Source organism: Ammospiza nelsoni, chromosome 3, assembly GCF_027579445.1.
Source record: "Ammospiza nelsoni isolate bAmmNel1 chromosome 3, bAmmNel1.pri, whole genome shotgun sequence".
Classification (NCBI taxonomy): domain Eukaryota; kingdom Metazoa; phylum Chordata; class Aves; order Passeriformes; family Passerellidae; genus Ammospiza; species Ammospiza nelsoni.
Window position 1 is genome coordinate 42,670,221 of NC_080635.1, and position 121,896 is coordinate 42,792,116.

Genomic DNA, 121,896 nt, shown 5'->3' on the forward strand with positions numbered 1-121,896 from the left:
CTGTATAATTTCACCTGGGCTCCCCTTCTAATGAAAGCTTGGACCAGATAATCTCTGGAGGTTTCTTCCCAACTGGGCTATTCTATGCTTCTGTGGCACATAGTACAAGATCTGTAGTGAATGTATGTAAAATGTAGAACTGCAGTATGAAAGTATGCCAGCTTAGAGGCATGAGAGGTTTCAGCTCTCTCATGCTTGAGTTGCCATGCCCAGACAAGGCATAGCGTAAAGGAGCTGCTTAACTTCAGACATCCTGCCTCAGGGCCCCACACAGCAGAAAAAAAGGCTGTGGTTTTCCACCTTCAGCTCCTCCTGACATGCTCACAATGACAGCTAGGAAAGCTCTCAAAATGGAACTTAATTATTTTGAGTTAACCTGAAAATTTCTTCTCCATTGTTGAGTTAGCTGGCTAATTGGAGTTCAGTGATACCCCAGGCATTACAGAAGTAGCAAGACTGGAGCAGAGATAACTGCATATACCTGATCCAGCAGACTGTTAACCACAATTCAGGGATTATCAATTTATTTCCATCAGGAGAGGAAACAAATGGCAGAGTTGTTTATTACTTTGATAATGTGCTTACTACAAAAAATTACAAAAGGCTACCTTTTTAAGACAGAGCTTTCAAACAACAGCACAACGTTGCATTGGTTTATAGCCAGATCCCCTTTAGTTAGTGCTTTGCCCAAAAATATCTGTTAAACTTTTGATCAAGGTTACATTATTCACAAGCAGGACCATGAAAATAATCATAGGCCTTGGACACCTCCCTTTTGAAGAAAGGCTGAAAGAATTGAGGATTTTCAGTCTGAAGAAGAGGGCTTTTAAGAAGGATAGAGAAAGACTTTTTACCAAGGTCTGTAGTGTCAGGACATGGAGCAATGACTTTAAACTAAAAGAAGGTTGATTTACATTGGATATAAGGAAGAAAAGTTTTTACAACGAGGGTGGTGAGGTACAGGAATAGGTTGTCCAAATAAGCTGTGGATGCCCCAGCGCTGAAAGTGTTCAAGATCAGGCTGGATGGGGCTTTGAGCAACATGTGCTAGTGAAAGATGTCTCAGCCTATGGCAGGGAAGTTGAACTAGATGATCTTTAAAGGCCCTTTCCAAGCCAACTCATTCTTTAGTTCTGTAGTTCTGCAATGCTGTGACTGTCCAGATTGCTGTTCCTTTTCTTTCATTCCATATTGTTTCTTCAGCATCTCTCATTCTGTCACACACACCCCTCCCTTAGTGAACCCCTTACCTGTATTTGGTTTATATTTCTCAGCATTTTCACATTTGTTTGTTTGTTTTGCATTGTGATACGTATCTGTGTTTTTATTGAAAGTGGCATGGTTTCAGCCATTTGATTTCTTTAGGGAGCTCTATGGTTCCTTAGGGGAGCTCTATAGTTTATTATACTTATCACAAAGGAAAGATAGCAGTTGGATGTTGCAAGTTCAGTGAGATTTAATCAAATCCACAATGTGTTTTGGAAGAGCTGGGGAACAGAATTTTTCACCTTTCTCTTTTTTTTTAATAGGTAGCTCTTAGAGAAAGAGATGGAAATTTAGGTGTCCCTTGACAATAGGAATTATGAATTTTTAGCATTTTAGCCACTGGATGTCACTAATGATTCACAGAAACATAGAAATCTGTGCACTTTTTCTGAAGGGTAAAAAATTATTTAAAGGTCACAAGATTTGAAGGAGAAACATTTCCATCTGAAATGAGAGCAAATTTTCTTAGCCTGCAGTAAGCAGAGATCTGGTTGAGCTTGCCAAGTTTTGTTTAACTTGATGATTTTTAGGGTGGCAAAAAGCTACTCTGTTATAAGATTCTGAGAAACAAAGCCAGCAAAGTTTTTTGCACATTTCATTTAAGAGGTGTGAGGTAACCAAGTTGGAAGAGAAACTCTGCATGGGAAAATGTATGTGTGAGTTGTGGTACATAAATCATGGATATTGCATGTAATCTTGTACTTACACATGTGGAGCCCACCTAGCAACACCACAACAGAAAAAATAATGAAAAAGGCTCAGATGGGCCATTATTGTATAAACCAATTAAGAGGAAAAATACACACCTGAGGATTTTAATAAATGTGCTTTGGGATGGCAAAGCATCTTCTGGCCAACATCCTCATAAGTGCCACCACTGCTGTGCCTTTTGCACTGCAAATCTCAAGAATACCAAATGACCTAATGCTGTCATGAATTTTGCATTAAATTAGCAAACCCTACAAAACCTGTTACAGATGTGTGTAGGACTTCTAGACTCCTCTTCAAGAAATCCTAGAGAGCGCTTTCTATTTATGCAGCGCACATGCCAGATACCAGACATACCCCAGCTGCTTCAGACTTGCTGTGAATGTACAGATCAGCTTTGCAGCCACTGTGCAAGGGATGCTGTCTGCTGCAGCCCAGGCAGAGGTTTGGTCAGCTCCACTGGCCTCAGACACATTCCCTTTGACTGGAATGCCACGAATTTCCTGACGTACCCTGCCGATCTTCTCAAGCACCATCAGCCGTCTGCCAGGGGATGCCTGGTTTCTAGAGATTGCAGAAAAATAATCAGACTCTGCTTTTTCTTCTAAGGGCATAAAATGCAGGAAGGAAAGGAGGGCATACCAATCGAGAAATGAATCTATGAGTAAGAATACAGAGAGATTTTACTGTAGATTTAGGCAACAATACTATAAATACAGGATAACCATTCTGGTCTGGGGAGTGGCACACATGTTAAGGCAAGCTGCTTTTATTAATAAACACATATTTGACCAAATTGTCATTTAAATCTTCGTGGTTTTTTGCTATCTTGTTTTGAGTACTATTATTTTTTTGTTTGTTCATTATAATTTCCATTTTAAAGTTTCATCCTGGTTTCTAAGCTGTAGTCATGTGTATGTTTTTGTTCTTATTAAAGCCCAGGCAGAAGTGGAAGTGATAGTGGCAGTGTATTCAAGGTAACAGTTTTACAGTATGTGTTACAAAACAAACTCAGACAGACTTTAACGAGGCTCAGTGTACTAACCACCTTGGTACAACTCTTATGACTTCAGATGGATTATATGAATTGAATAAAAGTTTAGTTCCTTAGTGTGTACAAAGGGACGTGCTGTGCCATGAGGCGCAATCAGTCAATGGGTGCTGAACATAAGAGAGACATCTGTGCTTTTAAGGGACTGATCATTCACAGACACCGTACCCATTGCTCTCTTTTATCACTGCTAGAGGCAAGGACAGACACTACAAGATGTGCTATCAGTTCCTTTGTGGGGCTGTATTCTGGTTTAAGGCCTTGGGAAGCTGAAACTTAAAATCTCAGCCCTGACATTAAGTTAGTTTTGATTAGAGACAATGTGCTTACTCTTTACTTGTACATTTTTTGATGTACATTCCTGATGTACATTTTTAAAAATTACTCTGCACAGTTAGAAACTTTAAATTACATTATTTAAAAAATTAATATCCTCAACTAAAAAAAAAAAAAAAGTAAAAAAACCACCAAAAAATAATAATCCTAAACTTTATTTCAGTTAAGCTTACCCAAAGGCTCATAAAAGTCATATTTGATTTGAATTAAGTTTGCCTGTTCTTACCAGGATGCTGTCAGGCTGCATCAATTTTTTTCTGAGAAGAATTCTTAATCCTCATGCAGATGGGAAGTAACAATAAACACCATCTGCTGCAAATTAGGTTACTCTCTTAGCAACGAGTGAGATCAGGCTCTGTCTCAGCCTCTCATTTTCTGTGCTGAAGTACACATTGGCACTTCAGCCTGTAACAGAGCAAGTGATCAGAAACAAAGTAGAAAAAAGAAATGAAAAATCTTTCTTACTCCCCTCCTGGCAAGATCCTTCCTGTCCCCGACAACCCCACAGTTTTATTGCTGTATGCCAAAGGGGCCAAGATCGGCTCATCACCCCATCTTCTTCTGGCTCCTGCTTCTCCTGTGGGAGTGGGAGCAGCATCATGAAGTGCTGGCAATCTCTCATGACTGCTAGGTGCTGGGAGCCAGCCCAAGAAGTAAATAGGATCAGCAGGGGAGGGTGGTGTGTCAGTTGAGAGTGGATTTAAAGCTGTCTGCTGCTGGCAGAGCTCTCAGGGAAGAGGGCCAGTGAGACACTGTGCCTGACTTCCCCTGGCAGAACCTGTTCACTGACTCGGCTGCCCCGTGGGTGCTGTTCCCCTCCCCAGCTCCTCTCCAGGACTGCTCCACGATTAGAGTGTGTCAACTTGTTAAGGACAGCAGGTGTCGGAGCAGACGCTTCTCATTAACTTGGCATGACATCTCTCCACAGAAGATTTCCTGCACCATGACAAGGTGATTTTGAAAGAAAATGGTCTGGGTTTTTCCATTATTTTGTACCCTGTCTGATGAACTTTCTCTGTTGGCAATGTTCAAAGTGTCTTGACCAGATTCGGGCAGCTCTTAATTCAAGTGCTGTGCAGATCACAGATTCATACACACTCTTAGAAGATAAAAATTCATGGATTTTAGAAGTCATTTAAAGCATCCTTCTGATGCAGCTATATCAGGAAGTGTTATATTTGCCCTCAAATCACCAAAATACACTTGTAGTTAAAGGACTCGAGTTTGACTCATTACCAGGGGAAAGTTCTCTCTGCTCCTTTTTCAAATATTTGTGGAAAAACCTGCACATCTTGACAGTTTCAAGAACTCATAGAAATCATGTTTGTGTCATTCCTTTTTTGTATTTGTCATACTATGGTTTCCAGTTAATGCACAGGTAGGTGAGTGTCAGCACGATTAGTCACAGGGAACCAACCTTTTTTAATACTTTCAGAAAATTTTACTGGCTCTGTATTGGATTTGGTAAATTAACACTGGTGGTGCTCCTAAAGTTTTAAGACTCAGCTAAGTACTAAAAGCCATATAGAATATTCAGTTCCTCTATGATACACCTCCTGAGCGTGTACAGATGATAACCTCCTGGGAAGGGTACCTGTCATGAGCACACGTGCTACACTGTCCACATGGCCGTGTGCTGCTCCTGCAGGCCAAGCACTACACATCTAATCTACTGATGCTTTGAGGAAATATCCCCATTTCCAGGCATACAATAGGCTGGTTGGAGCTAGTGAGAAATAATGCCAGCTGCCCAAATGTGAGAGAACCCTTCATTGTACCCAAGAAAAGATTTTGAGTGGAAAGAGACCATACCTGAGACAGATGGTATCCTGAACTACACATAGGGCTGCCTTTGTCTAATGCTGTACAGATGGGGGGGGGCGGGGGGGGGGGAAATACCCAAACTACAAGACTATGATTTTCAATCTTCATTCTGTCCTTAGGCTAGTTTTGTCAGACTCTCACTTGGGCTACCAAATAATTTACACACGGCAATAAATGATTGGACACAAGCTCATATTTTCTGTTGATTCCACCATTTTCTGCTTGTCCTCTGCCATCTATTCTTAACAAATGGCTCTTGTCAGGACACTTGTGCAGCCAAGTGCCTTTGATAAAAAAAGTTTTTCTCTGGCCTCAGCTGCAATATAGAAAGATATTACAATTGCAGATGAAATTTTTCAATCATAGTTTTATGGAGCTTTTGGTTTAGATAACTTACAACATTTTAAGGGACTGCATATTTAAAATCCATACTTGAGGCTTCTTATGAATCAGATCCCTACAAATGGACCACATTCAGCATCTGAAAAGCAAGGCAGGCACAATCATGAGTCATTTATTAAAAAGTAGGACGTATCTGTGTTTTACCAGTGGTGTAATTATATGCACTGGGTTAAGAAAGTTCTTTTTATTAAAAAGGAATTTGTAGCATGCACCCTCCCGAGATATAAGCAAAGAAATTAGCAATAGAAATTACCTGATTGGTCATTAAGTCCATCCCTTCACAGCAGGATAATTGCTGTGCAATAAAGAACACAAATCGCTCCAATAAGCTTACATTTGTCATGGGGAAGACTAAAGGCAAGATATGATTTCTTTATACAGATTAAAAAGATTTGTCTTGATGAAGTGGTCACCATTTGTTATACAAAAAATAAATCTTTGTGCCAGAAAGGCAATGCCCAGCCTGACCCAGTTCTTCAAATGCAAGAACTGTGTTTTCATCTTTTCCAATGTCTTTGAGAATACTGTTCCTGTGAGATATGGAAAAGATGTGCAATGGAGATTGATTAGAAACAGGAGTGCTAAATATCTTTTGCTATGAGGAACTACTACTCCTCCCTTACTGATCAAGGTTACTGGCATTGTCAGCTTTCTGAGAAAATACATGTGTTCCTATTCTGCAAATCTTGCATGAGGAGCACTGGATATGTGGAGCTTTCTGTGGGGACTCCCCAGACCCACACTAAATGTCAGGATGGAGGGCAGGGTTCTGGCATGCCCACAACATTACCTGTGGCCTTGCTCTAAACTGACAGAGCCAGTTACCCCTGGGTCACCCCACTGTGGGGGAGCTGCCAGTGTGAGGGAGGCATTTATATCAGCTGCTCTCAGTGCTCCCACACCTGCTGCTTGCTGGCAATTTTCATTAAAATCTCACAATGCAGCACTTGTTTCCTTGAGTTTCTCTTTCATTTCTCTTCATCATAGCCAAGTGGCAGAGTGAACAACAACTGTTTTTCAGTACTTGGATGATCCTTGGGGACATGTACAGGGGATGAGGCATATATATATTCGATTGACAGTTAGAGAAATTAGAACTTCTCAGATTGAGATCAGAGTTGCACACCTCCCTGATGCAGGGTGCAACCCAGAGCTTAGCTGACAGGTGGTTTTGAGAGTGTTCTCTGGGTTGCTGTCTTTAAAAAGTTGTGGCATTGAGGAAAGCCCCATAACATATTGAGTGTTACTTTGCATTTTAGAATACTTGTATCTCAGGAAAGTAGAGCAAAAAACAGAGGTAGAAAAATAACGAAGGAGCCAGAGTGGTCTGATCTTACTAAATAATCCCATATACAGATGCTGCTAAGGTGCCCGAGAGTGCTGTGGGAAGAATTTGAGCTAATGGAATCACAGGAGATGAACCTGGAAGAGTTACGGTACATCTGGAAATGCCAAAGAAGGAGGATTGAACTCAGGGGAAGGAATAGTTCCTGCTTCAACTATGGGAGAAACTCATGAGGAAAACAATGATGCTGTAATATTTTAAGCCTTTCTGAAGCTCACCTCTAAATTGTTGCCTTCAAAATTTTTGGCAGCACTGAGTCATCTGATGCTCTGTGATGACAATTTCCCTCACTGTTCACAGCTTGATTCCGCTTGACCAGGTACCTTAGATCACCTCCATTGCCTGACTGGTTTTGTGCACCCCTGAAGTCTCATAAGCTGCATTTCACATAGCTGTAGTGAGTGATTCCCAGCTGGGTATGTTGTCATCCACAGCAATGACATTGTTTGATAAAGAGAGAAAAGAGCCTGGGAGAATTTTCAAGGTAAAAGTACCTTTTGAGTAGATATAAATAGACTAAAGCTATCATCATACCTGCCTCTCTTCTCTAAAGTGCTGCAGATCACAGGCTCTAAGTGACACACTCAGCAAGGACAGGAGAATACAGAAGAAAGGAACAAGTGCTGTGGGCAGTTTAAAAAATACAGGGTTTAAATTTATTTTTGACTCACAGACCCTAAATCATGACTATTTTGTGCAAGTTGTGAGTTCAGCCGTGAAAGCACCTTGGGTCACCTTGCTACAAATAAAACTCATTGCTATTTTCTCCCATTGTCTCATAAAGTATGACAGGTGAAATTTCAGTTCTGCTTTGCTGTTCCAGCTCTCTCACATCCTGCAACCTCCATGTCCTAAAATGTTTTCTCTAGTCCCCTCTTTAAATTAAAAATGTTTCTAATTCAGGTTTTGGGTTTTTTTCTCAGATGATAGCAGTTGCTACAGGAAGTCTGATTGACAGCAGCTAGCCCTACATTCTGTCTTTGATGGTGTCTAAAACAATAAGAATATTTATTAAATCACTGAAAGATACTCTACTGAAATCTTGCCCTAGATAATACTCAAAGGGACTCAGATGCCTCAAAGCAAGTTAGCAACCTGAGATGTCAAAAAAATCTCTTCTTATGCCAAAAAATTGATTGCAATAACTTCATTAAGGAAACAAAAGAGCAAGTCTGGGGCTTACAGTTAGACCCAGCCTCAGCCAGATCCAGTGACTATCTCAGCCTTGTGCTTATAAGGACCCTGCCACATGCCAGACCCTTCATTCTATCAAGCCAGCCCTCTGCAGCAGCCACTGCTTGGAGAATTTAACTGAAGATAATTGAAGATCCCTTTCCCTTGGAAGGAAGGACAGCTTGATGGGCACTGTAGCACAATTAGTAGTGATGCTGGAGCAACAGATGTGTTCTTGTGGGACGTGGTGGGTTTGCAGCTCCCAGATCTCTTCTGCAGTGCCCCATGCAAACACTGAGCCCATGTTAGGATCAGCACTGCCCTGTAAAAGTCCTGGTGAGTCTTGGGAAGCAGGTACAATGTGGAGTGGAACACTGGAGGTGAATAAAGAGAACATGGGAGAGGCAGAAAGGATGAAAACAGTCATGGGATGGACTCTCACCACGTGGGTAAAGGTAAATGTGTTTATTTTAGGACAACTTAGAGTTCTGAATCCAAGTTTGGCAGATGGCCCAGTTTTATTTCAGGCCAGTCTTTACAGTAGGCATTCACTCCTCACCAGAGAAGGAGGAGAATTTTTTTCAAAACATCTGAGCTGACAGGGCCAGCTGGAAGCAGATAGCATGGAAAAGGGAAAGCAGACTTTGAACTGGTCTGCAACCAGCTTGGATGGTGGCAATAATATAATTTGCTCCTTCAACTCAGAGGCTTTGCAGAGGGCAGTGTCTCATCAGCAACCCAATTTATCTTCGTGACCCTAGGACAAAAATATCTACTTGCATTTCTTGCATTGACCTCTCAGATTTTTTGTTTGGTTTGTTTTGTTGTTGTTTTTAAATAGGGCACAAACTGTCTAACAGCATTTACCGTTTATTATCCTCCACCTCATTCAGATTATGGCTTGCAGCTTTTGCTCACTGGGGAAGTTTGCATAATAGTTTCAGTTCACTTGTTAACAGTAATTATTTTTTCCAGTCTCTCTTTTGATGTAAGCTGAATAGCTTGGCCTCTAAGAGATGTAATTAGTGATTCCTGCAGTTTGCTATGGAACAGGGCAATAGCATCATTAAATTCAAGATAAGTCTTAACTCGGTGTTTCAGATGCTCACATAATGTGTTATGCAACAAGGCAATAAAAGCTGCACAATTCTGCCCTTTGGAACTTTGCCCCAGTTATTTCTCCACACAGCTTCAATGCAGAGAGGAAACACAGGTTTCTCATTGCAGATGAAAGGACATCAGCTTCTCAGATAGCTCGGCTGGCATGTGCTTGGCTTGTGTGACATGGGATGAGACAGCACAGTTCCCCCTCTCCCCTCACCCTTTTGTCCATGCAGTTCATGGAATCTGGGTATAACATGTGCAGCAGCAAGGATGAGATGTGATCCTAACACAAGCGAAAGCCAATAAATACTCCCAATTTATTTGGATGAATTGTATCTAGAGAAGTCAGGCCATTAATTCAAGAGGCTTATAATTTACTCTTTTCTCTCAGCTTGTTGGTTGTCTTCTTTGGATCCCATTTACTGTAACAACAACACTTGAAATTTTTTTAGCATTTACTCTCAGTGGATCTTAAAATTCTTAGTGTTATTTAAGTCTCATCTCACTCCTCTAAAGAAATCACTATGATATTAATAGAAATACCTGTTACTTACCTCATAGGGAAACCAAAGCACAGAAATTGTAATGTAGTTTGTGTATGGCTGTGCATGAAGTAAATGATAGACCAAAAAACTGATCTCTAGTATCATGCAGCTTTACCAATTCCCTACCTGCCTGTCTTACTTCAGTAAAAAAGGAAATCAGTAAAAAATCCAATCACATGGAAAAAATAGAATTTTTTTTAGTAATATTAAAATCTACTGTTTAAAATATTATTTACTATTTTCATTTTATTCATACCCTTTCTTTGCAGATAACTAGAGATGATTTTAAAGTAACAGTTCCTGAAGTTTATGTAAAATCTTCTTTAAAAATCCTTTTTTTGGGACTGTCCTTTTCTCAAAGTCATATGGCAAACCTCTGACAGAAATCCAGACTGCCATGAAGATTGATAGGACACTGCCACATAGGAGACAGGAGCACATTTTTAACAAATTTCAGTCCTATCCAGGGCTGTTATGCAGAAGTGTATAACGCTCAAAAAAATGGCAACTACACCAAAACTCATCACTTTTTTTTCTGTCTTCCCTGACCTGAAAGCAATCACATAGCTGGCTGGGCACCTCCAATGTTTCTTATCAAACCATCAGTTCTTCAAACCATGCAAAGCCCACACAGTCGTTCTTTGACTGTTCCCTCAAGTGGGGGCATACATACAACATGTGTCCATTGTACAACCAGAATTTTTAATAAGATTAATGCCTTGTCCTGTTGATATTCTCAGAAAGCAGAGAGAGAGGAGAATAGAAATGTTCTCTTATTTCCTTGTGTAGCCTTTATTCACTTATTTTTGTGTGGTGTATCTCTTGCCTACATACATATTGTGAAATGCAGTAATGGTCTCTTCCCGCCTTCCCTTTCACGTGTTTTCCAACAGTTTTTTCTTCCTGTTCTCCCCACCCTTCCATTCCAATTCTTCATTTTAACGTTCCTAGGAGAATATCCTAGATATCCCAATGGATTCTGCGACAGATTTAAGATCCATTTTAACCAAGGGAAATCTCTCAATTTCTGCTGTAGATAGAAATAGCATATCAGGAACTGGCGGCTGGCATATCTGGTGTCTTATTCCACAGCACAGATCACACACTGGAATTTGGCAGCTCTGTCCCATATGCTGATTTTTATCTTTGCAGAGATACAGTTCATTTGTAGGCCTTGTACATGTTTCCTAATTTCTGAATTAGCCAGAGCTCTTTTAATTTTAACATCCAGACTGTCTAGTAAACATGTCTTATTACAGCAGTACCAGTATTCCCTTGAAGATAATATCCATTTCAATTTTTGCTTTTTTGGACAAGCTGCATCTTGCCTAAAACCTACAACCCAGAATCAATTTTTTAAAGAGTCCTTTTACATTCAATTGATTTTTCTGTTGTATCTAATGTATGAGGCTTTTAGTTCATTATTCTTGCTGTGGCCAATAGGCAAGAGGAATTCCTCTAAAGCTTGTTACCAGAGGGATCAAGCCCAACTTCTTAGGATGATTTATGGAATGTGCATGGCTGTACTCAAGTGGCTGATCCTCTGTTTCTCTTCCCCACAACTGCCTGTCCCACTGATGGATACACATTATTGGGATCTGTGATGTGAGAAGGACTGTGTAGTGTGTCTCTTCCCAGCTTTGTTTTTGCCAAAAAGAAAAAAACAACAGGTGAAAATCTCTGATTAGGTTGGGAGCAGAGACTGTTCTAGTGACATATGTGAAGAGCAGCTCCACTTGCATTCCCAGGAAGATCAGCTACCAATAGACGATAATTAGTTCATTAGCATCCCCATTAGAGTCTGACAGCATGTGATTAAGCTGCAGAGAGCACAGTGTAGGAGCCAGTCGACAAGCTAGGAGGAAGCCACCCAAGCCACTCTGAAGAAGTCTGCCAACACCAGAGCATTGGGAGATACCACTGAGGTGTCAACACAAGTCACAAGGAGATGGATTGGACATCCCACCGGATCTTAGGGAATGTGAAAGGTTGATTGGCTTGTTCTCCACTTTCTCAATCTCTTCTTTCACCACTCCCCTCAAAACCACAAACTTTTAATTGATTCCCAACATGAAGCAGATCCATGTAGAGCACTGCTCATCTCTGGATGATAAACACCAGGGTCTTTCATTCTCCCTTCTCCTTAAACCATGGTTTAGTGACTAGCAGCTCCGAGCAGCACAGCAAGGCACAGATGCAGACAGATGTTCAGGAAGGCAGGGCCCATAAGCTGACCCCAGAAGAGTATCACAGACAAGGGAAGTGTGGCTGCCCTGGTGTTTTGGTGGTAGCTTTGGTCCTGTGGCTGTTGCAAGCTGTCATACTACTCTGGGATCAGTACCTCACCCAGAAGAGGTTTCTGTGTCCTTATAAAGACCTATGTAAAATAACTGGATAGGGAGTTTTTGAAAGATCAGCTGTGGGGATTATTCATCCATTCATTGCTAAGATAACATTTTCTTACACCTCTATCTTCTATTGTCTTAGAATTTTTGTTACTACAAGAAAGCACTACCCAGTACTATTTCTTTTATTTTTTGCTCTCTTTCATGTTATAAACTGTGTTGCTGATGGAAAAACCGTGTCTTCTTACCTATGACATAGATTCTCTGCATTAGCTGTAAGTCTTTTGACAACCAGAATAGAAACTTCATTCTGTTTCACAGAGGGAAAGGTTGTTTACCTTGTAGTTCCTCTGTTTCCTAGAACCTGCAAGGCTCCTCTCACTGTGTGGGAGGTGGATAAGTGCATCACTTCTGCATGTTTCTGCCTTGAACGGCTGCTCCATACCCAGGACTCAGCAGTGGAGGCGTGCAGAGGTTCAGATGACACCAGCAGCTGCCTGGCCCAAGCTCACTTGCACAGGCACTTCCACCAGCCATGCTCTGCACTGTCCAGTCAAGTAGTCCCTCACAAAGCCACCTGGAAAAAGAGCTGAAGACAGACCAGAGCCCCTCTTCTTGTTGTTACAATTTCCCACTCTTCTCAAAGGCAGAGGGCATAACTTTGCGAGTCAACATACACACAGGGGCACAAATCCAAAGGGTAGCATGCCAAAATCCAGAGCTGGAATGTCCCTTTAGGACAATGTAGCTGCTAAAAACACCTCCTCCACAATCACTAAAGATTGCATTGTATAAGTTATTTTACACTCACCTAGGGAAATATCTTCTCTATGCCTTGCCTATTGCAATGACTTTGCAGTTTGTGAGAGGCCTAGGCTGTATTGATTTGAAGGATTTCTTACAGTATACTCACCTCTTTATTTTTAATGAAGTGGCCTAAGAAAGTTCTGGCAGCTATGTTTTAGCCATTTTTTCCCCCAGTGTGGCTTAGGCATTATTTTTCCTGTAGTTAGCTCTCTTTTATGAGAAGCATAAATCATCAGTTGTATAGCACTGTACTGGGGATACAACCTTCAAAACTGTGAGAAAGAAGCCAATTACTGTAGAAATTATTTTGGATAGCCAAAGAAAGCTGCCTTCATATGCCAGACTTAGCTGTCTTGTCAAGACATTAATATTTTGTTGGCAAACCGGTTTTTTTTTTTTCTTTTAATCTATATTTTTAGTTCAGAGGCTATACTGATTTTACAGAATACTAATAATGAACTAATCCAAACCATGTAAAATCAGGGCACAAAGATATACAGAAAAAGCAATGAAAAGGAGAAAAAACATGAAAAAGCATATTGTGACAGGGACTGAGTTCCTATCACTGTCTGTAAGTCTGCCTGACACTTCCCAGATAAGACTGCTTTCTGTTGACTGTAATTATATAACTCTTTAGCTGTTTAGGATGAAACATGCCTTGCTGGGGGACTGCCACAAATAGATTTATTTCTTTCTTTTTCTTTTCTTTTTTTTTTTTTTTTTTAAGCCAGTCAAATACTCAATAACAGAAAAGAAACCACGGGGAAGCTTTCTCTGATGTTCACCATCTGGAACAGTAAATTCCAGAATGGCATCCTATAAACCAGGACCATCCAGAAAAGCCTTTTTAATGGATTATTATATATTTTGCTATTGACATAAGCAAATAAAAAAGCCTGCCTGCTTCTTTAACCTATGTAGCAGTTCTCTGTCCTTGGAAACCTCAGTCTTATTCAGTGACCTATCCATTTTAAGAACCCACTGTTTCTGTGATGGGATGGATGTGACAACTTCCCAGTTTTGCAAGGCAGTGCAGTACATCAGATCTATTTTTCAGAAACTGAGGACAGCAAAGGTGACTGGCTTTGCTGGTGATGAAGATGAGAGACTAAACCTTTCTATGTATTTTGATCCTTGCAGAGGCAGCTGTAGTCAGTGTTGTGAGCTACAAATGCAGTGGCAGATCTTTTGGTGAGGAGGCAGACAGCTTTGCATGTTAACTTCACAAGGGGACTATTCCTTTGTGCTTTGAGAGCAGTACTCCAGAAGTGCCTCATGAATCCACCTGTAAATGGCTCAGATCCCTTTAACAGAAAGATGAGTTGTTTAAGAGCTGTCCCTCTACCCTGTGCCTCTCCATCTCTTTCCTCAGCCTTTAGTCCAATGTGTGTTTGAGGCTCATTCTCGTCCATCAGTTCAGTCATGTCCACTCTTGGTTTGCTGTGAGGGATGGATGATTCCTGATCCCTTAGCTCCAGCTCCCTCTACAGAAAGCAAATAACAAAAAGTTTCCCTGGGGTCTGTGATCAGTGACCTACTTTGGCTGGGTAGCTCCAGGTCTGCAATTTATGATTGACTCAGACCTCATTTCCAGTGAACAGAAAGCACCAATGGACCAGTCTGAGGCACACAGCCCAGAGAAAAGCCACAACAGTTTTAGGGACTGGTCCTCTCTTCTCTGAAGTTCTTATGGGTGTCATGGTTTAACTCCAGCCAGCCACCAAGCCTCAGTCACTCACTCACTCACTCACTCACTCACTCACTCACTCACTCACTCACTCACTCACTCACTCACTCACCTCCTTCCCCACCAGTAGAACTGGGGACAGAACAGGAAGGGTAAAAGCAAAACAACTCAGGAGTTGGGATGAAGACAGTGTAATAGGAAAAGCAAAAGCCATGGATGCAAGTAAAGCAAAACAAGGAATTAATGCACTGCTTCCCATGGGCAGGCAGGTGTTCAGCCATCTCCTGGATCCCCCTTCTCATTCTTCCCCCACTTTATATACTGAGCATGATGCTATATGATCTGGAATTTCCCTTTGGTCAGCTGGGGTCACCTGTCCTGGCTGTGACTCCTCTCAACCTCTCTTGCACTCCCAGCCTCCTTGACAACAAGGCAATATAAAAAGCAGAAAAGGCCTTGGCTCTGTAAGCACTGCTCAGCAATAACAAAACCATCTCTGTGTTATCAGTCCTGTGCTCTGCACAAATCCAAACACAGCTCTGTACTAGCTGCTGGGAAGAAAATTAACTCTACTGCAGTCAAAACTAGCACAATGAATTATATAAGTGGATAAAGGGCACAGTGCCTTTGCAAGAGACACTCACTTCTTAGTTTTATTAACAATGGAGGAAAACACTCATGACATAAACAAACTCACTGAAGCCATACTTTTTCAAAGCATGACTTCTGAAGCTGAAGAGATGCTGAGCTTTTCTCTCTTTCTTTTTGCATTCTCAGGGTATCCTTCTTCAACTATTGGAAGTCAAAAGACATCAGATTTGTCCTTGTATGAGGTAGAAAACTTTTTCTTCTTGAGTTCTGATATCCTGGTTAAAGTCACATTTTTAATATAACTTTCAGCAGTCAGTGCTTGTATACATACCATTGGCAGTTCTACCAAATCAACTAAACAAAGCTGAAAAATCAGCTGGATTGCAGCTGGATTCAAAATGCTGGTCTGTAAATACACCCCAAGCTGAAATTTTGTTAGCAATAAGATTGATAAGAGTTGCCAGATTTTGAACAATTTTTACAGCTCTTGCCTTCAAATCTTGATGTGCTACTAAACTTTGGGAAATAAAATATTTGAAACAGATGTCTTAAAACCATGAATCTGTTACTTTGATTGCCTGAATTTACTTGTCACATGATCTTACATTTTGTCAGATTTAAAAAAAAAATTATTATTATTATTATTATTATTATTATTATTATTATTATTATTATTATTACTACTACTACTACTAAGCACTTGCAAACCTCATCAATTTCCAAGCTTCTGGTAGCATTAGTATCAGAAAAAGTTATGGCTTCCTACCACTTTGGGTGAACAAAATTGAGCTGGATTTTGTTTCATAAGAGGGTAGTTGATGAAATTTCCAGACTGCAGAACTTCAGAGAGATGTTGTTCATTGTGATTCAGTAGCAAAGGGAAAGATGAACATTTCCATCTGACATGACATACCCCACCATTCAAAGTCTCATTTCATGAACTTTCACGGCACCCTTTCAAAACAAAGTGTACCAGACAATTTTAGAAATGAAAGCCAATGCCTGTACACAGACAGTTCCTCTTGCTGGATTAAAGACATGCATGCCTAATGCTGTGACTAACACTTCCCACCTTATGTCCTGAAATGCAGCATCCTGTTCGGATCATCTTTTGCTTCCTTTTTCTTCTCTATGGAGTTATATAAACAGCTTTTGTCTCTTATGGCAGTTTTGGCTCATTGCATTCAGAGCATGCCTGTGGCAACTACTACATGTAGCTCAGATTTCCTTCTGCTGCCATCTGCTTTCTACACCTGATACAAAGCCTGGCCTGTTAGAAGAATCATCACTGTGAGTACTCTGATTTTCTTCCACAAGAATCTGTTATTGTTCCCCAGAATCGCCCATCTCAATCACATCCATCCTTATTGGGGGTGCTGGTGGACGAGAGGCTGCGCATGGCCCAGCAATGTGTGTCTGTAGCCCAGAAAAGCCAGATGTACCCTGGGCTGCCTCCAAAGCAGTGTGGGCAGCAGGGCCAGGGAGGGGATTCTGCCCCTCTGCTCTGCTCTTATGGGAACTCACCCAAGGGCTGCATCCAGGTCTGGGATCCTCAGCGCAGCAGGGACCTGGGCCGGCTGGAGCAGGTGCCAGAAGAGAGCAACAAAAACAGTCCTAGGGCTGGAGCATCTCTGCTATGGAGAAGGGCTGAGACAGCTGGGGTTGTTCAGCCTGGAGAAGAGAATGCTCTGGGGTACCACACAGCAGCCTGACAGTCCCTAAAGATGTCCTACTAGAACGCTGGGGAGGGACTTTTCAGCAGGGTCTCTTGTGATAAACCAAGGAGCAAGAGTTTTAAACTTAAAGGGGGTCAATTTAAATTAGATATAAGGAAAACTTTTTATAATGTAGTAAAACACACACAGATTCCCCAGACATGCCCCATATCTGGAAGCATTCAAGGTCAGATTGTATGTGGCTCTGACCAACCAGATGTAGTTGATGTCCCTGCTCATTGCAGGGGGGTTGGACTGCATGACCTTTAAAGGTCCCTTCCAACCCAAACTGTTCTATGATTCTATGTGACTTGTTTATTTATTGTCCTTCAGTTTATTTATAGCTCATTTGAAATCATCAGCAGCTCCTCCCTCATGCTGCAGATTATTTGACCATAGAAGCTGGTTCACAAAATTGCCCCGAGCAGGATGGCTCACAGAGATGCTTATGTTAACTCCACATCCAAATATCTGGGTAACAGAAGGTCTAAACAAGATTCCTTCTTGCCTGGATTTATTTTTTGGACGGGATGGTTCTGCACTAGACATGTGATTTCTGCACTTAAAAATATCATTGCTTCTTTGGAGGCTGCTTTAATTGCATACTGAAAGTACCTGAGCTGGAGATTGTGTTTACTTGTCTCCATTCTCAGCATAAAGATGCTTTTGATCAACAGTTTCTGTATAACCTTTTTACTTTAATTACTGGAGGGTTCTTGTACTGGGTCAGAATAAAGACAGCTCTAACTCGATATCATGTCTCTGATACTGGCCAATAGTGGCTACTTAGAAGAAGAAATTGAGAAAATGGCAAATATGAAACAATCTTTATTCTATTTATCGATGCATCAGCATGAAGAGCTGCAGATTTTTGGACTGGGAGGTTTTTTTACCTCCAAGATTTAACTGAGCTTATATTAAACATCCCATGGCCAACTTCCACACTAATGAATATATCTAGCAGGGCTTTTTTAACCTACTCTTGCTTTTGTCTCCCTAACACCTCCCGCACAAAGAGTTACATGGTTTCATTACCTGCTGTGCAAAAAAAGCACTTACATTTTTATTATTTATGCTTGCTACCGGCTATTTTGGTTTTGTGCACCTTTATTCTTTCATTACAAGAAGCAATGAAGATCTGTTGTTCTTTTCCAAGCCATTATCATTTCATAAATGTTGATCATATTTTCCCTCAGTCATCTCTTTTCCAAGTTAAAATGCTCTGAGCCATTTCCATAGCTTTGACCCGACTTTCCTTTGTCCACATCTTTTATGGCAAAAAAAAAATTCTCAGAAAAAGCATGGGCATACTGTACTAATCCAATTAATGATGGTTTCTATTTGTGATTCCTGTTATTTTTTTTTCCCCAATGTCAGTAGCTAAATTAGAGCTCATTCACTTTTATGTATACATAGAAGTGTTTTTCCTGTATGTGATACAATGGTCTTAACCTTAAGTTTCACCTGCTATTTTGTATCACAGCTATTCAGCATTGTGAAATCCCTCAGACACTTTTTGCAGTCAGCTTTAGAACCGATTTCACTAAACCATTTTTAATCATCAGAAAAGGTTTTTCACCTACACATGCAGCTTCCTTGCCTGTAACTGCTTCCCAAGTCTGAGCACATTATCTTTGGGGTTCTTAGTGGCAATTTCCCTTCTTTGTGAAAAGTGACCAAGTGTTCATATCTTCTTTCCCCTATGTCATTAGCAGATTTTAAATGCAAGAATGACTTCTCTTCCATGCCATGACAACTATATTTGGCTAAGAGCTTTCTGTGAGAGCTCACTGAAAACACAAAAAGGAGCAGTGCAGCAGCAGCAGCAGCCTCTGAAAACTGGGGATTCAGATTGCAGAAGCAAAGCATCTGGGTCAGCTGGAGGGAGACAGAGCTGCTGAAGGTCACGGCAAAACAGCTGCAGAAGTATTAAGGAAACATAAAATGAGGTCTGTCTGAGAGAAAATCTGCTGGAGAGGCTAAATGATCAGCCCATATTAGGTCTTGCTCAGAAAGCTAATTCAGATTAAGCCATGCAATGTGAATGTGAAGAATTATATTAGAATCATGTCACAGAAAAAGAATTAGATTACTTGAGGGACATGCTGTATGTCTCATTCCTATTTGGTTGTCATTTTAAATCCAGATTAGGGCTGTGCTCCTTAAGACTTATTAGCATCTCATGGCCTATCTGAGTACATTATGAACCTCTATTTACAAGCAGTCATTCAAATAGCAGAACACAGAATTTCCTCTGGGTGGCTGTTCCATGCCTGGACCAGTTCTCATGACCCAGCCTGCGACTGTGTATGGATGGTATTTTGTCCCAGATTTTCATATTAGAAACTGCTCTTCTTTGGGTGGCAATTAATTCAGAGGAGGAATAGTACTTGGTTTTGTCCCACAATAAATTTTGAGGAGACAGATCATTGAACTGGTTTTGCTTCAGTCTGTTAGTGATGAAAGGTGCGAAAGACTGATGGGATCAGAGAAGCCAAAGACTGACTGGATAGGAGGGAAAACATCATTCACAGTCTACCAGCAAACTCATTTCCAATGGGCTTGCACTAATGACTGAAGACACACTATTTTGCCTGGTGAGATCTTTCACTCAGCCTACTCTGTTTTGTCTTTATGCCACTGCTTACCTCTGATCCAGCAGATTTATAAATTTCATCATTTTGAGAGAGAGGTTGAAAATTTGTTTTGAAAAATATTAGGAGTTGCTTCTTCATTTCCCAGTCTTGGCTTTTTGTATGTGCTGCATGCCTAATCCATCTTTGTAAGGGTCCATGGAGCTTGTTGCAAGTTGTCCTTCTCAGTAAAGGAATTGTGGCATTTTATCAAATGTATTTTTATTCTCCAAACTTACATTTCCAACTGCTCCTTCTGCAATGTTAACACATATATTTAAAAAGGCAAGGAAACAAAATTGCTACATGATCTATTTGAAGCAAAGCAATGGCTGACTGAAAATATGAATTTATTAAAAAATATACATGTTTTAGTTGACTGAGACAGAGCTTTAACCACTATCAGAAAATTCCTTCTGTATGTGTAGTTATGTGACTAACAGAATTACAAGGAAGAAGAGTTGGCATTTCTTTGTGGAGCTTTCTCCTGTGTCATCACAGAAATGTACCTGGTTGACCACTGAGGGAATGGTTTTGCTGTGTGAAAAGACAGGGTTTGTTATGATGTGCAGCTGTGCTGTGCTAGTGGAGGCTTTTGTGATGCTGTGCACAGAGCCAAAAACTCTTTCAGTTTGGATAACTTTAATTAAAATTACAGGTAACAAAGACAGAAAAAAAATCCACGTCAGAGAAAATACAGTGTGTGTCTGTGTGTCTTCTGTTCAGACTATTGGAAACTCCCAGAGAGTTATTAGCTTGAAGAGTTAGACACTGGAAAGGTGAGTTGTATTTCCAATGCAAAACCTTTGTCTTGAGCATCTTTGTCCCCAGCTTTCCAATTTAGTAAATAGATGGCCAAAAACCCTCTTGCCACCTTCTCTGCCTTTATTCCAACATATTTGCTGACCAATTTTCATTCGGAATTTGATGACTGGAGTTGAAGATACCCATTCTGGGAATACCTTTTCATTCCCACCCATCCATTCATGATTTCTAGGCAAAAACTTTGTGTTTGGGTGAGTGTGGGGGGGTGTGAATTAGTGGAGAAGGCAGAAGGTGAGAGAGTCAAACTAGCAGAGGGAAAAAGGATGTTTGAAACAGTGACAATTTAAAGGGGGGGAGGGGGGAAATGTTGAGTTTAAGTGTTTGAAAAAAGGGGCAGAGAAGAGCAAAAATGCTTGAACTAAGAGAGAAAAGGGTGAACAGAAAGCCAATGATCAGAAAGAAGGAAAGAATAAAACTGCAGGGGTAAAGTAATAGAAGGGATGAAAGCCTAGGAGAATGGTATTAAAAAAGCCTCAGTATTTTCATGAGAAATCAATTTGGTTTTATGCCCATGCCTTAGTGAATGAAGTTGGCTGTGGTGCCAATTAGTTTCTGGGAGTTTACAACTTGTCCTCATTTTTCACTGCATTTTTCCTCTTGTCTCAACTGCAGTTCCATCTCAGGAGCACAGCTGTAAGTCTCTTTTCTCTTGCTGGAGTTCTGGGAACCATGACCTTCCATGCCACCACCATCTCACTGGACATGCATGAAAAGCTGCAGGGACATCCAAGGCAGGACAGGCAGCAGCTGTCTTTGGACAGAGCTTCTTCAGCTGCCACACACATTCCTCAGAGTAATAACCCAACTTGTCAGGGTCTAGCTTCACCTTGGCAACTGCTCACACATTCTCAATACAGCATTGTTGCAGTCTGGGGCGTCAGAAAACATTCATTTGTCTAAAGCCCTTTAAAAGGTGGAAAGGAAATGTACAGTTTTTCAGAGGAGTTGGTACGCTTTCTGTAGCATTTTAAAATTGTGGGGAAGGCATAATTTTTCATGAAAATTATGGGCATTTTAATATTAATTTCAGTTGAACTCCATTTAGACACTTGAGTGTTGTTCCCGAGACCAGTCAGAGAAAAGATCTTCCCAAGACCATAGGATGTTGTGCAGAAGGACAACAGGAGCAGCAGTTTTGAAAAAAATTTTTGGCACAAGGAATAAAAATAAAATTTTAACCAAAGAAAGGAGAAACCTGAGAAACCTTTCACATTTCCAGCTGTAGAATCCACAAGAACCCATTTCCAGAGCTCCCTGAAAGAAGTGGTGAGCTTCACTTTTACTCTGCATGTTCCACAGTGGTGTCTCAGCTCTCCCTTTAATATGAAAGCAAGGTACCCTATGACTAATTTGTTTAGCATCTAAAAGGTCCTTAATTCCTCATACCCTGTAAAAAATCTGCAGTGAGATAACAGCAAAAAGAGCATAATTTATATAAAAAAATTATAACAGTGTAGTAGTTTCCTTATGTATGAATACTTCAATAGGAAGCCCTCTGGAGAGCATTTTTATTAACAAGAAGAAAATTAATAATAATAATGATGGCAAAAAGGAAGAAATGCATTTTGCCTTTAAACAAAGGAAAAATGTATCTAGAAATTTGCTTCCAACAGAGACATTCTTCTAGGGACATGCACTTACTGTGTTACATATGGATCTAGTGAAATCTAGGCAACCATGCTTCAGTTTCAGATATCTGATATTTTTAATAAACTGCAAGAATGAAATCCATCTGTCAATAGCATGAAGATCTTTCAGGGGCAGGTTTTATTAATGTTTATTCCTGCCAATGAGCTCGTAGTCACATGAGGAATCCTAGTTAAATGAACAAGAGAATAATGTGAAACTTCTGCACCTCTATAGATAATTACACATAACTTAGGGAAGAAATCTTAGCAATATTTTCTTTGTTCCTTCTCTTACTGAAGGTGGTGGTTGAGCAAAACATTTATAAGTCACATATACAGATTTGTAACCAGTGCCTGAAATTAAGGTTTTAAAGCTACTTTCTATTGGTTTTGATCCAATTTTGGGATGTGCATGGTAAATATGAATGTTAATTTACTCCTTGTGTTGACTCCAGCTACTAACATAGAATGCACTCTGCTTATCAATAATGAAATGCTTTCCCTCACATTAGTGGGAAACTGCCATGTAGTATCAGATTTGCATGGCATAATCCTGAATCTACATTTTTCCTCTGGCTTTGAGTCCCTTAGAGTTCCCTTAATGATTCAAATGGTCAATATATGTTTTAGACTCTGCATCCCTTACTATAATTTCTCTTAATATTACTGTTGTTATTACCAGATATCCTTCCTTCTTCAATGAGTTCCCCCACTGACAGAAAGAATGAATGTGTCAGGTTCAAGAGAAAATTTCTGAAGTCCATGTTTATAGAATTATTCACATCTCTCTTCACTCCCTCTCACCCTTTCTTTTCTCAGATACAGGGAAGGTAAATGATTAATCAAGAAGTTGATTGCTAAAAATAACAATAGCATCAAAATCCTTTGATTGTTCTTATTGTGCAGTGAGTTCTTACATTTTAATGTTTTTTCAGTGCAAGTCACATTCTATTCAAAACTAACTGCCAATTTCTTTCTAGAGTGTATTGGTGGGGTATTACACTGGGGATTTCTTTCGATTCTGGGGTTTAGGTTTAGGTTCACCTGCCTTTTCCTTCATTGATTTGCCCCTGGCATTTCAGGTACTTATCTCAGCAGAATCATTGACTTAAGCTAAGGCAACCACAACAAGCAAATGCAAAGCTGCACACCCACACAGCAATTTCTGCCTGGCGTAGTACACGAATGACAAATGCTCTTTTGCCTGTTTATGTCAATCACCTCTGTTCTACTCATCAGTTTGAATGCTATCATCATTTTCCCTTTCATTAGGTAACTTTAACAACCTCTCCACTGCTGCAACAACAATTTAAACATGAATGCTCACCCGTCAGTGCTTAGACTCATTCTGAGTGAGCTAGTGCTCAGCGGAAGTGTGAGTGGGTATATAAGTCTCAAAGATGATTTTTCTGGTAGCAGTTTTCCTCTGTGAGTCAGATTCTACATGAACTATGAGAACACAGATTGAAAACCCCTCCTCTAACTTGATTCTGTGTATTTTCTCCACTTTTCCAGCCTACAGTTGTAGGCAGGCATCATTAGTGTCTACAGAGGAGGTCATAGCTCCAAATGATGTGAAATACAGTAGCTGGGAAGAGCATCTGAAGTTGTTTACTGTCTCTAAAGAGAATATTCAAATGCTGTGACATCCACTCATCAGCACCTACAAAGGAACTGTAAATGAATATTAGATATTTATGCTGAAAACTAGGTCAAAATTTGTCCCAAATACCAGCTCCTTAAGTATGCTTGCTTGCTTGCTTTTGAAACATCCCTGGCAAGTAATAGGAAACATGATGAGAACATGATTTTGCCTTCTTGTGTGCCTAGCCTGTTACCTATTTTCAAGCCTGGGGACTGTTCATCACCAGAATTTTGTTGCTCAAAGCCATCTTGATTTTGCATTTGAAAAACATTTGCAGATGGAGCGAAGAAGCCCGTTTCCTGTAGTGAGCACTCCTCTCTCTGCCACTTTCTTGTTTTCTTTATGGTGATTTTTCCTTTTTTTAGGAGGAAAAGACAGCATTTAGCTGAGTATTACCATAATGTTTTCTAAAAGCACTTTCCATGATTGAAGAGACCACTGCTGGATTCCTCATAAGCCTGCTCAGTGGCCTTGCAACAAAAAAAAAAAGTAAGATAATGAGACAAATCTTCAAACTGAAATAATTCCCCACGTTAATAAATATTTCAAGTCATCCCAGTAATGCTACAATTTTCTAAGAATACCCAGAACCTTTCATTTATGACCTCTGCTAATGCCTTTTACCGGCTGGAGTCGTTCCTCTCCGTGGCACTAATAGCAGCGTGACAGACCCGTAATGGCGTCCCGGGGGCTGAGCTCAGCCGGGGCCCTGCCGGGGACAGCGAACTGGGGGAGCTGGGCCATTCCCTTTGGGAGGGCCTGGGGTGCCTCTGAGCAGGGGATGTCTCTGCCAGGGCTGGGCAGTGAAGGAATGGTGCCCACGGGACGACAGGGATGATCCAAAGAAGGGGAGAGCTGGGGCAGCCCATCGGCTGCTCTGAATTTTGTGTGGGACTGAGCACATCCATGGCCACTTCAGCGGCAGGGAAACAGTGGGTGAAGGTTGTGAAAGCCCCTTCCTCCCCACCTCTGCTGCTGCACTCAGGAATATTGTCCAACATCCACAGCTAGCATTTACCTTTGGGATTAATGTTTCTAAAGCAACGTCTCCTAAGAATACCAGGGACTAGGACTAGAATTTAGCTATGTAAGAAGGTAAAAAAAAAAATCCAGATTTTGGCAATCATGACCCAGTCATCATTTTGGTCCCTATATGCAGACAATATTCTGAACACTTCTCATGGAATATTTCTCATGCATTTTTCTGATATCTGTTGAAAAGGTTTGCTCCTGCCCCCACAGAGGCCACTGAGGGGTGGAGACTGTCATCATCTAAGTGGGGAGGAAAAGGCTGCTGCCCTGTTTGATGCTCTGGGACACATTCATTTGAAGCAGATGGCGGGAGGAGAAGGCTGAGAGCTACAACAGCACCCTGAAAAGGCCCCTGCCTGTCCCCAAGGCTGGCTGAGAGCCTGTCATCAGGGCCTCTTACACTGTAGGATCTTACTCTGTCACTGGAACAGAACTTGCTGCAGGACGCAGCCTTCCCTGTGCTCCTGGGAACACAGCTAACTGGTGTCATTTATGGAAATGCCTTGCCCAATTTTCAATAACAAACTTCTTGGGCAGACTTTGGGACCACCACTGTCATTGGGACTGACAGCCCAACCCAAAACCACCCATGCTGCTAGCCATTCCCAAGCTACTGTTTCCCCAAGGGAACAGGGTCTGGATTGGGTTATGCACGGGATTGCCCATCCATGGCCATCACTGGAGGGAGCTGGTTCTTGGGATCAGCACTTGAGCTGAAATCTGAGCAAAAATTGAATTAATTTAATCCCTGGCAGACTGATGGGGAGCAACAGTGATCTCTGAATTCTTGTTTGAAGCAAAATTGTCTAAGCTCCCTCTGTGTGCCAGAGACAAACATGATGCCGTGATAGATAAGTAATGTGATGGTTGACTCTCACAATTAAGAGGCAAACATCAGGTATATATGTTTACAGACATTTTATTGACTTAAGAGTTATGTATTACCCTCCTTGCATTGTCCTCATGGGATGGCCTGGGTTTGGGACATTTGGGAGTGTTGGCTTGTTACTATGGCAGCACCTGACCTCCAAGATTTAAGGAAGTAAACTCCACCACTGGACAGTGAAGAAGGAGTCAGTGGACAGAACTTTGGGATGGGCTAAAGAATTGTAAAATGTGGGGTGACCCCAACGTCTGGGAAGAATGATGTGCATCGCATCATGACTTCATTATATCAGGAGGCTAATTAATTACTTTATTATACTATATTATTCTACTTTATTATAATGATTAATTACTTTATTATACTATATTATTCTGTAGTATATTACACTACATCTAAACTGAAACTGAGCAGTTTCAGTTTAGATGTAGTTTCAGTTTAGATGTAGTGTAATATAATATAGAATGATATAGTATAATAAAGTATAAGAACTCACTCAACAAAATCTCGTGACTGTCTGCCCACCGACAGTCTGGACACGCGCTTGGCCCTGACAGGTCAAGGAAACAAAATCCCATCACTTTGGGTAAACAATCTCCATATTGCATTCTACTTTGGCACAACACAGGAGCAGCAGATGAGATAAGAATTGGTTTGATCATTCTTTTCTCTGCTTGTCTCACTGCTTCTCTCAGGTTCAGAGAATGTGAATCCCACACTAAAGGGTTAAAAGGGGAAACCTCCATTGTGTGGATGAGGGCATGGTGGGGAAAATCCTCTGCTTCCAGTGCTGTAATATTTTCTCTATTCAGTCTTCTGTTGTATTTTTTATATGGTTTTAATAAACCTTTGAATTTTTTACAAACGAGTACCATTCTCACACCATTCCTAGCATTTTCCAGCACTATCTCTGTCATGCAGGAAATTATTGACAAACAACTCCAAGTTATGCAATACAAATCCACCTGGTGTGCACCTCATGCTGTAATGCCTTTCATCCATTCACAGTATCAGTGTCTTTTCAGACAGATGCCAAATGGTGGTTGCAGGGGTGGTTTTTTCATAGGCTTCTGGTGTGAACATCTTTTCTTGGAACTTCTGATGAAAAAATGTAGATCTGTAGCTCAGCATGGTCAGTTTTCTTACAGTCTTGCTTAGAAGCAAAGAATTTGTAAGACCTAGTGAACTGAGTTTGTCCTCCATATTCTCCTTAAACATGCACAATTAAGGGAGGAGCTGAAGAAGCAAAACAATGAAACAGGACAGGTACTCTTAAGAGACACATCAAATATGCCTGACTTCAAACTGAGGTGAAATCAGCTTTGCCTCTGTATGGAATCTTGAAGGGGGGAAGAGATTTCTAACCTTAAAATGACTGAAGGACATCTTTGCTTACCCTACACTGAATGACTTGGGTGCTTTAACAAGTCCAGACAGGGCACTGTACACTGTGGCCAGCTACAGTGATTGGTAGGGAGCAGTAAAGGTGTGCAGTCAGAGGTGCAGAGCTCTCTCTCCTGGCTAGCATGTGATTCAAAGCAAGAGGCCACATCTGCAGGTGATAAAACTAATTTCACTGTAACCCAAGGACAACACTGGTCTGTTTGCTTACAGGACATGGCCAACTGTCTTCCCCCACATATTCTTGAGTAATGCACTGGAGATGATCACAGACTACAACTTCCACTTTGCAACTTTGACTTTATAGTATGCCACATCTGTACCTTTCACAGACAGGAACAAACAAATCAATACAGGCTAAGTTCTGGTTAGTGAGTTTCAAATGTTCCACTTTTGGATATATTATCTAGAAAAAATACTACCTGTATTATAGAATTATTAGCACCGAAGTGCTAAATTAAAGGATTTTTCTTTTTGATTTTGACTGTTGATACTAATGAATTGTTTTGCTTAAAATACAGGCCTTGCTGAAGATTTGTTGTTACCTTGCAACAACCCTTGTCTGTAGTTTTTATAAAACATTGAGCTATAGCAGTTCCTCCACTGGGGAAATTTAAATGTTTAATAAATGCACATAAACTAACCTCACATCTTACCCAAAGAACAGAAGAATAATTCTGTGTTTCTGGTTTTACAAACAAGGACAGGATCCTGAATGTGCCAGAGTCAGTGGAAGGAGCAGCTCTGGTTGTGATTCCTGACTGCATCCCTTCCCTCTGGAAGATGGGTTCTTTACTATTTGTCTTCCTGCATGCTGCTGTGATCCCAGGGATGTTTGTTGTCAAAAGAGGGATCACCTTCATGTCTAACATTTCACAGAGCTGAGTGCCTGATGAGTCCAAATTTGGATCAACCTAAAACCATTAAAAAAATAGGTTTTTTCAATTGGAATGTTTCCACTGAAAACTGCTGGCATTTTCTAAAAACTGATCTAAATTCACTTCTAAGTGGAATTAATGCTTTAGCACTTAAGAGAGATATTTGGACTCAACCAGCTATAAAAAGGCAAGTTCTTCTCTGACCACTGCTGAGTAATTCATGCATCTAATTTCTAAATTGATTTCTATTAAGTTACATACAGCTGAAGAAGTCAGAGAGCCAAAGAAATTCCGTTTTAGTTTCAAATCAGAAAGTCAAATTGGGATGAGACTGAGAAATCAGATTTCAGCACCTCTCCTCTATCAAATCAGTTGATCCAAACTGTGCTTGCTTGAATTGAGTAAGAAAAATAAATTTGTAACACATAATGGAGTTCCTTAGAGAGTTTTTAATCTATGAAAATATATGTATTTAGGTAAGGGACTACATGGAAGTAAACTCTCCTGAAGAGTTCTCATGTCAAATTTACTCATTATTGAAAATGATAAAACTCTTTTGTATCAAAGGATCATGGTGGATGACACCTGTGATGCATAATCATCAGCTTTGAATGAAGCTTTGGACAATCAAGGTAATTTTCAGCAAGCTGGTTTCTTAAGGAATAATGCAGATTCATTCAAGACAAAACTTCTTGCAGGAAAGTGTCAGTTCTGACATTTATTTTTACCTTTAAAAATTTCAAATTGATAAAAAAAGTTTTAACAAAAGTATTTTTCTAATTACACCATATTTCAATTATGTTTAATGAGTTTCCCCCTGTTGAAACACTTGTTTATTACTCCATGGTTTGAGTAACATGAAATTAAAATTGTGTGGAAATATTTCAAAGGTTTTGAAACAAAAAATTGGCAAAAATGAAATGTTTTTCTTCAATTTCTTTCTTAAAAAGCCCAAAGAGGTAAATAAGCAACCTCCAAAGCCCATCAAATCCCAGGATTTCACTTCTTGATCTATAGATAAAGTAAGTTCTTTTATTTGTTTTTTTTTTTTTTTTCCTTAAAAAATCTGGGTCAATATATCTGCATTTAGCACATAAGTTTGTTTCAAAACACTGACTAATATTTGTACTGTTTTTTTCTCTTTTCCAAAAGCCCCTGATTAAGTTGTGAAAGAAACCAATGTCTTAAAGTTCAGCGCTACAAGGAAATTACAGATGGTGCATCAAGCCCATGAGAGCCTCTCTAACAGAAGGGAATGGGCCTGTAGTTACGAAAACACAATAAAGGTCTAAAAAATCCTGTGTGAATTCCATAGGCTGTTCTCAGCCCTCCAGCAAAAATTAGCACCAGGGAAATTTCTGCAGCTGAAAGCCTCAAGCCCAGTCTCAAATTCTACTCTTAAATGTTAACATCTGTGGTTATACTGTATAGTACTTCCAGAAGATCTCTCACTGAATAAATATGATCCACCAATAACATGTTACATTTTATGTGACCTGCAGCCTCATCTGGGTAATTAGGAGATGAGTTTGTGTCATTCAACCATCTTCTGTTCCAAGGTATCATTGGGTCACTTCCACCCCCTCGTGCACACTGGCACATTAAATCCCACAAACTAATTATCATTATTTGCATCTCTCTCCTAGAAACAAAAGGTGGCCTGAGGCATGTTCTTCCATTGTTGTTTATTGGTTTGGCATTCTTGGTCCCAAGAATACTAACTTTTAAAATATAAACACTTCAATGGCAACTATAGATGACAGTGACATATGTGTTCCTGCTATGACCTTCATTTCTCTTAGCTTTAATACAAATTTTAGTCACAACTGAGCAGCTCCACCAGCATTGCAGGGGTAAGAAAGGCATAACCAAGGCTGAAACAATCTTCATTTGTAACTGCCCTTCTCACCCTGGCACCTAATGTATGTTTTGTTTTCTATTTTTATTTGTATTCTCAGCATCTTTAACAAACAACATCTGCATGCAACTGTTTGTGTTGTTAGGAACAGCAAGACAGCAAGCACACAGCACAGGCTGTCCCTGGGGGTGGAAAGGACTTGCCTCTTCCCAAAGGACCTTGATGCAGCTGCAGCATCCAGGTATTGATTTTTGAGCTGCTGAATGGGTTTCAATAGGATCAGATAGGATCCTTCCACACTGTCCTTGTGCCAGGGCTTGATTTGGTTTCCTGAGAGCACAGGTATTCCCCACCTCCCTGGACTGTCCTCAGAAGATGTATGATCCATGCCTGCACAACGACAATGCAGTGACAAAATGGCCTCTCAACTCCCTCCCTTTCCTCTGGATAATTTGTTACTGTCCTTGTCTGTTTAGAGATGCATTTTATAGTGGCAGCTGATTCTTTCAAGCTTAATAATGCTGCCAAGCTGCTTTCTGACATTATCCCAACATAATCACTATAATTCCTTCTGTTTCCAATATAGGTCAAATTCTCCCTGATTCAATAAAACACTGTTTTTTAGTAAGCATCATTCATCTTAGGGTGTATTAGTCTGTTTCATTTTGGTAATTGGTCTCTATAATTTTTTGTTTGCTCTTTCAACATTTTCCTTGCTCCTTAATTATCTAACCACCCTATGGATTATTAAGAAGCTGAATCCCTGTTAAATAAGGTGACCATAGGCAGAAATTTCTTTGCAGTTTAATTTCCATTCTTTCAGGATTCAGAATTCTTGGAGCTGAGCAAAGAAGTGAGTTCTGATTTTCAATTATAGGCATAGGAAAGAACAGGAAATAAAGGCTCTCGTTGTATTCAAATCTGAAATGGAAGTAAAAATAATTTTAAAAATAAATGGACTAACAGAGATGGTGCAGGGGGCATGGGGACTGGATATTTTATTCTATGGCATATGATAACTTTTCAAATGTGGAAAGCATCAGCAATGTTGGAGAGGGAAACAGACAACTGTAGATGTAAGGGATTGTACTTTTCTTTATTATTAGATGTATCTGAGTCCAGTCTCCAAAATGACAGAGGTGCAAGTCAAAGTGATTTGCAATGAACACATTAAAAATAAATACTAACCAGTTTTTGTGACTATAAGTGGCTTTAGCCTGGAAGGGGCCTCTCAGCCACAGGCAGAGGCTCCCCAGCAGATGAGGGTCCTACACATAAAGACTTGGTTCCCAAGAAGCAGTTTTTCAGAAAGTTCCAAATATTTGTGGAAAGAATACATGATAAAAATTGTTCTGGTCTTCAGTATCTTTTGATGGGTAGTAAAAAGCTGCAAATGAAGTTCTACTTTCTATTTTAAAAAATTGCTTAAATAATAAAAACTTAAATTCTGAATTTAAATTTGTTTATATGTTAAATACTTTATTCTGATTCTACTGAAATGCTTAATAAAGTCTAAACATAAAATATAAATATATTTAGTACATGTACTGATAAATGTAACATATTATTAATATTTTAACATGTCAAAACTATGTGAATGAAAACAATGCAACCTAAATTCATTTATCAAAACAAGACAAACACAAGACATTTTTTGTCTATTCTCTATTATACATGTGGAAAAACCAGGCATATTTCTGTGAAATATGGGGAGAGGAGATCACATTTTTAGGGAAAATGGATATATGGATATATGGATAATTTTGCAGCCCCATTTCCACCAGACATTTTTAAAAACACTCTGTTTACTGTCTGATGACAGTTGAAAGTTTAGCTTATACTGTACAAACAGATGAATACTGAAAGTAATCACAAGTAATTATTATATATTATTTATTCTTACTTGTATGCCCAGTGTTCTTATGGCTCTGTAGGCCCAGCAGAAAGAGTGGTGCCTTCCCAAGAGGGTAGCTGGAAGACTTTGATCTGTGACAAGCTTTCTACTCCTTTCAATAAAATAAATATAGAGCAGAGGTCTACCTTCTTATGTTCTGCAGAGAACTGCCAAATAAAATTAATACAGTCCTTGTCTGATTTGACATTTTTTGCTGGGTTGGCCTAGAAAAAACTTTTGCCACACCGAAGAGCAATTCAGGATGATGTGATTTCTTACACTGATTAAGTCTTTGACATGACTTCTTGAGGGATCACATCTTTTGAAGATAACAATTTTATGTAAGTGCGCTGTGATTTCCAAGTGTATCCAAGTGGAAAAAAAGGCAAGCTCCTCAGTGTCAGGGACAGCAATTAGGGTTGTGAGCTCCTGGAGCAGCAGCCACTAGCTTTTAGTTGACTTAGAAGATGACTGAAATCAGAATACGAGATGAAGTTGCTGTGCAAGAGGTGATTTAAAAAGTAGTCAAGGCATGATTCAAATAACAAGTGAAGTGGAAACACAACTGTCTTAAGGAAAAGAAAGCATTGAACTTTAGATTTTCCCTAGCATTATATTTTATGCCCTCCAATTCGTGGAGGCCCAAGAGACTCCATAATTTCTCCACGGTCTCTGCCTGTGTAGGGGAGCTTCTGCAAGCGTAACAGCCTCTTGATCTGGACACAGACAAAGTCTGACCCCGGCCACTGGAGGAGATGTAGGCACACTTTTTCTGCAGTTTCACTGCCATTTGTAACTCTGTGCATGTGGCTAGTGCTCCAAGGTATCAAAAAGTTTGTCTTCAACACCTGTTAAATACGGAAGCTGGCTGGGTTACCAGGTCAGACTCATCCCACACAGAAGTACACACACAGAGAGCAGAAATACTCAGGTTTGCTGGATGCTTTAGCCTGTACCAAGCATCTCCTTTGGGTGCACAGTGTGGCCTCAGGGCTGAGCACACAGCAGCCCAGTCCAGCTGTCCTGCATGGAGCTCTCCTGGGGCTCAAGCACGTACTGCTGCACCAGAGCAGCCTGGTGCTTCTCAGTGCTTAGGGACAAGAACCACTGAGTTGTCTTTGTTGTTCTCTCCACAGGGAAAGGGGGCAGAGTGCCAGCAAGACACAATAAGTTTTCCTCTTGTAAGATTTTCTGTCTCTGGTGCCCAGGGGACATCATCAGGGGACTGCAAGGGCCATTCCGTGTCTCTGTGAGAGACCTCCAGTGAAGTAGTGGGACAAATCAGATGCTTTCCAAACCCTGGGGGAACCTGCTGTAATTCTGCATTTTTCTGGAAAACAGTGTGGTTTTTGCTTTTGTTTGGAAGAAACTGCTTCTTTCCACTGTGACCTGTTTATATAAGAGGGCAGAATAAACCAGTTTCCAAAGATGCTATTATTTTCTTCGGTGCTGGCTCCCTTCCCCCATTTAAGTCTGCTTTTAATATGCTTTTTAAAGTCTGCTAATGAATACATTTATCACATTTTCCAAATATTCTTTTGTAATTCACTGACTTAACCATTTTTGAAATTGCTACATTATCCTAAACATTTATTTTAAGGCAAAGATATATGGAAAAAAAAAGAGTACATTTATTTTCATTAAATTGTTCCTTTTTCTTCAGACTTCCAAGATCTCTTTCTTTCCTTAGATTGCAAAGTAACCAAGAGTAACTAACTAAAACCAAATAAATTATTTAATTAAAAATAATGAATTAGGAAAAATAAAATTTATAACTAGAGGGAGAAACCTTCCAGCCTTCATTCTGTCTAGTAACAATTTTTACTAAACTAATCAGGCTAAAACAGGTGAATTTAGACATTCTTGGGGTGAACAGGGAAATAAAAATACCTATTTAACCAGTGGTCATCTCCTTGTAAGGGACTAAAAGGATCAAACTGTTCAGATTGCATAAAGCAAAATGTGCATCATAATTCCATAAAGGCAAGAAAGATGTCAATAATGTTTGGAGCACGTGAATTTTCACATGAAATATTCTAAGACAGAGCTACTGGAAGCCTCTTAAGGCAACAATAGCTGTAAATTCGTATATTACTTGTAAATAACCTTGCTGTCAACACAGGGAAAATTTTAATCAAAACAATTATTTTCATCTTTTCACAATTTCAAAAATAACAGAAAGGGAGCTGAGGTCTTGTCTTCTAGTTTTGCATTTGTTGTTAGTGGAACTGGTGCTTAATACGGGCAGCAGTGCAATAATCAGAATGAAGCTGTTTATCCTCCCAGCTGCTGACATTCGCTCCTTGCCTCCCCCATCCTCCTAGGCTGCACCTGGGCCCCTCTGATAACTGGTCCCTGGTGTAGTTGTGTGCTGAGTAGCTACATCATTTCTTCTCTCACCTTTTCATCTCCTCCCGTCTCCAATGAAATGTCACCATTTTCACAGTGGCAGCATTCTATTATTTTCTGTCCTCATCAAGAATTACAATAAATGCTGTTATTTCTCATTGATAATGTCTACTTCATCCAAATGTGAAAAGAGAAGTTATATGGTCCACATCTTGGTCACCTCTTACCTCTCGCTGCAACTTGGTTCTCTGTAGCTTCCTCTCATACCTGTTCTTTCTGAGGAAGAGCTGAGGAAGAAAAAGTTTGCATTACATATTTTCCTATGATTGTATGCACCCTTGTTTCCTTTTCCATACTTTTGTCTCTGTTTTTGCATGAGATTAAAGCACTTCAGTTCTGAAGTTCTCCACCTCATTATGCTCTAATCAGCAACTATTATCCATGAAAGAGAAACTGATTATTTTTCTGACTAATTCCAGAAAGGCATAGTTCACTATTTGGCATCCATGAAATAGGAAAGCAGAAGGCAAAAAAATAGTAAGAAAGGAGTAGAAAATAGAAACATCAACAAGTCTTTGCCAAAGTTTGCAATGCACTTACACCTAGAAAACTTCATTGAGCTTTGATTAATCAATGTTTAAAAGGATATAGTGAAACTATAAAATTATAGTTAAATACAAAATTATATAAAACAATATTTTTAAAATATGTAAATGTATAAATTTATGTTTACCACAGAGAAGATGAATGATAAATAATTACTGCCTTTTTCTCATAGTACAAGAACTGAGGGACATCAAATGAAATGATCAGGTGACAGGTTAAACAAAAAGAAATGCTTCACAAGCTGTTCTTAAATAGTGGAATTCATTGCCACAGCATACTGTAAAGGGTGTTGAGAAAGCTGATAGTAAAAGTTTGCTCAAAAAGGAATCAGAAAAGTGAAAGACCATTAGACAGAAAGGTATAGTTACATCTGTTCTTGAAAATTCCTAAACATTATCATTCTTATTTTGCTTCCTTCCCTCTTGGTGGGACTCCTTTTCCTCTTAACCTCCTGAAGGACATCATTCCTACTGTAATCCTCCCATGTCCTTCACCTCTTTCATAGGAATTCCTGGGTATTGATTTGTCCTAAAACCACACCATGATGAGACTTATACTTCTAGGGCATAAGTCTTCTGAAATATCAACTGGTTTTCCTAAGGTTTCATCCTTTTTTAGCATTTGCACACTGCTGAGAATACCTCCAGGGATGAAGAAATGTGACTATATCTTCCAGCTTCATAATACCATGCCTACATCTCACAGACTTTCTTGTGGTAGCAGAGATCAATATGAAAACAAAAATAGGAGAAAGAAATAAGAGATGGATGGGTGCATTCTACATTCAGCATTGATCAAGGGAATGAGTTTTGCTTCTGAGTTAATGCAGAAAAGGTATGACAGTGAGGGACATGTCTGAAATCCTGACCAGAAGAGCTTTTATGGGAGCAAGGCTCCCATGCCAGAGAGGCATGCTTCTGACGGAAGGCACAAAAATATGGCCCAACATCTGTCTGGTGACAAGACATCCATGTGACAAAGGAGTGTGGCATCTGGCACTCTCTGTCAAGCAGCCTGACACACCCATCACCCAGTGGCAGCACTGATCTCTGAATTACACAGGATGGCTGTGCACCAGACACCCTGAGCCAGCTGTCACTGTTGGAACTACTCATCCAGCCTGCAGCTGACTCTCAGCTGTGCCTAAAGTGTCCTTCTGAGAGAATGTGGCAGAGCCTTTGTGAAGGAAAAAGGGGCACAGATAAGGTGGATCTTGTCAGTGTCTCATGGAATCCAGGTTGCAAGCCTGCATTTTTGTGCTGCTTCCCACTCTGCACACAAGGCAGAGGAGAGCACTGACAAATGGAGGCTTCCCCAACACGCTCAGTATAAATCTTACAGCCAGATAAGGCTAATAGGGCTGAATATTATTGAATCACTGTTACTACCACAGATTATCTGGCCTACCCTATTGATTGATCTCAGTACCTGCTGCAAACACATATCCTCATGAACAAGCAATCATTCACTGACATGGCAAATTATAAACACATTTATGTGATTAAGAAATAGGCAGATTTCCCTTACTACATATCTACATCTGTGCCAGATTCTTTTTGGTGGTGCTCTGGGACAGATTAAGAGCAGTGGCCATAATCGAAATCACAAGAAGTTTCAACTTAAAATGAAGAAGTTCTTTACATTGAGAGTGGCAGAGCACTGGAACAGATTGCCCAGGGAGATCGTGGAGTCTCCCTCTCTGCAGATATTCAAAACCCACCTGGATATGTTCCTGTGTGACCTGCTTGAGGTGACCCTGCCTTGGCAGGGGGGTTAACTGGATGATCTCCAGAGCTCCTTTCCATCCCTAACTATTCTGTGATTCCATTATTTTCCACAATACAGAAATTCATTAGTATGCCCTTATTCCTAAAGAAGTGCCCTATATACAGTCAGCTATTTTGCAATAGTCTTTACTTATTATTTTCTCTCAGTAGAATCAATGTCTCTTTACTTAAACCACCAGACAAAAGGCGCCCAGTACTGAACACATCTGTTTAACAAGCTTTGTAAGATAAATCTTGCAGAATATATATTTGGAAGTACATTTTCAAGACAGCTAAATGCTCAAGTTTTTCTTTTAGATTTCAGTGTGCTTTTGCGTATTTCAAGATCAAGGAGATTTATGGGATTTGAGCTTGCTGAACTAGAAGAAAGGGGAGAGTGTTACAGCCAACAGCTGACAATTTGACCTCTGCTCATCTTTGTAGAGTCTCTGCTTGGAAAAAAAAAGAGTTGAAATTAAACAAAGATGGTTTAAAAGTATAAATCCAGCTACTTTCATCAGACAGTATATTTGGGGCTATGAAATTACTGAACATTCAAAAATAAGCCTAGTAAGTGTCCTTGGAAAATAATTATATCAAACTATTAATCTATATTAAATAAATTGGTTTGACTTGTACTGCAGCTGCCTGCAGCAAATACCTACTTTACTAAGAAGTTCAAGGCTCCAGAGTATCATAATTTACATACCAGTCTTTAAGTACTGCTAAGACTAATTGTCTTTGAGACAGGGGTGTAATACTCAGTGTGCTCCCGAGGCATCACCTTGTTAGTAGGTGCTGAAGTAGTTGAAGATATCCAGGATGCAAAAGTGGATGGTAAGATTTCCTGGAGAAGACAGTTGTCAGACACCTAGTAGCAGTAACTGAGGATGGGAAGAAGTTATGAACAAGATTTTGCCTTCTTTCTAGAAGGCAAAGACATGGGTTACATAGGAAAATGGAGCCCTGGGAATGACAGATATAGAGTTACCCAGGGACATTGCTTGGTGTTTCAATGGCTGTTCAGACCATGCCTGGAATTGCAGTGAGGAAGGCTGAGTCGAAAGAGCAGCAAGATTTCCCCTCTTTAATGGGTAAGGAATCACAGTCAAAAGAGAATGTTCCCTCTGCAATTGTAGCAATTCACTAATAAGGATGACCAGAGGGGAAATCAAGCCGTGCAACAGTTTTTTAAAGAGTAATTACTATAAATCCAAAAACCTGCAAGATATTTTTTGTTCATATAAGTCAGTCAGTTCCTGATTCCTCATTGCTTCACAAACACACATCAGGGAGTGTTATTATTTTGTGATTTTTTTTTCTATATTTTGAGCATGGCAGGGTGAAGAGGATTTTAAAAAAACTCAACAAAACCAAAGAGAAAGAGCAAGCCACCATGGGAAAAGACTCCTAAAATCAAAAGTCCTACCAGGGAAACCTTACAAGGAAGATGAAGTTCATGAGCCTATTTTTAGCTAAAAAACCCCCACTGGTCCTGATGAGACAGGTGGACCAAATGGGAGACAAACCAATTCAGGGCTGTGTGTAAAGGAAATGAAGGGGAGCAGTGTGTGTCCTCAGCCTTCAGTCAGCAAAGAAACCTCTCATCTGTGACAGCACATTTCCCAGACAATAGTTGTGCAAAATGGAGAAGATGAAGGAAAATGCAACTGTTGTATAAATCAGGAAAATAACACCATATTTCCTTAAGCTGTTTGTGCAATCTCCTCCAGGGATTTATCTCACACATAAAACATTTTGAAAAGGCAGGTGGCCCAAGTGAGGAAAAGTTAAACAGACATTGCAGTGCACAAATGAACAGTTTGACAGCAAGCAGCTGCAGTATTTTGTGTAATATCTATCTTAAGCTTCAATAACTCATCTGGCATTCAGAAGTCTTTCTCTTTCTCTTTTATACTAGACTCCATGTTACAGACTAACTTTGAAAAAATAATAATTAAGTACCTGTCAAATATCACTGTCCCTCTAAAATTTAGTAAACCCTTTACCCCCTGTGGTCTTTCATTTGCTTCATGAAATTAGGAAGACTAGGACGTGACACATGAAGCACGGATAGGTTTATAGTGTTAGCTGAATTTCCATGAACATTCTGCTGCTTTCAGCAGACATAGCCTTGCAAAAAACAAAAAACAACTCAGTAAAACTGTGCTCACCTAGCAGAATTTTTTCTGCATATATATATAAAAGAAAGAACATGAAAAAAGTTGTGTGTTCGTTGTCCCTTTTTGGAGAAAGCAGACAATGGGGAAGGCTGATACCCTGAGGTCGTAGATGCCTATTCCAATCCAGGCCAATGTGTTCTGCCTAATTTTTGTAGATTTCTGATAGCTGGACAATGCTCTGATGGAAAAATCATGGTACATCTCTAGACAAAGTACAACTTGAGTGTTTGACCAGTGACAGAATAAGCACAAAGACAGAATTGATCTCTTCAAGTAGTCTCTGATGATTTAAGAAGAGCAATCCCCAAGCTAAGCACTAGGAGACCTTCCAAGGTCTGAGAAATGGACTGCTCTGCCATGAAGCCTCAGTGAGCAGGAAGTAGCTTCCCAGTGTGAGCTGCAATAAACTGAGATACAACCAGAAACAGTGGCTTTACAGCTCTTATTTGGATTTAACCTCTAGGTTGGTGCTGTCAGGAAGAAGACAATGCAGCAGCAGGGGCATTGCCAGCAGCTCTCTGCAATGGTGATCCATTCATTGATCCACCAGGTAACAATGGCATGGCACACATGGCAGAGCAGCCTTCATGGCACACATGGAAGGGCAGCCTTCATGGCACACATGGAAGGGCAGCCTTTATGGCACACCTGGAAGAGCAGCCTTCTGGCTCAAGGTTGCTGCACCTGGTCACCAACACTGCTTTAATGCCTCTTGGACCACATCATTTCCCTGCAAAAAAAAAGGGCCCGGAACAGGACTCCGTCATGTAACAGTGCTCTCACATTTCCTTAAGTCAGTTGGAACAGGCTTTTAAAGTAAAATGTTATGCTTCTTTTGAAATGTAATCAACCCAACACACAACAAGGTCGCCAAATGATGAAAAAATATGGGAGTATGTCAGGGCATGCCCATGTAACAGTCATTAACCAAACTGCCTAAGCTACAATAACAACAAAGGGAGAATGTACGTCTGACGTAAAAGCCAATTTGTATTATTTCTTTTGGTTTTTTAAAATTATTTTCAGCATTACTTAGTGGGAGCTTCTGAAAATGCATTTCAGTTAATAATTTTCTCCATCTTGCAGTACCAAAACCTCTGATTTTTATCTTGACAACACTCTTTGGAAATATTCTTCTTTTGAATCCTGACTGCATATTTGGAGAAAAACTGGCATGCGAATAAAGCCATTTCTGACAGAAGTTCACAAATATTTTTTTCCAGATGTCTTTTAAATATCCTATTTCTAACAACATTGCAAGCTATTTAGAGACCTCAGCTCCTGGAATTGGTAGCTTTCAGTAGTGCATCTCAGAATAGAAATTCCGAGTGTGCTGAGCCAGCAGCCAGTTCCATGCCCTGAAAGAACCACCTGATGGGCCAAATCCTGAGAGCTGGCAAGTGTTTGTACATTTCATTCACTGCTGCAGCTGTTCAATTACCCTCAAGAGCAAAACCCACTTAGTTTGTGATGGCTGAACATTCAGCCTTTGCTTGGAAAAAAAAATTATCTCCCATGGGGGGGCAGATGTCAAACAGAAGGTTTTTTTGAGATTAACAATTATTTTTACTAATGAAAATAATCTGTCACTCTTCTTCCCTGCTCCCTTTTACATTTTCAGTTTTGCCCCCTTTTATGATCAACGTTTGACTTCTGAAAGACTTCTTTTGCTACAGCTAATTGAGACCTGATCTATTTCATGTTTGCACTGATTGAACAGAGTGGGTAAACTCTTAATTTAGTGGTGACTAACAGACATCTGCCACAGTCTATGACTAACATTACTCTGTTTTTGTGGGAAGATGTGATTCCATTTCAGATCCCTAAGTGATTCAAATCACCCTATAGAGATGGTATTTTGACTTTTCAATCTTTTTTTCCCCTCCAGAAAGAAACTGAATCCCTTAAAAATGTGATGAAGGGAGTTGCTTTTAACCAAAACTTCAATGAATCTGTTTGGTGTCTGATGAAATGCAACAGAGCATGAGTCTAAACTCACTTTGCTAACCTGTACTGCTTTGCAAGGACTACCTATTCCAATAGGATTAAAATTGTCTGACAAATTACTAGAACAAAAAAAAAAAAAAAAGGAAAGAAACAATCTCTTATGTGAAGGTTTAGCACAAGTTATTGATGGGTTGGAGCCTATTTAGATAAAGCTAATCAATGCATCTTGGCAACTGCCAGATGGGGTACTGTATTTCCTGGTGGTTTTAAAGGGCATTTTAGAAAAACATGCTAGAAACCAGAATGCATAGAAAAATAAAGTGATGGTAGATAATAAACAACTTGAGGAACTGGTTTTGGCCACTATGGCTCATCTACCTACTCATGGGTTATGTTTTCTGTCTCCAAGAAGAGGTCTTCAAAATGTTATTGCAGATTTGGGGCCTCTTTTCAATAACATCATATCCTAATGTTATTATATTATTATTCTAAACATTAATGTTTTAATAATAATAATAATAATATGAATATGGTAATTTAAAATTAAACATCAACTATTAAATATTTATTGTAGAAGATGAATGTTTGCACTATTTAACGATTTTACCACTTCTGTGTTGGAAAAGTAAATTAACAAGCTGATACTCAGAAAGAATGAGCTCATTCTGCAGCTGAAGAACCCTCTAGTCTGAGCTGCAATGACAGTGTAATCTGTGGAGGAAATAGACAGAATATGGCTGTAGCCATGCACCCAGACAGGTACCTGCCTTGGCACCTGAGGCATCCTTCAAGAGAAATCCCAAGAAAGCAAACTGGGGAATCTGCAGACCAGTGGTGATAAAGCAAGGGTGGCCATGGCAAAGCAAATACTATGCATAACAGCAAACTAGGAACCAGCCTGGCTGGGATCCCATTTTCTGATCACTTCCTTCATGTGCTTCCACAACACGACTTTCCCTGAAATTCCTATTATGTTTTTACTGAGCTAATGAACAAATACAGGATAGCATATGAAATTATGATTTGCAGCAAACAGGGTTGTAGATGGTAGAAATTCAGGCAGCTTTGCATGTGTGATTTGCATGCTAAGGAGTGTTCTCTCAGACCTGACTGTGAGTTGTAGGTCACAAGGATCTAAGTTCCTGTCACTAACTTTGGGCATCAAGCCCTGCAAACTTCATAATCCTGTAGTGTGCTTTAATAGAATTAACTAGCTAAACAAAGAGCCTCCAGATGGTTCCACACTACCAGTCCCAGGGACTTTCTAGGTTTAGGTCCCATGATGATCAAAAGTTAAACCTGATCTGCACTGCAGGGGGATGCAGGCTGTTGTAGAGCAGTGGCTTAAGGACTGCAGCCTTTAACAGTGCTCCCCTGAGGCTCTGCCTGACTGTGGGTGGGGTCAGCCCTTCCAAAAGTGCATTTCAAAACTGCATGGTTTTCAATGGAAAAGCAAGTATAGCCGTACAGCACTCTGATTTTTGAGTGACAGCACTGCTCTGCTCTGGCCAAATGCATTTAGCTTCTCCCACACCCCCACCACAGAGGAAGGAAGGGTTTTTGCAGATCATTGCAGAACACCCTATGCACCCTCCATAAATTATTGATTAAACTGCTGATTTTCCACACATGCATGAGCCACACACCTTATCTATCCCTTTGGAGCTTAGGTGAGTCCTGTTCATAATACAGCTTTTGCTAAAAATGTACTGGGCATGCACAAAAATGTGGTTTCCACAGGCTCTTAATCTCAAAATCAAATTTTTTCATCACTGAAGCACTGAAATTTCTCTCCTGATTTTTAAATTTCAGTGCACTTTTGCTTCAGTATTAGAAGAGTCAAAAATCATCTCTCCCTCTCATACTATAAGAAAAAACCATATTTGTTCCATTTCTCTCATGTGAAAACAGCAGCTTGCTTTATTCCTTTATTTGGGTCAACACCATACTTGGGAAATGTTAAACATAAATCCAAGAATACAGGGTTCAAACAACACAAAGCAATTGGAAAACAGAAAGCAAAAAAGAAATACTTAGACGAGCATTTTATTGTATTCACCATGTCATGTGCTGTAAATACTTAATTAATTTAAAAGAAAAAAAAAAACCACAACCCACATGTATTATCAGTGTTGCTTCCAACAGGAGAGTTGCAGGGTGGATGAGAAGGAGCTCCACAACAGCCTGCATGGAGCATTGGATTTGGCAGGGCAGGACAGTGGCAGATCAGTCCCTGCTGAGCTGCTTTCCCCTGTGCCATGCAGCAAGACATGGAACAGAAGCCTTTGTGGAGGGTGAGCAGAGCACTGTAACAGGATTCTACAGAGATTTCTTCCCTGCAAAGTAGGGACACCAAATGGCCCTGTACTTGAGAACCAGACTGATCCATGATTTCTGCCAGTCCCTCCCTTCCCTCTTCTCAGGGGCTTGGGAGGAAACAATCCACTGGCTCCAATTCATTACTGTTTTCAGTCTTGATGAAGCTTTTTTCCCAAGTTTTTCTGTTCTTCTGAGGCCATTCAATAATGGAAGAGGGAACAGAAGCCTCAACCTGGTTAAGGAACTTGACTCTGAATCCACAGACTCCTTTCAGTGGGGTCTTGAGATGGAAGACAGTTTGTAATCTGAATTACAGGCTGCACTTTCAGAACAAGGGATTTTGTAATCCAATTAAATATTATTGCATCTTGGTGCACTTGTGTTATGAAAGGATCAGGCACACACGAGGGCTTGGGTCTACAAACTCTGTGAAATCAATAGGAATTGAGGAAGCTTAGGTAGGAGACAGAAATGTCAATATTCTTTTGGATCTAGGCCATGGTTTGACAGTGTAAATATGGTGGAAGATGGCACAAGACCCTTCTTCAAAGAGTTAACTATGAAAAATAAGTTTCTGAGAACTGAGAAACACAAGATTTCCCACTATCATAGTCTTAACCATGAAGATTGTCAGGGTCAGAAGGAGTTTGCAGAAGGCATCTTTGCTGTTGCAATAAAACCAGAAAACTTCAAGGAAAATAACACCAAACATTTTCTCTGTAGACAAATTAAAAGTGGATTCACAGGTTGCCATGGCTACAAAAGTCCATTTACTCCAGTAGTGTTTTCTAGCAGCTAAACACAAGTTTAAGTGATTCGGGAGAAAACACAGCTATGTTTATAACATTCCATTAGGTTTATATAATTAGATCTTTCAACTGCAAATCACCCCTGGTGATGGTTTTCTTGGCTGTTCATAAAAATCCAGTGGACTTATGTAACCATTTTTAGAATCATTCATCATATCTCTGTGCCTCTGCAATCATTTGGGATCAAATGACTGCTAGCATGTCATACATGGCAATTTTCACAGTCCAGAATACTCATTTTGGGTTGCAGTAATCCAATCAGCAGCTTCTGTGGATGCTCAGAGGGGTACATATGAAAAACTGTCTTAGACCATAAGGCAAGCCAAAACCTTAGGCATGCAGCCCTGTGTGGGAGCCTCTATAGAGCCTCTATAGCCTCTATAGCCTGAGAAAAGTAATCTTCCCATGCGTGCATGAGAGACTAAAGCAGCTTCTCTGCTTGTGGGACAGGCAGAAGAGGGACCTGTCATTGTATAGGCTATGCTGAAAGAGGGCAAATTTCCATCAGCAAAACCTGCATGTGTTTGCATGGCAGCAGACTCCATCATTAAAATGTCATGTTGGATTGGTAGATTAAAGAGTTAGTGCCACCTTTCTCCATCAATGCAGTGGTCTCCTCCCAGAGCTCTTGTGTACATCACTCTCTTAAGAAATGAAAATTGAAGTTTTGGCCATGAGGTGGGAAGGTTCTGGCAGTGTGCATCAGGCAGCTGGGATGGAAGCCTGTTTTTGGCACAAAGCATGCATGAGTTGGGAAACATTGTCCTTGCTGCAACCAGCAGCTAGAGAGGGCTGTGTGGGTTTCTTTGGTCTCTGGACAGTTCCCATCCATTCTTTTACTGGGAGCCCATTCTCAAAAACCTTATCTTTCTGTCCTGGCCTTTGGAGCTGTCCTTCCAGCTGTTGTGTTTCACAAAAAAGAATCAGCAGATCTGAAGACATTTGACATTTGAGACATGGATGAGGTCCATCCATGGACACTTCCATAGAACATGGATGCCAAGGTGAATTCTACATCACCTAAATGGACACCTCCATTCTTGTAAAAATCAAAAGTTTGTTTCAATGTCCCTACTACAAAGAACATGTCAACATATTTAAAGTGGCTTTTTTCAGTCTTAAAAACCATTGTGTGAGATGTTCAACAAAGGCCATCCCTAATTTTTTTGTTTTTTGAGAACAGCTATAAAACAGACAACATTTGTGAAAAAGAGTCTATGGCTTTCTACATGCCAACCAACCAAAGAGGATTCATGAGGTTCAAGATAGTCACTCATCATTACCAGCAAGAAAGGTTCTTGCTGGTAATGATGAGTAATATCCAATCATGCCTTCCCTTCACAGTATTCTGAAGACACAGGGTGGCATGGATCTATTAAAAGGTTAGCTTGGCCTACAGAGCTATGATTTCTGGTCACCAGTGAGATGAAACGAAGATAGTGCAATGCTCAAGTCACAGGCTAAGTTGGCTGAGCTTGCAATTAAAAAAAGTTTGTATATAAACTTACAGATTTTTTTAATATAGTCAGTAAGACAGTTTTGACATTTTTGAAAGTAGAAATGGAACTTAAATCTCATCCCTCAAAATACACTAGGCCTTCCTGTTTACCTAAGGAGGCAGAAGATTGATTTTTTTCTCTGGATTTGCCTGTATACATTATATAGAACTTTGCCTGTATACATTATATAGAACTTTAATATATATATATTATATAGAAGTTTTAATGAAGCTATTGCAACTTTAAAATATCTGAATAGAACATAAGGTTGGTCTTTTAAATACCTACACATTCCAGATTTTATAATTTTTCATGTTGTGCTAGAGTCCTTGAGAATCATCAGAAGGTCATTAATCTTCCTTTCCTAAAGACAGAAACATTCAGTGTTATAAAATTTGATAAATCTGCAGCACTAACAGATCCTCAGACCAACCTGCACTGAAATCTTGCATCAAAAATTGCAAATTTTAAGCTGCACAAAACTCCTCCACCCCCCTGAATCCAATTGCTGTTTATTTTGAAAGCAGTGCTGTGAAAGGGTAGGCTCAATAGCTGCTATTGCTGTTGACAAGGGAGGGAAGGACTGTCGTCCTAATAAGTGTTTGTACAGTAACCAGCACAGTAGGATGCCCAGTAGCAAACAATAAATCTTGATCAGGGATTTCAAACATTCCTGTAACATCAGAGAGACCATTCTGACTGCTGCACAACCAGGGGCATCAGCTGCTGTACAAAATCCTTAGATTACTCCAGGGATGTTTCGGAATCATGTTTAACTAACCCAGTCAGGGCACGGATGTTTTCACTTCTCTCGTTTTTCTTGTGCCGTGACATTGCTTTTAAATCAGTGGCGATTTTGGAAGAATGGTTACTCCACTCTGTACTCACTTGAGAAACCAAAGTGTGCACTGGAAGCAGAGCCCGACGCCAGCAGAGAGCTGGACAGGCAGGAGCATGTGTGTGTCCCTAAGGCCAGTCAAAGTCTGCACGGCGCCCCAGCCGGGTGGCAGGGCCTGCCAGGTGCCAGGTGTCCCACAGACCGTGCTCCAGCACCTTCCCCACTTCCCTTCTCGGACTGCCCCGGCGCTGGAGCTGTGTGTCCCACTTTGGGCCAGGGACACGACGGTCCCCACTGCTCACGCTGCCCTGCATGACGGGCAGTGTGGCCCGGCCAGGCTGTCGGGGCTCGGAGCCAGCGGGTTAACACCTCGGCGCTCTCCTCCAGCCCTCTCGGAGCCCTTCTCCGTGTCCCCGCCCGCGGGCCCTACTGAGGGCCCCGCAGGCACCGAGGCCAGCGCTCCTGCCTCTGCCCTGCGCCGCTTCAGCACCGCGGCGGCGAACAGCTCCGGCCACGATCGGGGGCCGGGACCGGGATGGGGGCCGGCACCAAGGGCTAGGATCGGGGCCAGGACGGGGAGCTGGAGCGGCGCTGGGCTTAGAGACCCCCTCCCGGCGCCGGGGCGCAGCGACGGCCCCGCGTCAGCCGGCGCTGTGGTTTTAAATGGGCGGAGCGGAGGCGGGCGGGAGGCGGGCGGGGGGCGGCCCGCGCTGGCCCGCGGCGCCCATATAACCCCACCTCCCGAGCGCGGAGTGCCGCGGCAATTGGCTGGATGTGGTACTTGGAGATGTTGAGCTGGCTCCTTCCCCCCATGTCCCTGCACACACACAGGGGCGGGTGGTGCGGGCGGGAGAGGGAGGCAGGGCTCAGCCCCGGTGGCGGCGGCGGCGGTGGGGCTTCCCCTACTCGCTGCCTGCCCGCCGCCGTGCCCGAGCCGCTCCTGCTGCTGGGCTGCTGCCTGCGGCCGCAGGACCCGGCCGAGCCGGGCCGAGGGGAGCGCGGGCGGCTGCTGGCGGCGGCCGAGATGATGGCGGAGGGTGGCGGCGGGCCGGCGCGCAGGAAGGCGCTATCGCTGCTGGAGGCGGCCCGATCCCGCTACGAGAGCCTGCAGATCTCCGACGACGTCTTCGGAGAGTCGGGCCAGGACAGCAGCGGGAACCCCTTCTACAGCACCTCGGCCGACTCTCGCTCCGCCGCCTCTTCCCAGGACGAGGACGACGACGAGGAAGACCAGGGGCGCCTGGCGGTGTCGAGCCCGCGGAGCAGGGCGGCCCGGCGCCGCTCTCCCCGGGCGGCGGCCACCCCGGCGGAGCGGCGGCGGCAGCGGCAGGTCTGCGGCGGCAGCGCCGTCCCGGGCGGCCCCGGCCCTATGGAGGAGGAGGAGGAGGAGGAGGAAGCCGAGAGGGGGGGATGGACCCGGTCGCTGCGAGACGTCCCACCCCCTCATTTCAAGGATGGCAGCGGTACGAGGAGAGCGGGCTGCCTGGGCCGGGGGCGGCGGGCCCGGGCTGCCGTGGGGGTGACAGCGGGGGGTGCGCGGAGCGGCGCAGCACGGGAGAGAAACCCGTACGCGGGCCCGGCTGCCGCTTGGGCTGCTGCCCGGCGCCGGGCCTGGCCGGGGGAGCACGGCAGGTGCCCCCTGCCCTGCCCGGCCCCTTTCCGGGAGCGGCCCCGCTGTCCGGCCGCTGGTGCCCGGGGCCAGGCGCGCCGGTGCTGGAGAGCCCGGCCGAGGCGGTGAGCGGGAGGGCGAGGAGAGGCCGCGTGTGCTTAGTCACAGGCATCCCCTCCCCGGCGGGGCTGAGGCCGTGCCCCGAACGCCGGCAGCGCAGGCTGCCCCGCGGGATGAGGACAGGCGCTGCCCCGGGCAGGGTGGGTGTCCGGGCCCCGCCGCGGCTCCGCTCCGGTGTGCGGCTGGCTCCTCGTCCCCGCTCACTACTGGGGAAAGCCGCGGGTCACCTGCCCTGCGCTGTGCACTGGGGCTCTGGGATTCGGACTGGGATTCCCCCTGGCTGCAAGGTTTTCTGTGCAGCCGTCCCTAAACTTAACCCTCCTTGCGTGGCTTTTGGCCAGAGGAAATACCAAGAGAGTGGTGAAATGACACAGCGCGACCTACAGCAGCAGTGCACAGCACGGAGATCTCCGTGGAGTGGCTTGTGTGGCAAGTTACAGCGCTGGCTTGCCGAGGGAGCCATTATAACCTATAATAAATCTGCAGGCCTCGGCAGCCAAGTTGACCGTGTAGCAAGGCATTGCAAGAACAGGGTAATGGTTATGAAAAGCTGGGATGTGAAACTCAACATGTGCATCTCAGAATAGGATAGGATGATTGCCTAAGGTTGCTTGTCTTTTCTTTTTAGTAGTGTTTAATTCCTTCATTTGGCTGTTAAAAGTAAATGCCAAAGAGTGCTGCTGTCCTCAGTGTAGTGTGCTGAAATTTGTGCAGTGAGGTAGGCAGGAACCTGTCTGAGGAAGCAGCTTTGGATGGTTCGGGAGGAAGGTGGAGCTAGCACTGGAGCCCGGAGAAAGTTCAGTTGTGCTTCTGACAAATGTGCAAATAGGAGCTGTGTTTGCCTCTGTAAATAGCTGAACCTTGTAAAATGCTTTAAAATCACTGTTATGTGCCTCTGTAAAAAACCTCCTGAGTTGTATTGAAGGTTCTTATTCATAAGCATACCTAGGATGACATTCTGGACTATAAGCTTCATGATGTGATGATATTTCAGCGTTGATTTTCATTTAGTTTATCTGCCTTTGATGGCTTATTCCTTCATATCATTGCTTTATAGTAATATCCTTTTTAACACAGGCAAAACTGGGATTAGTGCTTTAATACTGATTTGGAAAGGAATTGCATGACATGTTAATTCAGGAATTCATATTTCCTTTGAACTGAAGGAGTCAGATTTATGGTTGACAGGAGCAATGCAGATGTCCCTTGAGGAAGGTGTATAGATATTGCTGTAAACATTTCCTCTCACTAATAGATGCAGAAGAGGTTTCTTCTGCCCTTTAGTTGTGTTGATTGTGATGATGATGATAGATGCTGCATGGTCTTCATAGAATGGTGATTTGGTTTGGCAGAAGTTCAGGTAGTGTCATGATTTAATATGTGGGAAGCATGAACTATCTGTGATATTTTTATTTTTGACTACTCAAATTCCAACTTATGGAAACTACTGCATTGTATATAACTGGGATCTTATAAATCCGGTTTGTACATTGACTGGCTTTAGGCCTTGCAGATATCATTATCAGAGTCATGCTGAACGTACTTGTGCTGGTACCATCGTTGCTTCATTGGACACCTTTCTGACACGAAAGTTTGTATCTATACTTGGTGAGGAAAAGGTCTCCACTGAGGTGCCTTGCAGTGACAGCATGTCTTTCAGCCCCTTATGGAACACAAGCAAGAAATACAAGGTTAGAGCACCAATAAAACTGTGTTCTCAGTTGAAATGTGTTGGATGTAAGATTCTATCTTTCTAGGTTCTGATATTAAAAGGAATAAGTTTACATGAGACCAAGATAAAAATTACCTTTGGTTAGCACCAAAACTTTAGAGCATGGCCTTTTGGTCAAAATCTCAAGGTTTGCTTAGGGCAAGTACTTGACATCATCTCATGCCAGGAGACAAATATCTCATGAGACTTCAGCCTCATTGATGCTGGAGATAAATTCTCAAATGAGACCAGGGTCAAACCTAGTGTCAAGCTCTTTGGTTTGGGAGACTGCTGCTTCATGAAAGGGAGTGTGTGGAGGAGAAAAAAGTTTGAGTTAGTTATTGAGTGAGCTAAAGCTTTCAAGAGAAAAAATAAAGAGCCACTTATAAAGCTTGTGGTCTTTTTAACTACAAGTAGAAAATACTATCACTTCCCTTTTTTCTTTTGAATTGATTGCTCACTACTGCCTTTGCCTTCCCAGCCTCAATATTAAACTTATGTCTTTAAAAAGCATTGTATCCATCCCTAGAATTAATCTTGAGCACAGACAGGCTAACTGACACTTCATCCCAGAAATACACTCAAGACCCAGATGTGCTGGAAGCTGCTGGCAGTGTGTTAGATAGTTGAGTATGTCCTTAGTCTGCAGTCGGTCACTGCATCTCTGTGTGGTGATGCTGCCTTGCTTGTGGGCAGGTTCTGACAAACTGGGAAAGGTCTAGCTTATCTTCTGTGCCAGGAGATAAGTGACTGGCAGAGCTATGCAGCACAGTGCTGTTTGTGTCCCAGATTTTTTGTTTTCTGCCACTTTTTCAGAGATCTCCACTTCCTGTTGTTCCTTTTCCATTTAATAAAAATAGTGGGTGCTTAGATTCCCTGGGGGGGAAAAAAACCCACCACAATGTTAATAGCTTTAGGTGACTTCCTTCGTTGAAATCCAAAATAGCTGTTAACTTTAACATAGAGGTTAGAACAGATGGCTTGCTGCCACTTTGTTTCCTGTTAAACTATTTTGCAAATCACTCTTTTAGTGGGTGAGAAAATTCTCAACCATATGATTTGGTACCCTGATTTTTAAACTGGTAAGCTGTAGCAGTGTATAATTCTAATGAAATCAGGTTCAGGAAACAAGTGTCTGTCACAAGCACCAAGGCAATAATATAAGTTCTGAGGTACTGGGATGTGGTTAATGGATATGAGGACTTGGGGAAGTTGCTGAAATGCTTTTCCTTCACAAAGAGCACCTGGCTACAGCAGGTTGTTTAGCATGGTGTTTAAAAAGATGTCATCCATGATCAAATGCTGGATCCAAGCTTTTTGACCTAGTTGTAGAAGGCAGAAAGAATAAGATAACAAATTGCTACTGGGATTGGGAAAGCATGATTGAAAAGGAGAGAGAGCAAGCAACTACTATTACAAGCCAGTATATGCCAGTAACTCAAGATAAGCCCTTCATCTCTGGTCACTCCTGCCTCAGACTTAATAGGTGTGCTCTTCCTTTCTTTAGGAGTGAGGTGGCTCTGAGCGGTGCTTTCCCTTGTAAGCTCAGTAATCTTGCCAGGAACTGTTGTGTAATACACAGAGGCAGTGTTGCTTCTGCTCTTGGTTTTTTTGGGGTCTTTGGAGGTAAGAATATCCTAGTATTGCTCAGCTGGATGTTCCTGATTTGGGGTAGCTGGTGTTTTCTTCCTAGGATCCAATGCGTCCTGTATCCATGTAGTTCAACAAGCAGAAAATTTGACCTCAGATGTAGGAGCACTTCTTACTGTTAGGATGCTATGATAGAGTTATGTTTTAGGGTGGCAGCAATAGCAGGGAAATCTAAGCAAAAGTTAAGGTTGAAGTCTTCAAAGATAGAGGCAATTAGTGCCACTGTTTCCTTCATTTTCTATGCCCTCCAAACCATGTTCTTAAGCCTAGACCTAAGGACAAAATATTAAGAATGTTCCTTGCTGAAAGAGCATAGCAGATCCTCTTCAAGTTGCATTTAGACTGTGAAAATAGCTTTTATAAATTTCCAGAGTGTTTCTCTGAAGCAGTGTGCCATAAGTTGCCATCTTTGAAGAACATGTTGGTGTATAAGAGAATGTGCTCAGGAAGAAGCTGCTAAGACCATTTCAGCAATCTTGTCACTTTGAAGAAGTTTAAGCAAATATTTAAAGTAGTTTCTAGTATTTTCTGTTCCCAAGAGCATGAACAGTCAGATGGGAAGTCAGCATTCTAACAGCAAGAAGCCTGGAGGAAGAGCTCTTGGATCAGGCTGGGCCATAAGAGAGGGCCATACACAGAGTACCACCTAACAGTGCAGGAGCTCTTGGTTCAAATCCTGAATAGAATCTGAAGGCTTTCATCTTACTAGATTGATGTCAATATTTAAAAGTTTTAGAGTAAGAAAAGTATGAATGCTACTTAGTCACTTATGTCAGATTCTGCTTCAGAAATATCTGGCCCAAATTTTCTGACTCTAAGTGGATAAAGTGATGCTGATATGCTTTGTTCTTATTTATGTCATCAGAGAACTTAGCTGCTTTTGACTTGTATAACCATGGAAAATATTGGGGGAAAATGCATATTTATATGATCTCTTCTTGCATTCTACGTAGAAGTTACTTATAATGACAATATCACAACACTTTCAGTGAGATATGATAAATACATCTCAAAGATGTACATTACTACTTTGCAAAGCCTTTATAGGATGATTTAAAGTCTTGAAGTTTTGCTAAATAAGTGAATTGTGCAAAGGCTTAATATCTCATACATCTTACAAAAACTAGATGTGCTTTTCAGGAGGTTTTAATGGCTTTAGAGCACATTTTTCTGCTTCCATCGTCACTGAAGAGAGCAAAGTGCATATGACAGCCTTATTGATTAAAAAATTTAGTGCAGCTTAGCTATCTTGCCATGTTCCCTTGTCTCTTTTGCTCATACCTCTGCCTTAAACATGCATTTGGGGAATAACCTGGTATTTAGATAGATTTTACAGGAAAAAAGAACCAACACAGTTTTTTCCTCTGCTTTTACAATCTGTTCTAGTCAGTACTTGAGACAGGAAAGTCTGTAAGCTCTGCAGATTAAGGTCTTCTCCATAGACACTTGCCTAGCCTTTTACAGAGGAAAAGTATATTTGCTCCTAGATCTGTTACTGCATGAAATGAATGTTTTCTCCTTGTAGGTACTGATGGGGTCATTTAAAGTAGATCAGTTCCAACAGCTACTAATGTCCTTTAGTCCACATCTCAGAAACAGGACAGCAAACAGCTTCCATGTCTGTCTGTATGCCTTTAAGTCAGCCTAGAGATGAAATCAGCCTCTGCTCAGTCTAATGAGGATGCTAATGGTGGCGTTGACTTGCAAACTCTGCATTGACTGCTAGGTCACGGGAAGTTGTCCTGGATGCCCTAGATTTAAAAGAAACTGGCAAGGTCTCTTACATGTTAGTGTTCGTATGAGTTTTGCTTCCGTCCTGTGCTAAAGCTTCAAAAATTTTGGAGTAGATGGATTTAGTAGTTTGGAAATACCTTGAATTTCTAAAAGGGAAGGTAATCATGGATACAGTCACACATCCTGACTAGAGGTACTAATCACTGAAATACCTCATTCTTTCGAGTACTGCCAAAAATTGAGCATGTTATTAGAAAACAGAACAGATGGACTCAAAAGGATTTGCATGGCTGAGACAAATGCATGAGGATACTATAATTTGACATCTCAGTTCCTTGTAGCAAGGCATTATTTCTAGGAGCTTATCCAAGCTCCCTCTTCATATTCTTTAAAGAACAGGATGTTAACCAGTCATTGGCTCTGTGTGAAAATGAATGAACTGATACCTGAGAAGGTAATTTAAAAATTAAGGCAGAGTTCCTTGATTGACAGACTGCAGGATCATAGGCTTGGAAAGCTCCACAGCTGATTTTGTGTCTGTATAAATTACTCTTGGACTATGTCCTTATTTTCTGTGAAAACAGCTGGTATTCATGTAACATGATAGAAAATATGCTTTTGAGTGTTCTTTCTTGGATAACATGAGGGATTCACATGACCTGTATTGACAAACCATACATGGTGTTAAGGACAAAGAGCAAAACCAAGCAGCTTCTGTTCAGCAAGCAGTACAAAGCTGTAACTATGCACCTGAAACCTGGGCAAGGTGAAGTGTAGTCGATGAGGCACACTGTAAGGATGCCAAAATCATGTTGGAGAGGGATACACAGGGGAAGAATACTGTGCATGTGTCTGTATGGATGGGGGCAATTAACTGGTGTTGGAAGGAAGATTATTGGACTGACATAAAAGATACTGTGAGCCCACCAGTGGGCACAAATGAAGGTGTTATTTCTAGTGAAGAAAAAACAGAAAAAGATTTAAAGCAGCTGCTGTTATAACTGTGATTCATTTCTGATTACATATGGCAGGGAGGTGGGTGTGTATGAAAGATTAAATTCAAGTAAAAAATGAGAATATTTTTCTTTTTTTTAAAGTTACTTACAAAATTCACTGTTGTGGAAAGTCTGCCTATCCAGTGCATGTAGTCATCTCTGCATTTTTTGGAAAGGTAGATGGTGGTTAACTTCTGAGTAGGGAGCACCTGTAGGTGTGCAGTGCTAGGGTCAGCATGTAGCTGTGGGTGTGTGACTCTTGCCATTGATGTCATGGTGCTGTCTGCTGCTGGGTGCACCCTATTGATATAGACAATGGTAATCTTGTCAGTTCATGCCCAGGAAAACTACTTGGAGGAGGCTACATGTATTGAAACTTACACATTCAGATTCACAGAATCATTAAGGTTGGAAAAGGCCTTTAAGATCATCAAGTCCAGCTGTCAACTCAGCACCACCACAATGTTCATGACTAAACCAATTTCTCAAGTGCCGTATTCATAGGTGTTTTGGACATTTACAGGATGGCAACTCCCTCCCCAGAGGGCAGGGTGGTGGTTCATAAACCTTGTGCTGCAGCAGCCAACTGAAAATGAACCACCTTTGGTTTGGGGCAAGGGATTCCCAGGATGATCTTGAAAACTGTGAGATGCTCTTATATCTGTCTTGCTGGATATGTTGCACTGTCAACATAAATTCATGTGTGGATATAAATTCTTATTTAGCCTTTCAAAGGGCTTCTGACCTTCTGGACTGTATTTTTGAAAAGGATTACTAGATGAGAGGACCTCCTTAAACTGAAGTCTTTCTCATTTTTTGGCTGTTGTAGTTATTCCTTACTCATAAACTTGTCCTTTTATGTAGCTAGTGGTTGTTTTGAGATGAAAAAAATACAATGTTTGAAGGTTTATACTTGGAGATCTGCATTAGTTCTCTCTTGTCACTGACTCTGAGATTAAAAGAAATTAAGCTCTAAGATTTGGACTGCATTTGAGTGATCTGTAGATATTTTCATGGCGCTAACATTGTTGCAAGTAGTTTCATTTTTTTTCTTTTAAGGATATGTTTTCAAATGCATCAGAAACCTTCCCCCTTGGGAAAAGAGTGATGGATTTTAGGGTAGATGACATCTTGGTCTTTCCACTTGATGAATAAAGAATGACCTCTTAAAAAAGGCCTTTCTTCATCTGCTTCTGTACTACAGGGTAATGACTCACGCTTAAACTGACATCAGGGATGGTCTAAGAGATTGTCCAACCTCTAGAGCAGCCCCCTGCCCGTGTCCCTGGAGTCTGTCCCAGCCAGGTCAGTTGCAGCCAAGGGCACTGAGGCAGCCCCAGGCACTGGGGTGAGGCTGGCTCAGGATGTGGGCCCACGGCAGGGCCGGGCTGTGCCAAGCTGGAGCCTGGCCCAGCTGCGGTGGGGACTGATGGCCCTGGGGAGCTGTCATGGAGCGCTGGGCCAGGAGGGCCAGGCAAGGCCAGTCGGGCACGGTGGGGGCACTGGCAGCTGCTCCTTGGCAAAGCCATGACTTTCTGTAATGGCTCTTCCACAAAAAAAGCATTCAGAAGGAAACTTGTCAGTGCTCAGTTGAACCATTCTTCCAGCCCACTTCCCTGTGGCTGTGCCCTATCCCTACAGGCTGTTGGTAGCCAGCCCTCCTCCTGTCAGCCATGGAGAGCCTGGCTGCTGCCACACTCGAGTGGCCCTGGGAGTCAGAGTGACTGGGAGATAGTGCTGTCTTGCCATTACCTTGGTTTCATGGGTGCCCTGCAAGTTCTTTGGCTTCAGATTACCTTCAGTGTTTGTCTTGTGAATGAAACAAACGTGTGAGGGCTTTTGGTGCATGGAGCAGTTGTGGTAAGCAAGGAATCAGCTGATCCTTGTGGAGGCCCCCCATGGTCACTGTGTTCCATAGGACTTCACTGCTTTGTTTTCTGCAGTGAACTGGAGGCAAATTATTGGGGTGGGAACCATCTCTGCAGTACTGGCTGTTTCACATTGTGTTTTGCATTACACTACATCTCTTGCAACAAATCTTAGACATTAAAATATGTAGTGGGGCGAAGCCGGCAGATGAAGAAATATCTGATTGGATAGATACCATCCAATCGCCTGTCGCAGACATTTCTCCACAGAAATCCTTTTCTTTCATATTTCTGTGTCTTCGGGAGCCAGAGGCCCCCGAAGAGAAGGTAAACAATTATTATCAGCTGCTGTGGAATGCAATAGGATTCACCTTGATTGGCTCATTTTCTATGTTTATAATTAAGGGCCAATCATCAGTGCAAGCCAGGGGACTGAGTCCCTGGACACAACTTTGTTGTGGATTCTTTTCTATCTATTCTTAGCTTAGCTAGCAGCTCTGCAAACCTCTCTCTATATTCTATTAGTATAGTAATAATGTATTATATCATATATTAATAAATTCAGCCTTCTGATCAAGATACAAGATTCACCGTCTCTCTCTCACCAGCAGCGACCCACTCAGGCCGCTGTAATAATCGCCATCAGGTATTTTCACTAAAATTGTTATTACTGAAAATGGCTGTTTGTCTCGATTTGAATTGGATGGATGTCGCCTAGCATCTCTAAAAATGTGTGGCATAAGGATCTGACAAAAGCTTAAATATTCTGATGGGACATTTTTACTTTTATTTTTATTTAATTTCACTTAATTTTATTTTTTATTTTTAATTAATAAGAACCTAAAAGTGCATTCCTGAATGGAGCTGGACTTCTTGAGATTGTTTATTAAACCTTTGGATAACATGAAGCTGGGAGTGATTGGATGTACACTGAAGAGCAAACTGAGGATTTCTAAGCTTGCTGATAGCCTGAAATAGTCTGGTACAGGAAGCACAATGACATGGTGCAAGAGGGGAATGCTCAATATGAAGGCAGGGCTAACAGCAGAAGTGGAAAATGGAGGGGAAGAACTGTCGAGGTGGAAAAGGAACTGGTGGTTAGAGCTGAACACTAGACTAATGTGACTCAGTGTCATGCTGTTGTGAAAAGGCAAACATCCAAATGGAGTGTACAAGACTTGAAATGAGACTGTTTTGCTACTTAAGAGAGAGAGTCTGGGTTGCCAACCCAGGTGAGAAGCACGTAGTTAATTATGAAGAGAAAGGACAGAAGCAGAAAATCTACTAACTTGGCTGCCTTTTAGTATTCTGGTTTTAAGCCAAAGGGCCATATGGGTAAGTAAAAGAGCTATTATAGGAAAGGGAATTATCTGCCTTACCTGCTCTGAAAACTAAATATGAGGAATAATGGGTATAAATTGATGGATAATTGAATCAGACATGATAGAAACTCTCAGACAGTGCAGTGGTGCAGAAGACAAATGCATCACTGAAAACCTAAGAACAAGTGTCATTAACCTGTTATATCTTTTGTAACAGACTGACTGACACCCAGTATGTGTGCTGAATGGGGATAGAGGCCTTGGACTGAAGGACTTCCTGAGATCCCTTCCAGCACTCTTTTCCTTTGTTTTAGATTGGCTAAGATAAACTAGCAAGCTGCTTAATGGCCAGTTAAATGCTGGACTGTTATGTAAAGGACTTGCTACTTGCATCTTCCATGTCAGCTTTTGGAGTGGGGAGAAAACTGTGCAGCTTGTGGGAAAGAGCTGTGTGCTTGCAGAAGGCTGCCTGGTCTGTTAAGGTGAAACTCCCTCCCTCCCTTTGTCCTGGAAAGTGGCCCAGGCAGACTTGATAGTTGGAGTGTTGTTTCCATACTCCCTTCTATGGTAATGAGTTGTGTGCCCATGAATCTTGTATCTCTACTCAAATGACTTACTCTGAGACTCCTTTATGTTCAAAGCACTAAACTGCTTATGTTAGGGATGTCTGATGGGACACTGCCCAAAGACTTGTGAGATTAGCAGTGCTATACTCTGGAGGCAGTGCATCATCCTGGGTGGTGCCTGGATTTGTACTTGCCTAGGTGGTGCCTGGGTTTGTAGTTGCCTCTGTTCATGACACTTCTTGAGGTACAAAGAGCCTCCTTGAAACTGAATCCCAGCACAACCCTCTGTAGACCATAAGGATAGATACATGGAGGAAGACAAGTGCCGGTCTGGAGGAGGCTTGGCTGGGTTATGGTGCAGACACCTGCAATAACTGATGATCATGGAACAGGTGTCCTGGCAGGAAAGAACATCAGAATGTTTACTGCATGTTTTTTCTGTTCATGGACTGGGCATCAGAAGGTTGTTTCTTCACTTCTTTGTGAGCATTGCAAAATTGTTTCATCTTCAAAGACTACTTTTTGGCACTTAACATCATCTTTTTCCCTGATATTTACCTCAAGTACATTTAAAGAGATTTGCTGTTTAGCTTTCTTGTGGTTTTCTTCTCTAGCTATTTCTTTTTCTTTTTTTCCTTTTTTTTTTTTTTCTCCCAAGGCTAAAAATAAGAAAGTATAGTATTTCTTCACATTTCCTTGCAAGAATACACTCCTACTTCTAGTGGTAGTTCTCTGCCTTTTCCAGTGTAGGGTCAACTCTTTGTTGACAAATTGCACAGGTGTCCCAGTAAGGTCTTAAAGTTCCTTGTTCAAGGTACTCATATGTCACTATCTTCATTAAAGGTAACCTGCTTTATGCTATCCAAAAAGTGACTGTTCTAGAAGTCAGTTGTTTGAAAAAGTCTCATTTTTCTGCAGAATAAGAGATTGTGCCTGATTTCAGCAGATAATTAGAGAAAAAAACACTTTAAATATGTGTTTTTAAGATTTATTTTGGCCAATAAATTCAGGTATTATCCCATGGGATGATCAACCCAGTATTTTCTGATAGTGTGTGTAGCATAAAATTGGTTCTAATTCCATGTCCTGGTAAAAAAAAAAAAAAAAATTAAATAATGCCTTTCTGTACAAGCCATGGCTGTTTCTGGTTACGAGGGATGCGAGTTCAGCCAGCAGTACCAAAACCTTTAATCCCAGTAGACCTGGATAAATTCAAAATACATTGAATTATGTTGAGTGCAAATAGTAGTGCAGACATCTCACTGCTTTCAGGGGACAGATGAGTGTGAAATAGTCAGCTATGGATATTTTTGAGATGGTACTGCCAAAGCGGGTACTGAGTATGAAATGGTTCTAGAAATATGAAATGGACTTGACACTGTTAATGTGATGTTGTTTGGTTTTTTTGTTTGTTTGTTTGGGTTTTTGTTTTTTGTTTTTTTTTTTGGGGGGGCTGCTGGCTCTGTCTCCCTGAATCAATGAAAAGAAACTAAGTGAGCATTAGTTTTTTTCTAAAAGCAGCCACTTGTATCATATGATGAAGCAGAAACGTTTGATAATATTTTATGGACATATATAGCAGGAGAGTGAGCAAGATGTTAAAATAAAAACCGTACCTTTTCTTTAGGTTTTTTGCTGAAAGGTTCGCTCAGAAGGGGTCTGAGTACTGACCTGGAGCAGCTTGACATTGAGCAGTGCACTGCCAATTGCTCTAATGTCAGCTTTCTTCCCAAGATAAAAGGGTGATGGATTTTTTTTTTTTAAGCTGAAATGGGCAGCTAAAGGGAGAATCCGTCAGCACAATGCTTTAATCAGAAAAGGAACAAGAAATAAGTGTAACAAAAGCTGCTCAAAACTTTACTTTTAAGCTTTCAGTTTCTACTGAATCCTTTTCATCTGTACTATAACCTCTTTCTAACCTGCCCTTCTGTGCTGCAGCATTTAGTTTCTCTAATTGTATTTTGCTTTCTAAAATCTTCTCCTGTCATAAAAATGAACCTTTCTCTTATATCTTAACATAGATTCTACCAGTACTTCCCATTTTAACATCTTGTTCTTAGTCATTATGAAACTACCTTTTTTTTTTCCTCTGGGCTCTGCTGGATACCATGTCTCTACTGTTCTTGTTAAAATTGCAAGTAGTCAGGGGCAGGAGTTCATCAGATTTTGCTTCTTAGTAAGCCAGGCTTTGTGCAATTTTGCTCTGCCCTATGTCCATTCTTGTGGGACAAGAAGGTAAAGGTCCTCCAGATATTGAGTCCTTATCCAACTTATGGGAAGATAGCTGATGGGGTGACAAATAGCTGAATTGCCCTTGCTGAAAGATGGCTCACTTGAGTTCAATCCTTATTAGACAGCACATTTGTAGAGAGGAGTCTGTAGGCTCCAACAGCATCTCCTGTGATGAAAAAGCAGTTGATGTTGAGATGTGAGGTCATGTGAAACCAGACTCTGCCTGTTCTTGCCTCATAGTGTCACATAAAGATAATAGGTGGTATTTCTAACATAAGAAAATAATGGCCAGGTGCTCTTGACCACATTGCTCACCCAGTTTGCTACAGCTGATGCTCCAGATCTGCTTTTGTGGGAGATACAATATGTGAACTGTCACACCCACCACAGCATCTAACACAGCATTAAAAAGCTTTGTGTAAAGCTCAACAAAATCTGAGTTCAGATCTGATGGTTCATATGGGTTTGGTTATCCCATGATTGTTCAGTCTTCTTTTTGGATGAAGTTTGCACTTCAGGAGTGTCAGCTGCCCCCGCATGGAGTTTTGTGTTAGCATTTCATTGTGTCTGAATGCATCTGTGTTCTTGCTACCTAATAGAAGAGACCAGTGCAGTTTTAGAGGCTAATGCCCCAAGTAATGGGCCCAATTCTTTATAGCAAGCATTTGAGGAATATTCTCCCTTCTCACTCACTGTATTGGCAGGAGTGGAGATTGCGTTTCCTGTGTCTGGTTCTTCACTCACTTTGTGACGTGTACCCTGTAGTCCCTTATTTGCCAGACCTTGGTTCTAGAGGTAGGAGGATGTGACCAAAATCAAGTGATATTTTCTATAAAGAAAGCAAAATGTTATAGTTTTTATAAGCAGTTTTGAGGTAGCTGTTGCTTTTCTTTTCCTCATTGAGGCTAGCTGAACTCAATGTTCTACATACTGGTGGATCTTGAATGCCTCTGAAAGAAAGGAGACACGAAGATCTATTTTAAGTTTTTCTTTCTCTGACTACTGTGGTAGAGAGTCATTGTTAGCTACCTTGTTTATAATTTAGAAGAGGGAGGAGAAGGTAAGCAAGTTTTTAAACAGGAGCTTTTTCTGAGCAGAGTTTTAAGTACCTCTTTTGCTGTGTGTTCAAGGACTCCATACTATACTTGCCAATATTCATTCTTTTGCAGTTATTTCTGTGTTTTATTATGGACTGCATCACTTGACATTGTAATACTTACACTGTTAAGTCATTTGCTTGGGGCAATCCTAGGCTAGAAGAAGTGTGCTTAATCTCACTTCAAAAACATGCACTTCAGGGTAGTGTTGCACTGATGCCTAAGAATAATTTGATCACCGTAGTTTAAAGTTAAGTATCTGCCTCAAATGGTTCCTGCTGGGCTGGAGTGAAAAGACCCTAGGAGTGGTTACTGTTGTCAAACTGTAGCTTCAAAAATTTCTTAGAAGACATCCCTTTTGATGTTTATTGAAAGTACAACCTGTTTGCTTCATATCGTCACAACAGCACAAAGTTTGGGATCAGATCTAGTAGAAACTAACATTAAATCCCTTGATCAAAAGGAAAAATCCATGCTTCCTGAAGAACATGAGTTCCAATTTGCTTGCTAGGGTTTGCAGAGTGAGCAAAATCTCTGGTGGTCATAAGGTCCAGGAGGGAGGACAAAGTGGCTGCAGGATAAACTACAAAGGATTTTCATAGTGAAAAGACATTCCCCATTTTTCCTGCCATGACGCATATTGCAGCCTCAGTCTTGCTTTTAGGATTAATAATTTGCATGGCTGACTGCAAAATGAGTATCTGCTCTGGAGAAAAACACAAAGCTCTTACACCTCCTTTTGTTTTGCAAGTGACACAAATTAAAATTCAAAGGGGAGTGTCAAGGGATGTGAATATAGTGCATTATTCTTTGAATCCAGAGATGCATATAAGTATATGAATAGGTGGTACTACCTTGATATGTGATATGTGGCATATGACTTGAGTGATATGTATTCTTTAGTGACATGAGAAGTGTCATACCAATGCAGAAGGACCTCTGACTGATCCCACCACTCCCCTGTTCTTACAAGAAGACAGTTTTCTTAAAGGACAAGGGGAAAATACTCCTTTTTATATTGATATAAAACCTAAAGTAGATCAGCTGAAGCTTATAGGATTTGAGCACGTGTTCAGCTCTCTGCTAGGTGAACTGTATCTGCAAGGCTGCTTTAGTCCTGAGTGCAGTTACTGGAGAGCTCTAGGGCAGTGTTCTCCAATCATTTTTGATCATTCACCCCTATCAGGGGAGGTTTTCTCCACAGGTACCCCCAATCTATGTTTATTTCTTTATTTATAGGTGATATACCTGCACTACTGTACTAATACACTCTGTACATTATAAAGCATACACAAAGCCAGAATTTAAACCAGGATGATACAAAGATGAAATTAGCACAATTTAATTTTTTTATTTTTTATTTGTTAACAACAGAAAAAAATATTTTCTTCCTGCTGTAGATTGTCTTATGCAGCACCCTGTGTTGGAAGCCACTGTGCTAGGGCCTATGTAAGGATGTTGATAAAAGTTCACATATGACCACCAAACAGATGGTGCCTGGCTCTTGGCAAGGAGGGCTGTGGTCATTTGTGTCCAGCTCTGCCAAACTGCTTCAGTTCAGGCCCAGAAAGAGAATTTCTGTGAAGTGGTTTGAATCCCTCTGCCAGGGATGCTAACAGACGCAGATGTAGCTGGGATGAAAAGCCATATGTTCACCTGCATTCCCTGTCTTCTCTCTCCTCCCAAATAAATAACATTCTACCTTGCCTAGTAGGCTTGGGGTTTTCTCAGACAAGGCTATAAAAACTCCAGGCCCAGTTTTGCTAAAAATACCCCCCACTAAAAACATCAATGAGGATTATAGAATCTGGACCTTAAGTGATGCATGTAAAAAATTCTGGATGTGGAAGGTAAAATGCTACCTATTCACGGCCATTCACAGTGAGCGGGAAAGGAGCTGTATCAAAGGTGGTGGAAGAAGCTGATGGAATTTCACAATAGATCTCTTAATTTTATGAGGCAGTCAACATAAAGAATTAAAGGAAAGAAATGTTTAAATGAGAGCTTTGTGAACATAGTAACAAATGGCTGAGGAACTGGAAGGAACAAATCTGTCTGTAATATAAAACCACTTAAGCAGTTAGGTCCAGAAAGCTTAGGAAGTGGCAGGCTCCTTTTTCTTTTAAAAAGTGAACACACCATGAAGTTCTTTGAAAACCTCTGCTGTCTGAAATCTTTCTTGCTGCTAGGTCCAAGATGAGAAATACAAGATACTTTCTCCTTTTGTAACCTAAACTATGTTCTTACAGAGACTAATTCTTATGAGATCTTTCAGCTTTTATTGGTTCATATGTTGGCAGCCCCCAGGAAGCCTGGACAAGTTGATCTCTAAGTGTAGCTGTGATCTGGTGTTCTGGATGGCTACTAGTAACCTGTCTGGTGACCTCCAGTCTTTTCACTGTATTCTGTTCTCAGAATACAGCACTCTAAGCCTGTGTTTGAAGAGGTGGAGTTTGGCTCCAGAGCGACCAAACATCTTGCCTGAAAGGCTGTGGGGGGAAGTACACAATGCTTTTCTTTGCAAACCTAGTTCCATGGCCTGGTTCCTGCTGCCCCTGCCCCTGCCAGCCGTGCAGCATGGCGTGGGCTGCGGTGGGAGCTGCCGGGAGCCGAGCAGTTCCACAGGCTGCACAAAGTACCTGGGCACAGGTTGTGAGAGGGCTGCTGAGGGACTGCTGCTGAGAGTGAGAGGTGCTGTGCCACTGAGGGTCCCACTCTGAATCTATGCGCTGTTTAGCTCTGAGTTGTGTTTCTGGCTTGCTCTCTGTAGATGCAGCTCCCTGAAAACCTTTCCGGGGGGTACAGTGGCTTGTAAACACGTTTGTGTCACCCTGAAGTTAACACAGGCAGGGCAAGTAATAAATCTCACCTTTTCCACAGGTGACTGCCTTTTTTTTCACTCTTAATTGTAGAAGAAGCGCACCGATTTCCTAAAACTGGCAAGTTGTGGGTTTATAAGAGTTATTAGGAAGCCTAAGCACTTGGGGTGCTGTGGAGTGTGTCATGTATCCTGCATGTGGTAAGAGGATTAGGGATGTTGATGTACATGGTGTAGAGAAGTCATTTATCGAACTTTCCAACTGCTTGCCTGTTTTGAGTTGAGATGTTCAGACAGCCTGCAGCACTGGTCACTTCTTAGTGCAGGCAGAACAAGAATGGAAAAAGACAGTCTAACAACAGGGGCAGGAATAAAAGATCAAAAAGAAAACAAAAAGCACACAAAGTGATATTGTGCATATATGAAGAAGTCCTAACCCTAGCAAGGATTTCAAAACATGACTTCCACTTTGCATCATAGGTGTACTAAGAAAATAGTAAGATTTTCACCTGCCTCTAAGCCTAATGCAGGGAACATGTGGCTTGCCCCAGGATTTTTGAGGGTGTTGGGGAGGAACATGGAGAATATAAAGCAAGGAAATTACAAATTTAAAAGTAGGTCTGTAAGTGCAGATGTAATATGGAGTAATGAGAGTTCCTTTACCTCTTAATCTAGGGTGATGATAGCAGAGAAGACTCTTCTTACTGGGCAGTTGATGAAACTTGCTTAGAAATGCAAGTGCATGCTTTCCTACAGAGAGCAGTAAAATCCAGGGGAGGCTGGTACAACCTAAAAGAAACAGGTTTGAAAAAGCCTGAATATTATCCCCATGCAGCCCTGTCACCAGCCTTCTTGGCAGATTCCAGAATTTGAGCTCTTCTAGCAGAGCTGCGGCATCACCCCACTGATGACCTCTCCCAGGTGGCTGCTGCAGTAGGTGCTGACATCTCTTTGTGAGAAGTAGCATTGAATACCTTGGGGACTATGTGCTTACCCTAACAACTACTCCCTGTGTTCTTCAGGAAGAGCCTGTTGCTGCTGGGGAGCAATTGCAGACACCAGTACTGTAGCTACCTTAGCTCATGTGAGGTGGAGATGAATCATTAGGAGGTTCTGTACTGAAATTAATGTTTGTGCCTTATAAGGTTGGTCTCCAATGCTTTACTGAACTGTCTGGATTTCTGGTTGCTATATATTTTTTTCTTTTTTCTTAAATAACTAATTTTTGAACAAAACAAAGCCATTTCTTTGTGAGACTTACTCAAAAACTGGAGGTTCATTTTTCAATAGCATATGTGTGTGTTGTATGTAAAAGGCAGGAGTTGATATGAAGGCTTTCAGTATCTCATTAGTTGGTAATTTATATTGACTTATTGACTTTTATTTACAAAAAATAAATTAAATATTCTGATGGTTTTCTTGGAAAACATATCAGGCTATTTTCCCTTCTTCAAACACAAAAGCCCTACCTTTCAAGGCAGGGTCCTCAAATCAAATATTGCTGATGCATAGGGTGGATTTTTATTTTAAATTTCTGGAAAGGAGAAAGTTCCATGGGAGTAATGGTATTTGTGACCAGTGTGTATTAGAACAGACCAGGAGCCTGGGAAAGAAAGATGGGATGGTGGGATTGCACCTGCAAGAGTTGCCAGTGCAGGAGAGGAGTCTGCCCATGGAACCATCCCAAAGCAATCTTCTGGGATTTAGCTATGAAGGTCACCCTGCTGGTTATGGGAGTTGTGCTGACATAAAACTATCCCTGCTGCTTTGTACAGTTATTTTGTAAATGTGCACAGCTGTGCCCACAGACAGATGTGTAGCTGCTACGTGATCTACTCAAAGCTGTATTACAGGTGGTGTATGGAGTCAGCACATCGATGGTCATCTCTCATCTGCTAGATATGCCCAGTGTCAGCTGGGCTGCCAGGAGCAGGGCAGTAAAATGTTCACAGAAAACTGCAGTGGCAAAAGAGCGCAGTGGACTATTGCCATGGAAGCTGCTGCAGCAGGAATTCCCCTGAGGAGGAGCATATGCAGTCCCACAGCCAAATAATGTGCAAAGAATTATGTAAACTGACACAACAGGGTACTCTACTTCAGCATTGACTCAGCTGCTTTAGGGTCTTTGACTCTTGGAAATTATTTTAACCCAAAGACCTTGTACCAGTGTTTTGGGAGGGTCTGTTGGATGTTAGAAAAATGGTGATTGGTAGATGGCAAGATCTCACCACAGAAATTAAGTATATAATTAAAGGTGTCAACATCAGCTGTAGTAGGCTGTTTATTCTTTGTACTTGTCACAGCTTGAAAGCTTTGTGGCTTTAAAACATGATGGTAAACACAAAGAAATACTCTCTTAATTAAACAGTTTTTTACCATGGCTTAAATCTACAACAAGGCACTTCCATGGAAACTGCCACAACATATCTGGCGTGTTCTCATTCTCAGACCAGCGCTGTTGGTGTTACAGCATACATTTAATCAATGAGAAATGTGTAAGTCCTGCCTGCTTGGTCTCTTGAAAATACCCCAAAATTTAGTTGTGCTTCTACTGTGTCTTTTCACACAAGATAATCTACTGAGTGACAGCCAAAATTATTTATCCTTGGTATCCCAGTCTTGATGCCCCATTGAAGTTCTTCACCTTTTGCAGGCTGAACTGCCAGCACATGGCAGTATGAAGGAGGAATGGGCAGGGTGCCTTGGTTATCACCCCAGGCTTTGGAAGGTCACCATCTCATCAGGGGAGGAGACTGTCTTGTGTTTGGTGGAACAGTGCATCACTCATCCCTGACCTACGCCAGGCTGACCTGCTACACTTAATGCTCAAGGATTTTGCTATAATGCTTTGAAAAGCTGAATGACAGTCTGCATCCAGTACACAGCACAGAAACAAGCTAAATTGCAGGAAGTTCTTTAGTTTGCGAAATACTTCATTAATTTTACTGTTTGATTTTCTAAATAAGTTATCTATTTAATTTATCAGTAACTCAGTGCTGCTTGCTGTGGAGGCCAGGGACTCTTAGGACCAGAGTCAGCACAGAGCAGCTCTGTGCTGCTTTTCAGTCCACTTTCATTTGTCCTTGGATTGCTTCTAGACACAGCTCTTAATGCTCTCTATGGATAAAAGTCAGACTGCAGTCTGTGGATCGCTTTATTGCTGACGCTGTGAAGAAAACAATCCTTTTTAATGCTGGGGAGGGAGGAGAAAGTGGCCTTCAGAGAAGCTCTTTGGAACAATTTTTTGACTACGGTTATTACGTGCAGCCGTGGAGGCATTGTCAAAGGATTATTTATAAGGTTGGAAGAGTGCAGACAAATCACACTTTGCTAAATAGCTTGGAATAGACTTAGTGAAACTAAATGTAGAGCAGAAGTGTGGCTACTGAGTGCCTACGCAAGGGTGCAAAGTAAGTTTCTGTAAAGGTGACCTTGCAAAAACTTCCCCAGAAGCATGGGCTGCTGAGAGTGAGCCCTTACAGTCTACAAAAAGAAGCATCTTTGGAAGGATGCTGTCGAGTTTTTTCTAAGCCAAGAGTGTCTGCATGGGAGTTGTTGACTTTTTTATTGCCTCCTCCTAAGTTAGCTTCCAGCTCCAAACAATGCCACAGTATGGATCATGTTTTCATCATTTATTCTTGCTGATTCTTCTCATCATTGAATTCTTGTGTAAGGCAGTCCCTAAAGGAAGCTAAGTTATTTTGCTAAGATTTGTCTAGCAAAATAACAGATGCAGACATCTACTCACCCAAAATCCTGGTCAGAACCACAGTTGGTATATATTAGGATGATGCCTTTGACTTAACAAAGTAGCTTTGCTAGCTTTTTCTAATGGAGATGAACAAAAACATGCAGCATAATATCCTAAAAACCTGGATGCTTGCCACCCAGTTCCTACAGGAGAGCGGTCTCTGAAATAAACTGGAATAAAACTCAGAAAAAAAGTGTGAAGTGAATTTACTTCAAGCTGTCTTGACAGGCTTGTTGTAATGCTGTCAAACCAGCTATGGTTTGAGGATGGTCTGATGTACATTTCTAGGCCATTAATAATAGAGCTGATATGAAGACTGATATTCTGGCAAGCCAGATAAGCTCCAGTGCTTCCAAAGGTTGCATGAGGAAACTTAGTGTGAACAGAAATTCTGAAAAATACTCACTTGGGAAATATTAAAACATCACTTTTTGTTTTCTTGCCTTTTTTTTGAGCTCTTTATAATGCTCCCTGCACATTGAAAAAGATGAGAAATTGTTTGAACTCGCTGTCATATTTCATTAATTGAGACCTTCCATAAAGACATCATGATTTTTTTGATGGATGAGTATTTTCTGACGAAAAGCTTCTGTCAGCATTTTTTTATGTTCTCTAAATAAGACCCAAAAATCATGATGTGTACTTTTGCAGAGGTAACTTGTCAGGAATATAAAACAGTTTCTAATTGCTTAGACTTAGGAAAAAGGAATTAATTGGCTTTTTAAACCTTGGTTTTTGAAGGCTGTACCATATATTGGAGGAGAAGGTACTTCCCAATGGCCAAAAAAAAAAAAAAGTTTCTGGATTGATTTTTCTTAGGTATGTATCTGCATATATTATGCTTAATGTGCTATTCTTGTACGTGGCTATAAATTGTTAGATTTTTTCCTCAAAGAAGATAATAAAATTACTTCAAAATTATTGAACTGATACTTCTACTGCTCCTGTTCCTGATTTGGGAGTATTGGGGTCTGCCAAGCTGTTAATGAAGTTGCATTAATTTCAAAATGAGCTGTGATTACCTCTGCACAAGGTTTTTTTACCAGCCATGCAGTTTGGGTTATACATAGGGTAACCCCTGGGCCTATCAGAGTAATGCAATATTTTATTGCAGGCCTCAATTGCAGTTTGAATGAGAGCAGAGTCTGTTGCACAGCAGAGCAAAAGAACTTTCTTTCACTGTGTTTTCCCCTCACATATCTGATTTATCCTGCCCAAAATAATGATGCTTTTGACCTTCTTAAGATTTGTATACTATGTTGTAAGCACTGATAGGTTACAGTACATTTTGAAACTTTCTGTCTTTTGTTCATCCCTTATTCTGAGTCTGTGAATTCTGAGGCTGGTTATCAGAACAGAAAAAATACGAAAGGATACATTAACTTTTAAAAATGCTCTCAAATTACTTAATTCTGCAAACCAGTTAAGTAAGAAAAAAACATTTAATTCACTTGATATTCTTTTTTTTTTCCTAATGTATTGCTCAGCAAGGAAGACTAGAAAGGGAACGAAGCAGGGGGAAGAATGTGACCAGTGAGGACCCATGTAAGAGAGAAGACCAGGGATTTTAGGACAACAAGCAGGGGCAGCCTGAAGTTCCACCTGAACTTCTCCTTAAATCATTGTGGGAGTAGTGCAGTGGGTGTGTTTGCTGAGCAGTTGGGTGTGCAGCCTGCTCTCTTGCTGGACAGCAGGCCAGCGAGGCAGCTGCAGTTTGCCCTGAGCCGAGCTGAGCCACAACGGGCTCTGCAATGCACACGCTCCAAGGGCAAGGGGCCAGCTTCTATTCACAGTCACATTGCCAGCACAGACACACAAATAGCTTTTCATGCTTCGCTTTTTCATTTATTTTGAGACTGTTCTTACAAATGGAGATGTCTCTTTGTGGGAGACATCCCTTCTGAGTGCAAAGGAGAAAATGGAACCAGCGAGTCAAAATAGCAGTAATGACTTGCAAGGTGGTTGCTGCAGATTGCACAGGCAAGTTCTTGCTGGCAGACAGAGTGAGAAGGAAGAGGAGCTTGTGTGTGTAGGCTGTATCATAGCAGAAGTTGTTTGTTATTTTCCACATCCTGCAAGGTCACTTAGAGCAAGCCCAAAGTTCTGGTGCTGGCATGTGTGCTGCCCAATCAGAGGTTACTCAGTAGAGCTGTCCCTGTCCTGACTGTGCATGGAATACTGGGTCTGGCTGCATGTTCAGACACTCCAAGAGTGCTTTTGCACTTTGTCTCTGTAATTTGTATTGGAAATCCTGACTGGCTTTTAAAGAAACCCTATGAAAGTAAATATATTCTCCATGCAAACACTTTATAGCAGAGGAGAGAGAAAAATCTGAATTTTACATACAGTTATAATTGTATAATCATTCTGAGAATGGACAACTAGGCAAAGTCACTTTTTCATTTGTCTGAGTAAAGCTTTGAAGGCTAAACAGTGCATGCATGAACACTGAAACTCTTCATATCAGTATTTGCTGGGTAAGTGCCATTTAAGTCAATGTAAAAATCCTTTAAAAGTACGAATTAGCTATTTAAGTTCCTTATGCAGACAGTTGGCTCTTTCTATGGGATATATTTGTGTATTTAGAAAGTCATATTTAAATATTTTAGGCTGGTCATTAGCTATGCAAAACTCAATTCATGTTAAAAATTCACTTCTCCTACTGAAATTCAATGTTGCTCTTGTTATATTGCATATCAGTAAATTATGAATCAGTTGTGCTCACTTTGCTAACAAAGGCTGTTTTTTAAGACAATGAGATTATACAGGGGCTTTCATAATTTTATTTAATCAACAATTATGTTGATGTTTGAGTCAGAAAGTGATTCAGCTTGCTTTTTCAGAGCTGTGTGGGTTCTGCATGACCAATGAGATACAAAGCTTGTACATTTATTCCAGGAAGGAGAGGAGGTAGCAGGTTCTCTGTGTCTGGAGCAGGACTAGTGGGTAAGGAAAGATTATTGTATCCTGTATAGGTATCACTTATCAAGGTAAACTTGTGCAGCTGCTGAAAATTTTGTTACACCAAAATTACATTTTTTATGCTTCTGACTGCTCTTACCTCCCTGAAGATGGAGGCCAGCATGTACCTATTGTCCGTATCCAAGAGTCTCAAGATATTTCACTTTGTAAGACTTGATGTTTTATGAATTCTTGTTTGCTGTAGACAAGATTTAAAATATTACCCCTACTCCCAGCTTCTGCTTCTGAAGCCAGGTATTAAAAACTATCTCTGTGTGCTACCTGGAAGGTGGCCTGAGCACTGGAGTTGAGTTTGATAGTTACTCAAGATTTCATATAGAACTAGAATAAACTCTGTTCCATTTGTTTTTATTAGAAAGCCATACCTACTGTAGAATATAAAAACTTGATTAAGTTATGGGGAGGAATGAAGATACAGAATCATGCATAAAGCATCTTTTGTGAGCTCTAACAGTGCTAGCCAGTGCCAGCAGAAAATAAATCTCCTGATCAAAAGAAGAAAACATTTGTTAAGAAGCTTTATTATTGCACTAGTAGTTAAGGTGAAGTAAATATATCTGTTCTAGCCGCATAGTTTTTACTTGGTAATGAAAACCTTTTATCATTTAAGCTGAAATTTTCTGTTCTTACCAAAACATGGTTTGTGCAAGGCTCTTTCTTCTGGTCTTACAATATAGAGGAATGTGCTTTCAGCTGAAAGTTTCTCAATCTCACAAATTAAAATTAGAAAGTAATCTTTAAATAGATAGTTTTTTATTTTAAAAAAATCCAGTTTTGTTTGCTTTTTGGCATTCTTTGCAATCTGAACGTTTACTGTTTAAAAGTCTTGATGTTGTTTCAAAGTCTATTTTTATTGTCCTTCTAGTAGCTTGAGTTCACCAGAGTGCACTCAAACATTAAGGCTTAAGATCAAGGCCAACCACCATATTTGTGTAATTCCTTGTAGTTCTGTTTCATGGAAAATTTCTGCAAGCTGTAGTTGTTGCTGTGACTGGGAATGTGAAGTGAGATACAAGGGTGCTGGAGAATGCGACCGGAGCAATGTGCTAGTGGATCTTTGCAGAGCCAGCTTGTGTGATGGTCAGTCTCATCTCTGATGCAGCTGGGAGAGCTGATGTGAGATCCAGACAGCCCTGTAGTGCAAGAAAGACTTGCTCTTGTTGGGCACAACTCCAAATGAGAAGCTGTATGCCTTCTGCTTTTGATTAGGAGGAGTATTTCAGACAGTTCTAGGGCTAAAGGCTGCTGGACTAAGGTGCAGTATTTCTTGGTTTGGGATTATACCCATGACATTTTCTTTGTCACAGCAGTGTAGAGTTGCTTTTAAGTGCTCCCCTGTCTGCTGGGTTTGAGGAGGCTGCTTAGCTCATGGTGTTGGTTTTCACTGCTTCTGTAGAATAGAGAATGTTCCCTGCCCTTACCTGATAACTAAAACACTACTACAAGGTGCAAGCATGAAAACTACTACTTTTGGAATGGAGCTTGGTTAGTTTGTGGGAGGGATTAGAGGAGAGAGGGCTTTAAATACTGGTGTCTGCATCCCTGGTATTGTGGGTTTGATGTTCCTAATTCAGTTTGGTGTAATCTGGTGTCTGACTGGCTGAATTTATACAGTCCTTAGAGCCTCCTTTTTGTTTTTATCACCCTCCTCTTATGGAGTAGTTGAAACTGGCAGAGAAGGTGCAAGATCAGTGAAATGCTAGAGTAATCCCAGCATGGGACTGCAAGGCTTATTACATTATGGGAGGAAGAGGACCACTGCATGCATTACAGTGCTAAAAATATTCCCTGTGATGTGGGGCAGTGGCACTAGCCACATGGTAACTGACTTGTTCTGGTAATGTGCTTTCTTGGGGATATCAGAGTGCAGGATAAAACTCCAATGTGGTGGTAGAGGCACAAAATTCTAAACCACATAGACCTGTATGTGACTCTATGTGGAGCAGGGGCAGATATGAAAGTCACAGAATTATGACAGTGAACTAGGCAGGAATTGGAGGTGCAGGAGGAAAGGTGCACCTCAGGTTATAGAGCCTAGGAATCATGTCATCTGGGATGAGGGCAGTGCTGCCTCTGGAGGACTCACATTGTCCTTCTGGGCTGTTTGGAGGAAGGCATTGCTTTGACATGCATATGGACCAATGAAAAACTATCCAGAAAGAGTCCAAAACAGCTGCTGAGGATAAAAGTTGCAGGTAATGTGTAAGTGGAGAAATAAAATGCCTGCTTGTCTCACAAGCCTGCATGCTACAAAGTAATGACCACGCAGAGCAGAGGAGAAACTTTTCAGAGTGTATAGTATCATACAGGAGGAAGGATATAGGGGGGAGGGGGAGTTTCCTGGTGAAGTCTGTTAGGCAATGGGTACATACCATCATTTGCATGAGAAAAATACTCATGCTTTTAATTTCTGGTGTTGGATGTGCCTTGTGGTGATCAGGAGTGTGCCTATCTTTCCTTCTTTTATCCTAGGTCCAACACGAAAAATGCCCTTGACTGCCAGTGCCATGGACTTTTTTCAGCTCTTTGTCCCTGACAATGTACTAAAGAATATGGTGGTCCAAACCAACATGTATGCAAAGAAATACCAGGAGAGGTTTGGTAGTGACGATGCCTGGATTGATGTCACTTTGACAGAAATGAAGGCCTTCTTAGGCTACATGATATCAACCAGCATCCACCACTGTGAGTCTGTTCTCAGCATCTGGAGCAGCGGCTTCTACAGCAACAAGAGCATTGCACTTATCATGACACAATCAAGGTTTGAGAAGATTCTGAAGTACTTCCACATTGTGGCCTTCCGCTCGAGCCAGACAACGCATAGCCTCTACAAAATCCAGCCTTTTCTGGACTCTCTGCAGAATGGCTTTGACTCTGCTTTCAGACCTTCACAAGCCCAGGTAAGAGTTAAGCAGGGCACATCTGACCTGGTTGTCTCACTGGGACAGAAAGTGCACAGCACAGCTGCCTGGGGAAAGCTGGGGCTTCCCAGTGTGAAGCTGTGCTGCAGTGCCTCCTTGAAGCAAGAGAGAAAGCAGCACTGTCCTGTGTGAGGGCCCATCAGTGTCTGTCAGTGCAGGCACCAAACAGGTTTCAGTGGGAATGGTGCTCTCTGAGCTGCAGCTGTTTGCTTTAGTGACCTAAACAAGCCTGGACACTGCTCAGTGAGGCTGGCATTGGGTTTTGCTAACCTGAGGATGGGAGGTTGCAAGTTGTGCAAGGGTAGAAGGGGCAGAGCTGGTGGGGCTGGGCTGGAGGGATGGAGGAGTTGAGTTTGCTAAGGTGGCTGTCCCTGACCTTAGCAGTAGGTGCTTGCTGTATGGTCCAGTAACACTGCTGCTTCCTCATGACTGGAAAGGGAGACAGGTGAAAATCTTTTCATATTCATCATAATCTATTTAAACTTCATTCAATACAAATTATCTGCTTTTGAAGCTGTTGCTACTGGTTGTGTTCAGAAATCCGGAAAGTAAATGGAATAAGCATGAAATATGTTACTGCTTGATATAACTTTTCAATCAATTCTCTGTTTCCAGAACATAAACATTTCACTTAAGCATTTGGAAAGGGTGTTGTATCCATAGTCCTCTTACTTTGCCTCTTTTCCTTCTGAAGCATCCCATTTTTGCCCACTGCACAAAATTAATGAAGGCATAAATGCTACACATCCATTGAAGTGTGCCTAAAATAAATGGCGAGTGATTACAGTTTATTTTATAGACAATAAAAATCATACCTATATAACCCATGAGAGCACAGCTGCCTAAAAAGCTGTTAAGGTAGAGAAGGGAGGAGGGAAGAGTGTTCTCACTGAGCTATGCAAGGTATGTTTCCATTAAGACAAAACAGGCAATGAGAAACATGGAATTGTTGGGACTGAGCTCCCTTAAAGATATGAAATCTAATCCTTCTGGCTGCTAACTTCAATGGGCAGAAGATAAAGGCTTTAGAAATTGATCACTGTGCCTAATGCAAATGCTTAGAATGGTGTGCTGTGGCACACACTGTGAGTGCAAATCCATTAAGGGATAAGATTTTATTTGCATGTATATCCTCTCTCCCATTCCCCATCCCAAGTAAGGCTTGAGAACTGAATTGATAAAATCACAGCACCCTGTTTGCAGTGGCAAAACATCTAAATCTTCACAAGCAAAATGTTTTATTATCCTGAGCTTGGTAAGGAGATGCTACTTAAAAAAAATAAGGGGGAAGAAGTAGAGACAGCCCAATTTTCTTCCTTTCTCCTCCACTTCTGTGCTCCTTTGTCAGTGTTTACGTCAGCGATTTCTATGCAGCATGTTTCAGTGATATTGAGTGGAACAAAAAGCACTAAAATACAGCTTCAAAAATAACCCTGTGAGAAAGAATAAGGTTTTGAATCTGTTGTTAAAAATACCCTAGTGTACCTCCAGTAGGCTTCTGGGGGATGTTCCAGGCCTCCTTCTGAAGGGAGCCTTGTGCGTGACATCCTCCTGGGTGCCATCAGTCAGGGCAGCACACTACTTGTCTCAAGAGATGAGGACCCCATCTGCTCACAGCAGCAGGAAAGACCTCTCCCTGCAAATTGTCTTGAATGCAGACTGCAGTAAACATCAAACCCAGAATGCCCAGTGAGAAATACCAGAAATAATTAAAAATAATAAGACAGTTGCACAGAAACAAATGGAAAGATGAGAGGAAAGAACCACTTAGATGGGCTTTTGGAATTTCTGCCTCTGAAAGCCAATTGGAAAGGGGGACCCAGGTTTCTGTGATCAGTGATACCTGAAATCCCAAGGTCAGAATGGATTTGTTGCTTAAGGTACATTGTATCTTAAACATGAGACTTGTGGTACCTGGGTGGCTTGCTGCTGACCCACAAGCTTTATGCTACCTTCTTGTAAGTGGCATCAAACAGCTAAATCACAGCTCCTGTTGAATGCAGCAGGGCTGTGTGGGCTTATGGGTAGGCTTGTTAATGATTTGTTTCCTCTGGCAGTGTGGACTCACAGAGCACAGATTAGGAAGATGCCATTATTAACTCACTCCTATGGACAGAGCAGGAACAATCTGCATCCATCAGGCAGTACAACATCTGCCTTCACACTTATTTCTTCTGTAGATTTGATATTTTCTTTTTTGAGAGCTAGAAAAGATTCTTCAAGTGGAACTTCTGTCAGAAAATACTTAGGGGTTTTTTTTTCTTGTCTGTGACCCCTTCCCCCACCCAAATGTGCTTGTAAAAAATAACACCACAGTTGCTATGAAAGGAAACAGGGAGAAAGAACTATGCCAGCATACCAAAACAAAGAAGACAATCTAGTGAATTATAATTATTTTGCTAAATATACTGAGCAAACAAAAGGAAATAATTACTCTCCAGCTTATGAAGGAATTGAAAGTCCAGAACATTTTAATTGTGCATCAGCAGTGTTAGCTGTAGTTTCTGAAGTTTAAAAAATGGTGTTCTGACCTAGACTGGTAAAACAAATGACAGGAATATTCTCTGCATCTTATCCCTCCTCAGCATCATCTGTATAAATAAACACTACCTCTACCTAAGCAACAAGAGGTGGTGATTTGGGTCTGCTCTTTTGAGCAGCGTTATTTCTTTGCTACTTAGCTTTGTAGCTGTGCTACTGTCTGCAAGCCTGAAGGCAGGGAGGATGCCCTGCCTGCACTTGGGAGGTATAGAGCAACAAATTCAAGGATACTCACCTGCCAAGGATATACACTGAATTCCAGAAACCAGAGGAGTTCACGGAAAATAACATCACTGCTCAAATATCCTTCTGTGCCTGCTGAGTGTTTATATGCTCATCAGCAGGATGTGGCTAGACAGGATTGCTGTCTCTGGCTGTCCCTGACTGGTGCAGGAGAGGTCAGGAGCATAACTCCAGGCTCTCTCTGCTTCCCTCTCCCTCTAAAGTACCTTCTCTTTGATGTTTTGGAACCAAACAGTTTTGCATCTGCCCAGTGAAATATCAGCTGGGAACAGTCACCAGCAGGAGTGAATCCCTGGCAAAAAGAGAGATGTAAGTCCAACCTCTTGCTCCAAGGGCATGGTGCTCAACTTTGGCCAATTACTGGGCAGCTTCTTTGTGTTTCACTCTTGATGGTATCATAGGGTACAGCTAAGCAGTTTCAACATAGCTCTTCCAAAGCAGCTCACAGCTTTAGATGACAGCCTCTTTGAAAACACTTAGGGGCAACCTGCTTTTTTGTCCTCATGCTTATATGTTCATTTGATGTTGGGTATTTCCAAATTATAAGACCTTGCTTGTGCTGTACCTCTATATTTCAGATTTCTTGTTCTCAAAATGATTCTTTAGGAGTTGAGGGTGCTGGTCCCAAATGTGAATCATTCTGTCTTAGAGCTTCTGTGAGAGTGACACAAATACATAAATATACAGAGTATGCTGGCCAAATATAAGACAAGTATGAGCAAGAGAAAGACAGACAGAGGAACAATAGGAATATTGAGTTGCAAGGTAAATTTCTGATGTCCTGTAGCTCTTGGCCAGTTGATCCTTTTGTGATGCCAGATTTTAGGGAGAGTTTGGCAGCAGAAAACGATGAAACTTCATTGCTATTTTTAAGTTACCTAATGGTAATGGAGTGCTGTAAGAACCGACTTTTTGTTTCTTAAGAGGACTGATTGATGACTGAAAAAACGGGCAGAGGAGCATGGAATCATGGCTTCACTGGAAGTCAGAGTTAACCTTTGAATGATGGCAGAGAGGAGCTGTAAAATGTGGAAAGGCCAAGCAGGACTTCAAAAATGAGAATAGAAAGAATCTGTCTGATATACTGGAGAAGAACTGTGATAGAGAAATAGAGAAAAGTGGTGTGGTCAGTGTGAGTGACTAGGAAAATGGCTTTCCAGCAGCAGTCTGTAGAAGAAGATTGCGTTATGTTGAATTAAAGTAAAACTGTTGCAGGATGATTGAGGGGTTTGGATGTAAACTTGTCTGGTTGGGTGGGTTGTTACTCTGAGTGCCATTTTAGAACTCTTACTCAGAAAGCATGGAAAATGCAGGCATTGCCTGGCTGAGGAGATTTTGCAAGTAGGAGGTAAAGACTGACATTCAGATTCACTAGCCAGTGATATCTGCAGCAGGAGGAGAGGGACATCTGCAATGACCAAAAAAGGAAATACTGAGGGGTTCTTAAGGGAAGGGAGATGCTCTCAAATGCAGCATAATGGAATCAGAACTGGCAGCTAGATATGCAAGCAGAGATGTCAGACACCAGCAAGAGAATTTAGATTAGACAGGAGGAGCTTTGGAGCAGAGAGGCAGAAGCACAAGCTATCCTTGCAGAAGGAATGACTGACTGTGCATCCAGACACGGTTACCAAGGGGCCTCTGCAGCTGGGTGGTACCCACCAAAAGCCAGAGACAAGGCAAGCTGAGGCAGTTTCTCCAGGAGACAGGCTGAAGAGACAGCCTGTGTTGTGGATGGCCATGGAGCTCAGGGTGAGATGTTTCCCGGATATGTTGGTTCATTATCTAAGTATATGGAGTCCAGGAGTTCCAAGTGCAACAGACTTAGTGATTCTAGGCTTTGTCTACAAGCCTGTTTGGACTCTGTGAGAGAGAATGGGTGGAATTTTGGTGTGGAAAGAGCACTGGAAATGGTCTAAAATGGAGAAGAAAGAAAGGCACTCCTGACAGTGGCTGTTTTGTTCTGTGAGTGAAAGATATTGTGAGACAGAGCAATTGATGGAGTCCCATCTTGGAATCTTGCCTTTGCAACACTTGGAGTACAAATACAGAGTGGGGGGAAAACAAAGAGTGAAGGTTTGGCAGGTAGATCTATCAGGGATAAGGATTACTAGGGGAAAGGGGAAAGGGGAAAGGGGAAAGGGGAAAGGAAAGGAAAGGAAAGGAAAGGAAAGGAAAGGAAAGGAAAGGAAAGGAAAGGAAAGGAAAGGAAAGGAAAGGAAAGGAAAGGAAAGGAAAGGAAAGGAAAGGAAAGGAAAGGAAAGGAAAGGAAAGGAAAGGAAGAGCAAAGCAACTAGATTAAGAGCTTCTGAGATCTGAACAGAACTGGGAATTTGAGAGAAGAAAATGGGGATGATTTCTATGAAGAAAATCCACCAACTATCTTTCATCATAGGAAGTCAAAATAGGAAGAGGGAAGCACTTGGGGAGTGAGAAAAAGATGGTGAAGAGGCAGCCAGGAATACATGTAGGAGTGATTAAGCCTGAAAGTAGATTTTTATCAAGGAAGATGAGAAGCAGGAAAGAATATGCCATGGGGGCAGTAAGCTCACTCCTGTAAAAGTGTGTATTGCTGCAACAGCAAGAATGGGGAATAGAGAGGGAGCAAATATAACTTTGCATGGGGATTTGCCAAATAGATGGACTTGAGATTACAGGAAAAGCAGGGAGACTGAGAATACAGGAGGGTGAACAAACTTATAGGATGGGCCAGTAGCAACAGGGCCAACTTTTGTCCTAAAAACACCATGTCAGTGCCAGGGGCAAGAACAGCTTATACAGTGCCTTGCTTCCAAAGTTCTTTACAGCTGTTGAAGCAGTGGTTGCATGTGGAGTGGGTGTCCCCCACTCTCTGAAGGAAGCTCCAGGGTTTTCAGTTCATTTTCTTGCCTGTCCACATTTTGTCTTTGCAGCAACAGCACATCTTTCCCGAGTCTGTTCACATTTTTATTCTATCTTCACAAAATTTGAGTTGGAAATCACAGAGAAATTACTTAAATTCAGTACAGAGGAACGAAGGAGGGAAGGCAGGACTGAGCATGGGCAGGAAGAAAAGGAAGATGAAGAGAGGTTTTAAATATTCAGATTTGCTTTCTAGATGTAAGGCTGACAGGCCTTACTGTGTCATAGAAGGCAGAAAGAGTGTGAAGGGTAAACAGGATGCAGTCGAGCTGCTGCAAGGAGAGTTGATGCTGTGGTGCAGAGGAAAAAAGCTAATGACAGAGGGTAGAAGATGTCCTAAGGTGATGCTTATACAGCCTTTTCTTTCTGCTGCTCTCCATCCTACAGCAGGGGAGATTATAATTGTGACACCACACCACTCAATGGGATCTAGCAGGTAAGAGAGCCTTTCCAGAAGCTGAGAAATTCTTAACCATGTATCTGACCCTATCCCAAGGATGTGCTCCTTTCCTCTGCACTTGAGAAGCAGAAAGGCAAAAGCAAGTTTAATGTTTGCAAAACGCTGTTCAGAATCCTCTGAGGCAGAAGTGGGAAATGCCCCAGGTGGCCTTTAGATAGGGAGGGTTGTGTTCTGTGTGGACCTTGAGAGAGGAAGATTTGGCTTCAGTGGGGAAACAGGGCAGCTGCAGCTGGAAGAACAAATAGCTTTGTGTGCAGCTCTCCTTGCTCACATCTGCATTTTGGTGTATAATTTGAACATTTTGCAAGAGTGCTTTCAGATGGTCCTGTGAATGTTTCATGAGTCGTTGCGAAGTGGAGTGCGTATAAATGACAGTGTGCAGCCATCACTGCGTGGGGAGGGCACGGGTGCCTATTTTGGGCTGACAGAATCATGTTCAGCAAACATCTTGTGTTCAGGAGGCAAGCAGCTGCTCATCTCTGGTGCTTAACTGCTCACCCACCACATCTCTCCTACAAGTGTCACTCCCAGGTTTAGTGTGGCTTTGTTCTCATTTCTGCCATGGACTGCATGGATGTGCACTAAAGCAGCACACATGCAGGTGTGGAAAGGCTTTGTTTGAGGGTGGAAGCCTCTGCATGCCTGTGTCTGAGCCTGTCTCCTGGAGGGATGGTCACTGGAAAAGAACAGACTCCTTTAAATTATAACCCTCTGACTATTTTGCATGTCTTTACAAGGGTATGAATTATGGCCTGCTGGGACTGCTTTCCCCACACGTACAAGGAGGGGAGCCTGCAGTGACTTGCTCTGATTTAGATGTACATGGCTGAATTTGGCCAGCATTCATCAGCTGAGACCTTTCAACAGTTTGCAAGGCTTTGTACTTTCACAAGTGGCTTGCTAAACGCTTGCACATGGTGCACTCAGGTGTGTTTATGTTATGCACAGCTGCCCACGAGCTCGGGGGAGCTACTGGTACTTTGCTATAGGTGAGTTCCACAGTGTGATACCTAGCAGTAGCGCACTTCAGTTTTGCTGCTAAATTAATGGAGAAAAGTGTAACAAAACAGTTCTGAGAAACAGGGAGCCACTTACATAATCTGAATGCAGAATGCAGAAAGTGCTTCGTTTTCACAGGTCTTCATTACTTGCTTCAGTCTGTCTTAGCTTTTCTATTCCTGCCTCTGGTGGTTTATCCCTGCCTTCTTTTGACAATTTTTTCAGCTCCTGAGGCAAGAGAGACTTCCCTAAAGCTGCTGCTGCTAGGAAAAATATTTTCTGTCTCTTCACCACCTCCTCAAGTGGCAGCAGAAAGCATCTTTTCCTCCCTTAATTTCTCTCTCTCTTTATTATGTCTTTTCCTTTGCTATAACCAAGGAATGTACTTTACAACAAATTGTAGGGGATGGTTGCGTGGAAAATATTCTGCCAAACAATATGAAACTTATGAAGAAGTATGGAGAAGGATGCTGCTAAAAATCCACTCTCCCTGCCCCATCCCCTGTATCATTTTGGAGGGATGTTGAATTGTAGCAGATAGTAAGAAGTGAGAGCTGTGCTTTGCAATGTTTGCAAATTATGTGTAGAACAGCTATCCATAATGGGCTGTGCTTGGCCAGGCTGTGGTTTTTGTTGGATGGTAGCATCAAACAAAAATGGGTTTCATTCTCTGTTTGGGGTGATGCACACAAGCACAGTGCAAGGGTTGTATTTCCTTGAAAGCAATTAAAGCACCTTTTTTTTAGCAATCATGCATTCTTCCATTTCTTTCCCTGCCTCTTTTCTTGCCACTTGCAGGTACTACACGAGCCCCTGATAGATGAGGATCCTGTTTTCATTGCGACCTGTACAGAGAGGGAGCTGCGCAAGAGGAAAAAGAGGAAATTCAGTCTTTGGGTTCGGCAGTGCTCATCCACTGGTTTCATCTGCCAGGTGGGTTTTACCTCTTCAAATGTCTTCATTCAGTTCCAGCAGGGCCTTGAATGTATTGCAGGACCAAAGGTAACAGTCACTTCCCTTGGTTACCTGGCTGGGGGCTGCAGTCTGAATGCAGGAGGCCTCTGACTCCTGCGAATACGAGACGTGAAGGACAATGATGACAGGTTCCTGATGCTTTGTTTGCTGTATGATTTAACTGAGAGTTTCTGTCTCTGATGCTGTCCATCTGGCTGCCAGCCTTCAGCTAATTACATTGAAATGCAGTTAAAAGGTCTGTCTGTATATCCTAAGTTTATTTAAATGTCTAGGTACTGTGACTTATGTAATTTTGAATGAGTCAGATTTTTTCTCTATAACACTGCACCTGTGATAGCCAGCGGTGTCCAATAGACTAAATCAATATGGTACCAAGATGTCAATTTTTCTGTGAGAAACATATTAGTGGGGGCCCCTATTACACATCTTTTCACACATCTACCTCTCCATCAAAGCAATAAAATCTGATGTGACTTCAAGGTGAGATGTCAGCTGGAGTGAGAGACATGTTAAAGGGTTTGTTTGTATTGTTGTAAGGGATTGGGAACATCTTCTCAAATTCTTAGATTCCCCAACAGCTGATGTATTTTGAGAGCCCTTGAAAAATCTGGTCATTTATTTTGATGCTTAGAGGTGAGGGGGCAGATGTTTACCAATATTTCTTTCTCCCAAGAGCTCCTGTGAAAACATTGCATCCCACATGTTCCGGAGTGGTGGTACAGAGGTAGGATGTGCACTCTGCTTGCTAAGGCTGAATACATGTCAGAACAGGGCCAGTGGATTTGCTGCAGTTGAACATTGGTTCAGAGCAGGATTTGGCTGGTGAATCATTATGACTATTTGAGTAGCTGTGCAGGAAAAGAAGCTCACTGGGAACACAGGTTTGTGTTTTCAGCAATGCTGTTAGCTCTGAGAAGAAATTTAGGATCCTACCTCTTCCATCTAGGTTTTAAAGCATCTATTTTGTCTGATACAAAATAGACTCACCTTGTGAAGCATCCTTGGAAGTTTCTGCTCTCAAAGCTCTTGGAAAGTAATTTGCTATATAGAGGCAGTGTCTTTGATCTCCAAGGAGAGCTTCACCAGTCCTACATGCAGTTTATTACTGAAGTGGGCACAGCGAGCACAAAGTCTGCTCATCTCTTGCCACACTCCCCCCAGCCAACTGCCACAAAACTAATGAGTCTTCAGACATGCCAGAGGTTTCAGATTCTGAGCCATAATTATGTTGCACCTCCTGTCCTGTCCACTGAGAGGCTAAATTAATGGAATGTCAAATTAAACAGAATAGATGCTCAGCACCACCCTAATCCTCCCACTCCCTTAATGAATTAGATGCTCGTGCTTCACTTGCATCCGGATGACGTCCAGGATTATCTTACCAGCTGCCTTCTATTTTCATTCCTTGACTTGGCTGTCATTATCAGCATGCTGAAATGACTGGGTGAAAGGGACCTTAGGGACCAGTGAAAAAGACTGTACCTTCATGCTAAAATGGAAAAACCTGATCTGGGGAGGATGGGCAACTTCAATTATTATGTGATTGAAATGCTGTGTTCATTTATGTGTCACACTTACAAACAGTTTTGCAGAATCCAAAGCATTTTTGGTGGTTATTTGGTGTATTTAGAGTATTAAAACAGAGGTTTTGATTTTTTTTCCTGTGTTAAACAAAGGGAGAAAATTGATCTAAACCGGAAATAAATCCAATGCTTTTCCCTTCATGTACACACCTTTCCTTCCATCTCTTGTGAAGCTACCACCATGAAGAAAGGACTTGTTTTCTAAAAGTTGAAGACTGACCTGTCTATCACCTGCCAAATCTTGGAAAAACCTTCAAAATATACATATTCTTTAATACTGTCTGGGTGAATTCCCTCCCTCGCTGCTTCCACATGATGACATTGAGGTCCTTTTATTCAAGATAAAATAAGACTATCAACACATCATAAATCAGGATAATTCAGTTTCAAAAATTTGAATAATATGTCTCTGTAAAAGGTAGGCCCACACAGAAGAGAGGAGAGACCTATATGTGACAGGTTTTCAGGGACAAAAGGAACCTCAAGAGGTCTTTGATGCTCCTGGCCAAAAACAATGTCCCCCAGTCCTGAATTAAGCCTGGTGTTAAAAAAAAGATGCATCTGAGGAGACATCTTAGTTTTCCCAGTGTTCTGCTTTTCCTATGGTGAAAAAGATTAGTTGGTTTTTCCTAATGAAAAATGGATGTGCCACATGCTGAGTTACTGTGTGAAATCTGGTTGACAGCTCACAGGTCAGTTGTTAATATTAGGAGTTTCAGCTGCTTGTCTCCTCAAATTCCTGTTCGTGCTTGTTCTTGTGAACAAAACTTTGAATCAGTTTTTTGGATATGAGTAAACACTTCTTTTTGATGGCTCATCATTTGCTTTTTTAAGGAAATGGTGTTTGGTTAAAAATCTAGCCCAATAAGCCATTCATGGAACAGAAATGGCATAAAGCTCAAGTGCTGCTTGTGGACATAAGAAGGTGCATAGGCTTATATATTCATAATATAAATAATGCTTGAATATTACACTAATTTTCTGTCTTCTGTACTCCAGATAACTTGACTGCACTCTGACAGTTAATTGTTTTAAAATGGATGCACAATTTCAGATTATATCTCTGCTTCAAAAAATCTTAAGCAGAGCATCTTGTTGCAGTGAATAGCTTTGTTGGCTGAGCATCTCTTCACGGTCACCTGGCCAAGTGGGAACATGCAGGAAGGACACATTATTCAAACAATAGAAATATATGTCTGCTGCAGTTGGGGACACAAGCAAAACCTCTCAGAGCGCTCAGAAGGGCTCCAGGAGAGCTGACTTTGGCAAAGTAGGCGGCAAAACTGCCCTGATACCATTGCCTTTTTCATCTGCCCTTGACACTGGACATCAAGGTGGCAGCAGCTGCTGTGGGAGAGGGCTTGGGCCTTCTCATTTCTTTGATTCAGGGGGAACAACAAACACAGCTTGCAGGACTTCAGGTGTGCCTCTCTGCTCCATCTTCTCTTTGCTTTTCTTGTTTCTTTTCAGTCTATCTCCCTACATACTGCTTAGCACCTCTATTTCCCTACTTACCACGGAGACACTTTTAAAACCAATATTTTAATGTCTTGATTGCAGTTTAAATTATTGAAGTAGCTTAAAAGTCTTTCTTACAGTATTTGCTTAGAGTATATTTAAATAGTAAGTCATGCTATTTAAATCAAAACTCCAGCTGTGTCAGGTTTTTTTGTGAGTTCTTATTTCTTTCTTTTTCTCGGAAAATCTGGAACACTTGATTATCAAAATGGTTCATAAATATGATTGGTAGGACTATTTCTCATTTTAGATATAGCAATATCGCTCATCAAAAAATGATGAAGAAAATTCTCAAATTCCTTACCAGGGCTAGTTATTTCCTCCTGGTGAGACATATCATGCTCTCTGTTTGCATTCTTGTGTGGCTCTAAAGGAATGAGCATGATTATGAGTAACTATTACTAAGTGATGCCTAGTCCTTGCATAGCTCCTCCTGCACAAGAAGGTTTTCTGATCATTTTGCAGGAGAAGTAAGCACAGGATGCTGGTGAACCCCAGCACATGGAGAGCTGGCAGAACAAGGTATTCCCATAGTGCCTCATCCTGAAGCACAGATCCATCCATAGCCCAAATGTAACCCTCAGACAGTCCCTGACCCAAAGAGCCATCAATTAGCAAGATGAAAGACTGTACTTAGATGGTAGAGAGCACTGCAAAGGGACAGTCAGGCAATATTAATCACTCTGATAGGCAATAATGGAATTAACTCATCAACATTATTATTTGCTTTAAAAGCTGGTATCATGCTGAGGAAAAAATTAGTTTATGGATGTGCATATCCTTTCCTATGCACTGAGATTAATTTTATTTTCTGAGGCTATACTGGAGACTTCTCCCTTCCCACACCTCCTCCCTGCCCCTGAATATCTGGACTCTGCACTTGCTTATATTCCCTGGCAGAAAATTCTTGCAATAGTGCACTTCATTTTCACAAATATCTCTGTGAAATATGTTACTCAGATTTATGAAGCCCTTTAGGTCCTTGTGCTGGGACTGACTTTGAGTTTCCACCTTCCACTGCTTCCCATGAAGTGATGAGTCAGAACAGAGTAAGGAAAAGTACTGTGTCTCTGCATCTTGAGTCTTTCTATGGTCCTGAAGAAACAGTGATTTGCATGACAGCCATGTTTAAAGAGTGAAACCTGGATCAGGGTAAAAAAAACCTGGATCACTACCTGAGAGGGTGAGAAAGGGCTCTTTCTGCAAAGAGCAGCAGTCTCAGTGAAGGGAGATGTCTGAGGTTGCTCCACAGATCAATGGCAGAGCTCTCAGTGGCGGCAAAAAAAAAAACCCCAAACAATGTAAACACCATGCTTCTATAGTATATGCTGTAGTTCATGTCAGACAGAGTAGCTACAGCCAGCTTGAATACTTCATAACCCCATTGATTTTACAGAGTAAGAACTTCCAGAATTTAGAGAAACCGAGATTGTGCCCCAAAGAATTTATAATTTCACAACACACCACATAAGTGCATTCAGTCAATGGGGTAAATAAACCTAGAGTCAGTTTTGTTTTCAAGGTCAGAGTTGCAGGAGAGTTGACCATCTGTGCACTTGTTTAATAAGCTGCTCAGAAATGTTGGTATTTCAGCCTATTTAAGTTCTGTTTAGAGATTAGTCTGAGCCCTTGCATTTCTTTAAACAGGGCCCTGATAATTCCTCTATTGCTAGAACAGTTGCATCTGGAACACACAGATGTAGCAGCTGCTTTGAGGAGGTTCTCAAGGTCAGGCTTTGTCGGTGAGGGGATCCCAGGAAATCTGATCACCTTCCTTTGTCAGCCACTGGTGACTGGAAAATCCTACCTACTTTCTTCCTCTGGCTCCCACCCAGCTCTGGCTTTTAATGCATGTGGTTCTGTAATGTCAGCATCTGAGAATCCCAGATCTCAGTTAAAAGTCAATTATCCTCTTGCTCACCAGTGTTAACTGGAAAGGTATTTTTGCACATGTGTGATGGGCCAGTCCTATTCATTTTATGGGCGTTACAATCTTACCATGTTTCTAAATTAATAGGAAACCAAACCTAAATGTGATCTAATGCAAATATCTGTCTTACATACAGTCTTAGTGTCTCTTTTCAAGTGTGAATGAAAGTTATTTTTAGTTCCTATCTGAACTGCTTGGAGTTTATGACAATAAAACTACCTGCATGATTGTGTCCTTTCTGCAGATATTCTCAGGGCAACTTTGCTTGGGAAGGAGACTTAAAGCACCAGAGCCCCCTGTTTTGTGAACTTAATAGGTTTGCTGTAGGAATGCTCCTCATGGATCCCATCCCTTTGTGCTGGGTGCAATAAGCAGAACTAAAAAAAACTCTCTGCTCTAAGAAATTCAGGATCTAAGTGCAAGAGCCTTAAGCTTCCTACAGCAAATCTCTTTAGTTCAGACACATTTTGGATGCCCAGAGAACTCTGGAAGCAGGCTGAGTGCAGCAGTGTTTCTTGGCTAGTGCACATGGCAGAGCTCTGGGACTAACTCACTGCTGGGTGCCAGTATAAACCCTACTCCTGGTGAGCCTGCATGGGCCAGGCAGTCATCAGCCTTGTGGTTCCTCCTTGGAAATGGCTGGGTCCTTGTGTCAGTGATTTGTCACTCGGTTTTGCCTTAAGATTTGACACCCTTTTAATGTATTTTCCTCCTTGAGCTGCTGTGTGTTATCCCCTCAACAGTTACAGCCCTTCTGATAGTTCATACTGCTCCTGCCTTGCATCACTTCTACATCTTCCCACTTACACACCTTCTCACAGCTCAGCTGTAATTTTCATGGAAAAAACTGAGCCAATGTTGTGCAATTGTGTGGCACCAGAGTGAAGCCTCAGTCATGGACTTGAGCTGGGCTGCCAGTTACACAGAGGAAGCCTAGAAAAGTAGCATTAAGAAAAAAGAGGACCGATGTATTGATTAGCAATTGCCTTTTGGGATTGCATCCTTTCTAGGAAAGGCTTTGAAGAGCAAAAGTAAAGAGCCCTGCTGAGATGGTGATGATTTCCAGCCAGACAGGAGAAGGGCAGCATGGAAAGAGGCAAATGTGGGCTTGTGTGACATTGGTTGTTGGATGCTTGGCTTCACAGGGCAAGTGTGAGCAGGAATCACTACACTGACACGGTATAGGAGGTCAGTGGGGAAGCCTAGACCATAAAGGCTTGTCTCCATTTTCCAGCCCCATTTCCTTTTGATGCTGCAGAGAAGAGGGAAGTGGTAGAAGGCTGGCATGGCTAAAGCAAAGGGTTAGGCAAGTCATCTGAGGGCTGAAGTGCTGTCTGGATGTCAAGATACATTGCAGCAAGGCCAAAGTAAAGAAGGATGATTGCAGTAATTGGGAGTAAAGCCAGACAGTTCTTAGGTATTTGAAAGAATTGGAAATTATTTACATGGAGCTGTTAGAGGAAATGAATCTCCCTGATCTAGATGTGGCTGCCTGGGAGAGGGTACAGAGAAGAATCTGCATTTGTTGATCCATGAATTGTTGACCCATGGGTTGTCAATCTGCCATGCAGGTAAGATGTTGTTGTGCCCTCAGTGACAAAGAAATCAAGGAAAGGAAAGCAAAGAACTCTAAGCCACATTGAACTTGCATTGTCAACTGTACCAGCATCTTTTTGCCAGTCTCACAAAGATCTTTTTAGAAACTTTGAAGAATATGTGCAAGCAGAACAGATGCTTGTCACTCCACAGCACAAAGATATTAGCTGCATCCATGAGTGTTAATGCAGATTGAAATCATTCTAAATAGAATGCAGAGGGGGAAAAGAAAGGGATCAAGTAAAGAGCTTTGTTAGGAACACCAGGAAGTAGCTGGGAACAGGTTGGGAAAACGGTATGTTCTTGCATACGCTTTAGAAAATAGCCTTTAGAGTAGCAGGAAGAAAATGAAGAGAGGCTAGAACAAATGAAAAAATCTGGGCTCAGTAAGAGCACCACCACTGGTGCCAATATCTGCTAGACAAGAGCTGTCTGGGAAGATATCATTAAAGAAGCAGAGGGTATGAACTGCAGCAGATTTGGGATGGAACTGGAGAGGAGAATCTCCCAGCAGTGTTGGCAATGGCAACAGTTGAAGGTGAGGTTTAGGATGAGGGGAAGACTGACTGAGGTGGGATCTAGAAAGTAGTGCTAGGAATGCACAGTTGTGGGTGGGCTGTGAAGCCTGTAGAAAAAATAAAGTTATTTTTTCAATAGCTATCAAGGATCGAAAAGTCATGACAACTTTACTTTTTTATCTTGCTTTTATAACTGTTATCTAAAAACATGGCTTCTGTTTTGTGGTTGTTTAGGATCTGCCCTTTGTGAAATGTTATTGCACAATGTATCTTTCAAAATCTTCTTTCTGTTTATTACTATCTCTGCCCTTTTTTTCCTTCCAAATGTCATCTATTTCATTTGAGAATTGTACCCTGGGGTGCTTCAATTATGTATGAAGGTGGAGTATTTGGGATGTGCTATTCTCAAGTGCTTTCAATACGCCATCTGAGCTTTAAATATGAGCAAAATCACCAATATTTCAGTTTCTAGGGCATATTCTCTTAAATATGCAGTCAAGATGTAGCTTTTGCTCCTAAGTGTTCAGTTTTTTACTCAGTTTCTGTGAGACCTTATGGATTTTCCAGAAGAAGGTAATGAAAACATACTGGAAAGTATCTGGTGCAGTAGGGCAGCCACAGATAGAGAGACGGCACAATTGAGTGCGTCACTGTTCTGATCAACAACAGGTATTCAACAAATATTCAACAAATAATTGAGGAATGAATAGAAAAAGTGCTGCATGTTAAATATCTTCAGCCCATAGTCACCTCCTAAGACAGATGATGTCACTTCCATACAGTCTTTCCCAATTGCTGCTGTAGATCAAATGTATCAGGAGCCATTAGAAAAGACAGACAGTGAAAGAGATCTCTGCAGGTATTCCAGAAGTGCTGCTTGGGCTGTCCTGCACAGAAGCAGAGGATGTTTGCTGCCAGCAGCTCCCACCTGTTATCCAGCAACACTTGTTGAGCCTGTACTTCTGATGATATCTTGCTGTTGGTGCACATGGAAAGAACACAAAATTCTAATGTTCCAGGACAAACCAGAAGGTGTAGTGAATGGTCTAACAAGCATTTTGGGGCAGCAGTTTCTGACTGTGCCTATGAAGGTCTAACAGCCAATTTCTGGCAATTGGTGCTTTTTCTGCAGATTCCTGACTACTAAATAACACTTTTACTGCATTACAGAAAGGCAGAAGTGCTGTGGGCTTCAGTTGGTAGGATCCTAATGGATTGAGGTAGAATGAAATAAGTTGGATGAGGGAAAATGAAGGCCATATGGGATCCTAGGCATTGCAAAGATATTTGAAGCAATCCCTTTGCCAGTTATCTGTACACAGCCAGTGTTTCACAGCAGCCTTTATGCTTTCCAACACTGCTGCTCTCACCCATCATCCCAATAAAGCTGAGCATGATAAAGCTTTGAATGATGCTTCTCCAAAAATACTGTGCCAAGAAAAAAGGCTGGTTTTGGATAGGTAAGGAACTGCCCAAGGGGAAAATATATTTAACATTGGAGGAGGAAGAAAGGTTCAGCAGTGGGTATGGACATTGGAATAATGTGCACTGGGAAGGTGAACAGAGCAAGGGGTTGAGATTCACAGCCGGATGCACAGGGAATTGTGCTAACAAAACCTGTGAAGTATGTAGCATCTTCATATGAAAGTAGGGGTACCTCAGTGGCCAGTTGCATGGTGGGCAGGCTCTGAAGGAGCTGCTTGCAGACACAAACCAGCCCACAGCAAGGGACCAGCTGGCACAGCAGCAGTGCCAGAGGACTGTCCCTTGGAGAGGCAGCACTCTACAAGGAACATGGAGCATGAGAGACTCTAAGATTTACTGGATATGGGAAGGTAAGGTGTAAGACACTTTTATAGACTTAGAGAGATTTCCTGCTTTATTTTCAGCTTATCTGCTAATGCAAGGTCAAAACTAATCTGTCTGCATTTTCTGTCTCCACTGCCCTGTCTGTAGATTTTGAGTGTTTGATGTGTGGTCTCTGTGCTGACATACTAGTAACCTAATCTTAGTTTTGTTGCCAATAATCACTAAATACCTTTGCTGTAAATTTGGAACAATCTGTTCTTTGAATGCATTCCACTGGCTCTGTGGAGCCCTGATTAATAACCTAAATGACTTATCATAATTAGCTAGTCCTCAGTCTTAGAACTGGAGAAAGCACTAATTTGACAGCCATCCAAAATTAGTGGAGCAGAATTAGGGAGTCTGCAAAAATTGCTATCTTTGTTCTCATCAGAGAGCTGTTTCTATCAATAAAAAGGGTTTTTATTTTATATATATTTTTTACCATAAATGGTGTATTTAAGACCTCCTGTTAATATACACTCTAGTTTTTGGAATTAGCGTGCATTTGTCCTTGCACCAACTTTGTTTTCAGCATGTCAGTTCCTTCAAAATACAAATTATGTCTAATTTCCCAGAAATTTCATATGTAACACATTCTGTTGAGTTCTATTCTATGGTGCATGAATTGCTAGGGAATATTATGCAGAATACTAGTGCTGGGAGATGCACCATCTAAAAGGAGAGATGCTGTTTAATTGAATTTTGTTTTTCTCTAAGATCATTGAGTTACAAATTACTGGAAGCACTAGTGCAAACATGAGCATTTTTGTTCTCTGAGGATTGCTATGAATTTTCATTTTTAACAGTGTCTGTTGGTAAGAGAAATAATCTATACAGAAAAGTAATGATGCATGTTTTGCATGGTTGAATTCTCAAACAAATTTAACGAAGTTGTTGTGGATATATCACTCCAAAAACCAAGGCAAAATTACTTTTCCCTGTCCCTGAATACTGAACAAGTTTCAGTTTTTTCTTTGACAGGTAAAATTTTCTGTAATTCATAAAAGATTTGAGTATTTCAGAGCCAAAGTCGTGAAGGCAGGCCTGGGCAAGTTTTTCTGAATTTGCATTTGTTTATTCATTTAAATATTTGCAAATTCCATGATACTACAGTAGTATTTGAGTAACAGAGTACAGTGTTTGCTTCCTCTTATTTCTCTTTCCAGCAGGTTATTTCTGCTAGCTCTTAGAGCAAAATGAAGGTTGGATGTCTAGTGGGCTTTATTAAGTGTTGAACTTTATAAAAGGTGAAAGTTGTGCTTCCAAAATACTGTCCATGAAATCAAATAGAAGGCTTGTGTACAAACAAAGGGTTACACACTTTTTCCCTCTGCATGGTTCAAACTGTTTTGGTGGGTTGCTTCCAAATCAGGATCCATGTAAAGGATCTGAGTGTTAGCACTGTGCCTGGGGAGTTTGATGAGGGTGTTCTGGCTGGTTGGGTGTGCATTTTGCTCATTTATGGAGGTGCACATACACTTGTGTCACAACCTGATGGTTACTGCAAATGATGCAGTGAATATTGATGCAGTGAAGGTAATGGGCCATTTCCTTCTGGTCATCTTACACTGGCTTTTCTTGAAACTGAAGTTCCCGTGCTCTCCTTTTGCTGGCAGCACTGAAGCCTATGCAGATTCAGTATAAAATGTAATCCAGTTATGACTGGAGTCTTTCCCTGCCAAGCAAACAATCTTCAAACTGCACAACAGTGACAGGAGCCTCAGAAGTGAGGTGAAGTATGCCATATTTATCAGTAGCTGTGCCAGCTAACCTGAATTGGTTTAAAAGCAACAGGCCCTTGAGAGGAACTTTAATTAGCCTTTATAACAAGTGTCTGCTGCCTTCTCAGCTTGCCTCAAGTTGAGATGTGCACGTGTGTTGGGAATTGCATCTAATCCCTCTAGATTCCTTATAACCTTCTTACTTTTCTTACCATTTCTCATTTAAGATTTATGTCCATCTCAAAGAAGGGAGTGGTGCTGATGGGTTGGATGCTTTGAAGAACAAACCACAGCTTCACAGCATGGTGGCCAAAAGCCTTTGTCAGAACGCCTCTGGGAAGAACTACATCATCTTCACAGGCCCAAGCATTACCAGCCTGAATCTCTTTGAAGAATTTGAGAAGCAAGGTGTGTATTGGGTGACTCATTGGGTTTTAATGGCAACAGACCTAGGGGCCTCGTGCCACTGAATTAAAAAACAAATTTCAAAAGTCTTCACTGACATTTCAATTCCTTGTATAGATAAGTTGTTCGTGTCTAAGAAAACTTCTCATTCATGAGAAGGTACTATGCAGAAGACTTCTAAGTTGCTTTTTAAATCTACCTTTTTAAATCTTCAAAATGAGGATGTAAAAACAATTTTAATGAGGTTATTTAAAGTGCTTGCTTTTGTTCTTTGACTTAGAAATGTGAGGTAAAATCTGTTATGTGACTTGGGAGGCTTTTCAAGGAATTTCCTATCTGCTCATAATTTCTCTGTTCCTGTTGTCAGAGATGAAGGATGGGATGAATGAGATGTGCCTTAGAAGTCTTTTTTGGTTTAATGTCTGTTAAAGATGTCTTTTCTCTAGAGGATTTTATGCCTTTGCAAAAGCTCTAGAAAAGTTTGCTTTTTTCTGTTTTGGGGGATTTTTGCTAGCATCAACATACCTTGATAGGACAGATTTTAGTTTTGAAAGCATAATAAAACTCTCCATTAGCAAAAACAAACTTCTCAGTGGAATGTCCATTGATACAGCTCACCCAAGCAAGTCTCTTGCCACTGCAAAGAGCAATCCCAAGTTATCCTTTCTGTCAAATGTCCCCTCACTCTGAGCATGGAAAAGCCACTTTCCTGAAGCTGAGGACTTGTGACTCCCCTGCAATAACAGGATCCTGCACTCTTGCCAGTCAGTTCTAAGTGATTTCATATCACTCTGGTCTCGTTCTTCAGCCAGCACAGCCTTTCAGAGTGATGTGCTGCATGGAAGAGATCCTTCCCAGCAGTGAGGCTGGAGGCTGCCATCATGCATCACAGCAACGAGGCCATTTGCTGACACACCACTGCTGTCCAAGCTGGGCACTTTTGCCATTGCAGAAAATTAAACCCACGCCAACCATTACATTAATGAAACATGGCCCAAAGCAGGGGGAGAGTCTGGGAATTGAGACAATATGGTAATTCTCATTTAAAATGAGAACATCAGTGAGCTGCACCAGTGCTGTAGTTTAGCACTACAGACTGTGCTGGCACTGAGGGCTGCATCTGTTGAGCTCCGTGCAGAATTTAGCTCCTACATTAATTCAGGCAAGCTGGAAGCTCACTGGCTACAGTGGAATATCTGCATACCTCATAAAAGAGCCATGGTTTTCCAAGTGCTGTGAACAGCCAAATGGGAATGGAGTAAAGCATATTTGTAGTGCACTGGAGTTTTTCCTCTGAGCAGAGACCTATCTTTGTTAGATGGCTTTTCTCAACTGATTATAAGCATTACATTTTTAAGACTACCAAACCAATGATGCAAAATGCAGAAGATAATACACATACTCTTTGTACCTGAGATGAAATGTTAAGGTTTAAATGTAAAGACAGCTTGACTGAGTTCATCCTCTATGCTCAGCTAGAGAAGGATAAAGATGATCTGGCATGATCCATTTGGTCAGTAACCCTGGTGAAAAAGATACATGGCTACTAAACCAGCTGAATGTTTATTACTTGCAGATAATTCAAACTGTTCACAGAGTTGAATTATTCATAGGCTTTACACTGCACAGATCATTCAAATTAATGGTTTCTAGCAGGTAACAAATTCAGTAATGTCTTTTAAAAACATGTAATTTTGACTTACTATCTGATCAAATATGCTAATGCAATGCTGAGATTTCATTTTGGTTCATGATTTGTTATATAGCTTCATGAGACTTTATAATCTCTGACAGCTGCCTCCAAAATTGAATTTCAGCTCTGGTACACACTATCACCTTCCTAGGGGTGCAGCTATGAGGTGGGTAGGGGGTGGACACCGAGAGAGCAGGTTTATTGACTTTGCAATGTAGCATGGCACTCCTACATAAAGAAGAACACGGGGAGAAAAATGTTTCTGTTTAATAAGGCAGTGGGATTTTCTGCATTTGCCATGAGCTGCTAGGGGCTAGCAAAGAGGTTTTGCCAGGGAATGTTGAGCTGGAAGGACTGTGAGACATTGGGAGAGGTGAGATGCTTGAGATGTCAAGCTGTGGTGAAGTCAGTAAGAGCCTTGGAGGAGATGGTGTTTATTGACTCTGCTGCAGAGCAGATTGTGTACTGCCAGCACCTGCTGGGATCCTGCTGCATTAGCAGGACATCTGGGGAGAGGCAAGCAAAGAAGCCTGGACTGGACAGAGAGATCTCTCCTCATCTACCACAGAGTCTCCTTCAGCAATGAAGTCAGTGTTGGGGTTTTTTGGTGTGTGACTCCTTTTTGGTGTATGACTTCAGCTAAACCTGAACAGAGCGACACGATGACCAGAAAATGTCACGAGAGCCTGTTGAAAAGTATCTATGCTCAGGTGCTCATGATAGTTCAAGACCCATTCTTAAACTGATAAATTTGCTTTTTTTGTACAAGAAGATTCCATTTCTGGGCTAGAGCAGAACCAGTGGTAGAAAGATCCCATTGAGAGCCAAAACAAAAAAAAAAAATTGGTATTGATCTTAACTGTGTCGCCACATTTCTCTTCACAGAGAAAAGCAAGGCACAATTCTTCCTAAGAATATTTCTGGTTTTCACATTCTCTGAACCTCTGAGAAAGGAAAAGCAATTCTTATCTTATTTTCTATGCTGTGTTTGTGCAAAAGTAGAATGCAATATGGAGATTGCTTACCCAAAGTGATGGTGTTTTGTTCACTTGGCCTGTCAGGGCCAAGAGTGTGTGTGTCGGGACTGTCAGCTGACAGTCACGAGATTCTCTGCAGTTGGAGTGCAGTGGAGTGCTTGGCAGATTCAGTTTAGATATAATGTAATATAATGTAATATAGTGTAGAATAATATAGTATAATAAAGTAATTAGTTATCCTTCTGATAAGATGGAGTCCTCCTTGTCATTCCTCCCTGCCGCAGGGGTTGTCCTGTTTTGATATAACTGCTTTATTTTGTTTGGGGGTTTTGTGACTATGAACAGAGAAATAGGGAAATATTTAAATAAGTTCATGCTTGGAAGTCATAAACTTTCTGGGAACATGAAAGTTTTAAGGCAGCTTAAGACAATTCTGGAAAATCTGGAAAGTCACCCACTAAAACTCTATTAGTTCCTTTCAAAATTCTTGGTGGAGAAGACTTGGGGTGTTGGTAACCAGCATGCTGAACCTGAGTCAGCAGCGTGTGCTGGCAGCCAAGGTGGTCAGCACTGTCCCAAGCTGTGTTAACAGGAGTCTAGCCTGTAGATCAAGGGAGGTGATTATTGCCTCCTACAGTTTTAGACAACATGCCTCCAGTGCAAGAATACTCTGCATACAAGCATACTCTGCTGTGGGGAGGGAACTGTTCTTGTTCAGGTTGAGAAGAGGCTTTGGGGGGATGCAACAGCAGCAGCCTTATGCTACCCAATCATGAGAATGGAGCTGGCTCTTTACAGTGCTGCATTGTGGAAGGACAAAAAATAACAGATTTAGGCTGAAAAAAAGATGATCAGACTAGATGCAGGATTTTTCCTGAGGGCAGTGAAGCAGGATGCCCAGACAGGTTGTGCAGTCTCTGTCCTTGGAAGTTTACAAGCCCAGACAAGATAAAGCCCTGAATGGCACTGTCTGGCCTCAGAGCTCACCTGTCTCTGTCAGGGGGTGGGACTAGAGATCTCCTGAGTTGTTTTTCAGCCTGAACTATTCTTTAATCCATAGGATCCTGTCATCCTACAAAAAAATTTTGTAAAATCTTAACTATCATTCACTTTTCCTCATCCTATCCCACACATGTATTATTGTTAAAGACAATAATTCTCTCTCTTTATTGAGAGCCTGTGGTGTAGCACCTTCACTGTACCACAGGAGACAATAGTGTGCCTTGTAATATAAAGGGATGTCAGTGAACATAATTCTAAGACCTATGTGAAGATACCAAGAACTGAGAAAACTTCAGAAAATAAGATAGCACTTTGATCTTTTTCAAAATCAAAACCCTGAATAGACCTTTTTTTTTCAGGGGACATACAAAGAATTTCTTTCACTGGCCTCTGAATAGAACTGGAAACCTGCTCTGAAATGCCCCAGATTCTCTGTTCTGTGAGCAGACAGAGCAGCTGTCACTGCTATTTGCTGTGACATTCATTCATAGTCACATCCCTGGTTCCCTCTCTAAGCATTAGAATTGTCCTTTATAGAGGACAAAACCTCCTAAAGCCCTGTGTTCCATGCTTCCCTTAAACATATGATCCCTGAAAGTCTCTTCTGCATGTTCTGAACCAGGAGGAGCAGCTGTCTCTGTTCTGCAGAAGGGCTGGTGTTGGCAGAGCTGCAAGAACTGCCAGCCTGGTTGGCCGTGGCATTCCCAACAAGGTTTGCAGGATCCTGCAGCTCCAGCACATAGACTAAAACAAATTCACCTCTGCTCCCCACAGCAGTCCTACCCTGGTTTCCCAGCTCTGACTTGACCCAGTGTTGCATGCAGAATAAGTGATTGCAGAATGTGTATTTTTGCCTGAATTAGCTCGAGCCTGATGGCCTTTGTGAACTGCATTAGTGAAGATATGGTGAAATAGGCTTCAGCACAAGCTTTCTGGAGGCTGGAGACTCTGGGAATGAGTTTTGGGTGACTATACCACACTTCCTCTTCTTTGCTAAACTGTCTTAGGTGTATTCATTTATATTGCACCTACAGTTTAAGAAGACCAGAGAACAAACTGCTTCCACTGACTCTTGTGTGTGCAGAAAACACCTGTTGTGATTCTGATTTAATTACAGACAAAAACTTCATTGAGCCAGATGGGTGTAATTTTTATTGCTTCTATTGCTATAGTAGCTGGGTGATTTTAAAAACCTCTACAGTAGATTAAGGGTTTCATCCATGATGAGAGATGCTAGTAAATCTGCAGAAGTGCTGCACTTTTCTGGGCTGTACAGCAGGAAGGCTACACGATGTGTTCCTTAGAGAGAAAACGCTTCCCATTATTCTACAAGAGGAGTGGAACACCTGCTGGAAGTTTTCTGCAGGCTTACTGCTACAATACAAGGAAAAGCTACAACTAATTATTATGGGATCTCAAAGATGGCTGTTGCTATTTTGAAGTTTTAGCACAATAATGTAGTTACTAGCTTGGTTTTATTCCATTGCAGCCTCCTGGAAAAAGTATCACATTTCAATGAATAATAAACTCTGGACAGCTAAGGAAATTCTTTGCAGGTTTGTTTGTTATCAAAGCAGGAAGATCTTAATATTGGCTAGAATAAAGCTTTATAAATGTTTGCTATGTTAATGGCATAGTCTGCAGGTACATGACCTACACTGTTTGGGTACCTCTTAGCAACAGAAGAAATTTTTAAACAGAAAAATAAAAAATCAGCTTTCCACTGGAGGTGCGGTTCCCTCTATAATGATCGTAAGCCTGTTGTCATCAGGCTTTTCTCATTTTCTTTTATGGAAGGAACTTACAGATTTCCAGGGACTGATTAATTCATTAGAAATAACTGGTGGAGTGCAGGTTTTCTCACCTGAGAATGAAGTTTTCCCATTGCTGTGTTAGTTGACCTTCTCTTATGAGTGTCTTAAATTTCTGATGGAAGAGCTGTAGCTCTTTGTAGATCTGCCCTCAGCAACTGGACCAATGCATGAGTAGATGCAATTAATTTATTAGTATTCCTGTAGTGTCTGTGAGCTGTTGAGGGCATGTTCAGCATGCCAATCACTATAGGTGAGGACAAAGGCTGCACCTGCACTCAAGAGCTTAAGTGCTCCCAGAAAGACAGAGGCAGAAGAGCCACATAAATGGAAATCCAGGAACAGAGGTAACATGTTTATGGAAACATAAGAACAGAGGTAACATATTTAGGGGAAGCCAGACATGGCATTCTGACTTTGTATTTTCACTGTAAGGATATAATGCAAAATTCAGCAGAATGAAAAATTTGATCAAGCAGACTTAGCTGACAGATGAGCTTTAAACCACCACAAGATGTGCACAGATGTCACCTGCTTCCATGCCCACTGTTTTTTTCTACTCAAATGGGTTAACACAAAACTGAGGGAGACCATGGAAATTTCCATCCAAGATGTCTTTGAGTCAGGGAACAATTTGATCAAGAAGATCTGCTTCTCTTGGACTAACAGAAACAGGCTGTTACTATTTCACAGCCTAATGAAAAATTCAAGCATTGTTATTAATGTTGTTTTCAAACCTTGTTTGTGCCCGCCTGGCTGCATTGAGATGCATTTTGTTGTGTTAGATTTTATTCATTGCCTCTCACATATGAAAAAGCCAGGAAGCTGTGAGCAACAGACTGTGTCTCCTGCAAGAGCCTCTGATGTCTTTGCAGGACAAAATCAGCTCTTGCTTTAGTGCCCTAAAATCAGTTTTCACTGAAATTTCCATCTTCTCCATCCTTCTGGCATATGCATTTTTTTAAATCAACCATTGGTTTCCGTGGTTTCCAGCTGCTTAAGCAGGATTTCCTTAGCAAAGCAGATGATGCAGGTGTGAGGAGTATCGAGCTAAAAATCAAGATCGTGGCAGCACAGTGAAGCAGTAGATTATTGTGACTAAAAGCATCATAGGAGATCAGGCTTTCCGCACTTGTCTGTAGGACACAAATCTTTGGTATTACAGAAGAAAACCAATTGGCTGACATATATGTTGGACTAGAAGGTTGTCGGGGAAGTTCTTTAAGAGGTCTTTCAGGCTTGCTCTGCTGGTTTTGCTCTCTAGGTCCATGCAATGGCTTGCTAATAGGGAATGTGTTTGTTCACATGCAGAGATTTACTGCTGTGGGTTGCTGAGCACCAGGAAGAGTGACTGCACAGGCCTACCTCCATCCATGCTGAACAATTCTGCAACTCCACAGTCCAGAGGACAGTACAGAATAAGAATGAAGGGAAACATGTCATTGATTTGCTGGTACAATAAAGGGCACTTTCGTTTTCTGACCAACGCCTATTCCCCAGTTCAACAAGGTAAGCAATATTCCTATTCTCATCTCCAAAGTGCATATGCTTTATGTCACAAGCCAAAGTGAGTCACTGAGATTGATAATAACCCTGAACAAAGAGCTTGATTGTAACTGATCATACATCCTAGATAAACAGTAGCTGTAGTGATTGCTTCCCTTTTGTATCTTCATACAGCTGTTCTTTCTTTCCCATACAAAGGTTAAAAAGCCTACTGCTAATGCAGCATCCTTGCCTGAGCTGGTAGAGGCACTTTCCTTTCAGGTTTTAAGATTATATCTTTGCTGATGGTCAGAGAAAGGAAGATGATTACTGCATATGACAATATTAGTTCCATTTGCAAAGCATCTTGTAGGATTGCTACAACAGAAAAATTAATAAATGTCATGATGTACTTTGAACTCCAAGCAGATCCTACAATTAATTTTTCTTATCTAGTAAAAACTTAGTCACAAACAAGTATCTTTTTTGCCAGAAGTAGATATGATTAAGGTTTCCTGCTGTATGTTAAACTGATTTTGGCAGTCGATGAAAAGAAACCAAAACAGATAATTTGGATAGTTAGAATAATTACAGAGAGCTTCTTACTACTGAAATATTTTCCTTTTTGAAAGTATAAGATGGTTTTAAGAACATTTGGAAACTTTGGTAAAATGCAATGACTAAAACTTACTGAAATGAGTTTTTCAATAAGAATGTTGTTTCACTTTCTTAGAATTTTTATAATTCAAATTTATGTATAACTGCCAGAGACAAATGAGTAAAACATAAACATTTAAATACAAAGCCACCAATTCAAAGGCATCTTCTGCACTAATTTTCTGAATCCTAAGCAACTCTCACATGTATTTACAGATTACAGAAGCAAAACTAAGGCCTGGAATTACTATATGGTAAGCTGAAAAAGCTGACTTAGTGTGTTGTTCAGTGCTTTGCCAGAAGGCTCTTTGCCTAAGCAAAGTAATGAACTGATCCTGAGGAATTGTGCTGGGCATCTCAGCAGAGTGAGGACTTGGTGATTCAGATGGACTGATATCTGAGCACAAATGCTGGAAATATTTAGGAGAAGGAAGTGTGACACTTGAACACCCTGCTGAAGCCAGTCTCTGGAGTAATGTAGCTCCACATGAGTGGCTTTCACCATCAGGATTTCTGCTGTTTCCCTGGTGGTTTTTGCTGGATTTAGATCATTCGGCAGCACTAACTGGACAAGACTTATTGCTACAAACTACTTACTTGTTTTTTATAGACTAGCATGGAGCATTTGATTATAATTCATAAATATTAGGAAAATACTCTGTTTGTAAACATCAGTGTTAATTGCCCTGTTAAAAAGAGGAGCAAAAGCAGACTGTGCTGGCAGCATCCTTTAAAAGCAGGACATGGAGGTGTGAGCTGTTGTGCTTGTGATTGAACTTGGGTCTGTTTTGGCATAAAGGGGATTGTTGGTGATGTTTGAGGTATTTATGATTACAACCTTTGTGTGAGATGGACAAGGCTTTCCCAACTCACTGCTCACCAAATTCTGTCTGGGACAGTTGACATAGTTCACTGTGAATCAGAGCAGAAAACAGAGCCTGGCTTTTTAAAGTGTGATGCTGGGCAAAGAGTCTCTAGCAGGGACATGGGAACAGATGGAAGCTCGGTGGGAAGGCAAGAGACCAGATTGCTTGCCTCTGATTTGGCATCACTAAAGTCAGTGCAGCAAAGAGAATTTAAACCAACTCAAAGAGAAGCTGGACTACCAGTCTCTCTAAGGTATGTATATATAGAGGAGGAGGAGAAATCTGTGCTGCTTGAGGCAGGCCTGTAGCACAGACGTGCTCAGCCCATGTTTCATGTTAGAGGAGGTAGTTAAACAGGGTTAAAAGCCACGTGGCCTAGTTGAACAGAGACTGGTGCCAGTGGGATTGTCTGGTGATGCACAGTGCATTTGCACTTGGCTGAGTGTAAATGTGCGTGGGCTGGAGGAGGCCATGAAGAGAAAACCTTAGAAACAGTAGGCAAGAGATGGTGGACAGAACACTTAGGATGAGGAAAGAGGTGGACATAGCTAATAATTAACTATTTATTGCAATTTTAAAAAAAGTCAAGAAGGTAAATCTTGCCTGTACTTGGAGTGCAAATCCCACCCAAGCCAGAGGCACCAGGAGGGCAGTACACTTGTCAGAGCAGATCTATGAATACTATTCTTAGATGAAGCAGGTTATTTATAATGGATGTTTTAAACCAGCATGTCACAATACATCATCTCAGATACTCAAGGATGGATCTAATTCCTTTGGTCTTGCAAACATATCCTGCTTACTCTGCTATCAAGTATGTGGTTTCTGCCTAGAACAAAATCCAGTCAGATTTTTAATTGCTCTTAAGCTTTAAATTTCCTTGGGCTTGTATTACAGAAGAAGTGAGAATTCAAAAGAGATAGGGACCCTCAGAGATTAAAAAGTTAACTTACTCTAAAGCAGGTCATCTGTGTCCTGGTTGAAATCTCCCCACCTGTTGGATAAGGCTGCATTTTGGTTTTTCACTCTAGATCTGATGCCCACTTCCTCAGCATCTCCATTATTGTGTTCTAGAGATAATTGCAATCTTTTCTACCTTGCATATGTAGCAGGATGGAGCAGGCAGCACCCTCACATGCTGCCCAGTAGGATGCCCAGAATTACATCTTCAGCAAAAAACTGTTGAACCCAAGATCTTTTTAAGTAGCTTCTTTCTAAGAATAACTTCCACAGCTGCTCTTCACCAACTAGCCCTACTTAAAAGCTAAACAGTCAATAACTAAGCATAGAAAACAGAGCTTGGGCCACATGTGCAAGGAATAAAGAGCTGCAGATGGCATCTCAAAAGTGACTTGTGAGAAGATGGGAGATGTTGTGGAGCAATCACACTTGTATGAAGCAGTTGTTTGACTCTCTGTGTGGTACTTACTCCAGGAGAAGCTGGAGTGACAGGTGACTGGTGACAGTCCAGTTTCCTGAAAAAATCAGCTTCTGAGATTGGCCCAGAATTGGAAAATCTGGGGAAAGAAGTATGGTGTTAAAAAGCATGTTTCCTTTCCTTATCCAAAGAATGGATAAGCTTAGAGTTTCAATTTACCTTTTCCATGTCTCCTTTGTGAGACTAGGAAGTTGTGTCCAAGTATGGTGAGATTAGGGATGGGGCTGGAGGACCCCATTGGGAAGACCTCAATCATGGGACCTTGTCCAACGCTGAATGTTGGCAATTCTGATAAAGAGCTGTAAGAAATCAAAGTCCTGATAAAAATCCAGATAGCACTTGGATCAATAAATGCCCCTTCTTCTATACTGTTATGAAATCTCAGGGTTTGACAAGATGGGTGCAAGTGCTGGTATTAGTGGGACTCCCATTTTCAAAAATGCATTACTCTAGATAGGCTTAGGATCCGTGTTTTCAGGAAACAAACATATGTAAACCTTTGTTTTTTGGCTTGTTTCATTTGAGGTAGTATTTCTCAAGCCTTGCTTCACAAGCGTAAAGCTTAGAAATTGAAATTAAAAAGAAAAAAGGTTAAAAGAACACCAAAGCCAAAAGGTGATGCCTTTCTGTGGTAACAGGATGGAGGCCGGCAGTCAGCACCCTTTCCAGCATGGAAGCAAAGGCAGGCTGTGGCTGCAGTGCAGGTGGTGTGTTCCCTGGAGTGCTGCCAGGGATGGGAACACAGCAGTGCTGGGGGAGGACCAGGAGGGGAAATGGCTCATCCATCGGATGTGCCGATGAGTCAGCTCAGGGCCACGTGCCACAGAGACCTGCAGCTAGGAATGACCCAGCTCTGGCAGTTGTCTTCCCTGGGAAGGTGGGCTATGGCTGTGAAACAAGCCTAGGAAAGGTAAAAATAGTATGCCTATACAGCTATTTATATTCTTAAAACAGGGGAATGTTATGCGGAATATAATAGAAAGTGATAAGGGAGTATATGGTTCTGCCACTGCAATGCATTCCTTTAAAGATTATGAATACAAAGCAAATTGCAAAGGAAATACAAATTCTCCAAAGGAAGAGAAAGGGAAGAAAGAGAAGAGAGCAAGAGGAGAAAGAAGGTGATTTTTTTTTAAACACTTGTACTGGGAACATACTTACCCTTCCCTGACTTGCCCTGATGAGATGACAAGTGATTTTGCAGCACTAATGCAGCAGGCTGGTGGTGTATCAGTTCTTTTTACCTCATGCTGGCCAGATATGTGTAGGACTCATTAAAAGAATCAAAACCACACTATAATAATTACATGAATGTAATGAAGAAATTTCTTTGTTTGATTGGTTTTCCCCCCCCACACCTTGGGCTACATTTACACCCAGCCTGAGGAGGCAGAGGTGAAAGGAGAGCGTATTGAGCAATTCAGAGGTAATATAATTTTGGACTCTTGAAAAATCAGACTTTAAACACCCCAAATAAATTTCTGCATGGCTCAGCTGTAGCATGACATTTAGTATGTCGCATACTAGCTCCAAAATAGAGTCTGCCAGCTAGGACAGCACAGGGGGCTTGACAGAGATAATGGATGGAATGAGACTTCCAGCTGGAGGAATGAAATGGTGAAGTCTGTAATCAAAACGTGAGTAGCATTTAAGGGCTGATTGGAAAAGAGCTGGGAGAAGGAAAGTGAAGAAATTGTCTGGAAAGACTGAGAAATGAGAAAGCCAAGGATTGTACCTGTCCTGAAATGATGCTGAGAAAGGATGCAACCAGCCCTGTGCTTCTCTAGACCTGGACAAAATAGTGTTGTACCTGAGAGAAGGGAGCCTCACTGAGCAGTGTGCCATAGCCATGGAGTAAGTGGTGCTCCACACCCTGGAGAGCCCACGATTGAAACCTGTGGGGGCATAACATCAAAAGTTAGGGAACATGCTCCAAGTTTGTTTTACCCACCCTTCCTTCCTACAGGGAGCTTTCTCCAGGAGCAATACACCAGAAAAGAGTTAGGGGAGTTTCTTAGGAAGGCATTGGACTTACAAATATTGCAGGAGTGTTGGATAAGGCCAGGTCAAAGATAGACTCGATTTCTGGAGTAACCTGCTCTAGCACCTGCCTGTGCAAAAAGTGGTTGGTAGAAGGCTGCAGGGTGATGCCTGTTGACTTTCCACGGATTTCTGGAGTAGGCAGGATGGCCATCCCCTATGATGAGCTGAATTACCAAGCCAGCTATGGAGACAGGACAGGAAACAGCACTTGCAGGCAGAGAAATGTGTGCTCACCTCCAGTGAGCAACCTATGGGTACTTCTGAGCTCTGGCTCCCCACAGCTGGAACGAGGCTGCTTTTCATTTCTGAGACCACAATCACCCGCCAGCCTCACTTCTCTCTTCCTGAGTTCAGCCAGTTGGCCACTTCTCACTGTATTTTCTTCTCTGTGTCAATTGGCACCCAGGGAAGAGAAGCTCCCCTGTTGGCCCCCATGGGTGGAGATAAGCAAAGGATTTAATTTCAAGGGACTAATTTGGGACCTCCAGAATTCAAAGCATGTAACAGCAAGTTACTGCTCTAGAGGTGACCACAACTTCTTGTAACCCAAAAAAGGAGAGATTAACACTGTCTATAGGGGGCTGCTGTGGGACTACAGGAATGTGTGAGTTCCTTTGAATATATGCTAAAGATGTTTGTGTCTAACACCTTTTCATTTCCAACTAAAAATGATCCCTCTTCTTCTACTTCCACTTGTTCAATGTACTAGCTGTGGGAAAAGAAATCAAATTAGCATCTCTGTTACAGATAATTTTCCAGCTTTAGGGGGAAAACTGTCAATAATGTTTATTTTATAAGCCATATATAGAAAACATATTTTTCAGTAGCTAGAATTATGATGTCAGTTTAAAACTGTTATGTTTCTAATTGATGCAGGAGTTATAATTAAGAGAAAAAGCGGAGAAATTCCATGCCCACTGGCAGTTGAAGCCTTTGCTGCTCACCTTAGCTATATCTGCAAATATGATGATAAATACAGCAAGTAAGTAAGAAGATGTGCATGTTTGTGTGTACCTCTTTCACACCTTCTCTGTTGCTGCAAGGTTTGAGTTGTTCATGTTGAGCTGCATGTGAGGGCCCAATGCTGCTTTCACTGATTCTCTGACAGAACTTCTGTTTAAATCAAAGATCAGATACTGGCTCTGCACAAAGCAGGAACTACATTGCTGGTCTTGGTTTGGCTCTGTCTACCCATCCATCAGACAAAAAAAAAGAAATTTTGAGACACAGATCCTTTGCAACTTATAAATGAGCATCTTATAAATGACCTTTAATAAGTGATGGGAGGATGAGCCAACAGACTGATAGAGAATTCAACCAGGGTCTACCAGCCCCACACGTCTCTCGGGCTAGCTCAGCTCTCCACCTCTAGCAGTAGCTGCTGTTTAGTTTATAATCTGTCCTGGTGATATTTGCATCACCTGGAGCCAGAAGGAAAAAGACATTCAGTTCTGCATGTAAAGCTGATCTACACAAAGAGAGACAGAATGTAGAACTTTTGGCTCCTGAATTCCAGTTGGTGTCCTCAGTGTTAGCTCTTAATGTAGCAGGGAGGAACAGCAGGGAGTAAGAATAGCAGTAGTGAAGCTTGGCTGTGGGAATAGCAATGAGGTACAGAAGATTTCAAGAACTAGAAATTGAGAAAAGAGAAAAAGCACAGATTTTCCAAGCCAGCTCTGGGCAAGACAGCAAGAATTCAGTAGAATATATTAAAGATGAGAGGAGATGGTTGCTGGAGGATGATGTTGGGATTTGGTCTGAGGAAATCAATGTGGAAAAAAGCTGGGGTAGTAGATTTAAATGGTTACTAAAAAAATGAAAGTAGGAAAATGGGAGAATGGGAAATCTTATGACTGAAGAGAGAATATTCTGGCAGTCCTAGAATTAGTCAGAACCTAAATATAAAGATGTCAGTCCTTTCTAGTTCTGCCTTGTGGTCCACCTACCAGCAGTGTACGCTCTCGCTCTGCCCCCACATCCTCCCACCTACTGTTGACAGCAGCAGCAGCAATCATCCTTTGCTCACAATAAACCTGAGGAGAAGCATCAGCAAGCTTCCCAAGACTGTAATGTAATGTGACTGAGGCTTTTTTTTTAGTTACAAATTCAAGGGATTTAGACCTACATCTCCTATCACAAGGATATTTGTCATGGGTGAGCTCAAGGAATATTTTTCAGTACTCTTATTTACATGGAGTGATACAGAGGTGAGATTATTGCTGAAGTTTGCTTCTGAGAGCAAGGAGGTCTGCTCTTTTACATACTACCAGAAATGTCCAAAATTGTGCAAATTTGCTGTTAATGTCTGTCAAATACGTTGTACAAAATTTCTTTAAATAATACTTAAACCAGGTGTTAAGTCCCATGTCTGCTTCTCCTTTGGGACTGCAGGATCTTTGGGGTGATTTCTTGCATCCCAGCCGCAATTGTTTGGCTGAACAATGTTTTCCCCTCTTTTCTTGGCTTTTAGGTATTTCATTTCCCACAAACCAAACAAGACCTGGCAACAAGTGTTCTGGTTTGCCATCAGCATCGCTATAAATAATGCCTACATCCTCTACAAAATGTCAGAGGCCTACCATGTGACAAGGTACAGCCGTGCACAGTTTGGTGAAAGACTTGTAAAGGAGCTTCTGGGCTTGGAGGACACCTCACCCACCCATTGATGCTTTGCTTTGGTGGCGTAGGCAGGGGCTGGAGGGAAAGCAGAAGATACCACACCTGGAGCAGCAAAGCAAGGAACTTGTGACACCACCAGTGCTGTCATCCAAAAATGCCAAGTGATGCCACTAGAGAGGTGCAGACTTTGTTCCTAGTATCAGCTGGATGTAAACATCTCATGCAGAAAGTGCCACTGGAAAAGCTGACACAAAATTGCATATGTGAATGCCCTGTGGGAATCTGTACACCGAAAACAGACTTCAATTAGCCGTCATCTCAATGCTATTTGTTGAACAGGGTCATCTTGTAAAGTTCCTCTTGGGCCAAGAGCTTGTCAGAAGCTGGCACAGCTCAGCAGTCCTAGATGGGCCTTACAGGAAACTCTGCACCTTCCTGGGAGTTGCTAAATCCCGGGACAAGCCCGTGCGGCTGCCCCGTGGGCTGTGGCTGAGCGCGGCTGCCGTCCCATCGCTGCTGCTGTCCTCCGCTGGGACAGGCGGAGCAGGGACACTGCAGCAGGCTCTGCACAAACACCACCTTCACAGGCAGGCAGCCAGGAACTGAGGACCAGTCATGATTTCTTCTTTCTGTGGTTTTTTTTTTTTCCCTTTGTTTTTATTAATGTAACATAATGACAATTTGATCCCAGTTAGAACACAGGAAAAGTAGGAGAAACTAAGTACATTAGTGAATTTAAAATGACAAATACATTACAGTGATTTTCTTTTTTCACCATGATGAAACATTTTTTTACACAAACAGTGATTAACACTGTACGTATTAATTACTGTTAATTACTGTAATTAACAGTGAGTAAACCAGTAAGTAATACTGCCTCACATCTTAACTGCCACGGTCAGTGTACAGGTGAGAAATCAAAATATACCAACTAGATTTTTTCTTGATTTCAACTGTATCTTAAATGTTGCTTAAAAAGCTAATGTAATGGACTGTTAAAGTTTTAAGAACAATAATTTCTTGCTTTTTCTTTGGTAACTGTCAAGACCTTTTTGGTCCACTTTAGAATTTTGTTTGGTGCACAGTTGGCAGGAAAAAAAGTCACTAATAGCCAATGTTTTCCCATTATCACTGTGGGGTGTTCTGTAGGAATTCCTTTTGGTAGAGTTCAGGGCTTGGCACAGTAGTTGTAATTAAGCAGATTACATGTTTAGCAAAATAACGTAGCATTGTGTCTTAGAAAAGGAAAGAAGTCCAGTTGCAACCAACCTTAAACCTTGCTAAAATAGAGCAAGCCCAAAGAGTTCTTGTGTTCCTAGTGACACTGTAGAAGACAAGCATCATCGTGAGCTGATGGTCAAGGCCATGTTGGTGCTCGTGGAATCTGAAAGCCACTGGAGTTTCAGAAATAAATGCTGAGAGAGAGGTATGATTGAAACGAGGGAATCAATACTGAGGGGAACTACTACCCTGCCCTCTACACTTTATTGATTTCAATCCACAACTCAATCATCAAAAACCTCTGTATTCTGAAGGTTAGCAGTGATGGGCACAAACAGAATTGCATTAACTTACAGGGCAGAAACCACGTTGATTAGAGGACTCAAGCCTGAAAGTTTTACTCCCAAAGAATGACTTGAGTTGATTCAAGAGGAATGGAGTGAATGATTGATTCATCAGTGTAAATCTTAGCAGGTTACATGCATCTATCTGACCAGAGGCAGTAGAGGGTAACCAACATAAATTTGCAAACTCCTCATATTTCATCATTCTATGACATGCAAATGCATAGCATGTAAATAATAAGAGAGGAAGAATCCAGCAGGGGTTAGTAAATGAATGACTAGCCCATGGAGTATCCTTGCACTGACACCTTTCTGTTTCTACCAAAGTCTTACTGTTTGGCATAGACCTAGAGGCAGATCTCACCCGGTTGCAAGGAGAGAAGGGTCTGGCCATGGCTGACTCCATGGTGGTTCTGGACAGCCTGGAGCCTGTCCCACACATCCTGCTCTGCCTGCCAGCTGCACAATGAACAGCAGCAAGATTCCTAAGCATCCTTTTCACTGCTCAGTCCACAAGATCTCCACCTGGAAACATGGGAGAAAGGACAAAACTGTGCACTGAGGCCTCCTAACCACAAAAGAAGGAGGTGGGTTTGTACCACTCTAGCCCTTGACAATGCCAAGCTGCACAGGAACTCAAGGATGAGTTCAGAATTTCTTGACCCTGCAGAGAACTGAGCCCACCCCTCTTCAGACTGTGTTTGATAGCTGGTTCTTGTCAGTCTTGTAAGTATTCAAAGGGAGACAGCAGCTAGCCTGAAGCATGAAAAATAAATGTTCAGCAATATAAACCTATATTTTTCTTTTTTTTTCAGGAAATTTCACAGAGTGTTCTTATTGCTCCCTGCTTCAGACAGTGCCAGCCTATATTGGATCAGGAAGTGTAGCTACTAGCTCATTATATCCCATAAATTTATATGGTAGTTGAAACTGGGGCAGTAAGGAAAAGTATGGCTGGAACTTTACTGATGGGATGGCTTAAATGAAGAGTTTGGCTTCCTTACACTCCCATGCCATGCTGGGCTATGTGCAGGATACCCATGCCCCCAGCAGACATGGGATGGTTTCCAAGACCACCTTGGAGCCACTTGGCATTTCTGAGGAGTAGGCAGACCACTCTCCAGCTACGCTGTAAGCCCCTGGGATAAATCTGGAGCCCTTGGCCAATTGTTACATAACTGTGTATGCTTAAAGGCCTGGATCTAGGCCATCCCATACAGAAAATGCCTCTTCTTTTTTTGGATGGCTGTAGGCCTTGAAATATTTAATTTTTCACCAATGTATGAAGTTAATTATGCGGATTACTTGAGCTCAAATCATGAGATCCAACCTTTTTGCCTCAGGGACTGGGTCCTGAGTAGTTTTCCCTAGAATTGGTGTTGACGGGGGATTACACAGTGGCTATTACAGGGAAGATGCTTTGGTCTCCTTTGTAAAGGAGAAAAATGAAAACAAAATTATAGCTTTGCAATGAATTTCATTTTCTTAGCCTTAAACATCCCTCATCATTTGGAACTGTTGTTCTTATCATGCACAAACATTCCATAAGTAAGCAAAAATATTTATATATATTTGTATGTATAAAATATCTGAATTTTGGCTCTTGAAGCCAACAAGCAAAAGCCACCAAAGTGTAGTCTATATCTACAGATGACTCTTCCCCCTCATCTTCTCCTTTTATTGACTGGAAGTGGACAGGGTTGGGGAAAATGAAGATTTCTCCTTGTTGAAGAAGCATCTTGCACTTTTTCTGTTACTACAACCAAGGCAAAGTAATTAAGGAAGATATAGAATAATTTTTTAAAGGCTAAAGTTTGTCAACTGCAGCTCAGCCTGTGCAGGATTATTTCCTTTACTGCAAACTGGCTTACTCAGATTTGGTTCCCCACCTGCTTGTAACATTAAAGCCTCTCCCTAATTAAAGGGGGGGAAAAAGTCTCAAAGTAGTGCAAGGATGCTCGTTATAGTGTGTGTGTGTGTGTGTGTCTAATTGTGCAATAGCTTGTGAAGTTATAGTTTGGTTTGTTTGTAGCCTTAAGACAATCTGGGTAAGAGATCTGAGAACTTAGCAGTAGGTAAAATGCAGTCGAAATGCCAACCAAGTCACAGAGGAATGTCTCTAAACTTTTTCAGGAAAAAAAAAAAGAAGTTCAACACTGAAGTAGTGAAGGGAGCACAGCATAGCTCCTTTCTCTCCTGCTTAATTGAATTTTCACTGACATTCTAAAAACTGATACTTACTTGTTTAGAACTGTACTTCTAAGAACCGATAATTACTTGTTCATGGTATGCAAACTTTATTTCAAAGAACCGAGACCATCAGTAGGACATACCAACCACCTTCTATGCACACTACTTTCAGGAAATGTCTGTCATGCCACGATCCATTCTTGGAAAACATTTCTTTTCCCAGTGTGTAATGCCACACTTGCCAGAGCTTAGAAGCCACTCGGAAGTGGTTTCCACTGTTGTCTCTGTTGAAAAATGCTTCAAGGGCTTGCAGGAATTCTGCCACTTTTTACTTCAGTCTATCTGTACACTTGACAATAGGGCACAATTTAAAGAAATCTCATCTCCATTTTCTGTTTCTAGTCTCTATCCCCAACCTTTCTATATACAAATAGTCTAGGAATCATAATTTATAGAAGTACAACTTTTTTTTCTTCAGGTAATTTCTAGAGAAAATTGAATTTAGCAACTCAAAAACAGCATTCCTGTTCTTTACCTCCAGATATATTTCTGTGGCCTTTTTTTCCCCCCAAAGATGTTACTTTCTTTCTAACAGTTATTTAGAAATCTGTCTTGAGTTAGTGAGTAGTGAAAGAAACCTCCAGTATCTCATTCTTCCATTCCTTAGTCCCCTTGTGGCAGTGCTGATTCCACTGACAAGGGGGGGACTGGGGGATTATGCTGCTCTGATAATTCTGTGCATCTCTGGTACTTTCCAAGCAAGGATTGCAAAGTGTTGTAACAACCTCAGCACTCATGAGACATCATTAGCTTATCACAGCTTTTCCTTTCCTACCAGACACCAAGGCACAGCACAGATAAGGGGGGTGATGAAACTGCAAAGTGGAGTTTGCTCTCCTGCTAATTAATACCATGTTCTATGTTTTCAATGACTTGGTTCTTGTTCAAAAGCACTTTTCCTAACTAGAAATGAAAGTATGCCAAATATAATTTCCCCCTAAGTAAGGGCTGTGGCACTTAGCACAGGTTCCTTCATACAGGCTAGCATGAGTTAAAACCAAATTGCACTAAAGGTAAGAGACAGTTTGATAAAATGTAGGAGCCCAACAAGCCTAGAGGAACTTAGATATATGGAAAATCTGAAGCCCTGCAATAGCCCAGTAATCAATGTGAAATTCAGACAAATAATTACTGAGTTAAGAAAAGTCACTGAGGCTTAGATGGAATATGAAGTCTTCCATCCACCTCTGTAATGGAGTTTGCCATGGCACTTCCTTTGTGCTCGGACTGATGTAAGATTGGCTGTTTGTAAAACAAGCTTATCTCAGTCTGACTGAGGAAAACATTGAAGTGTCGAAGGCCTGTTCACAGTTTCACAAGGGCAAGGAACTCTAAACCCAAAACAGGTATATATTTGGCCTGCTGTTAACTAGGATACTTGCACCAGCACATCACATCATCTACTCATAAGCAAGCCTGTCATCAGTGCTACTTGATACATATTCATTCTTGTCACAACTCTTCCTAAACTTACCTTTGTAAGCATCAGAAGCATCATGAACTGGTAGCACCTTCATATCATCACCTCACTGCTGGGAAACAGTTGAGAACAGCTGTGCTTTGTAAAAAGGATTTCTTCCTCTTCTTCTGAGTGACAGCTTTGCCTCTCTGCAAATCTAGCCCTGGAGAAGCTTCCTGCTGCACACTTTCCTTTGCTTCCCTCATTCCTTGCACTTCGAACATATCCAAAGCATCCTGCAGGTTCTTGGTCAGTCTGGAAGGGTTGAAAGCACAAAGCTGGCCCTTCAGTTTACTTCTGTAATGTTGCTCTGCTGGTCCTTTCTGCTGTTTTGCAGATCTCAGATGAAACAGGGTATTGTTTCTGCAGGCTGTTCTGATTGCAATCACTGTGAAGGTGTTGTCTGCTTTCCCCATTCGTGCTGTCCTAGCAGGTCTGGATGGACCCCAAAGAGGTTTCAGCAGCACCACACCCACTGCTCCAGCTGGCATGTCTGTAATAGTCCTCAGCTCTGTGTTGCTGTCATAGAGAGACCTTTGACAGGGTCTGGGGATTTTCTTTGTGTTTTGCTTTGTTTTTGAAGCCCTTTCACTCTGATGGGTTCGGTGAACAGCTGTTAGGTATCACTAAAAGGCCTTAAGTGATAAATCCCTTTTGTATCACTCTTTTGAAGTAATAATTGCTTGTATTGGATGTCAGAGTGGTCCACATGATGTGCAGTGTGAAAACTAGACCCAGGAGAGCATCATTTGCTGTACCTGAACAGCCTTGGATGCCTGGGGGCCCTGGGTGAGGAACCCGGAGGGAGAGGACTGTCGTGCTGTGCTGCATGACCATGACGGGCAGGACCTGACGGGGGAAAAAAGCCGGGGAGACACAAGATCACAGTTTGCAATCCAAGCTCCTTGGACAAGCAGACTTCATAGTCAAGTTGCTCTCAGAAGGTTTGCTAGGAAAGGGAAAATTCCAGGCCTATGCAGTTTGCTGCCAGCCCTTGCAACTCTGTTTCTAAAATAAACACTCTGGCAAATGCTTTCACACTTCAAGTATTTACAGTGTGCTCTGGCCTTCAGAGAATTTTGACCTGTTTCCACTAGTTCCCCTCAATAAGCCTGGAAGTTTAAAAGCAAAGCACAGCACACTAGGTTCAGCTGTCCAGAACCCCAACCCACTTGTGTCAAAGTAACTTTGTGGTCTTGTTCTCAAATAATCTGTGTCAAGGCATTTGCAAAACACGACTGCTGAACAATTTGCATGTCTCTGTGAAACATAGTTGCTCATTTGATGGAAAACAGTTCGCAGGTCTCTCTGACTTATTTTGCCACCTGGATTTTTCTTCTAGATATAAACCAAATATTTGCCTGGCATTTCAGTACTGAAATAAAAAAAATAGTTTGATCCCATGGTCTGGGGTTGGTATCAGAGATAACAAAACTCAGGTTTATGCCAGCGATTATTCTGGTCCTGTGAAGGTGTGGCTAATCAGCATGGAGGGATGTAGACACAGACACAGGGAGGAGTTCAACAGTGGGTTTGAGAAGGCAGAAGAAAATTCAGAGGATGGGCACATGTAGAGAGAGGAGCCACGTGATCCCTTCTAACTCTCATCATTCCAGCATGTATATCCCCCTCTCCTGCTGCCTTTGAATTAAAGAAAAGGCTGATGTTTAACATAACCAGTCTGCACAGCTTATTGAGTGACACAAACCCTGCTTTGGCTACATCCCTGCCTCACTCCATGCCTTTCCTTAGGCTATACGTGTTCCGTAGTCGTCAGCCTTGGAGTCACAGCACTGCTGCATGTCAGCACAGCATGGAAGCTACAGACTGTGGAAGCACCACACTAGAAACAGGAACAATGGGGATTCTGGAGAAGGAGTCTCCCCATTGACATTTTGTTTTCATTTATTTTTCAATGTGTGCAACTTACATTCCATCAAATGCAGTGACAGTTCCACTTGTGAAGATGGGCCTTAGCAGGCTGAGTGCTTTCGAGACCACTGGGCTGTGCTCACACCATCAGCAGCTGCGGTTCTGTTGCAAATTCCATATTCTTTATAATTCTGAAGATTTCTGTTGAAAGCATAAATTACAGAGGTAAAATATACACTGCAAATTTTTTTTTTTTTCTTTTTAAAAATCTTCTCAGACCAATTTTATAACAGCCAAGTCTTTCAGGAAATGCAGGTGTGTGACCTCTTCACAGTAAGAGACACACAGCTGTGTTTCTGCATGGGACAGGGAACTACTTTTGTGACACCAGTTTTGTTCTACACAAAGGCACGCTTGCAATAAATTTTTACAAATTTTGTACACCATAAGCTGAATTCCGAGTTCCAAAAATGTGAAGTGTGGCAACAATAACAAAATTGATTTATAGTATCACTCTGATATCTTGTCATGTGATTTTATTTCTTCAACAAAGTTTGTTTACAATCAACAACTTTGAAATACAGTCAGATATATTACCCGTTGCTTTTCCTGTCTTGTTCTTTTCTGAAATATGTGGGGAAGATGTTTGGTCATGCTCTGGGTGCCTAAGTGAAAGGATGTAGAGAATATCCTGCAAGATAAGTTACAGGTTCACACTCTAAGACCATCAGAAACATAAACCTCCCATCTCTGTCCAGCCACTGGGGACAAAGGCATTTTCTTTAGAAAAAATTGACTTGAAAAAGCCTTTCAGTGTAGTCAGCACACAGACATAGGAAAGGGGACCATTGTCTCCCCCTGCCATGCCATTCTGACCCTGACAGGCACCTCAGGGCAGAGCAGGGCGGACACAAGGACAGGGAGAGCTGTCCCAGCTCTCAAATATCAACGCTGAACAGAACCAGCCCTTTGCCCTCACTGCTCTGGCTCTTCCTGGTGAGCATTGTCTGTACCACCAGTGGTACCCACCAAACCCATGACCTGCATGCCACATGAGTGGCATTTGCAGGAAAAATCAGGCATGTGTGATCTGCAGATGGCTGCTGTTTCACAGCTCCAGGTCAGCAAGTTGCTAGGACCTGGTTTAAACCTTATTCCACAAGGCAGCAGAAGCCTTGCAAGAACACAGGAGTGGGGTTACAGTCGGTCTTTGCCAGCAGCCACAATAAAGGAGTCCCCCATGCCTTGTGTCCCTCATTTCCCCTGGCTGCAAAGGCTCCACTGGGACCAGGCTGCCCAGCATTCCAGGTGTGTGAGTGTGGCTCAACACTGACCTCTGGCCAGGCTCTGTCGGGCTGCCATGTCTGGTTTGCTCAGATTTGTCTGATTTGCTCAGGGTGTTTCTTCATAGCATCTTGGATTTTCCACATGAAGGAATTTAGTTTGCACCTAAGCTGTACTAAGAAAAAGCCAGAATTCCAGGGAAAAGAAAACATTAACAGAAGCAACCAGCAACAATCCCCTTGACCTATTTGATGTCTTTATGGACCCAGTCCATCAGAGACTATTTTTGTGAAATTGCTTAGTATCACAAAAGGGGACACAAGAGATTCTGGCTGTTCAACACAGCCAAGATCTCAGAAACCTTTTCAACATGTAAGTAGCTGCATTGGCAGCCCTTTTTAATGCTGGTTTGAAAGACAGTCTGTCCCCTTCACACAAGAAACAGGCTCCTTTTCCCCTTTGCTGCGTGTTTTTTGCACCGCAGCAGTCACTGCTGAGCAGCAGGGGAGGAACTCACGAGTTTCTGCTGTGAGACGCCACATCCATGCTGAAGGAGCAATCAAACCCCTGCGTGCCTGCAGCTCAGCGTGGGGGCTGGCTCATCCCAAAGGAGTGCAGAGCCTGGAAATGTGTGGGTGCACCGTCAGGGTGATGGATCAGCATGACCTCGCTCAGAGCAGGGCTCCCTGGGACGGGAACAGCCCCGCACGGGAGCCTCTCTGCATCATTCCCTGGGCACACACAGCAGGAGGCACCAGGAGAGGATTACAGGCCCCTGCAGGGACAGCAGCAACACACCAGCTGAGAGTGCAGCTGTGCCATAAAGCAAAGGAGGGTTTCTCCTTGTTCCCTGGCATGGCTGCGGAGTCGCCCCCAGCAGCACAGCACTTTGTTCCCTGGATGTGCTGTGACCTGAGCTAGCGCTGTGTCTGATCAGGCCACGCCATCAGAGGCACAATAAGCAATGCAAATCGTCTTTAGTACACTAATTGAATAAAAGAAGGAATTTAATTTATGAAATTATGAAACCCAGGATCTGATCGACACAGACACACACGTTACCTTGGTGCTGTCATTTACAACATTGCCATCCACTCAGATCAGGCCAGGGCCTACAGTAACTCAATCTCCTGTGAAATTATTTTCAGGAGAATTAGCAATTAATTCCAACAACATGGTCTTTATTAATTAAGCCAAACGTAACATGCCCTTTTGCAGTGTTTTCCAATATCCTGTTCCACTTGTCCCTCTGTCTCCAGAGAGGAACAGAGAGAATAAAGCTGCCACCTCACAGACACTGCAGAGAAGGACACCCCCAGCTGTCAGCAACTCAAAGCACAGACTCTCCTAAAGCACCCTCACCCGAGATTTGAAAAAGCACTTTACAGACAGTAATGAATGGCATCTCATCAGACCCCTGCAAAGCAAAGCTATCTCCCCTCTCTTTTTAGAGACAGTCTCCATGCAGCAGTTCCCTTAGATTACTGCACAGCCACAGTTCTGTCTTGGGAATGAGAGTTTAAGAAATCAATACACAAAAGGTGATGGGAATTGAGAAACCAGAAACCTCTCTCACTTCTCTGATATTCCCACTTCCCCAGGTGAGGGCTTGGGCAGGATTCTTCAGAACACCTGCACCAGCGATACTGATATGGGATTCATGTATTTTACTACAGCTCTTTTTGCAGATTATGTTTCCTGTCACAGATTTTGCCTGGGAATCTGCAGTCTGTCCTTCATCAAAGAAGCAAGAGCAGCAGCAGTGGACGTTCTCAGGTTCAGGGGGAATTGGCAATCCACAAACTTGGATAAGCATCATCTCCCCTGAGCAGACAGACTCACTTCCCGCAGTGCAGACATTGCAGCTGGCACCAACTGTAGTGTGAAGACACCGAGGTGCCATAGCCAAAACATGCTCCTTTTTCCACTTCTATGGCTCAGGGCTGGACTGCAACCTTAAAAGAAATGCTAGATATTCCTCCTGCCAGATTCAGACTCCCCAGGGGCAACAAGGCAGGATTTAAGATGGCAACATTGTCTCAAAGCCTTTGAGGAGACAGCACAGCAAACCTCTTCCATTTCTCCTGGACTCATACAAAATTTAGAAACAGTCAGCCAAAATGATGCCAAATAATAATCCCCCAAAAATGGAAAGGTTTGAGGGAAAGCAGGGAGGGGAGAGACATTTATTTGCTGTGAATAAGACTAGCATCTGCAGGCAGCCACACTAGAATAAATTGCAAATCACTGTCAGGAACTGGGAAAGTTCATTGCCTACTAGTCTATCAGTATCCCAGCCTTTTCAGATTGAAACTGTTGGAGATAAAGACAAACACATGAATTAATAGGCATAGTTATATGTTGGACATATGCACTGGAAAAGTCAGTCTCCAAGCAGAAGCAATTGTATTTGCACCCAGCCACAGAGGAAAAGCCCCATCCAACACTTGCAAAGAGAAATGTAATTCTGTACCTGCTGGTGTTCCTCCAGAGTATGTGTGCTGCTCTTCTCCTTGACATCCCAATTCATCTCTTTTCAGTCCTCTCCATTACAGTGCCCAACAACTCACCACTACCTAAAACACACAGCTACTTCTGATACTGGGTGGGAGAGAGGCATCCCAACAAGTAGCTTGGCAGAACATCAGCAGAGTGTTTCTGTGTTCAGATAATCACATTTTTTTCACTCCTGTCCTGTAATTAACATTGAACAGGTAGAGTGTTGCTCTGTTCAGAAAAGCAATTTGCCAAGTGCCACTGCAGAGTTCCACAGTTTGTCTTTCCAGACACCAGGTAATGTCAAGTATTTATGAAATTGGTCACGGATGATCACCCACAGTTTGCAGCCAGGCTGAGCAAGTAGTGCTATTAAATGCTGCAAGTTAGGTTTAATAAATTTACTGAAATAGAGGAAATACTTGCATGTTTAATGAAGAAAACCTGTTACTGCAGCCAGGAGCTTGAGATGGCCCTGGAGGATGTGAAAGGTACTTCAGCAGGACTCAGACCAGCTGTTAAACATCTGTGGCCCTTTCCTGGCCAGTGGAACAAGCTGGCCATAGACAGTTTAAACCAGTCACCCATGCACAGCAGCATTCTCTTGCCTGAGATGACAGCAGCCAATTTCAATGTATGGTGCAATACAGTGATTTTAGAAGCTGCTTTTTTGAACAAAAAAAGCTCCCCTGGCCTGGGGCAAGTACACACAAACACACACAAAGCACAGACATTCAAGTGGATTCAGTGGCTGCCAGCAACAGCTTTCTGTTGCTCATGTGTGAGAAGCAAAACAAATTCAGGAACTTTTTTCCACAGGCCAGCATATATGATCTGTTTCTCGTGATTTTTCTGGTAGCCTCACCACCAAATTTCAAGATAGAGTGGTGGCTGAGCTGGCCAGTGGTAAATCACAGATCTTGAACAGCTAGCAGGCACTGGGAGGGACTCTTCCCTGATTGCTTCCCCAAAGAGCAGCCCACAGGGCTGATGACCAGGCTCCCTCTGAGTGAGGGGGAGCAGATGCCAAACACCATTGGGCTGCAAGGGAGCTGGCCTGTCACAGCCCAAACCCAGGGAGCTGGAAATGCTGTCTGGCATCCCTTGGGTGGGACCCTGCCTCATGCCTGTGCAACAGGTTTAACCACCAGACATGCCAGACCCTACTCTGCTCCCCATGTGCTCACCCTACCTTTTGCCTCATTGGTTTTATGGCCCCTGGTCCCAACCAGCTCTGCTCCTGTGCTGCAGATAACCAAATGGCTTTCCTGCTACCTGCAAGGAGAAAATGCAACAGAAAGGGAGTGAGAGGACTTTCCTGTATTTCTTTTCGAGGAGCTATTTCTAGCAGGGTGAGGTTCATTGTTGCACGAAAGCAGTGCCCTTTCCCAGCTGCCAGAGCCTCTCCAGCAGTGACAGCCTCACAGCAGCCTGCAGGATTTCTTTTTGCCTGAGGTAGCTTAACCCAGTTTTTCATGTGGATAATGAAAATCCGCAGTGGATGAGATGTGATGTGGCTGCTGCTCTCTGGGGCCCCACGCAAAGGCTGAAGCACCCAGGGATGCATGAGCAGCTCCACCTTCTTAGGGCAGGTTTCTGTAAATATGGATGGCTGCAAGGCTCCCTTCCCTCACTGAAAGCAAGCCATAACACTTCATCTGAAGTCAAAGGAAGTTATAGTTGAGGTTCAAAAGTTGCCCTTCTCTCCTGTCAGCACCTCAGGCCTGTGTGATAGAGGCAGTCAGCAGAGCACAAACCGCTCCCTAGGCAGGTGACCCAAATCCTGCTTTGCCCAAGGATGCTGCAGGGCACTGATGGGGTTTGTGTGCTGCCCTCCCTCCCCTCCCCACCAGCTGAGGTGCTCCAGGGTGTCTGTCCCCTCAAGCCAGAGCAGTGCAGCTGCTCCACAGCCCCTGGGGCTGATGAGAAGTCTCTCCTAGAGAAGGACAGCCTTCAGAGGCTCTGGTAACAGGGCCAGTGTCACACATGCTGGATCTGTATCCCCATGGGTGCACATCCACGCTGGGTGGCTGAAGAGCCCAACTCTGCCTTCCCAGCAGGAGCATCTCTGGCCACACAGTGCACCAGTGTCCCAAAGAAGTGGGAAGAGCAGCAGAGCTGTCAGACTCTGAGCTGCTCAAAGCAGTGGGGAGAAGGTGGATCCAGGAGTATTTTAGGAAAAGGGGATAAAGGATCATATTGGGGGATATTTAGGCACTTTCACACCAGCCTTGAGTTTCACAGGAGCCTGCTTGGATGGACCCAAGCCCCCCAAGCCAAGCTGTGGCCAAAGAACTTCACTGTACCATTGCAGCAGTGGTTGGGAAAGGTGTGGGAGTTGCATTTGGCATGGCTGCCAAAAGTTAATTAAAACAACAAAAACAAACTGGGGAGAGGGCTGTGCCCATGACAGGGTTCATCAGTCGAATCAGGCAGAGCTTGTGCTTATTACATGCGTCAGACCAAACTCCCCACAGCGATTCCTCTACCCTTCCACCTCCTCAGGGCTAATTTAAGAGCTCTTCTTTGCAGCCCATAATAATAGTGAGAAAGAAAATCCAATCCTGTTCTGCCAAAAGGAGGAAACTGGAACAAGGGAACTGGCAGAAAACTTGTCTTGCTGCCATCTCTGGCTTTCCTAAGGAAATTCATGCTCCAGGGCACCCAGTCAAAGAAAGAGAGCTGCCAAGAGGATGCACGACTCTGATCCTACCCCACAGGGGAAGCCAAGTCCATCTGCTGGGAAAGGGAAGGACATTTCCCACAGACAAAACAGCAGTGGGGTGGGATGCATAGATGGACACAGAAATAACCATCCTGCACAGACAAGCATTTTCTCTGGGAATACCTTGGGCTCAGACTGCTTTTTTTGTATGTGCAACTCACACCAGAAATCTTTCCTGTGAGGGGCAGGTAACCTCCCCTGCCCCAGCAGAGAGCACCAGCACAACAACAGAGCTCTTACACAACAGCAGGAGCAGCAGCACTGTTTGTGGCTACTCCTGCTCCAGCCTGTGCAGGCACAGGGAGCCAGGCTGGCTCCATGCCTCCTCCAGTACAGGCCTTCAGGCAAAGCCAGAATTGAAGCAAGCAGGACAAAGGTCACCTTCCACTCATATGGATTTGGGCTCACCCTTTGTGTCCCCCCTGAAATGGCTTTTTATTTGGCCAAATCTATATAAGTGAATGCTTTTCCTATTCTTTTTTTTTTAATCTTCCTGGAAAGTCATCCGAGGGTCATTGCTACAAGGGCATTGCTCACTCCTGCCAGGCTCAGCTCTGCTCCACACAGGCTGGGCACATCTTCAGCTTCATGACCAGGAAGAGTTTAACCCATACAACGTGGATCACAGAAGTACCAGAGCACTGGCATGAGCCAAAACACCAGGGCTGGTTCCAACCAGTCCCACAGTGCAGGGGTTCCCAGGGACAAAAGCCACCTGCCCTTTTGGTCACAATTTCTCCAGCAATGGAGCCCAGGGTGCCCCACCTTGAGCCAGGACCTCCTCTGTGCCAGGTGAGGATCTCCAGAAGCTCATACAAGCCTTTCCCCACGCACTGATAATGAAGGTCAAAATTCAAATGCAGCACAAAGAGCTTTGCATCCAGGCTAATTGTGAATCCCATGGCAAGCTTTCAGAACTCTATATAACCTGTTTTCTTCAGAAGCTCTCAAAGACTGTCCTCAGGGACTCATGCAATGAAAAGACACCAGAATGTCAAAGATGCCATCCTCTGCCTAAAAGACTATTGAAAATGCAAATTCTATGGGCAGATTTCTGTGGCAGTTTTGGATAGGAATAAAATTCTTAAAATCATGTAGAACTTGGTCCCCAAAGGCACTAAACTGCTATTCACAATAAAATACAAAAT

General features: G+C 42.0%; 1 protein-coding gene across 1 annotated transcript; it reads left to right on the top strand.

The window, feature by feature from the left end:
• Positions 1 to 46,664: 46,664 nt before the first annotated feature.
• On the top strand, positions 46,665 to 114,839 carry PGBD5 (piggyBac transposable element derived 5). Its single transcript, XM_059469153.1, has 7 exons — positions 46,665 to 47,355; positions 72,820 to 73,247; positions 81,211 to 81,345; positions 92,329 to 92,509; positions 99,301 to 99,498; positions 105,355 to 105,460; positions 106,949 to 114,839. Exons 1-7 carry the CDS (start codon positions 46,665 to 46,667, stop codon positions 107,142 to 107,144), a joined length of 1,935 nt encoding a protein of 644 aa, XP_059325136.1. The 3' UTR covers positions 107,145 to 114,839.
• Positions 114,840 to 121,896: the final 7,057 nt, after the last annotated feature.

What these genes read in the sequence shown, in the direction of transcription:
- PGBD5 (XM_059469153.1), top strand. Translation starts at nt 46,665, where the DNA reads ATGTGGTACTTGGAGATGTTGAGCTGGCTCCTTCCCCCCATGTCCCTG. An exon ending in CCACTGGTTTCATCTGCCAG is followed by an intron (nt 81,346 to 92,328) that starts GTGGGTTTTACC and finishes TTCTCATTTAAG; the next exon opens with ATTTATGTCCATCTCAAAGA. An exon ending in TGAAGAATTTGAGAAGCAAG is followed by an intron (nt 92,510 to 99,300) that starts GTGTGTATTGGG and finishes GTTCACATGCAG; the next exon opens with AGATTTACTGCTGTGGGTTG.